Here is a 135,576-nt window from a genome sequence, read left to right on the forward strand (position 1 = left end):
TGCGGCGAAGTTTGCAAAGAAATGGTCCACAAGATGGTGGCTTTCACGCTCAATGATGATGATGCCAAGATGGCCGCTGCCAAGAGAGATTGTTTGCCCCTGGAGAAGGCTGATCTGCAAGATGCCGAGTCTGTGCCCGGCCATGCCAGCTCCGACTCGGTTGGGTCGGAATGCACAACAAGCAGCACAGACGAGGACAACGTTTGCGGGCAGAGCCTTCCGCCACCAGGGGCAGCGAAGGACGGTGACGCCAGGTGTCCCGGCAGCTTATTCCCCTTACCGACGGAAGCCGAGCCATCCGGCTCGGAAGTGGCGGCCATCGGTTACCAGGACAAGAATCCGTCTGGCGCCAACCTCCAGCTGCCTGGGGCTGCGTACGACTGTGGCAGCAAGTACGGTGCCAACATGTACCCTACCCGCTTCCCCAGTGGGACCTTGCCCATTCCCAGCAGGCCGCCCCTCATTAACTACCCTCCAGTACCCCCCGCGCCTCCCAATGCCCCATCCACACCTGGCTACGCCCAGCACCAGCCGTTTTACCAGCCGCGCACCATGCGGATGCCCCACCAGCAGCAGGCATACCAGCAAGCCGGCTGCTTCGTTCGCCCAACCAACCCCTACAACTACAGCCAAATGGCGCAAGAGTACGTCCCCCGGCAGGCATACATCCGAGCCACCTACGCTCCCCTGGTGGGGTACTGGTCCTTTGTGCCGGAGTACTCCTACACCACGCGGAACCCCCCCAAGCCGCTGACCCCGGTCGGCGGTGGCACCAACCCCCCTCCCATGGCGGGCGACGGGCCCCAGTGCCTCTTCCAGCCGGCCTACGGCTACCTGGAGTCCAACATCACGGCCACCAGGTTCAGCTCCAGCCGCACCGGACCTGTCTACAACAACAGCAATTTCCAAATGTACTATCCAGCGGACGGAAGTGGCTACAACTATTGGTAAACGTCGCGCTGCGTAAAGAGAGAGTTTGAGGACAAGCCAATGAGCATCCATGCTGACCCAAGCCATCGCAAACCCAGTCTAAGATATAGTGTGGGCCATTGAAGGGCTGGCTCTTGGAGTAACTCCTGGTTCACAGTTTTAGGCCACCCTTACACTCAAACTCTTCATGTGTCTAATGTGCCCCTACAGCCTACACAAAAGTATGCAGTTCCTAAAGCATGCAATAGTCCTCTAGGATGCATATGCCCCTATCGTCTATCTAATGTATGTTATAGGTACCGATAGAGCACAAATACATCTCTAGCCTATCTAAAGCATACAAAGGATCTCTATGTGATGTATATATGCCCCGACAGTTTACCTAAAGAATGTTTTGGGCCCCTATGGGGTGCTTTCAGCCCTATCTGAAGAGTACTTTGCGTAGTTCTGAAATATACATAACCCTACAGATTGTACGTTAGCCTGACCAAAGGAAGATGCTGGACTTTGTGCCGCATGGCTTAGCTGTGGTCCATGTCGGTAACTTGGATGTGAAGCAGTTTCTCGTATCCAGGTTCTCTCTGCGCCGCTATTTTAATCCACTCTGGGATGTGAGGCGTCACTTTTACTTTCACACCGACAGTCAACAAACACAAATTCAAGGGACGAAACTGTGTGAGAGAGAGAGGGAGAGAGAGAGAGAGAGAGAGAGAATTCTTCTGGTGTTTGGCAGCTGATAAGGCATCCTTAGTCCGTGTCAGGTTGAGGTGGTTGTTGGTGCTTATTTACAAATTAATAAATGCGTCTATAATTCCAACAAAGGCAACAAGGTCTCTATTTCTTTTCTTTGCCCTGAATTAGCTTCCTCGAGTGTGGTAGGAAGCACAGCGCGATCCCAGAAACAGCATCGTGATCACACATCGGTTTCCTCCCACAGTCCAAAGATGTGCAGGTTGGGTGGATTGGTCATGATAAATTGCCCTTCGTGTCCAAAATTCTATGATTAACCTAGGACAAAAGTTCGGCACAACATCGTGGGCCGAAGGGCCTGTTCTGTGCTGTATCATAGATCATAGAATTTACAGTGCAGAAGGAGGCCATTCAGCCCATCGAGTCTGCACCAGCTCTTGGAAAGAGCACCCTACCCAAGGTCAACACCTCCACCCTATCCCCATAACCCAGTAACCCCATCCAACACTAAGGGCAATTTTGGACACTAAGGGCAATTTATCATGGCCAATCCACCTAACCTGCACGTCTTTGGATTGTGGGAGGAAACCGGAGCACCCGGAGGAAACCCTCGCACACACGGGGAGGACGTGCAGACTCCGCACAGACAGTGACCCAAGCCGGAATTGAACCTGGGACCCTGGAGCTGTGAAGCGATTGTGCTATCCACAGTGCTACCGTGCTGTCGCTATCTATTCTCTATCTCTATCTATCTATCACAACCAGGCTGACCTATGGGGTTTTCCTTAACCATTCGGATTGAGGGGGTAATATTGCGCCCGTGACGTTGGGGAGGAACCCCCTCCATCGCTGTTCTCCGAAATAGCGCCACGGCATGCTCTACACCCACCTGAGAGGTTTTGCGTCTCACCCGCAAGATGGCTCCTCTGACGGTGCAGCCCTGCCTCAGTCCAGCAGTGGGAGAGTCAGCCAGGATTCTGCACTAAGGTCGCTGGAGAGGGACCACGACTCCACCACATTCTGACTCTGGAGGCAAGAGTGCGACCCGCTCTGACAATAGCAATAGCTCTGACGGTTTAGCTCAGTTGGCTGGGCAGCTGGTTCGTGATGCGTGGGTTCGATTCCCGTACCAGCTGAGGTTATTCATCAAGGCCCCGCCTTCTCAATCTTGCCCTTCGCCTGAGGTGCGGCGACCCTCAGGTTAAATCACCACCAGTCACCTCTCCCCCCTCAAAGGGGAAAGCAGCCTAAGGTCAACTGTGACTATGGCGACTTCACCTTTACTTAGCAATGCAACGGGTCACACAGCCAAAGGAAAATTGTAACCACAAAATGCTCAGAGCCTGTTGACCGTAAGATTCTGACAAGTTCAACAGCTGAATGCTTATTTGTCCTGCTTATTAATTAATTAAAAATATCATGGAGGTCTTGTGGGGCAGTGGGTTAGCCTTAAAGCCCTGATTCGAGTCCCGCCCCAGGACTTGATGGCCAAGGAAGGTGCGCCCATAACGCGGCCAAACAGGTTGAGTGTCAACCTGAAAATTCTTCCGAACACGTCAATGGGCTGACGGTAAGAATGGGAGAGATTCCCGGTCAACCACGTGATGCAATGAACGTTGGAGACTCTGCCACAGCTCCAGACTCTAACATGCATGGGGAAGTCCACGTTGTCTCAGCAACACGGACTCCCTGAGTGACACCGCCTCCAACTGACAGAGTCAACCACTCCTTAAAGAAAGCTCACTTGCTGGATCTGACTGATGGGAAAACCTTTATGAATAACTGAAGTCGTGCCACCTTCTCCACAGCCTGGCTGCTTTCTTCATTGCGACTAAGGTTACTGTGACTTTGCACTATAACCATGACGAGAGGTAGCAACAAGTATGTTGCACGGCAGCACGGTAGCATTGTGGATAGCATAATTGCTTCACAGCTCCAGCGTCCCAGGTTCTATTCCGGCTTGGGTCATTGTCTGTGCGGAGTCTGCACATCCTCCCCGTGTGTGCGTGGGTTTCCTCCGGGCGCTCCGGTTTCCTCCCACAGTCACAAAGATGTGCAGGTTAGGTGGATTGGCCATGATAAATTGCCCTTAGTGTCCAAAATTGCCCTTAGTGTTGGGTGGAGTTACTGGGTTATGGGGATAGGGTGGAGGTGTTGACCTTGGGTACGGTGCTCTTTCCAAGAGCTGGTGCAGACTCGATGGGCCGAATGGCCTCCTTCTGCACTGTAAATTCTATGTACATTTTACCTGCTAAAGCTTTCAGTGGGGCAAGGCTCTAAGTCTGGAATTCCCTACCCAAAGCTCCCTGCTTCTCTCTATTCTTCTCCTTTCAGACACTTCTTCCAACCAGTCACTATGAACAAGCTTTTGGCTGCCAGTTAAGTTGGTGGGTGCCAAATCCCGTCTCCTCTGAAGCCTCTTGGGACGTTTTACCAAGTTCATGGTGCTATCTAAATGCAGGTTAAGATTGCTACTGGTACACTCAATGCCTTTGCCGAACCAAAATCTTATCAGCAATAAAAGCAAAATGCCCTGGCTGTTGCAAATCTGAAATAAAAACACGGAAATGCCGGGTAAACCCCAGCAGGTCTGGCAATATCTGTGGAGAGAGAATCAGAGTTAACGCTTTGAGCCCGTATCACCCTTTAGAACTCAAACCTTTAACTCTGCTTCCCTCTTCACACATGCTGCTGGGTTTATCCAGTACGTCCTGTATATATTTCATATATTACATAAAAAGATCTAAAACCAAAGGGAAAATAGCACGGTAACATAGTGGTTAGCACAATTGCTTCATAGCTCCAGGGTCCCAGATTCGATTCCCGGCTTGAGTCTCTGTCTGTGCAGAGTCTGCATGTTCTCCCTGTGTCTGCGTGGGTTTCCTCCGGGTGCTCCGGTTTCCTCCCACAGTCCAAAGATGTGCAGGTTAGGTGGATTGGCCATGATAAATTTCCCTTACTGTCCAAAATTGTCCTTAGTGTTGGGTGGGATTACTGGGTTATGGGGATAGGGTGGAGGTGTTGACCTTGGGTAGGGTGCTCTTTCCAGGAGCCGGTGCAGACTCGATGGGCTGAATGACCTCCTTCTGCACTGTAAATTCTATGATCTATGATACAGCACAGAACAGGCCCTTCGGCCCACGATGTTTTAATCGCTGCACCTTTAGTTGCCGAGGTCCCAGGCTTTGAAATCCCCTCCAGAAATCGCTCTACCTCTCTTGCCTCCTTCAGTGACACTTCCTACTGTCTACGACTTTCACAAAGCTTTAATACCTCCTCATGCGCTTCACTGGGCCTCAAATTTTATTTCATCGCGTTCCTGCCTAAGTGGCCCCGCAGACATTTTACTACACAACGTTCCGGGGAGCTGTACAAACACAAGTTGCTCTTGGTAAGGGGAAAGAGAAAGGGGGGGGGGGGGGGAAATAAACGTGATGGAAAAGGGAGGGAGGGAACAGGGAAAGATGGAAAGAAAGTCTGACGAAAAGGAATGAGAAATTACAAACAAAGACAGGGTAAAGGCTGAGATTGAAGTTTGGAAATGGGCGAGAAGATGGTGGGATTGTGGGTCAAGGGAAGGGAGAAATCGTGCAAAGTATGAGAAGCGGTTAGGATAAAGGAAGCCCAACTCAAATTAATATACTTTTATCATTCACCTGCTTTTCTTGGGACGTCCGACGACATGGGGGGGGGGGGGGGGGGGAGTGGGGGGCGGGCACGGTGGCACAGTGGTTAGCACTGCTGCCTCACAGTGCCAGGGACCTGGGTTTGATTCCCGGCTTGGGTCACTGTCTGTGTGGAGTCTGCACTTTCTCCCTGTGTCTGCGTGGGTTTCCCCCGGGTGCTCCGGTTTCCTCCCACAGTCCAAAGATGCACAGGTTAGGTGGACTGGCCGTGATAAATTGACCCTTGACGTGGAGGTTACGGGTTGGGGCCTGGGGAGTGGGCCTGGGTAGGGTGCTCTTTCCGAGGGTCGGTGCAGACTCGATGGGCCGAACGCCCTCCTTCTGGCACAGTTCAAGGCACTGTTTGAATAACAGCTGTAGTTGCTTTCCCACTGATAGCGTAGACGTTATTTGCGGATTTGAAGAGAATGGCAGCTGCTTACATCAATCAGTAAGGGTCTTCACATCTTTGAGGAATTTTGACATGTTTTCTTTTTGCACATTTATTGCCAGGAGTTCACACGGCACCGCCTGAGGAGACCCTGTTCAATCTGCTTGCTGCAATGTTTGATGCTCGTTAGCTGGTTATTTATTTTGTCCATCTGTCTATAATTCAGAACTAATTGGGGTAACATGAGAGTACTGTAGTAAGCACCAATGCAGGAAGAACCGACGTGAATAGGGGTACGGGAACCTCCAGCATAGTCTAAAACCCTGGCAGCAGTGTGGGTAATGCACGGCCTTTTCCAAATGTGGGCTGGGTGAAGACTAACTCGGCCTTTTGGCCAAGGTCAAGAGTTGGATCAAGCATGAGATGAGGTGCAATGTCTGTTCATGTCAGCTTTGATCATAAGGCCATGGGATACAGGAGCAGAATTAGGCCATTCAGCCCGTTGAGTCTGCTCCGCCATTCAATCATGGCTGACATGTTTCTCATCCCCATTCTCCTGCCTTCACCCCGCAACCCCTAATCCCCTTATTAATCCAGAACCTATCTATCACTGTCTCAAAGACACTCAGTGATTTGGCCTCCACAGCCTTCTGTGGACACGAGTTCAACAGATTCACCACCCTCTGGCTGAAGAAACTCCTCCTCATCTTTGTTTTAAAGGATCGTCCCTTTAGTCTGAGATGGTGCCCTCTGGTTCTAGTATTTCTTACTGTTGGAAACGTCCTCTCCACATCCACTCTATCCAGACCTCTCAGTATTCTTTAAGTTTCAATAAGACCCCCCCCCCCATCCTTCTAAACTCCATCGAGTACAGACCCAAAGTCCTCAGCCGCTCCTTATATAATAAGCTCTTCATTCCGGGGATCATTCTTGTGAACCTCCTCTGGCCAGCAAATCCTTTCTTAGATTCAGAGCCCAAAATTGCTCACAATATTCCAAGTGGGGTGGTCGGTGGAGGGGGAGGTGTGGGTGGTGGGGGAGGTGTGGGTGGTGGGGGAGGTGAGGGTGGTCGGTGGAGGGGGAGGTGAGGGTGGTCGGTGGTGGGGGAGATGTGGGTGGTGGGGGAGGTGTGGGTGGTGAGGGAGGTGAGGGTGGTCGGTGGTGGGGGAGGTGAGGGTGGTCGGTGGTGGGGGAGATGTGGGTGGTGGGGGAGGTGTGGGTGGTGGGGGAGGTGTGGGTGGTGGGGGAGGTGAGGGTGATGGGGGAGGTGAGGGTGGTCGGTGGTGGGGGAGGTGTGGGTGGTGGGGGAGGTGAGGGTGGTCGGTGGTGGGGGAGGTGTGGGTGGTGGGCGAGGTGTGGGTGGTGGGGGAGGTGTGGGTGGTGGGGGAGGTGATGGTGGCCGGTGGTGGGGTAGGTGAGGGTGGTCGGTGGAGGGGGAGGTGTGGGTGGTCGGTGGTGGGGGAGGTGTGGGTGGTGGGGGAGGTGTGGGTGGTGGGGGAGGTGATGGTGTCCGGTGGTGGGGTAGGTGAGGGTGGTGGGGGAGGTGTGGGTGGTGGGGGAGGTGAGGGTGGTCGGTGGTGGGGGAGGTGAGGGTGGTCGGTGGAGGGGGCGGTGTGGGTGGTCGGTGCTGGGGGAGGTGTGGGTGGTGGGGGAGGTGTGGGTGGTGGGGGAGGTATGGGTGGTGGGGGAGGTGGTGGTGGGGGAGGTGAGGGTGGCCGGTGGTGGGGGAGGTGAGGGTGGTGGGGGAGGTGTGGTGGTGGGGGAGGTGAGGGTGGTGGGGGAGGTGTGGGTGGTGGGGGTGTGGGTGGTGGGGGAGGTGAGGGTGGCCGGTGGTGGGGTAGGTGAGGGTGGTGGGGGAGGTGTGGGTGGTGGGGGAGGTGAGGGTGGCCGGTGGTGGGGGAGGTGAGGGTGGTCGGTGGTGGGGGAGGTGTGGGTGGTGGGGGAGGTGTGGGTGGTGGGGGAAGTGTGGGTGGTGGGGGAGGTGTGGGTGGTGGGGGAGGTGAGGGTGGCCGGTGGTGGGGTAGGTGAGGGTGGTCGGTGGTGGGGAAGGTGAGGGTGGTCGGTGGTGGGGGAGGTGTGGGTGGTGGGGGAGGTGTGGGTGGTGGGGGAGGTGTGGGTGGTGGGGAAGGTGAGGGTGGTCGGTGGTGGGGGAGGTGTGGGTGGTGGGGGAGGTGTGGGTGGTGGGGGAAGTGTGGGTGGTGGGGGAGGTGTGGGTGGTGGGGGAGGTGAGGGTGGCCGGTGGTGGGGTAGGTGAGGGTGGTCGGTGGTGGGGGAGGTGAGGGTGGTCTCAGCAGTACATTCCTGCTCTTGTATTCCAGCCGTCTTGACGTGAATGCTAACATTGCATTTGCCTTCCTAACTGCCGACTGAACCTGCACGTTAACCGTATGAGAATTCTGAACTCGGACTCCGAAGTCCCTTTGTGCTTCTGATTTCCAAAGCATTTCCCCATTTAGAAAATAGTCTATGCCTCCATTTCTCCTTCCAAAGTGCATAACCTCACACTTTTCCACATTGTATTCCATCTGCCACTTCCTTGCCCACTCTCCTAGCCTGTCCAAGTCCTTCTGCAGCCTCTCCACTTCCCCAACAATACCTGTCGCTATACCTATATATCTTTATATCATCTGCAAACTTATTAAGAATGCGCTCAGTTCCTTCTTCCGGATCGTTAATGTATATCGTGAACAGTTGCGTTCCCAACACTGACCCCTGCGGACACCACTAGTCACTGGCTGCCATCCTGAAAAAGACCCCTTTATCCCCACTCTCTGCCTTCTGCCAGTCGGCCAATCCTCTATCCATGCCAGTACCTTGCCCCTAACACCATGAGCTCTTATCTTATTTAGCAGCCTCCTATGCGGCACTTGGGGCTGTTTAGCACTGGGGCTAAATCGCTGGCTTTGAAAGCAGACCAAGGCAGGCCAGCAGCACGGTTCAAGTCCTGTAACAGCCTTCCTGAACAGGCGCCGAATGTGGCGACTAGGGGCTTTTCACAGTAACTTCATTTGAAGCCTACTCGTGACAATAGGTGATTTTCATTTCATTTCACCTTGTCAAAGGCCTTCTGGAAATCCAAACAAATCATGTCCTCTGGCTCTCCCTTTGCCTCACTTCTTCGTCACCTCCTCAAAGAATTCTAACAGATTTGTCCGGCATCATCTTCCCTCGGCCAATCCGTGCTGACTCAGTCCTATTTTATCATGCACTTCTAAGTATTCTGCAATCTCATCTTTGATAATAGACTCTAAAATCTTATCAATGACCGATGTCAGGCTAACCGGCCTGTAAGTTCTCGCCTTCTGCCTTCTTAAACAGGGGTGTTACATTAGCCATTTACCAGTCCTCTGGGACCCTCGCTGACTCCAGTGATTCCTGAACGATCACCACCAATGCCTCCGCAATCACCTCAGCTGGCTCCTTCAGAACCCTGGGGTGCAGTCCATCAGGTCCAGGTGATTAATCCATCTTCAGACCTGTTAGCTACCAACCTGATTTTCCCAGCCCACCTGCATAATGAAGTGCCCATGAGGTGGCACGGTGGAACAGTGGTTAGCACTACTGCCTATGGCGCTGAGGACCCAGGTTCGATCCGGGCCCTGGGTCACTGTCCGTGTGGAGTTTGCACATTCTCCCCGTGTTTGCCTGGGTTTCGCCCCCACAACCCAAAGATGTGCAGGGTAGGTGGATTGGCCACGCTAAAATTGCCCCTTAATTGGAAAAAAATAATTGGGTACTCTAAATTAATTTTAAAAAAATAATGAAGTGCCCCATGATTATTGTAACATAGCCGATCTGATATGCCTTTTCTATCTCCTGACTTATTTTCTGTCCGACATCCAGATCACTGCTAAGGAAATGAAAAATGAAATGAATATCGCTTATTGTCACGAGTAGGCTTCAATGAAGTTACTGTGAAAAGTCCCTAGTCGCCACATTCCGCCGCCTGTTCGGGGAGGCTGGTACGGGAATCGAACCGCGCTGCTGGCCTGCCTGGGTCTGCTTTAAAAGCCAGCGATTTAGCCCGGTGTGCTAAACCAGCCCCAGGTGCCTGGGGCCTATACATCATTTCTTACGAACAAGGGAACCCCACATGGGTCTGGTAATTCTCTCTTGTAGCGTCCGTGAATTGGATTTGAATTTGAATTGTTTTTTGGAGCCAGCAATGTGATGGATTAAGGGCTTGCCCCGGTCCACTGTGCGAATTGCCTCTGTAACTCTGAGAAAGGAATGACATTTTTAAAAGAGGGTAACTGAGTGGGACATGGCTGGAGATCGATTGTGAGACAGTGGGGGGGGGGGGGGGGGGGGTGGGCTTTAAGGTGCATCTTGTCCACCGGTAGAGGTCATCTGGGAGTTCTTGATGCTAACCTGGGTTGCCAGGAATGGGCAAGTGTAAGGGCAGCACGGTGGCCTAGTGGTTAGCACAGCTGCCTCGCGGCGCTGAGGTCCCAGGTTCGATCCCGGCTCTGGGTCACTGTCCGTGTGGAGTTTGCACATTCTCCCCGTGTCTGCGTGGGTTTCGCCCCCACAACCCAAAAATGTGCAGAGTACGTGGATTGGCCACGCTAAATTGCCCCTTAATTGGAAAAAATAATTGGGTAATCTAAATTTAAAAAAAGGAATGGGCAAGTGTTCTAACCCCCAGTAGTGGCAGATTCAATAAACGTGTGACCCCCCCCCCCCGTCAGTTGGAATGGAAATCTTAGTTTTAATTATTGGCGGAAAAGGCAAGTCATTATAGTTCCTCCTCCTGGTCCCCAGCCCAGCCAATTCCCACATTCCCTCTCTCCCTTTGCTCCCATCACAGGTTGAAGGGGTGGGGGTTGGGGGGGGGGGGGGGTCATGCAAGATGTGCTAATCTGGCTGACACTCCCGCACAGTGACTGCGAGGGATGAGGAAGGGGTTGCATGCTTTCAGTTAAACAGAGAGCCAGCTCTTGCTTTTGCTCCTGTCACGGCACAGATGGTCTCTGTGCGTGTTTGTACAGATTATCCTGCTCCGTCAAGGGCACGCACCAGGCTTCTGTCAATGTCTGGCCTCGGGAAGCGGTGGAGTGGTGCGGGGGTGGGGGCTGATGGGGAGGAGAGGCTGCCGATGTGGAGTGCAATGTTGACTCATGGTGCTGGTGACGTTCCGGGCCAGCTGTTCGCTGCCTTTCTCTCTCTCTCTCTCTATCTCTCTCTCTTTGAGTTTTAATCCCTGTTTAAGCGGAAGGGAAGCTGAGGGCAGGATTTAAACCAGGGGAAAATCTAAATGACTGACTCCATGAGACGAGTTCGACGTCACAATTAAAACTTCAGTTATTTCCATGTCAAAATTTCTGTTTTGCTTTTGTTCTGTCGAACAATTATTCTCCCAATTTCCCCATTTCCCGTACCAGCCTCCCCGGACAGGCGCCGGAATGTGGCGACTCGGGGCTTTTCACAGCAACTTCATTGAAGCCTACTCGTGACAATAAGCGATTTTCATTTCATTTTCATTTTTCATTTCATGGTTGCTAGGTCGGCCATTTTGGGTTGCTAAGCAGCTTGACTCTCCCCCGGTATGATCTGCAGTCACCTATCATCGACAGAGAATTACACAGAATAGACAGCTTAGAAACTGGGCTATTCGGCCCAATTAGTGCTGGTGCTTCTTTGGGAACTCTGGATTTTATTGTGGTTCTTTCTGTGGTGACCCCCCCATCATGTCTGTACCGGTCAAAAACAACTCCCTCAGTATTCTAACCCCATCTTAGATCACACGGCCCGTAAGCTCGTATGCCTTGGCATCGCAAGTCCAGATCGAAATACTTCTTAAACGTTATGAGGGTCTTTGCCTCCACCCTTGTGGTGAACCACTGTGTACACCTGTATTAGGGGATGTAAGGTAGGACCTGTACTACAGGTTCGCCGGTAGCCCCTGCCGGCTGGCTCCGCCCACTAGGAGCTGTATAAATATGTGTGTCCTCCATTGATCTGCCATTTCGCCAGCTGCAGTAGGAGACCACACATCTGACTGCAATAAAGCCACAGTTGTACCCAATCTGAGTCTTTGTGCATTTGATCGTGCATCAACCCTTTCAGGCAGCGAGTTCCAGACTCCCACCACTCGCTGGGCGGAGAAATTTTTCTTCACATCCCCTCTAAACCTCCTGCCCCTTAACCTTAAATCTATCCCCCCCCCCCACCCCCCCTGGTCATTGATCCCTCCACCAGGGGGAAAAGTTTCTCCCTGTCTACTCTATCTATGCCCCTCAAAATTTATACATCTTAATCTTGTCCCCTCACCACCCCCACCCCAGTCTTCTCGGCTCCAAGGAAAACAACCCCAGTCAGACCCCAGTTCTGCTCAGCATAGAGGAAGTTGACGGGGAATTTAACAGGGAAAATAAGGGGGAATGGCTTCCACCGCCTGAAGGGTCAGTAGCCAGAGGGCGCACCGGTAAGATAATTGGCGGAAGATCCCGAGAAGAGAACGAGGAGAATTCTTCTTGATGTAGTGAGGTGTTATGATCTAATATACTCTGGATAACTGCACGAGAACGAAAAATAAAACCGCAAGGCTATGTGGGAAAGCAGAGGAATTGAAGAGCTGACGGAGGTGTGAGAGGCTGAATGGCCTCCTTCTCTGCGATATATTTCTATGATAACACCCTTTGAATTTAAGCCTCTGAGATAGATATTTTGTACATTCTTTCGTGGGATCTGTGCGTCACTGCCATTTCTTGCCCATCCCTAATCGTCTTTGAACTGACTGCCTTGCTCGGCCATTTCGGAGGGGGCAGTTTAAGAGTCAACCACATCGCCGTGGGTCTGGAGTCACGTGTAGGCCAGACCGGGTAAGGACGGCAGATTTCCTTCCCCAATGGGCACGAGTGAACCAGACGGGTTTTGCGACAATTGATGATAGTTTAATAGTCATCGTTACTGAGACTAGCTTTCCAATTGCAGATCTTAAAAAAAAAATTAATGGAGTTTCAATTCCACCAGCGGAGTGGATTTAAACCTGTGTAATCCGGGGCATTCCCCTGGGCCTCTGGATCGCTAGCCTAGCGGCATTGACACAACACCACAGTCTCCCCATAAGCGTTGGCAAGTCTCCACAGACGCAGTGAGAATTTCCAATTGACAGAGTTAGCCGTTTTCCAGCGGAGGAGGATTAGAGCGTGCCCAAATGGAGGATCAGAGGTGGCCCCGTGAATCGGATTTTCAGCCCTCTGGACCCCAAACCCCTGATTCCCTGACCTCCACTTTCCATCACTGGGCAAGGAATTCCATAGATTCACAACCCTTTGGGTGAAGAAGTTCCTCCTAAACTAAGTCCTAAATCTACTTCTCCTTATTTTGAAACTATTCCCCTTAGTTCTGCTTTCACCTGCCAGTGGAAACAACTTGCCCGCATCTATCCTATCTATTCCCTTCAGAATTTTATATGTTTCTATAAAATCCCCCTCCGCATCCTTCTAAATTCCAACGAGTGCAATCCCAGTCTACTCAACCTCTCCTCGTAATCCAACCCCCTCAGCTCTGGGATTAACCTAGTGTATCTCCTCTGCACACCCTCCAGCGCCAGTACGACCTTTCTCAGGTAAGGCGACCAAGACTGAACACAATACTCCAGGTGTGGCCTCACTAACACCTTATACAATTGCAGCATAAACTCCCTAGTCTTAAACTCCATCCCTCTAGCAATGAAGGACAAAACTCCATTCGCCTTCTTCATCACATGACCGACTGCTTCCAGGTCACCCTTCCCGCCCACATTCCTACCATTGGTCCATCGTCCAAAAGCATTAGTCAATAGATGGGTGAGCAGACACTTTTCACCCAATCAGTTTAATCTTGGCCATTAGTCAGAATGCCTTTCTCCACCTATTAGGACTCAACATAGAGTTTGACGACTTTAGACTGTGTGGTGGTATGATTTGCATAGCTGTCTGCCATTGGTGCAGAACACCGGCTTACCATTGGCCCTGGTCGGTCATGTGCCTCTCGACCGATTGGTTGAGGCCAGTCATGTGATGGCTCTCCGATTGGTCGAGAGGCTGAGTTAACCACGCCTCCATACCGAGGTATAAATAGTCAGAACGCCCGGCGGTCGTCCATTTATTGTAGTCGACCGCAGGGCTAAGTTCTAGCTTATTAAAGCCTAACTTTTGTACAGCAACTCGTCTCACGTGCAATTGATGGCTCATCAGACTGTGACTTTCCCCTTCCATCTTAAAATCTCTCTTCAGAAGATCCCTTCCGTTTATTGCCTCACTGCAACCCCCACCCCACACACCAGGTCACCTGTCTCTCGTTCTTAAGGTTGATTCATCTTTTTACAATTCCTTCCAGCTGCAATTTAACATCAAACACATTTCTCGCTCTCTTTAGTTCTGACGAAGAGCCAGCCGGACTCGAAACGTTATCTCTGCTTCTCTCTCCCTACAGATGCTGCCAGACCTGCCGGATTTTTCCAGCTTTCTTTGTTCTTGTCTCTCTACCCAGCTCAACTTCAACCTGTAAATGATGGAAAAGGAACGAGGAAAGTCCCAACTTTCTTTCATTTTAAAATAAAATTTCGAGTAACCAATTCATTTTTTCCGATTAAGGGGCAATTTAGCGTGGCCAATCCACCTGCCCTGCACATCTTTGGGTTGTGGGGGTGAACCCCACGCAAACACGGGGAGAATGTGCAAACTCCACACGGACAGTGACCCAGAGCCGGGATCGAACCTGGGACCTCGGTGCCGCGAGGTAGCAATGCTCACCACTGCGCCACCGTGCTGCCCTCCCACTTTCTTTCTAATGTCCCTCATGACTCTTCTCTTGGTTATTAGTGACCTGGAGATAAAATCCCCAGCGATTTCAGGAGGTCCCGGAGAGAATGGCAACCCCAAAGTGAGGAACTGACAGCCTGGCCACTCTTGTTTCTGTGAATGATGCATCAATAAGAATTCAGCTCTTCACGGGATTTATTCATATTGCTGTTGCTGTGTTGCCCTGTAACAGCAGGTGGGCTGTAACACCTCTCCCCACCTCCCCCACTCTCCCCTCCTGTGATCTCGGGATTACCGGATTTGCTTTGCAATTTTCCCTGATTTGTCATCTGCTAAATCCACTGAAATCCCGGTTTACACACGTCCTTTCCTGGCCATTTGTTCTTCTAATGTTGCATTTGGAGGGCGGGTGGCTGTCAATAGTTATTCATTTAGCTTTACCTCAGATTCTTTCTCTCTTTCTTTCTTTCATTCTTTATTTTTTTCTTTCTCTCTCTCTTGCTCTCTTCCTTTCGTTCTCTTTCTCTCTCTTTCTCTCTCTTTCTCTCTCCCCAAACAGGCGCCGGAATGTGGCGACTAGGGGCTTTTCACAGTAACTTCATTTGATGCCTACTTGTGACAATACGCAGTTTTCATTCATTTCATTTCTTTTTCTCTTTCTCTTTCTCTTTCTCTCTATTCCTTTCTTTCTTCCTTTCTGTCTTTCTTCCTTTCTGTCTTTCTCTCTCTCTTCCTTTCTGTGTTTCTCTCTCTCTTTCTTTCATTCTGCCTTTCTTTCTTTCTTTTTCTTTCTTTTTCTTTCTTTCTTGCTTTCATTCCTTCTTTCTTTCTTTCTTTCTCTCTTTCCTTTGTTTTGCTTCTTTCTTTCGTTCCTTCTTTCTTTCGTTCCTTCTTTCTTTCTCTCTTTCCTTCTTTCTTCCCCTCCCTCCCTGCCTCCCTCCCTTCTTTCCTCCCTTCCTTCCTTCCTTTCCTTTCCTTCCCCTCCCTCCCTTTGCAAATGGGACGGGATGGGCGAGGTGTGCAATTTCCAGAGGTGATTTCGGCAAACCTGAAAAAGTTTGGTGCACAGCAAGGCACAGCTGGCGGCTGTGCTACAAGAGAACGGAAAGCATTTATTCTCCAGGTGTTTATCGGGCCCTTGTGGGTCTCTTGCACCAGATTATGAGCATCCCCTCAGATTTTCCCATTGCCAACCCCTTCGCTTGCCTTTAGGCTGCTGGCCTTCTGAGGAGCTGCCTGCTCTTTTCGACAAGGCAGCGACAGGCCCCATCATGGCTTCCGCCCATCTTTGCCACTAGTGCCGAGCAGGCAGCTCTCGCCTCCTGGAGACACCTGGCAACACTAATTGCTGGCCACCTGCCCAAGTCGGGCATTCTCGAATCTGAAACCAAAAAACGGACAATGCTGGAAAATCTCAGCAGGTCTGGCAGCATCTGTGGAGAAAGCAGGGAGCTAACGTTTTGGTTCTGGTTGTCTCTTTATCAAAGCTGTCGTGATCTTTACATGGGTATCTACAGAAGGGGCTGATGGGCAATGGAAAGATCACTAGGGGGCAGCACTGGCGTGCATAAAAGCGGACGCAAACAGCTCTTTGGCTGATTTGACTGTGAGGAGAACAGAGGCAGAAATTCAGCTCAGGGCTGCTAGTGTGGTCAGGCCTAGTTGTAGAGCATAGAAAAGTTGTAACCTTTCTACTAGTACAGTTCTTAAAGTAAGAACTCACGCAGTTATTTAGGTTGTGTTGCTCAATAAAACTTCTGTAAAACTTCTGGACGACTTTGAGCCTTCTACCAAAACCTCTACTGTAACTGAGTTGAGTAGCACAGGTTACACAGGTAACAAAACAAAAGCTAAGTCTTTGGTGTTGTTAAAAAGCCAGCCCCAAGTGTCTTATACAATGATTTATTTACTTGACCTTATTAAGAGGTTTGAGGGGGTACATGATGGGTGGCCGTTTCCCCAGTTTGGAAATCTAGAATTTGGGTTCACAGCCTTAAAATGAAGGGTTGGTCATTCAGGACTCAGATGAGGAGAATTTTGTTAACTCGAAAGCTTGTGAATCTAAGAATAATAATCTTTGTTATTGTCACAAGTAGGCTTACATTAACCCTGCAATGAAGTTACTGTGAAAATCCCCTCGTCGCCACATTCCGGTGCCTGTTCGGGTTACACAGAGGGAGAATTCAGAATGTCCAATTCACCTAACAAGCATGTCTTTCGGGACTTGTGGGAGGAAACCGGAGCACCCGGAGGAAACCCACGCAGACACGGGGAGAACTGTGCAGACTCCGCGCAGTCAGTGACCCAAGCTGGCGCTGTGAACCAACAGTGCTAACTACTGTGCCACCCTTGAAATTATCTACCGCAAAGAGCTTGCAGATGCTCAATCGCTGAACATATTCACAACCGAGATTGATAGATTTTTGGGTACTAAATGAATCAGGGGATAGTATGGGCAGGTGGTGTTAGGGTTGAAAGTCAGCCATGATCTTGAGGGATGGTGGATCAGGCTTGAAGGGCCAAATGGCCGACTCTTGCTGCTATTTCTTATGTCCGTATGTGGGCTTGGGAGCCAAATTGTTTTCAGCCATTGGGTTACCAACCCTTTATGCCTGTCTCCATCTCTCCATCATCTATCTATCTCCATGCATCGGGAGTAAAGGTGGCATAATGGTGATATCCATTGGGCGAGTGAATGCTCTGGGGGGGGGGGAGGAGGACAAGGGGTCAGATCCCACCATGGCTGTTGGTGGAATTTAAATTAAATTATTACATCTGGTCTCAGTAAAGACGTCTGTGGCAACTGTCATTGATTGTTGTAGAAATGCATCAGGTTCTGCAGTCCTTACCTGGTCCGGAGTCCGTGTGACTCTTAATGTGAGCCACTCGGTTCAAGGGCAATTAGGGATGGACAACAAATGCTGGCCTTGCCAGCCACACCCATACATCCCACTAAAGAAAAAGAAACGTTGGATGAGTCACACCATTCCTGTTAAGGTGGGGAAACCGTCAGCCAGCCTGTCCTCTCTGCCCTCGAGGTCATTGGATGAGATTGGATTCAGGCGTGATGGCTCCCAAAGTCGAGCAGACGTCTGGGTGCTCCGCCCGGGACAAGAAGATTGGTTCCAGGGATTAGAAACTCCAGCGATGAAGATAAACCGGAGAGGTTGGGACTGTTCTCCCGGGGGAGAAGGAAGGAAGCTGAGAGGAGATTTGGTAGAGATGTTCAAATCGTGAGGCGACCTGGACAGAGTAGACGGGGGGTGGGGGGGGGAAAGAAACCATTCCCGCCCGTAAAAGGATCGAGAACGAGAGGGCGCAGATTTAAAGTGGTTGGTAGATGTGATGCGTTGAGAAAAAGCTTTGCTTCACACAGCGAGTAGTTGGGGTCTGGACTGCACGGTCTGGAAGTGTGATGGAAACGAAAATGAAAATCGCTTACTGTCACGAGTAGGCTTCAATGAAGTTACTGTGAAAAGCCCCTAGTCGCCACATTCCGGCGCCTGTCCGGGGAGGCTGGTACGGGAATCGAACCGTGCTGCTGGCCTGCTTGGTCTGCTTTAAAAGCCAGCGATTTAGCCTGGTGAGCTAAACCAGCCCCAGGCAGGTTCAATCGAGGAGGGTATTAGATGACACAATGGGCCGAATGGCCTCTTCCTGTGCCATGACACCCCTGTGATTCTGTGTTGACTCAGCTAAGGCAATGGAGTGTGCTGCTGTGCTCAACAAACCTTCCAGCCTTCGCCTATCGTTACTGACCCTCCCTCTACTGACTCAGTAACCGCACTAACTCCTCAGCCAATGGTGCGTTGTACTGTACCTCTGCCCACGTTCATCACAGTTGGGTCGCAGTAACTCCTCCCTCGACCTCACCTCTCTTCAGCGTGCTTCCGCGCCTTCGTGCGGTTAAAAAAAAAACCGCAAAGCGGCAAGAGGGAGGCCGAAATAAATAACAACAATAAAGCAGAACAATTCCTGGTGAGACTGGTGATGAAGAGATTGGTTAATAAAGCTGCGGTTAATAAGCCTGGCGTTAAGACAGCTTTATTCACTGAGCAGCTGAGAGGGGAAGCCTGACTTTGAACTCTGAACTCCGAGCGCATCCCAGAGGCGCGCAGCAGGCCCCCCCCCCCCCCCCCCCCCCCGAGGAGGCCCTTTGATGTCCGACTCGTGTTTCAGCCGCTTTGTACACGGGGCCATCAGATGTCTCTGGCATCCGATCAATAAATCATGTCTGCGTGAGGCGTACCTCTCATCAATCGTCAATGTAATTACTGCTGTCGAGGGCCTCCCGGGATTACCGGAGCCCCGACCTCGGGCCCACATCCAGGGAACAAAGAGGGATTCATCGCAATTTATTGCACTTTGCAGCTTGTAATATGTGAAATTACATTAAAATGTCTTGTCACAGGCCTGAGCCGATTGAATTATTTATTCCCGGAGCCCTCCTAAATCTTTCCCTAAGCGATTTAAAAGTCCCTCTCTCTCTCTCTCTCTTTCTCTGTCACCCCAAGGGAAAATCAGGCAGCGATAAAATTGGTGTGCAGTCTCGTCCCCGGCTAACAGAAGGCAGCATAGTATGTGGAAAGGTGGGCTTTGTGATGTCTGGTGTCTTAGAGGAATATTTTGAGGCCTAAAAATGCCCCTTACAATCTGACAGTCAGTGCGATCTTCTGCAACAACGGTAACAGATTCTGTACGAGCTTCCCATCTCGTAGAGATGGACCAAAGCCCTTCTATACCTAATTCTGGGGGAAAGGACCAAGAAAATTACAGCCCGGGAACAGGCCCTTCGGCCCTCCAAGCCTGCACCGACCATGCTGCCCGTCTGAACTAAAACCCCCCACCCTTCCGGGGAAAGAACAAAGAAAATTACAGCACAGGAACAGGGGCAGGGCCCGTTCCCAATTCTCCTGTATAGAAATTCCAATGTTAAAACCGCTTCCTGCACGGCACGGTGGCGCAGTGAGGACCCGGGATCGATCCCGGCCCCGGGTCGCTGTCCGTGTGGAGTTTGCACATTCTCCCTGTGTCTGTGTGGGTTTCGCCCCCCACAACCCAAAGATGTGCAGGGTAGGTGGATTGCCCACGCTAAATTGCCCCTTAATTGGAAAAAAGAATTGGGTATCTAAATTTAACCCTCCCATACTGAACACCAATGGGCAAAATACTTTCCACTTCTCTGTCTGTCCAGAGCAGAATCATAGAATCCCTACTGTACAGAATAAGCCATTCGGCCCATCGAGTATGCCCTGATTTCACCCCCCCCCCCCGAAATAGCATCCTAGCTAGGCCCACTCCCCCTTCCTATCGCCGTAGTCCAACCTAACCTGCACGTCTGAGTTAGTATGACTAGGGGGATTACGGTACCTTCAGAGGTGAGCTACCATTGGTGCAGAGGACTCGCTGCCCATTGGCCCAGGTAAGTCATGTGCCTCTCAGCCGATTGGCTGAGAGGTAGGTAGCTCCGCCTACAGGGCGGGATATAAGAACCCGTGTTCCCCGGCAGTCAGCCATTTCTTCTGTACGTTTGCTGCCGGGCACACATCTTGTGTATTAAAGCCTTTTGTTTGGATCGCATCTTCGCCTCGTGTCCAATTGATGGTGCACCAACGTCTTTGGACTGTGGGAGGAAACGAGCGCACCCAGAGGAAACCCACGCAGACACGGGGTGAACATGCAAACTCCCCACAGTCACCCAAGGCCGGAATCCTATCTGGGTCCCCGGCGTTGTGAGGCAGCAGTGCTAACCGCTCTGCAACCATGTTCCCAGGCCTAGCCCCATAGTGAGGCCTTGTGCTTAAACAACAGGACCACAGCTGAGTACATCCCCAGGCCCCGACAAGCAAACCAGGCCCCTGAGAACGGGCCTTTCTTGTCACTGATGGAGATTGTCAATCAGAAATGTGACCCAAACCTCTGCCAGAAGAGAATAAATGGATGGTTTGCTTTGGTTTCTTTGACCCTCTCTATGGCAACCCCGCAGAGGCTTCAATCGATCACCGGCAGCCCTGGGACAAGGGTGACTAGATGCCCCCAATTTGCCGGAACATTCTCGGGTTTTCCTTAAACATCCAGGTGTTCTGGCAATTTCCTCAAAATCGTTCGAAGGTCCGGGTTTCCAGGTTTTTCCTCTCCTTGGGCAACCTTTGCACGAAGCCACCGGGAACAAGATGGTGACGAAATACTAATGAAAGCTGAATATAAACTAATGAGATACAGCAGGATTGGGGGGGGGGGGGGGGGGGGAAGAGGTGGTGGGTTATGCCCTGGGATGATTGACTGCCGACCCCAAGGGGATACTTCCCGAAGGGCCGGCGCGCAGGGACCTCTCATGAAATCTGTCCAGGGCTGCTCTCCCGAAAGTGGTGTTGACGGCATCTCTTGGCGTAGGTGAGTGAGCTCGCTGACGGTGGAGGGTGTCCGACAGGTGATGCAGCTCCAGGGAAATGGGGGGGGGGGGGGGGGGGCGAGCGCTGGGAAGAAATAGCTCAGTGCCAGCCCAGAATGGGGCGCACAATCGCGCGGACTCTCGTGTCTCAACTCCCCGGAGCTGGACGAAGTGCCTCGGTTTTGACTTACGATAATCTGGCCATCCTACCGGGAAGAGGCCCGGATATTTTTGGGACATGGGGCAGGAATGGGCGGATCCCTCACGCCTCGTTGTACAGCGTCCCCATTGCCTCCACCTGCTTCAAACACCCAGGTGCGACTGGAGGGAAAGGAGAGATCACGCAACGGGGCTTAAAGGGACCTCAGAACTGATAGAACATAGAACAGTACAGCACAGAACAGGCCCTTCGGCCCTCGATGTTGTGCCGAGCAATGATCACCCTACTCAAACCCACGTATCCACCCTATACCCGTAACCCAACAACCCCCCCTTAACCTTACTTTTTAGGACACTACGGGCAATTTAGCATGGCCAATCCACCTAACCCGCACATCTTTGGACTGTGGGAGGAAACCAGAGCACCCGGAGGAAACCCACGCACACACGGGGAGGACGTGCAGACTCCGCACAGACAGTGACCCAGCCGGGAACCGAACCTGGGACCCTGGAGCTGTGAAGCATTTATGCTAACCATCATGCTACCGTGCTGCCTCAGGTATGTAACAGGTCTCCATGCCTCTACCACTTGACTGGAGAAGACGGATCTTCCAGCCTTAGGAGACAGATGGAAATCTCTCCATGAGGAAGAATCGAGAGAAAGAATGAATAGAAATACACCTGAGGAATGGATTCCTTCTTTTTTGTATCTGCATCAGTGTCCACAACCCCAACATTTTATGTCTTACACAGAAACGTCCCATTGCCTCAGCTGACTTCACGATAAGTCCTTCAGAGGTTGACACAAGCACGAGAAAGTAACTTTTTAAATTGCCTTGTGTGATGTTTTTATTCAATTTCATTTTTTCTTCCAAGGTTGGTGAATCACACGGGAGAAAGTGCATTCGAAGAAAAGGGTTTTGTGATGGGTGGGGGTGGGGGGGGGGGGGGGGGGGGTTGGGGGAGGGGGTGTGACCGGTGAGATGCAAAGCGTGGTACACGGTACAATGACCTTACAGATGAGGTGAGGAGGAGGAGGGAAGCAGGATTCTGAGTCCGCCCGGAACGGGATGCGGAGGCCATTCGGCCCCTCGAGCCCGTTCTATCATTCAATCGGATGGTAGCTGAGGCGTAACTCAGCCCTGTTCAATCGCTAAGATTCCATTTACCCTTAATAACCTTTGCCCAACGACACCATCGACAGCGTGCTTTGGCTAGAGTGTGGCGGATCGGGCGAGAGTGGTGGGCCGTTCCGCTCTGAGAAAGGGCAATAGGGGTTTACGTTTATTGCTCTGTTTTTGACTCTCCGCCCCTCTTTCTCTTTGTCCCCTCGGGACGACTCAACGTTTAGCAGATATCAGCTTCTAAAGAGTTCCCGCTGCCCATCCGGCCCCGGCCTCACGCTCTGAGCTACATCTAAAGACTCGCACTTTTTGAGAAGCTACTTTGACTGACAAATCTACAAATACTCTGGCACTTCTGAGTGTGGGTTGTGGGTGCGGGGGGAGGGGTGTGTGTGTGTGTGTGGGGGGGGGGGGGGGGGGGGGGTGATCCATGGCGGCTTCACATCAATATTATGTGTCAGTCTGGCTCTTTGGCGGGTCGCCTATTGTCTCGGAATCAAAATGTTGTGGGTTTGAGTCCGTTTACAGCATTGCGCTATCAAAGTATTTCCTCAGCTAATGAACACTTAGGGCATTTCCTGTGACTTCGCAAACTCAACATGTCCTTTCCGGCCCCTCACCTTCTCTCTTCGCCTGGATTAGCGGTTGGGTGCCTGGCTGGTCTCCCTCGTTCCATCCACCAAAAATCTGAGTTCATCCACATCTCTCCTCCCATCATCCACCCGCATCCCTCAATCTCCTCCCTCCCCTCCCTCACGCTCGCTGGCCTACATTGAATCATAGATTTTTACAGTGCAGAAGGAGGCCATTCAGCCCACTGAGTCTGCACCGGCCCCCGGAAGAGCACCCCACTTAAGCCCACACTTCCACCCTATCCCTGTAGCCCAGTAACCCCACCTAACCTTCTTTGGACACTAAGGGGCAATTTAGCATGGCCAATCCACCTAACACGCGCCTCTTTGAACTTGTGGGAGGAAACCGGAGCACACGGAGGAAACCCGCGCAGACACGGGGAAGACGTGCAGACTCCGCGCAGGCAGTGACCCAAGCCGGGAATCGAACCTGGGACCCTGGAGCTCTGAAGCAACAGTGCTAACCACTGTGCAGATGTGCCACCCAGTTTCTGGTCGAGCAAGTTTTAATTTTAAAATTCTCATCCTTGTGTTCAAATCCCTCCATGGCCTGGCCTCTCTCTATCTCTGTAGTCCCCTCCAGCTCCACAACCCTCCGAGATATCTGCACCCCTCTAACTCTGGCCTCTCGAACATCCCTGACTTTAATTGCTCCACCTTTGGTGGGTCCCACCTTCAGTTGCCCGGACCCCAAGCTCTGGAAATCCCTCCCTACGCCTCTCTGCCTCGCTACCTCACGTTCCTTCTTCCAGGCGCTCCTCAAGGCCTTCCTCCTTGGCCAAGCTTTTGGTCACCTGACCTCACACCACCTTACGTGGCTTGGTGACATGTTTCGCTTTATAATGCTCCTGTGAAGTACCTTGGGTGGGGGGGGGGGGCGCATTTTATGACATTAAAGGTGCTATACAAATATAAGCTGATGTTTGGTGGTGTGGGGGGAACCGGAGGCGGAACGGTCAGCGACGCCTCGTGTCTACTCTGAGGCGGAGGAGCCAGGTGGGAGACCTGTATGGCTTGGAAGTATTACGGGAGGCCAGCTCAATCTTCATGGCTGCCATGGTCACCCAACATTTGGGACACCAGCTTTGGAACCCGGCAGAGAAGGTTATGGGTGGGGCGTCTGATTGGGGAATTGGAGAATGTAATTTGAAAAGGATCACGCACAACCACACACATGCCCACACCCACACACACATGTGCACTCACACGTGCACTCACACGTGCATGCACGCATTCACACACACGCCAACACATGCATGCACACAGCCCCTGGCTGTTATTATTGTGCAATTTTAGCGGACCTGGTCTCTGAAATTGTCCCCTATTGGCACCCAACGGCACTCCGATCTTAGTCTGCCGCATCCCATTCCTGGAAAACTAGTTTGGATGGAACGTCCCCTTAGCGATGGGCCTTCCATGCTCTTGGTGGTGGTGGTAGGTCCGGGGTAGGGTCTGGGGGGGAGGGGGGGGGCGTGTTTGCTGAGGGGGGAGGGGCGGCGCGGGGAGACAGCATGGAGGGTCGATGAGGGCAGCGGTGCAAACTTCCCAAAACTCCGGTGCAGTTTCGCTGAGCGCTCCGCTCCCCGTTTGTGGCTTTCCCCGACCTTTCGCATCGATAGACGGAAAATCACTGGATCAAAATCCTGGAACTCCCACCCTAACAGCACTGTGGATGCACCTACGCTACATCCGACTGCAGAGGTTCAGGAAGGTGACTCCTTAACTTCTTTGGGGGGGAATGGAAAAAGGCAGGGGGCGGCGGGGGGGAGAGGGATTCGATGAATTCCGGCCTTGCTGACTATATTCACACCATTCAAACGAATATTTTTTTTAAAATTTAGAGTACCCAATTATTTTTTCCAATTAAGGGGCAATTTAGCGTGGCCAATTCACCTAACCTGCACATCTTTTGGGTTGTGGGGGCGAAACCCACGCAGACACGGGGAGAACGTGCAAACTCCACACGAACAGTGACCCAGGGCCGGGATTCGAACCCGGGTCCTCAGCGCCGTAGGCAGCAATGCTAACCACTGTGCCACCGTGCTGCCCCCATTCAAACGAATATGAATGACAAATAAAGAGGACTCCCAGCCATCAGAGACGAGAGGCGCAACAGAAAATTGTTCCCTTCGGGATGCCTAGTTTGTCTTGTGAGAGAACATCACCCAAAAGTTCGGCGCAACATCGTGGGCCGAAGGGCCTGTTCTGTGCTGTATTTCTCTATCTATCTCTATAACTCTATCTCTATTATTGTGTCTCATTGGGTTGAAGGTGCTCCAAATCTGCCCACAATCCCGCACCCCACCCCCAGCCATCCTGCCTCCGTCCATTTGCACTTACAATGAGGAATCCCTCTCCTCCTTCACCCCCCCCCCCCCCCACCCCATTCCCTCCCCTCTCCACGCCCCCGCTAAAAAAAAAATAATAGGAAATAAAACATAAAAATGTGGGGGAGAGGGGGGGGGCGGGATGGTTACAACAGGAAGGGATTCTTCGCCACTTCCTCGCCCCAGCTCCGAGGCAGAAATACAGAAATGGCTTCCGGCGGAAAATGGCCCAACACTCTAAACGGGCGCTACGCACGATTCCTCACACCAGCAGCCTTCCTCGACTGCACACATACACACACACACACACACTCACACATGCACAAGCACACTGAACGTCACTAGAATGAAGATCTTCCACCTTGCTTGGGCGGAAAGTAAGGTGAAGTTGTCCTTTAAACAGTTGGTTACTTATGTACATTAGATTCTACATTGCCTTCTCCACAAGGCTGATTTTATTGTGTTGGTGTCGCTGTTGGAGCTGTGCCATTCGCCCGCTCTGGCTCCACACTCAGGACAAGTCCCTGTCTTGCGCACTGCCATACATGTATGGATCCTTCCCCTGCTCTTGGATGAATTCCTCCTTCTTGTCCCACTCGTTGACCCAGCCACCGTTGGTGATGGCGGTGGTTTCGGTGGCCCCGTAGCCCCCGTGGGCGTGGCTGGCATCCTCGACCTCGTGGGCAAGCTCGTCCTCGTACATGAAGCCGCACTTCTCGTCGCTGAGCTCCTCGGGCTCGGCCCAAGGCTGCTTCTCGCCGGAGGCGAAGATGCCGTAGAATATGACGCCCGCGTAATGGACCAGGGAGGCGATCAGGAAGACGTACTGCCATTCCTCTCGGGTCTTGGCGCACATTTAGAAAAAAAAAAACGAACAAACAAACTTGTTAGAGGAGTCTCAGGGAGGTCGCGACGACAGTAAACAGAGGCCTCAGCCCAAATGCTAACCCACAACAAACAACGGACGGGAGCGTAAAAGCAAAATACTGCAGGCGCTGGAAATGTGAAATAAAAAGAGAAAATGCCGGGAGGGCTCAGCAGGTCCAGCAGCTTCCGTGGAGAAGGAAACAGAGTTAACGCTTTGGGTTCGGTGTGACTCTTCTTCAGTGCTCGGAAGGGGATGGGTTACCCGGGGTCAAAAAGGGAAAAATAAAAAAAGTGTAGGCAAATCCCCAGCCGGCTTGGCAGCGTCTGTGGAGAGAGAGAAACGGAGGGCAGGATTTTCCGGCTTATTCCGAGTGCGGAATCTTCCGGACCTGCCGAAAGCGACTCTCTTGCGGGAGTGGGGGTAGGGGGTAGGTATGTTTTATGACATGTTGTCCAGTGGCGGGAAGGGCACGCCACGTAAAATTCCATCCAGAGTTAAAGTTTTAAGTCCAGTGTGAATCGACTTCGGAATTTCAGAGAGGGTCAAAGGATGAGAGGGGGGAAGGCGGGTTGAAGTTGTTGAGTTGGATGATCAGCCATGATCATAATGAGTGGCGGTGTGGGCTCGAAGGGCCGAATGGCCTCCTGTTGCTCCTATTTTCTACGTTTCCTGTCCGCAGATAATGCTTGACCTGTTGGGATTTTCCAGCGCTTACTTCCGATCTCCATCATCCGCAGTATTTAGCTTTTATTATGCAGATAAACCCGGCCGGGGGAGGGGGGAGTCTGGGGGGGGGGGGGGGGGGGCAGTGGTGTGGGTATCGGGGACTCTGGGCGTTTTTTCTGTGGAATGTTAGAGGTCTCAATAAACAGTTTGCAGCTCCGGATTGCCCGCAACCGTATCCAGTGGCGGAACAGGCTCCATTGGGCCGAATGGCCTACCCCCCCCCCAGACTCCCCCCTCCCCCAGCCGGGTTTATGGCCTACCCCCCCCCCACCCCCATTTCCTACGTCATTTTTGCCAATGGAACATACGCCCTGCGCCGCACTAGGGATCGGCCTGCAGTCTCCAGGAATTGAAGATCAATTTCAAAGACCCTTCTGCGTGCGTGACCCTGGGGGGGGGGGAAAAAATCATCGGGACGTTGAAAAAAAGATGATCTTTTTGGATCATTTTCTTTGAACGTTTCTCTTTCCCGGGTTTGGCCGGGGGGGGCGGGGGAGGGAATGGGGGTGGGGGTGGGGGGCGGGTGGGTGAGGAGTGGAACATCTTCAGAGCTATCCCTTTGAGGAAGGGCTGAAAAGAATATAAAAATCTGAAGGTCAATAAAGCTACTGGACAGTTGGGAAAACATCAATAATTTACGCACCCTCGGGGCGGCCACTGAGCACATTTTGTTCATGCACATACCGATTTCCCGAGCTTGGTTCCGAGTGGAATGTTGGGTTCCTTAACTCAGACTGGAGACAATGGTTGCTGTATTTTTTTCAAACGGTTCCTCACCTTGTGCTTTGTCATGGCTCCAACGATTATAGGGCACACCATCCCGGACAGGGTCCCGACTCCGTTGGAGAGTCCCATCAGAATACTAGCATAGCGTGGGGCAATGTCCAGGTGGTTGACATTGAAGCCTTTATAGCGCAAAAAAAAACAAAGCAAGAGATGGGATGAGGACGGGATTAAGTCGGGTCAAGTCCCCATCTGTGTGCCGCTACAGCGGAGGCTTACATATGTTAATTTATGATAACGCAATCGCTTTTATGGCGAAGGGGCTGGATGCTGGCAAACTGGTTTCCTAACCCTCCGCGATGGGAGCCGGGACGAAAGCGCTCATCACCTGAGATCGCGAATCCACTGAAGCCTACAGCGAGGACGAGGAAAGAGATCGCAACGCCTTTCGTGTGCGAGAACCCCACCACCAGGAGAAAGGTTGCCTCCATGCCAAAACCTTAGAAAATAGGAAAGGAGAGGATCAGAGGAGAATGAGGGCATTACCTCAAACAGGGAAGATTTCACGCGACGGTGCATTTATATAATAATAATCTTGATTGTCACAAGTAGGCTCACATTAACACTGCAATGAAGTTACTGTGAAACGCCCCTCGCCGTCACATTCCGGCGCCTGTTCGGGTACACAGAGGGAGAATTCAGAATGTCCAATTCGCCCAACAAGCACGTCTTTCGGGACTTGTGGGAAGAAACCGGAGCACTCGGAGGAAAGCCACGCAGACACGGGGAGAAGGTGCAGACTCCGCACAGCCAGTGACCCAAGCCGGGAATCGAACCTGGGATCCCGGGCGGGAGCGAGGCCTGTCGGGGCCTTTGTGTGTTCTTCCTTCTGGTTTGTCCGCAACTCCACGTGGCCCAAAGTGTCTGTGAATAAGACACACATGCGTTCTGTCAGGAAGAATGGGTGCAATTATGCGCCGGTGGGATTTTCCACTCCCATCGAAGTCAACGGACATTTGGATGGCTCACCGAGTTTTCCAGCCCCGACCGCTCCGTGACGGGGCCGCAGAATTCAGCCCAATGACTTAAAGGCAGGCGGCTGAGGGACAGGAGTCCCAAATTCATCAACAACAACCTGTATATTTATATAGCCCCCTTCAGGTAGTAAAGCCTCCCATGATGCTTCACCGGAGTGTCATCGGAGAAAGTGTCATCACCCCCACGAGGACCACGGGGAAACCACTGTGAATCTCCCTCCCCCTGGGAATTGGGTACGAGCTCCCCAGGGAGGCCTCCCAGCTGGAGCTCGTTACACCTACACATGAAGGCCGGCCCAAGCAGGGCCCGGAGTCGTTTGTTCTCCCGACAGCGACGGGAGTGGGAGAGAGTTACTGCCAAGGGCAGAGCATTATATACAATTCAACAAATCCTCATCCCACTATCGCTGACATCCTCAAGTTATGGAAGAAAGTGCAGGGATGAAGGATGACCGTCACATTAGGAAGCGGGCAGTCGGGTTTTAGGTGAGCTTATGTTTATGGAAGCAGCAAGGTGGGAGGCCAGGCCACGGGGATTTTGGAATAGTTGAGTCTAGAGATGACAAAGGCATCGATGAGGACACAGCATACTGGCACCAAGAGTTCCTGTGACGGCTGAGGGCAGTTATATACAGAAGGCCATTGTCGGGCGGCCCTGCGGAAACACACCTCCACAGTTCATCATTTTCCTCACATTGGTGGTGGACATGATGTTCTTGGCTCTGAGGTGGTCTGCCAACTGTCCTCCAATGGGTACGATGATCGTCATGACGAGGTGGGGGAGAGCAGACAGCATGCCTACCTGTGTCGAGACAAAGATAAACACAGAATTAACAATCTGAAATGCACTGGGGCCTCTGTACTGACAACTCTCTGAACCCCGGAAACCAACACTGCCCTAACTGGCTTCGTAGACGTGCTGTAGCGGAAACCCCTCTCAGGCTTTCCCGCTTGATGTGTTGTGTATTCTGGGATAACACAGGCTGCAACTCGATGCAGCTTTGACCAAAAGATACTCCAGACTTTGAAGGAAGTTCAATGTGATTTATCGAACCATTAGCACAGTTCTCTATGAGTTCGACTCGCCTGCTAATCTTGCTATAGCAACTCAGTCTAACTAACCAGCCTGCTCTAAGCCACGTGGTGGGTGTGATGCTTCTGCTCCGCCCCTGTCCTACTCTTTAAGTGTCGCCTGTGGAAAGAGGCAGAGCATGTGTGCCCTGTCCAGAAACGGCCCTAGGGTTGCTGGCGCCCCGGGCAAGCTGAACTTCGGCGCCCTTCGGGGGGGGGGCTCCGTTCACTAGGGGGGGGGCTCCGTTCACGGGGGGGGGGCTCCGTTCGCCGGAGGGGGGGGCTCCGTTCACTGGGGGGGAGGGGGGGCGCCAGAGTGACCTGGTACATGATCGGGACCCACCGATCGGCGGGCCGGTCTCTCTGTCGGCAGGCCTCCTTTCTTCCACCGGCGAGCCTGGATCCATCCGCCATGTTTGTGCGGGGCGGCCACCATGCATGCGCTGGTTGGCGCCGGCCCAACTGCGCATGCGCCAGGTCTCTGACGCCGGTCACGCACTCCTTGATGGCGCCCCCAGCACATGGCGCCCCGGGCGACTGCCCGAGTTGCCGGTACCTTGAGCCGGCCCTGGCCCTGTCCTTATATCTGGGTTGTGTAATGCCCCCTTGTGGTAGTGTCACCTCTGGGTGTCTTGACTGCCCATTGGTCGTGTCCTATTCTATGTGTTCATTAGCTGTATGTCTGCATTCATGTCGTCTCCGGTGCTCCCTCTAGTGTTTACTTAGTTGTAGTGTATTTACATTAACCCCTTGTGTATTTACAGTGATGCATATCACCACACCGCTGACTCGCTTTGGCCCTTTGGTGCATCCCCTCACCCCATGCCTGATTTCAGCTCTATCGCCCACTTTCTACTCCCATCCAGGACAAATCTCTACCTAGCTGTGCCGGCAAAGTGACCCAGCGACCTTGCATTGTGCAGAATTGTTTCGAATTCAAGGCTCAGGAACAGGCCATTCGGCCCTTCTCCCCCATGCTCATGCTCTAATCACCCTGCTTCATCCCACCCTGCCGGCGTGTTCTTCCATTCCATACCTTCCTTCCCCCACATCTTTATGGGGGTTCCCCTCGAATACACCCGTGTTATTCACCTCCACCATTCCCTGGAGCAGAAATTCCACCACTCTCTGGGTAAAGACGTTTCTCCCGGATTTCCGACTGGATTTATTCGTGACCGTCTTGCACTTGTGGTCCCCAAATTCCGGAGCGGGATTTTCCGGTTGCTCCCCACTGCCCCCCCCCCCCCCCACTGCCCCCCCCCCCCCCCCCCCCCACCCCACCAGGGGACCCAGTTCCTCCGCCATCACAAAACCTGCCACGGCGATGGTGGAGGGGGGGGGGGGGGGCACGGAGAATACCAACCCTGATCTCTCCAATAAGTGGAAACATCTTCTGTACATCTACCTTATTGCATAGTTTTATAATCTTGACAATCTCTACCAGGTCACCCCTCATTCTTTCCTTTTCCAAAAAAAAGCCCCAGCCTGGTCGGCCTTCCTGATCATTATATCTGTTCAATTCAAGTATTAACCCAGTAATGACCTTACACTCCTTGTAATAATCATCTTTATTATTGTCACAAGTAGGCTTTCATTAACACTGCAATGAAGTTACTGTGAAAAGCCCCCAGTCACCACACTCCGGTGCCTATTCGGGTACACAGAGGGAGAATTCATATTGATACATATACATAAAACATACAGTGCAGAAGGAGGCCATTCGGCCCATCGAGTCTGCACTGACCCACTTAAGCCCTTACTTCCACCCTATCCCCATAACCCAATAACCCCTCCTAACGTTTTTGGATACTAACGGCAATTTAGCATGGCCAATCCACCTAACCTGCATGTCTTTGGACTGTGGGAGGAAACCGGAGCACCCGGAGGAAACCCACGCAGACACTGGGAGAGAACGTGCAGACTCCGCACAGACAATGACCCAGCGGGGAATCGAACCTGGGACTCTGGCGCTGTGAAGCCACAGTGCTGGCCACGAGTGCTACCGTGCTGCCCAGAATGTCCAATTCACCTAACGAGCACGTCTTTTGGGACTTGTGGGAGGAAACCGGAGCGCCCGGAGGAAACCCACGCAGACACGGGGAGAACGTGCAGACTCCGCACAGACAGTGACCCAAGCCGGGAATCGAACCTGGGACCCTGGAGCTGTGTAGGGCACCAGGATTGTGTTCATTAATCTAAGTGTGCGCCAACTGGCAAGCGAGTGGCCGGGGTAGGAGGGTGGGGCCCAGCTTCAGTCAGGCAGTTTGTGCTCTGACGACTCCACTGGGGCCCGATTGCAATTTTAACCGAGGTCGAGATGGGGAAGGAGTCTCTCAACCCACAATACGTCAGTTGGGGAACGGGCCTCCCCATCCCCACCCACCCACCCACCCACACACACAACAGCCCCTTGACTGGTGGAAAACGCAATTCACAAAAAAAGGAGGGTAAAAATCCCCAAAATATATATATTTAAAAAACTATGGGGTGAATATGCCGGTACCGTCAGGAATCGCCGTAAGTGGCCCGCTAAATCTGCCGGACCCTCTAAAATCCTGTTGATCCCGGGAGGGAATTTCTGGTCGATGGACGGGCGCGACCGAATAATCCCCCCCTTTCCCCCATCCCCGATAGAGGTGTACAGAATTCTGAGAGGCATAGCTAGGGTAACTCGGAAGAACCCTTTTCCTGTGGCAGAGGTGCCTGAGACCAGAGGGCTGAGGTTTAAGGTGAGGGGTAAGTGGTTTAGAGGGGGACCTGAGGGAACATATTTTCACCCAGAGGGTAGTGGGGAGACAGAAAGCGCTGCCCGAGAGGGTGGTGGACGCAGGCACTCTCGCAACATTGAGGAAGCATCAGGGACGAGCACTTAAAGTGGCCATGGGCTGTAGGCTGTGGACCGAGTGCTTGTAAATGGGGTTGGTATAGGTTGGTGTTCGATAGTCTGCATCGACATGGTGGGCCGAAGGGCCTGTTTCTGTGCTGTGTGACTCTCTGGCTCATATATACAAACATTCTCATTAAAATAACACATTTGGGGGCAGCATGGTGGCCTAGTGGTTAGCCCTGCTGCCTCACGGCGCTGAGGTCCCAGGTTCGATCCCGGCTCTGGGTCACTGTCCGTGTGGAGTTTGCACATTCTCCCCGTGTCTGCGTGGGTTTCACCCCCACAACCCAAAGATGTGCAGAGTAGGTGGATTGGCCACACTAAATTGCCCCTTAATTGGAAAAAATATTTGGGTAATCTAAATTTATTAAATAAATAAATAAATAACACATTTGGTACCTTACTGATCTCGAACCCGAACACCTCCTCAAAGTAGGCCGGCTGGCTGATCAACAGAAGGTAGAAGGTCCAGCTGCGGCAGAAGTTGGCCACGACGATGGCGTAGACGGGCATCGAGGTGAAGAACTTGCGCCAGGGCGCCTTGAATTTCTGTCGAGGGTCACAAAAGGGAAACGGAGCTTGGAATCAGAGTTACTCGCCCCCCACCCCCTCCCCAATCCCCTCAATCAAAGCCCACCTCTCTTCACAAACTGCGAACAGTCCGCAAGGTTACCCACTGATTCTCAATTTTTCCTATGTAAACGGTCACAATGTAATTACAAACTTTGGCCACTATTTGGCACTGTGGAGCAAATTTCTGGAAATTTCTCAAAGCCATTGTAATATGAAATATAATATTTACATACGTCAACTTACTATGGTTAATTTGCAAGATTTAAAAATGGTAATAGTCACAATTATGTATTTAGTTTGGGAGTCCAATTTGTACACAGCAAGCTCCCACAAACAGTAGTGTGATAATGACCCAGGCAGACTGTTTCTGTGATGTCGATTGAGGGAAACAACACTGGCCGGGACATCGAGGACAACCCCACTCCTCTCCTGCAAAATAATGGCAGGGATCTGTTATGGTCACTTGAGGAGGAACATATTAGCCTCCATCTGGAAGGCTGGGGGGTGCGATTCAGCGATGCCGTTACGCCTGGTACGGATACGGCCGCAACAGGTGAATCGTATCCGAGCCTCAAATCGGACTCTGGGCCGGGTCGATCGCAAGTCACCCGACTCGCTCCACCCGATGAGATATGGATCTCGCTCTCGCTGGGTGGGATCTAAATCTGCATATTTCAATTAGCGTTACGGCTCAATTAAATACCCGGATGCCGTATTATCCCGGCCCCCAGGACTCAACGGCTACGCCTGAGAGACTTCGCAGGATGGGGGGGGAGGGGGGGGGACGGTGAGGTGGAACACCCAAGTCGTCCATGACCTCCCCCATTACCCTTTGACCTTTGGCTTCCGCTCAATACAAGCGGGTAGAAAAACAAGCAGCACTCACCACCAGCGGGTTCATAAGATTGGCGCCTTCTCCAATCGATTCCTCAATGTAGGTCTTCTCTTCGGCTGTAATGGTGGGGTGCGTGGCAGGGCTCTCGTAAGACACCAGCAGCCAAAATAGGTACCACACCATGCCGAAGCTTCCTGTCGGAGGAGCCAAATGAGACCTCTTACACGTCAACACATTTATTTCCTCATTTCCTTACCCTCCACTCCCTCCTGTGCAGACCCGGATTGGGAAACGCTACAGCAGGGGTGGCAATGAGGTGGGGCCCTTCCTCAGGCTTCTGTTGGGTCTTTCCACGAAGGGAGCGGAATCACACCCTGGCCCAATTCTAAGGCCTCCACACACACACTTTGCAGCAACATTCAATGGGGTGGCGACTGGGAATCATAACTGCGTTTTACTCCCGCTAAGCACCTTCCCCTTCTCTAGCCACTCGCTTGGTTTCATAGAATTTACAGTGCAGAAGGAGGCCATTCGGCCCATTGAGTCTGCACCGGCTCTTGGAAAGAGCAACCTACCCAAGGTCAACACCTCCACCCTATCCCCATAACCCAGTAACCCCACCCAACACTAAGGGAATTCTCATCCTTATTTTCAAATCGATCCATGGCTTCACCCTTCCCGATTCCAAGTCTCCTTCAGCTCCCAACCACCCAACATACCTCCTGTTACGTTTTTTTGGTTCTCATACGTTATAAATGAAATGAAAGAAAAAATGAAAATCGCTTATTGTCACAAGTAGACTTCAAATGAAGTTACAGTGAAAAGCCCCTAGTCGCCACATTCCGGGAGGCTGGTACAGGAATCGAACCATGCTGCTGGCCTGCTTCGGTCTGCTTTAAAAGCCAGCTATTTAGCCAGTGTGCTAAACCAGCCCCTCAATAATCAGCCCCTAAATAATCACACAATAGCTGTGGTGAATGTATAGTACTAGTAATTCACCAGTGTCATGTTCTGCCATGTGTTACAGCTATGTTATGTTGTTGACCTTGTGGGCTCCACCTATGGGCTTCACCCACAGGGGGATATGTTGGGGCATGTACGGGCTCTGCCCATGGCTCCTCCCCTTGAAAGGAAGTATAAAGAGCAGTTGACCTGTCGGAGGTTCACAGTATTGTACCAGTCGCAGGCAGGCGCTGTTCTAAGCTGATTAAAACCTCGGTTTGCTTCTACTTGTGTCTTTGAGTGAATTGATGGTCGCATCAATAGAATCCCTACAGTGCAGAAGGAGACCATTCGGCCCATCGGGTCTGCACCAAGCCTCCGAGAGGGCACCCTACCCAAGCCCACTCCTCTTTCACGTAACCCCACCTAATCTGCTCATTGGACACTAAGGGGAAATTTAGCGCAGCCAATCCACCTAACCTGCACATGTTTGGACTGTGGGAGGAAACAGGAGCACCCGGAGGAAACCACGCAAACATGGAGAAAAGTTGCAAACTCCACACGGCCAGTGACCCCGGGGCCGGGATCGAACCGGGGGCCCTGGCGCTGTGAGGCAGCAGTGCTAACCACTGTGCCACCGTGCCGCCTTTCGACACTTTAGACTCAAAATGTTGGAGCTCCCTCAGGTGTGTTTCTGACTACCCTCCATGTGGCTGGTAGGCTGATACATTGCTGCAGGGTAGCAGGAAAATGTGACGCCCCCAGGACATATATTCGCATAACAACTAATTGCCGGAGGTTTACAAAGAAAGAAGCCACCTTCGCTCCCCTAATTCTGGCCTCTTGAACAATCCTGATCCCGATCACTCCACCATTGTTAGCTGTGCCTTGAGCTAGATTGCCCCAAAACTCTGGAATTTCCACTCTGTTAGAACCCGCAAGTGTGATCTGTATCATAGTTATTGTAAATAGAACAAAGAAAAGTACAGCACAGGAACAGGCCCTTCGCCCCTCCAAGCCTGCGCCGACCATGCTGCCCGTCGAAACTAAAATCTTCTACACTTCCGGGGTCCCTATCCCTCTATTCCCATCCTATTCATGTATTTGTCAAGATGCCCCTTAAACGTCACTATCGACCCTGCTTCCACCACCTCCTCCGACAGCGAGTTCCAGGCACCCACTACCCTCTGTGTAAAAAACTTGCCTCGTACATCTCCTCTAAACCTTGCCCCTCGCACCTTAAACCTATGCCCCCTAGTAATTGACCCTCTACCCTGGGAAAAAGCCTCTGACTATCCACTCTGTCTGTCCCCCTCATAATTTTGTAGACCTCTATCAGGTCGCCCCTCAACCTCCTTCATTCCAGTGAGAACAAACCAAGTTTATTCGACCTCTCCTCATAGCTAACGCCCTCCATACCAGGCAACATCCTGGTAAATCTCTTCTGCACCCTCTCTAAAGCCTCCATATCCATATCTGGTAGTGTGGCGACCAGAACTGAACACTATACTCCAGGTGTGGCCCAACTAAGGTTCTATACAGCTGCAACTTGACTTGCCAATTTTCATACTCAATGCCCTGGCCAATGAAGGCAAGCATGCCGTATGCCTTCTTTAAAAAAAAAATATTTTTATTCTCCTCCTTTTTCACATTTTCTGCCAAATTTACACCCACCAACAATAAACAATAATCAGCAACAAATATGTCAATCCCCCATCCTCAATCCCATCCTCCCACCAACCCCCAAACATTAGCCCGCATGTTTACATAAACAACTGACAAAAAGGAATCAGGGATTACCCATTGTCACCCTTAATATACACAGCCCCCCCCCCAACCCTCCTACCCATCCCCCCCAACTAATGGTCGTATGCCTTCTTGACTACCTTCTCCACCTGTGTTGCCCCTTTCAGTGACCTGTGGACCTGTACACCTAGATCTCTCTGATTTTCAATACTCTTGAGAGTTCTACCATTCACTGTGCATTAGACCTTCCAAAATGCATTACCTCACATTTGTCCGGATTTAACTCCGTCTGCCATCTCTCCGCCCAAGTCTCCAAACGATCGAAATCCTGCTGTATCCTCTGACAGTCCTCATCGCTATCCGATCAAAGTTTCTTTGATGCACTCAATGTGGACTGCTTCATGACGCCAAACCTCTCTACCTCTCTCTTTCCTCCTTGAAGTGACTCCTTTGCCCTTTCTACCTCTTTGGCTAAGCTTTTAGTCACAGAGTCTAATACCTCTCGATGGGGCTCAGACATTTCAATTTTTTTTTTTAAAATTTAGATTACCCAATTATTTTTTCTATTAAGGGGGCAATTTAGCGTGGCCAATCCACCTACTCTGCACATTTTTGGGTTGTGGGGGCGAAACCCACGCAGACACGGGGAGAATGTGCAAACTCCACACGGACAGTGATCCAGAGCCGGGATCGAACCTGGGACCTCAGCACCGTGAGGTGGTTGTGCTAACCACTAGGCCACCGTGCTGCCCCTTGACATTTCAATTTTTGATGCCTCTGTGAAGCCCCTTAGGATGGAAATGAACAAAGCGATTTTCGGGGGAAGCGATTTTCGGGAGAAAATGTCTGTCCACGGGAGTCCTGCATTGAGACAGGGGCCATACAGGAGAGGTTGAATAAACTCGGATTGTTTTCACTGGAACGACAGAGGTTGAGGGGTGACCTGATAGAAGTTCGCAAAATGATGAGGGGCATGGACAGAGTGGATAGAACATAGAACATAGAACAGTACAGCACAGAACAGGCCCTTCGGCCCTCGATGTTGTGCCGAGCAATGATCACCCTACTCAAGTCAACGCATCCGCCCTATACCAGTAACCAACACCCCCCCCCCCCCTCCCCCCCCATTAACCTTATTTTTTAGGACACTAAGGGCAATTTAGCATGGCCAATCCACCTAACCCGCACATCTTTGGACTGTGGGAGGAAACCGGAGCACCCGGAGGAAACCCACGCAGACACTGGGAGGACGTGCAGACTCCGCACACACACAGTGACCCAGCCGGGAATCGAACCTGGGAAGCTTTTTCCCAGAGCGGAAGAGTCAATTACTAGGGGACATAGGTTGAAGATGCGAGGGGCAATATTTAGAGGAGATGTGTGAGGGACGTTTTTTTACACAGAGGGTGCAGAGTGTCGGGGGAGGTGGTGGAAGCAGGTACCATAGTGACGTTTAAGAAGCACCTTGACAAATGATTGAATAGGGTGGGAATAGACGGATACGGACCCTGGAAGTGCAGAATGTTTTAGTTCACACAAGCCTGCTGTACTGTTCGTTGTTCTTTGTTCATGAGCAGATGGGAGTGAATCATTCCCTTTAACCCTGTGTGTGTACTGTACTTGTACAGCAGCTGACACTGAGACACACGCATGGGCCATACAGCACCAGAGAGGAGTTGTTCCTTTTTACCCTGTAGATACTGTCATTTCTCAGACTGTAACACCAGCGCATACAATTATACTCGTCAGGCTACGTTTAACGTTGACCCCATACTTTCCCCTGGCACATACCATAGACATAGAAGACGGAAGACCACCCTGAGTACTGGACAAGGATCCCTGCCAGAGGCATTGCTATCACTGCCCCAGCGTACGAACCTGCAAAAAGAGAGTGTGCACATCACCAAACTACAGTTGAGAATGAACATTACTAAGTAGTGGAAGATTAGGAATAGGAGGAGGCCATTCAGCCCCTTAAATATTTCTGCCATTCAATTAGATCATGTCTGATCTACCCCTCAACTCCATTTGCCCACCTGTGTTCCATATCCATTGGCACAAAAAGCATTTTAACATTCTATTTTCTTCATCTCCAGTATTTTTTATAACTATTAACGGAAGTTTTCAAGGAGACTGAAATAAATGTATCATCTTATTTAATACTTTATGATTTCTGATCTAATTGCTAGTAACAGGGTTTTGGAGATTAAAGGCTGGATTTCTGCGGACAAGACAGGAGCAGCGCATCAGGAAATTTCTTATTAAAGGCTGTAGGGCCCTTCAGCCCTCACCCCGCTCCTCACCTCTTTAAACTGTCAATCACAATGAGAACTCACCCCCCTGTTGAGATGAATGGTGATAGAAATTTTGAAACTCAGCCAAGCATTCATAATGGGCTCAGCTATAATACATATGCTATAATGGGAAATGTAAGCAATGGGGTCTATTGAAATTGCAAAAGGGTGATGGCGATTGTTTTCTTTCTGAGCTACACCAGACGGCCTGTTATTAATGAACCCCAGCAGCAGACGTCTCTTTTTCCACACTAAGTGGGAGCCGCAGACTTTTTTTTCTAAATTGTTACAGGGCCGGGAATTTAAACCACTTTACATCATGGCACTTAAACAGACCTTAAATCTGCTCTTTACAATTGTTTGCGCCTCCTTCAAAAAACGATGGCTCCTAACCATTTTTAACGGTCTGCTGAGCTGTCTTGCTGACTATATCCTGGCCCTCATTTTCAATTCCCGAAGCTTGGAGGGTTTGTGACCCTGGGCTGAACAATGAAGGTCCCCTGTGGGGGGGGGGGGGGGGGGGGTGGGGGTGGGCATGGAAGTGCCCAGGTGGGCAAACTCCCACTGCTGGCCGCTGTGCCGGTTTCCCAGTATTATCCCCACTCCCCGGGCCATTTTCCTGGAGGCAAGGGAGTGGGGCGGCAAGCGATGTTGTTTGACGGATGCATATTGGCCAAGGTTGCAGAGAGAGCCCCCCTGCCGTGCTTCGAAATAGTGCCCCCGGAGAATGTATTACGCCCACTCGAGAGGGCAGACTGTGTCAAACTGCAGCGGAGACCCGTCACCAATGCCAGCACTGCATTCCCTCAGTAGTTCATAACCTATGACCTTTGACTCAAGAGTGAGACTGCTACCTATGGAGGCACGGGGGAATAAATGGATTGGGGAATATGGAAGGAGGTTAGCGGATGGTCAGATCATCTAGAAGAGGTTCAGGTCGGTTGGGTCAAGTGGCCTGTTCCTGTTCCGGCTGCATTAAAAAGCCAGTGGCTTCAGTTCTATCGCCAACGATGACTGATGTCAGCCTGCTAAGGGACAGGTTTCTCTTGGTTTTCTGCACAACTGGCGTCCAATTGATGGGCAAGGCTTCACATCTCATTTGAAAGGTAGTGCCCCTGACAGTACTGCACTCCCTCGGTGCTGCCACGGAAACTTGAGGGGAAAAATTGGGTTAAAAAAGGGAATGTGGCCTCCTTAGGGCGAAACGCACAGAGGGAAATAATACTGGTGGGGAGAGAGTGGGACCGACAGGAAAATGGAGGAGCACAGGAAAGGGCGAATTGCATTCGGGGGACGATGGCGACGTCCGCTCCTGTCTCCATAACAGGAAGCAGAGGTGAGCTTCTGGGGTCAAAGTTAAGTAGGTATCAATTCCCCCTCAGAGGGAATGGAAAGGCCGCCCTCTACCACCAGGGCCCATTCACAAAATGGAGGCTAGGCCTCTCTGCCTGTCCCTGCTGTGCAACGATCCGGGGCAAGTCTAAAGAGATTGATTACCACAGAATGAGGTAGTAGCTAGTCTGCTTCGCTCCAAAGGAGGTGCCCACTTGCTCCAAATTCCGTGGCATGCAGGATACGTAACCCCCTGCGGGAAAATAAACACAAGAGAATATCAAATGACAGAGCCTGCCTTTGCTCAGAGCAATTAAAGTCAATTCACTGTTTAACAGGTTATCCTGCCTCAGGAAAGTGATTTGATTTGATTTATTATTGTCTCATGTATTAGTACACAATGAAACCTATTGTTTCTTGCCTGCTGTGCAGACAACGCATACCGTACATAGGGAAGGAAGGAGAGACTACAGAATGTAATGTTACAGGGCGTAGAGAAAGGATCAACTTAATACGAGGTAGGTCCATTCAAAAGTCTGATGGCAGTAGGGAAGAAGCTGTTCTTGAGTCGGTTGGTACGTGACCTCAAACTTCTGTATCTTTTTCCTGACACAGGAAGGTGGAAGGGAAAATGTCCGGGTTGCATGGGGTCCTTAATTATGCTGGCTGCATGGGCAGCACGGTGGCACAGTGGTTAGCATTGCTGCCTCACGGCGCTGAGGACCCGGGTTCGAATCCTGGCCCTGGGTCACTGTCCGTGTGGAGTTTGCACATTCTCCCCGTGTCTGCGTGGGTTTCACCCCCACAACCGAAAGATGTGCAGGGTAGGTAGATTGGCCATTCTAAATTGCCCCTTAATTGGAAAAAATAATTGGGTACTCTAAATTTATTTAAAAAAAAAAAAAATTATGCTGGCTGCCTTTCCGAGGCAGCGGGAATTATAGAGTCAATGGATGGGAGGCTGGTTTGCTTGCTGGACTGGGCTACATTCACGGCCTTTTGTAGTTTCCTGCGGCCTTGGGCAGAACAGGCTCCATACCAAGCTGTGATACAACCAGAAAGAATTCTTTCAATGGCGCATCTGTAAAAGTTGGCGAGAGTGGTAGCTGACATGCCAAATTTCCTTAGTCACCTGAGTGAGGCGGGTGGCCACAATATTTAATCGATAAAGGTCCAAAGTGTTCCATCTATGTCGTGTGCATCACTCATTTCAATTGGACACATTTCGTAAGGGCGCAGTGACTCTCCTGAAGGCGCTGATTTCATGTAATTGCAGAAGCTTGCATCACAGAAGGAGGCCATTCGGTCCTTTGTCCCCATGCTAGCTCTGTGGAAGAGCTGTCCACCCTGCTGCCCTTTCCCCCACAGCAGCCCAAGCACTTTTTTTTTTCTTTTTCGATATTCCCTCAATTCCCTTTTGAAGGTTATCAATGAATCAGGACAAAAGAGAGAACTTATCCAGCTTTTCTTACGCTTTCTCCCCCTTGATCCCCCTTTCCCTCCCCCTATATCCACATCTATCACAGTTTACCCTCTGATGTTAGTTTCTCTGCTGTTTGGCCTCTCATACCTTTTGTTCTCTCTGGGGACTGCCATTAACACTCTTTCCCCTTGGTTTCTGTGGCTATTAGCACCCGGTTTCCCTGGGTTTCTGTGGCTATGACTCATCTTTCATTCTCACTCAACAGTATAAATATTTCCCACTCTCTCTGTCTGTTAGCTTTGACAAAGAGTCATCGGGCTCGAAACGTTAGCCCTTTTCTCTCCCTACAGATGCTGCCAGACTTGCTGAGATTTTCCAGCATTTTTCTCTTTGGTTTCATTATTTTGAACATCTCTTCTAAATTTCCCCTCAACCTTCGCTGCTCCAAGGGGAACGAGCCCAGCTCTTCTGGTCTCTCCGTCTGACTGAAGTTCCTCAATCCATGGTACCGTTCTGGAAAATCCCCTCTGCGCTTCCTCCAAGGCCTTGACAACATCCCTGAAGCATGGCGCCCTCTTTCTTTGGTGGGTGGGGTTGCAAGGGTACCGGGCATCCTCCTCACCCCTTTGTGTTGGCCCATAGGTTGGCAGCCTAGCAGCCTAGCTCACAGGCCCGATCTTGTCCTCGCAGGCAGAGGTCAGCCAAGACGCTGAGGGGAATCAAACACTGACTGAAATTTCTTCTCCTAAGCATCACAGTTTCCCCGGAATTGGCTGACTCAATTGAGAACAGAGACAACTTTCAGGGCCGACATGTTTCGCTCGAGCATTAACATGCACATGGAGCAGGTCCATCCCGTGCGATCCATTCACCCTCTCAACTTAACCTCTCTCTATCATGTATTGTTTTTAAATTCATTTACACATCTTGAGTGCCGCAGATGGGGCCCACATTTCTTGCCCGCCCCCAACTACCCCCCATTTCAGAGGGCCATTTGAGAGTTAACCACATTTGCTGTGGGTCTGGAGTCACGTGTAGGCCAGACCGGGTAAGGACGGCAGATTTCCTTCCCTAAAGGACATTAGTGAACCAGATGGGTTTTTACTCCAATCGACAATGGTTTCATGGTCGTCATTAGACTTTTAATTCCAGATTTAAAAACATTTTAAGTTAAATTTCACCATGCGCTGTGGTGGGATTCGAACCAGGGTTCTCCGATCTTGCCCTGTGTCTCTGGATTATTAGTCCAGTGACAATACCATTGCAGGACGGCCTCCTATGTTTTAGCTAGCTGTCCCTTAAATACATCTTTGAGGGTAGCACGGTGGGGCAGTGATTAGCGCTGCTGCCTCACAGCGTCGAGGTCCCGGGGTCACTGTTTGTATGGAGTTTGCGCATTCTCCCCGTGTCTTCGTGGGTTTCACCCCCACAAGCCAGGCTAAATTGCCCCTTAATTGGAAAAAAATAAATTGGTGCTCTAAATTTATTTAAAAAAAGAAAAAAAAACAATTGGAGGCATCAATTGGGCAGCACGGTAGCATTGTGGATAGCACAATCGCTTCACAGCTCCAGGGTCCCAGGTTCGATTCCGGCTTGGGTCACTGTCTGTGCGGAGTCTGCACATCCTCCCCGTGTGTGCGTGGGTTTCCTCCGGGTGCTCCGGTTTCCTCCCACAGTCCAAAGATGTGCAGGTTAGGGTGGATTGGCCATGCTAAATTGCCCTTAGTGTCCAAAATTGCCTTTAGTGTTGGGTGGGGTTACTGGGTTATGGGGATAGGGTGGAGGTGTTGACCTTGGGTAGGGTGCTCTTTCCAGGAGCCGGTGCAGACTCGATGGGCCGAATGGCCTCCTTCTGCACTGTAAATTCTGTGTATCTCCAGGTGCATCTCATCGAGAGCCTGAAATCCCCTCTTCTCAAATTTGGAATAATCTTGTGCCGAGCGTGTTGGAGATTATAGAAGGTTTCAAAATGTAGATGGAGGCTAAGTTGGAGAATCAAGCTCCTAGACTGGCAGAGGTCCAGACAAGCGAACGCTTATTCTCATCCCTTTTTCCGACATTGTTTGGTCTACTCACCTCGACCAGGCCTTGTAAAATCCTGATGAGTATAACACAGCTGAAATGGGCTCTGGCAGCTGAAGGTATCAACATGTTCAGCGAGGAGGTGGCTACAATGGCCCAACCAAACACTCTGTCGAAAGAAAAGGCAAAAGTTGGTTCACATGATTTCTCAACAAGAAATTTGGACTTTGATGGAACAAAATCATGACGCGAGAAGGAAAATGAGTGCAAGCTAGCCATCAACTTTGGCTGAGGATATGGAAAGAGCAGTTACGCTGAAGATGCAGCGAGGCACAATCTCCCTTGGCACTTGGTAATGGGAGGATCGAGCTAGATTAATGGCTCCGAATCTACTTTTACGCCATATGGCATCTTCATCTCATAAAACATTTTGAGGCACGTCTCCAATTTTCCCCAACTGAACCGCCCTCTCGCCTTTTATCCCTCAATGAAATGAAAATCTCTTATTGTCACAAGTAGGCTTCAAATGAAGTTACTGTGAAAAGCCCTAGTCGCCATATTCCGGCGCCTGTTCGGGGAGGCTGGTACGGGAATCGAACGGTGCTGCTGGCCTGCCTTAGTTGGCTTTCAAAGCCAGCGATTTAGCCCAGTGCTAAACAGCCCCTGCCTTTCAAACCCCCTGAAAACATGTCGAGCCACCATTTAATACGATCTTCATTAGTTTAAGGAGTTTACACTGAAAGTCTGATCACCATTTGCATGTCAAATTGGAACCTGTTTCTCCTTTCCTAAAATTTACTGGTTTCCTACCTCTGACACCTCTGTCGTCTTCCCTTTCTGGGAACTTTGTTTTTTTCCCTCGTTCATCCTGTCCCCAGCCTCTCCCTGCCTCCCGTTGGTCATCCCAGGCTTTTGCACCCTTTTTTGTGGCTTGTTTTTGCGTTTTGCGCAGGCGTCACGGGGCCTTTGTCTTCAACGCCGTGGCCGACATCTCCGATTCCCAAAGGAGCTGGGATATCCTGTGCGTGCATTGGAAAGGCACCACTCATGGGCAGTTCTGATTTTTTATTAACATCGGTTAGGCCCATGCGTGGAAGGCCTGAGCTTCATCAGGACTTGGCGGAGCTGAACTGAAGGTTCGATTTAGCTTATTTGCAGAGTTGTTTAATCATTTTGAATCTTACTTTGCTGCGCACTTGAGGAGCCTTTGCAGCACAAGCGGGCACACCGGTTGGGAACCCCTTTCTTAAAATTTGTTTACAGGATGTGGACGTCGGCTGGCATTTATTGCCCATCCCTAGTTGCCCTTCAGAAGATGGTGGTGAGCTGCCTTCTTGAGCCGCTGCAGTCCTTGAGGTGGAGGTACACCCACAGTGCTATTAGGGAGGGAGGTCCACGATTTTGCCCCAGGGACAGCAAAGGAATGGCCGATATATTTCCAAATCAGGGTGGTGAGTGACTTGGAGGGGAACCTCCAGGTTGTGGGGTTCCCAGGTATCTGCTGCTCTTGTCCTTCTAGAATCTAGATGGTGGTGGTCATGGTTTTGGAAGGTGTTGTCTCAGGAACCTTGATGAGTTAATGCAGTGCGTTTTGGAGATGGTACACAGGGCTGTCACTGTTTGTCAGTGGTGGAGGGAGTGAATTTTGTGGAAGGGGGAGCAATCAAGCGGGGCTGCTTTGTCCTGGATGGTGTCGAGCTTCTTGAGTTGTTGGAGCTGCACTCATCCAGGCAAGTGGAGAGTATTCCATCACACTCCTGACTTGTGCCTTGTAGATGGTGGACAGGCTTTGGGGGGTCAGGAGATGAGTTACTCGCCGTGGGATTCCGAGCCTCTGACCTACCCTGGTAGCCACAGTATTAATGTGGCTAGTCCAGTTCAGTTTCAATGAGCCACATCATTGCACTTGTTTGTGTATCTTGAACCCCCAACCTACAGACTCAGCGGAAGGATGCCACCCACTGACTGGCATCCTGTGGCTGGTAAGTCCTGGCATTAGCGGGTCTGACTGGTTTGCTGTGGTAGCCGCAATAGGTCGGGCATGAACCTGCCCATCACTGAGTACCAGACACTCTGATATTTAGCAGAGATCCCAGTTATCTGCTGCACATCAATAACAGACATGAGCAGCGTGAATCACCAGGTTAGATAGCGACAGAGACGCTAGAGGAAGCTACTCAGAGAGTGGGAGGGTGTTGAGCAGATGGGCTGCAGCAGAGGTGCTATCCTCTCTGCGTAAGTGAATGACACAAATGTTAACCATTTCTTGACCTTTTCTGGGCAGAATCTGGAAGTTTTGAGCGAACAAAGTAAGAAAATATAACATAACTTAACAACTCGTCCTGTACCTGTCCTGGGAGTGTTTGATGGGGACAGTGTAGAGGGAGCTTTACTCTGTATCTAACCCCGTGCTGTACCTGTCCTGGGAGTGTTTGATGGGGACAGTGTAGAGGGAGCTTTACTCTGTATCTAATCCCGTGCTGTACCTGTCCTGGGAGTGTTTCCTGGGGACAGTGTAGAGGGAGCTTTACTCTGTGTGGTAGTATGACTAGGGCTATTACGGTACCTTGGACGTGAGCTGCTATTGGTGCAGAGGAGTCGCTGCCCATTGGCCCGGGTAAGTCATGTGCCTCTCAGCCGATTGGCTGAGGACGTCATGTGCCGTAGCTCCGCTTACAAGGCGGGATATAAGAACCCGTGCGTCCCGGCAGTCGGCCTTTCTTCTGTACGTCTGCTGCCAGGCACACACCTTGTGCATTAAAGCCTATCGTTTGGATCTCATCTACGTTTCGTGTCCATTGATTGTGCATCACTCTGTATCTACCCCCGTGCTGTACCTGTCCTGGGAGTGTTTGATGGGTACGGTGTAGAGGGATCTTTACTCTGTCTAACCCCGTGCTGTACCTGTCCTGGGAGTGTTTGATGGGGACAGTGTAGAGGGAATTTACTCTGTATCTAACCCTGTGCTGTATCTGTCCTGGGAGTGTTTGATGGGGACAGTGTAGAGGGAATTTACTCTGTATCTAACCCTGTGCTGTACCTGTCCTGTGAGTGTTTGATGGGGACAGTGTAAAGGGACCTTTACTCTGTATCTAACCCCGTGCTGTACCTGTCCTGTGAGTGTTTAATGGGGACGGTGTAGAGGGAGCTTTACTCTGTGTCTAACCTCATGCTGTACCTGTCCTGGGAGTCATGATGTGGAAATGCCAGTTTTGGACTGGGGTGAGCACAGTAAGAAGTCTTACAACACCAGGTTAAAGTCCAACATGTTTGTTTCAAACACTAGCTTTTGGAGCACTCTCCTTCCTCAGGTGAATGAAGAGGTATGTTCCAGGAACATATATATATATTGACAAATTCAAAGATGCCAGACAATGCTTTGAATATGAGCATTTACAGGTAATTAAGTCTTTACAGATCAAGAGATAGGGGTAACCCCGGGTTAAAGAGGTATGAATTGTCTCAAGCCAGGACAGTTGGTAGGATTTCGCAAGCCCAGGCCAGATGGTGGGGGGTGGATGCAATGTGACATGAATCCCAGCACCCGGTTGAGGCCGTACTCATGTGTGCGGAACTTGGCTATAAGTTTCTGCTCGGCGATTCTGCGTTGTCGCGCGTCCTGAAGGCCGCCTTGGAGAACGCTTACCCGGAGATCAGAGGCTGAATGCCCTTGACTGCTGAAGTGCTCCCTGACTGGAAGGGAACATTCCTGCCTGGTGATTGTCACGCGATGTCCGTTCATTCGTTGTCACAGCGTCTGCATGGCCTCGGCAATGTACCACGCTTCGGGACACCCTTTCCTGCAGCGTATGAGGTAGACTACATTGGTTGAGTCGCACGAGTATGTACCGCGTACCTGGTAGGTGGTGTTCTCACGTGTAATGGTGGTATCCATGTCGATGATCTGGCACGTCTTGCAGAGATTGTCACCGGGACCTTGGATTCATGTCGCATTACATTCACCCCCCACCATCTGGCCTGGGTTTGCGAAATCCTACCAACTGTTCTGGCTTGAGACAATTCACACCTCTTTAACCTGGGGTTACCCCTATCTCTGGATCTGTAAAGACTTAATTACCTGAAAATGCTCAAATTCTAAGCATTGTCTGACATCTTTGAATTCGTCTAAATATATGTTTCTGGAACATACCTCTTCATTCATCTGAGGAAGGAGCAGTGCTCCGAAAGCTAGTGTTTGAAACAAACCTGTTGGACTTTAACCTGGTGTTGTAAGACTTCTTACTGTCCTGGGAGTGTTTGATGGTGACAGTGTAGAGGGAGCTTTCCTCTGTATCTAACCCCGTGCTGTACCTGTCCTGGGAGTGTTTGATGGGTACAGTGTAGAGAGAGCTTTACTCTGTATCTCACCCCGTGCTGTACCTGTCCTGGGAGTGTTTGATGGGGACAGTGCAGAGGGAGCTTTACTCTGTATCTAACCCCGTGCTGTACCTGTCCTGGGAGTGTTTGATGGGGACAGTGTAGAGGGAGCTTTACACTGTATCTAACCCCGTGCTGTACCTGTCCTGGGAGTGTTTGATGGGGACGGCGTAGAGGGAGCTTTAGTCTGTATCTAACCCCGTGCTGTACCTGTCCTGGGAGTGTTTGATGGGGACGGCGTAGAGGGAGCTTTAGTCTGTATCTAACCCCGTGCTGTACCTGTCCTGGGAGTGTTTGATGGAGGGAGTGTAGAGGGACCTTTATTTTGTATCCAACAAGAGCAATAGTAATAACTCAAGATATAGTTTAGATTAACTGTCAGACTCTGATTTAGAAGTTTAAAACTGCAATCTAATTATGGAGCCCAGTTAACAGAAGCTGTCTCGCACTGGCAGTTATCTGTCAATAAACTGAAAGTAAATAGGTGTTAATCACTGTGGCAGGAAGCTCACTTAGAAGTTGCAACTTGGGCGTGAGTCACCAGCTCTCTACGTATAAAAGTGGAAAGGGTTTGCTAATGCAGTGTGATGAGGTCTATAGTAGGAAAAGGTGTAAATGCTAACTTTGCAATTCAGTGCAGGGTGGAAAGTAGGTACTGCTTTTAGTATATTTATTTTTTGGCGGGCACACGGCGGTGCAGTGGTTAGCCCTGCTGCCTCACGGCGGCAAGGCCCCAGGTTCCATCCTGACCCCGGGTCGCTGTCCGTGTGGAGTTTGCACATTCTCTCCGTGTCTGGGTGGGTCTCATCCCCACAACCCAAAGATGTGCAGGGCAGGCGGATTGGCCACGCTAAATTGCCCCTTAATTGGATAAAAAAGAATTGGGTACTCGCAATTTAAAACAAAAAAAAACAAAACAAAAGAAATAAATCTTTAATTTTCAATCTCCAGAAGCTGGTAAGTGTTTAAGGTGAGCAGCTAGATGATTACATGGTGAGCTTTTAAGAATTTAGTTTCAGCTAGTACTGGAGAGAAATAAACATTATATTAAATGTATAGCTTAACTTGTTTAAACTAGTTAGTGTAACTAAAACCACCACTGAGTGATATTTCTAAACTTGGTACCTATTTAGTTAAATGAAAAACAATGAAATGTTTGGTGCGGAGGGCGGAGAATCCAATTTCACGCCGAAAATGGGGCCATCACCGGTCTGGCGATTCTCTGGGACCCGAGAATCGGCGTGTTCGCTGAGTACTGCGCACGGCTAGGGGGAGGCCATTATCAGAGGTCCGCCCAGCGATTCTCCCTCCCGACCGGCCGAGTCCCCGATGGTGTGGCTCTAACCACCTATCCACGGGTAAAGCTGCGTGAATCACTCTGGGCCCCTGCTAGCCCCCCAGCAGGTGAGTGAATCGACTGACCTTTTTTTCATTGGAAACTCCAGAGTGAAACGCCAGCGTTTTTACGCCGGCGTGGGGGACACAGTCTCATTGTGGGACAATCCAGCCCAATAAGTATGACAGGGCAGGTGAAGTCTTGTTGCTGTAGTATGTGGGGTTGAGTGGACACTGGGCTGCCCCACAGCAACCACATCTGCACTGCGAGGAACATCAGCTCTGAGTTGATGGGGTGGAGTCCGAGCTGTGGAAATTACAATCTATGAGGGATGGGAGGCATTACCACGAGGCAGTCATACTCCATCGTTGGTCCATGATCAGGAACAAGACGATGTGAGTGAAGCAGGTCGGTGGTCAGCAATGCTAGCTAGCGATGGAGGTGCCTCCGCCAATAGATTTGAGATTCTTGCAGCTTGAGTGGCTGGAAGCAGGGACTGCAGGAAGGATAGGCAAACTGGCCATGACATCATGGTTCAGGGAGCCATTCAAGTGGGTGGAGCAAAAAGTAATGTCGTTGTAGTAGGGAACAGTTAGGTCTGGGGATAAATGCTATTCTCCGAAGCCGACAGCATGAGTCCTAAAGACTCTGTTGCCTACCCAGTGTCAAGGTTAAAGATGTGGTGATATGTATCACTGTAAATACACAAGGGGTTAATGTAAGTACATGTAGACTAGCTAGACACTAGAGGGAGCACCAGAGACATCTCACATAGACACTCAACCAATAGGTCAGTACGATAGGACACGACCAATGGGCATTCACGATACACACAGAGGTGACACAGGGGGGCATTACACCAACCCCTATATAAAGGACACAACACACATGATCTTCCTCTTTCTAGTGGAGACACTCAGTGAGTACAGACACAGGGTTGATTCAACATCACACCCACCACGTGGATTGTAGCAGACTGGTTCGTCAGTCTGAGTAGCTATAGAAGGATTAACAGTCGTGGCGAATCTGAGTAGGAGAATTGTAAATAGTTTAATAAATGTGTTGAAGTTATCCCACGTCTGAACCTCCCTTTGCCAGAGTGCACATCAAGGAAGCCGCTTATGCGACGCATAAGAGCATAACAAGACAAAAGACACCTCATGGGCTGGAAAGGGACTTAGAGTGGGAGGAGAAGGATCCATTTGTTGTGGTCCACGTTTGTATGGAAAACAAAGGAGGGACTGAGAAAGAAATTCTGTGTGTTGTAATACCTTGTGTAATATAGTATATTACTCTTTTGAACCGGGCGAGTTGATGAAATGACCAATAGTCTTCTTGTAAAGATTAACTAATTTATTGAGTAATAGAAATACTATTTGTGAGTCCTTTTTACTTAATACTCAATTAGTAAAAAAATAAAATACAGTAAAGATAGCTAACTACACAATGTAATAACGAAATAACGTAGAACTTCTCTCTCTCTCTAGTTATTCTATGTCTTGTCTGTTCACTCTCCTTCTCTCAGAAAGAGCGGGAAAGTCCTTTTATATCACCTGATAGTGAGACATCTAGTGTTGAATTGATTGTACTAGTTTTGCATACATTGATCATGGGCAGCACGGCAGCATTGTGGATGGCACAATTGCTTCACAGCTCCAGGGTCCCAGGTTTGATTCCGGCTTGGGTCACTGCCTATTCGGAGTCTGCACATCCTCCCCATGTGTGCGTGGGTTTACCCAGGTGCTCCGGTTTCCTCCCACAGTCCAATGTGGATTGGCCATGATAAATTGCCCTTAGTGTCCAAAATTGCCCTTAGTGTTGGGTGGGGTTACTGTGTTATGGGGATAGGGTGAAGGTGTTGGCCTTGGGTGGGGTGCTCTTTCCAAGAGCTGGTGCAGACTCAATGGGCCGAATGGCCTCCTTCTGTACTGTAACTTCTATGATATCTATGATATGTATATTGATCACTACACTGCTGAGAGACGATGAGCAGCTAAAGACCAGATTAAAAAGCAGAACCACAATCTTTGGGTTATTACCCGAGTCACAAGCAAAGTGATAGAACATAGAACATAGAACAGTACAGCACAGAACAGGCCCTTCGGCCCTCGATGTTGTGCCGAGCCATGATCACCCTACTCAAACCCACGTATCCACCCTATACCCGTAACCCAATAACCCCCCCTAACCTTACTTTATTAGGACACTACGGGCAATTTAGCATGGCCAATCCACCTAACCCGCACAACTTTGGACTGTGGGAGGAAACCGGAGCACCCGGAGGAAACCCACGCACACACGGGGAGGACGTGCAGACTCCGCACAGACAGTGACCCAGCCGGGAATCGAACCTGGGACCCTGGAGCTGTGAAGCATTTATGCTAACCACCATGCTACCGTGCTGCCCAAATGTTGGATGAATAAGATTAGAGACAGGAATATGAGGCTTAAAGAGTGTGTGAGAAATGGATTTTGATTCATGGAGCACTGGCATCAGTATCAGGAAAGAGGGAGCTGTGCTGTTGGGATGGCCTTTATCTGAACTGTGCGGAGACCAGGGAGCTGGCAAATCTAATAGCTATGTGGTAATGATAACCATAGTTTGACAGGAAGGGGCAAAGCAAACAATCATAATAGCCCAGGAAGATGACTGCAAAGTGGACATATCTGGAACTTGGATATTCAATTGTTTCTGACATTTTGGAAGGACAGAAAAAGGAAAAGCAGGGAAGGGTGGCCCTGTTCTTAAAAGACGAGACCAGTAATGTCGTGAGAAATGATCTTGGTTCAGAGGATCAAAATGGAGAATCCGTTTGGATAGAGATAAGAAATAGCAAAGGAAACAAGTCACCAATGGGAGTGGCTGCTAGACCGTGTGACAGTGCCTACACTAAGTGTTGAACATAAGTCAAGGAATAATTGAGGCTTGTAAGAGAGTTTTCGGATATTTTAATCTTCACATAGATTGGGTGAACCACATTGGTACAATGAGCCGTAAGGATTTGTGCTGGGAACTCAACTATTTCTGATCTATGTTAATGACTGGGATGAAAGGAAAGTGTATTGTAGCCATATTTGATGATCATAGACAGGCAGGCAGGAAAGGAAGTTGGGAAGAGGATACAAAGAGTCTATAAAAGGATTTAGGTCAGTTAAGTGAGTGGTCAAAACCATTTACAGATGGAGTGCATTGTGGGAAAACATTAGGGGCTGAATTCGCTGAGTGATTTCGGTGTGGGGGTGGAGAATGGGCGCTGACGCCAAAAACCGGAGCGACGCTGCTCCCGCAATTCTCCGGTCCCCGGAGAATTCACCGAAGAAAACTGCGGGCAGGATTGTCTCAGCCCACGCCAGTTCGGAGAATCATCGGGCCTGGCGCGAATCGCAGTCACCAGAGAATCGGCGCCATTAGCGCCGGCGTGGTTGGCACGGGTGCCAACGGCGATTGTCCACCCAAGATGGGCCGAGGGCCGCCAAAAAAGCCTGAGCCCCTCTGGCGCCGCTAACATCTGGTGTTACCCGGCAGGACCTCAGCGTCCATCCTGTCGGGGCGGCTTGGTGGGGGGGGAGGGGGCGTCCCGATCCGGGGTGGGGGGCCTCCACTGTGGCCTGGCCCACGATTGGTGCCTACCGATCAGCGGGCCGGCCTCTCCTGGTGGGGGCCTCTTTTACTCCGCGCCAGCCCGGGTAGCCCTCCGCCATGTTGCGTCGGGGCCGGTGCAGAGAAGGAAGCTACCGCGCATGCGCGCATTCACGCTGGTCGGAGCGCGCATGCGGAGGCCCGGGGTGCCAATTTGATGCCGGTATCGGCAGCTGGAGCGGCATGGGTCACTCCAGTGCCGTGCTGGCCTCCCTTAGGGCATAGGATCACTACACTTAGCAGTCTGATGACGCCGTTGTTAAACTCTCCAGTTTTTATGACGCCGTCAACACTGCCGTCAGATGGGAGAATCCCACCGGTTATATTAAAAGGAAAGGTTGAATAGGTTGGGCTGAAACTCAGGTCAAAAGAGGTGATCTTATTGAAACATAAAAGACCCCCACCAGAGGGTTTGACAGTGTGGGCGCTTGGGGGATGCTTCCTCCTGTGGGGTAATCCAGCACCAGGAGGCACTGTTCAAAGGTGAGGGTCCTCCCATTGAAGACAGAGGAGGAAATTCTTCTCTTAGAGGATCGTTAGTCCTGGGGAATTCTCTTTCGTAGAGGGCAGTAGAGACTGGGTCATCGAATCTATTCGAGGCTTGAGTCAGATAGATGTTTAATCAAACAAGGAATTGAGGGTTCTGTGGGTCAGGCAGGGGAGTGTATTAAGATCACAATCAGATCAACCTTGGTCTTGCTGAACAGTGGGGCAAACTCAATGGGCCGAGTGGCCTACTCTTGCTCCTGTTTCTTATGAACCTCGGATCTTCAGCTTGATTCGGGTTGGAAGGTACAGATTATGAAGGGTCGGGATGTAAATGGAGAATCTTCTCACGAGCAAAGGGTTGAGCGGCGATTGAGCGGAGATCCAATTCAGGTATATAAGATGGTAAAAGGGTATGGATAAAGTAGACGTGGAGCGGATGCTTCCTCTTCTGGGGCATCCTGGAACGAGAGGTGATAGTCTCAGGGTAAGAGGTAGCAAATTTTAAAAAGGGATGAAGAGATACTGCTTCTCCCAAAGAGTCATGAATCTGTGGAATTCGCCACCCCAGAGTTCTGTGGATGCTGGGACAGTGAGAAAACTTATGCGGGAGTGGGAGACAGGTTTTTAATTAGTAATGGGTTGAAGGGTTGTGGAGAACGGGCAGGACCGTGGAGTTGAGGCCAGGATGAGATCAGCCATGATTGTATTGAACAGTGGAGATGGCTCGAGAGGCTAAATTGCTACTCCTGCTCCTAGTTCTAATGTTCCAAGAAAGAACTATTCTGTCGAATTCCACCATCCAGCTCTTGGTCTGCAGCCCTGTAGGTAACAGCATCTCAAGCACAAACCTGTTGTTCTTGATTAATTAAGGAATTTCTTGATCCGTAAGGACATCAGGGGTTTGGGGGGAAGGAAGAAGAATGGGAATGAGGAACATTTTAGCCATGATCGAACGGCGGAGCAGACTCGATGGGCCGAATGGCCTAATTCTGCTCCGCTATCCTCTGGTCTTATGGTTTTATAATTGTTGTTTCGACAACCAGATATTGCGGACAATGACACATTGACAAGCGAGTCCTCCTTGTGAAGAACTGCAAAACCAGAGGACACAGCTTGAAGATGAAGAGACTTAAATTTAATAAGAATCTGTTGAAACAATATTTCTGTAATCAATCTATGGACCCTGTCCCTCAGGGAGATGGTGAAGGCAGTTAGTATTGATTCATTGAAATACAAATACCCGTATATACCAGTGTAAAAGTCGAGTTTTATTTAGACCAGCTTCATCTGTAAAATGTAGCGGGTCGACTTAAACACGAGTAATGTCTTCGAGCGGGTGAATTCCATTAATGTTGGAGTGACGGGCAGCACGGTGGCCTAGTGGTTAGCACAACCGCCTCACGGCGCTGAGGTCCCAGGTTCGATCCCGGCTCTGGGTCACTGTCCGTGTGGAGTTTGCACGTTCTCCCCGTGTCTGCGTGGGTTTCGCCCCCACAACCCAAAAATGTGCAGAGTAGGTGGATTGGCCACGCTAAATTGCCCCTTAATTGGAAAAAATAATTGGCTAATCTAAAATTAAAAAAAAAAAATGTTGGAGTGACAGCTGTTATCTTAAAACATGAATGAACATACTTCCCAATTACTGAGTGCCTCTTCATTACACCCTGAGAGATAAAGAATGAACCGAGGAAAAAGCATCTAATCCAAACGAATTGGTACGCAACCATAATGTGAGGAAATTAAAATGATTGGTTATTTAACATCGATAAGGCTGGTTTAGAGGGAGTGATTGGCAGAATCACAGTTTGTGATCTGGCAATACTGTTGTCCAGAGGATATTGCGATTAAAGGGATGTTGCAGCGTCACGATGGTTAGCACGGCTGCCTCACAGCGCCAGGAACCCAGGTTCAATTCCGGCCTCTGTGCGGAGTCTGCACGTTCGCCCTGTGTCTGCGTGGGTTTCCTCCGGGTGCTCCGATTTCCTCCCGCAGTCCAAAGATGTGTGGGTTGATGGATTGGCCACGCTAAACTGCCCCTTAGTGTCCAGGGATGTGCAGGTTAGGTTACGGGTATGGGGCGGAGTGGATCGGTGCGGACTCGATGGGCTGAATGGCCTCCTTTTGCACCATAGGGAACATCCTTCCTGCATCCACCCTGTCCAGTCCTGTTAGAATTTTCTAGGTTTCTATGAGATTCCCCCTCAATTCTTCTGAACTCCAGTGAATACAATCTTAACCGACTCAATCTCTCCTCATATATCAGTCCCGCCATCCCAGGAATCTGTCTTGTAAACCTTCACTGTATCCCCTCTGGAGCAAGAACATCCTTCCTCAGATAAGAACAAAGAACAATACAGTACAGGAACAGGCCCCTTGGCGTTCCAAGCTTACACCGGTTATGATGCCACCATTTGACAAAACCCACAGCACTTCCTTGTGCCGTATCCCTCTATACTCATCCTCTTCATGTCAAAATGTCAAGGAGACCAAACCTGCACACAATATTCCAGGTGTGGCCTCTCCAAGGCCCAGTATAATTGCAGCAAGACATCCCTGCTCCTGTACTCGAATCCTCTCGCAATGAAGGCCAACGTACCATTTGCCTTCTTTACCGCCTGCTGTCCCTGCATGCTTACCTTCAGCGACTGGTGTACGAGGACAAGCAGGGCCCATTGCACATTCACCTCTCCTAATTTATGGCCATTCAGGTAATAGCCTGCCTTCTCCTTGTCCCTTTCATTTGCCCATGCACTCAACTTGTCAAAATCACACTGAAGGATCTCACAGCTCCTCACAGCTCACCCTCCCACACAACTTGGTATCATCTGCAAATTTGGAGAGGTACTGTGATCACGCTGATTCATCGATAACTGCTTTATCATCGTATCATGCAACTAACCAGATGGGAGAAAGTTAACCACATGGACCCCGGTCTATTTTCATCTTGTAATTCTCTTGTATTGGACATGGGGCTGTTTAATGGGGGGGAATCAAAATCGCCCTTATTCTGTATCTAACTCCGTGCCGTACCTGTCCTGGGAGTGTTTGATGGGGACAGTGTAGAGGGAGCTTTACTCTGTATCTAAACCCGTGCTGTACCTGTCCTGGGAGTGTTTGATGGGGACAGTGTAGAGGGAGCTTTACTCTGTATCTAACCCCGTGCTGTACCTGTCCTGGGAGTGTTTGATGGGGACGGCGTAGAGGGAGCTTTACTCTGTATCTAACTCTGTGCTGTACCTGTCCTGGGAGTGTTTGATGGGGACAGTGTAGAGGGAGCTTTACTCTGTATCTAACCCCGTGCTGTACCTGTCCTGGGAGTGTTTGATGTGGAGAGTGTAGAGAGAGCTTTACGCAGTATCTAACCCTGTGCTGTACCTGTCCTGGGAGTGTTTGATGTGGAGAGTGTAGAGAGAGCTTTACTCTGTATTTAACCTCGTGCTGTACCTGTCCTGGGGTTGTTGATGGGGACAGTGTAGAGGGAGCTTTACTCTGTATCTAACCCTGTGCTGTACCTGCCCTGGGAGTGTTTGATGGGGACAGTGCAGAGGGAGCTTGACTCTGTATCTAACCCCGTGCTGTACCTGTCCTGGGAGTGTTTGATGGGGACAGTGTCGAGGGAGCTTTACTCTGTATCTAACCCCGTGCTGTACCTGTCCTGGGAGTGTTTGATGGGGACAGTCTAGCGGGAGCTTTACTCTGTATCTAACCCCGTGCTGGATCTGACCTGGGAGTGTTTGATGGGGACAGTGTAGAGGGAGCTTTACTCTGTATTTAACCCCGTGCTGTACCTGTCCTGGGAGTGTTTGATGAGGACAGTGTAGAGGGAGCTTTACTCTGTATTTAACCCCGTGCTGTACCTGCACTGGGGCTGTTGATGGGGACAGAGTGATGGGAACTTTGCTTTGTATCTGCTAAAATAATGAAAAGGAGTTATATTCAGTTGGCAATCTGTGCTATAGTTGACTTTGGAGAGATTGAGGATGTGGTGTACATAGTTTGTGACAGAGGGAGAGGGCGTGAAGTTTAGAATATGGTCTCAGATGATAAGTATTTCCTTGCTTAGCCAGTGTGAGAAGGCTGACCCCCGCATCTCTAGCTGACAGCAGCTTCCTGTTCAAATCCGAAATAGCTACAGAGTGAATCCCACATAAATTTGTCAAAGAAACGGACAGAGCTCCTGATTCTGAATTTTAATTGGTCCCCAAGAGTCAAAAAGTAATTTGTGAAACCCTCTCTGTAATCCCAGCCTGCCTGTAGGCATAGTGAGGAATATCACTAATTACTCCTCAGAATAACCCATCTGCATCACGTCATATGTCACAGGCTTGGGGCGAATTTCAACTCTTCAATTTGTGTTTCAGAATGAACAGAAAATCTGGGTCGTTTTTGCCATTCTGTTTTGATCGCTGGTATTATGTAGATTATTAAGATGAAAAAGCATGAAAAAGAAATATAATATAATAATCTTTATTGTCACAAGTAGGCTTACATTAACACTGCAATGAAGTTACTGTGAAAAGCCCCTAGTCGCCACATTCCGGCGCCTGTTCGGGTACACTGAGGGAGAATTCAGAATGTCCAATTCACCTAACAAGCGCGTCTTTCGGGATTTGTGGGAGGAAACCGGAGCACCCGGAGGAAACCCACGCAGACACGGGGAGAACGTGCAGACTCCGCACAGACAGTGACCCAAGCCAGGAATCGAACCTGGGACTCTGGGGCTGTGAAGCAACAGTGCTAACCGCCGTGCTACCGTGCCGCCCTAGCTGGCCACCGGGAATGAACGGGCAGTATTGGGGATCAGCACCTGGCAAACCCGCGACCTCTACCCCTAGGTAGGACCAGGGCAACAATCGCATGGGATCACCCTCCTGCACATAACCTTCCAAGCCACTGGCCATCCTGACTTATATCGACCCGTTCCTTCACTGTCGCTGGGTCATAATCCTGGAATTCCCAGCCCAAAGTCAAAAGATGTGCAGATCAGGCGGATTGACCATGATCAATGCCCAGGAATAAGGGGTCAGGGTGGGGGAAGTGGACCTAGTTAAGGTTCTCTTTCGGAGGGTCGGTGCAGTCTCAATGGGCAGAATGGACAAGGAGAAATTTGGCCCTTTGTTGGCAGGATTGGCAATGGGAGGGCAGCGATTTACGGAAATTGGCGAAAGAAGCAAGGATGGCAGGGGGAGGAAACCTTTTTCCCTCCAGTGAGAGGTTAGGGTCTTGAATGTGGTGTCTGAGACGAGGGTGGAGGTAGGTTCAATCGGGGCTTTCATAGGGGAATAGGCTTATTACCTAAAAAGGAAAAATTCACAGTGTTACGGGAAGAGGGGGGGTGTCACACAAGTTTAATTGCTCATTCAGAGGGGAGGCATGGTCTCGTTCAGCGCCGTAACCATTCTGTGATCCTGCGGAATGTTCTACACTTCCTGGGTCCGTATGCCCACATCCATGAATGAATCAAACAAAATGTAGGTTGGACCAGCTAAGGATGGCAGATTATCTTCCCTGAAGAACCATGGCCAGGATTCTTCGGATACCGGCGGGGCGGGAAACTCTGGTGCCGAGGAGTGGCGTGAACCACTCCGGCGTCGGGCCGCCATGAAGGTGAGGAATCCTCCTCACCTTCTGGGGCTAGGCCAGCGGCGGAGTGGTTTTCTGCTGTGCTGGCCGGCGCGGAAAGGGCTTGGTGCCGTACCAACCGGTGTCGAAGGGCCTTCGCCGGCCGGCGCGAGTTGGCACATGCGCGGGAGCGCCAGCGTGTGCTGGCATCATCTTAGTGCATGCGCGGGGGGGGGGTTCATCTACGCCCCGGCCATTGCGGACCGTTCCATGGCCGGCGCGGAGGAATAGAGTGTCCCCACGTACAGGCCCACCTGCAAATTGGTTGGCTCCGATCGTAGGCCAGGCCACCATGGGGGCACCCCCCGGGACCGATCCCCCCGTGCCCCCCCCCCCCACCGCCCCCCCGAGGACCCCGGAGGCTGCCTGTGGAGCCAGGTCCCGCTGGTAAGTACCTGTCGTAACATACACCGGCTGGACCGGCCAAAAACGGGCGGCCACTCGGCCCATCGCAGGCCGGAGAATTGCCGGGGGGCCACTGCCCACGGCCCCCGACCAGCGCGGCGCGATTCCCGCCCCCACCAAATCTCCAGCGCCGGTGAATTCGGCAGCCGGTGGGGGCGGCATTCACGCCACCCCCTGGCGATTCACTACCCGGTGGGGGGGGTCAGAGAATCCTGTCCCATGTTTTATAACAATCAATGGTAGTTACCATCATTGAAATTGGTTTCATGTTTCTGATTTATTAATTGGATTTAAACTCCACTAGCTGCTGTGGTGGGATTTGAATCAGCACCTTAGCATAGGTCTCTAGTTTACTCGTGCCGTACCATAACCACGACATCACCATCTTCCCCTCTAACCTCCGGAGATCCCAAGGCATTGCACAGCCAATTAAATATTTTTGAACTGCAATCAAATGGTGGAAGCGTGGCAGCCAATTTGCACACAGGAAGATCCGAACAACAGCAAGGTGATAATTGACCAAATAAACTTTTTTTTTCAAGTTGTGTTGGCTGAAGAATAAACATTGGCAGGAATATCAGGGTTGATGTTTCTGTTCTTCTCCAAGGAGGTGTTTTCAGTCCACACTGGAGAGCAAGCAGGGCCCTGATTTAATATCATAGAATCCCTACAATGCAGAAGGTGGCCGTTCGGTCCATCAGGTCTGTACTGATCCTCTGAAAGAGCACCCTACCTACGGTAACTCCCCCGCCATATCCCAGTAAACCCTCCTAACCTTTGGACATGAAGGGGTATTTAACGTGGCCAATCCACCTAATGTGCACATCTTGGATTGAATTGGATTTTGTTTATTGTCATGTGTACCGAGGTACAGCGAGCAGCTGAACAGATCATTAAGTACATGAAAAGAAAAGAAAATACATAATAGGGCATGACACAATACATGAACACCTGCATAGGGTGAAGCATACAGGGGTGTAGTGTTAATCATGCAGGTTTAGCACAGTGGGCCAAACAGCTGGCTTGTAATGCAGAACAAGGCCAGCAGCGCGAGTTCAATTCCCGTACCGGCCTCCCCGAACAGGCGCCGGAATGTGGCGACTCGGGGCTTTTCACAGTAACTTCATTGAAGCCCACTCGTGACAATCAGCGATTATTATTAAGGGGGTCGTTTAGGAATCTGGTAACAGCGGGGAAGAAGCTGTTTTTGAGTCTGTTCGTGCGTGTTCTCCGACTTCTGTACCTCCTGCCCGATGGAAGAAGTTGGAAGAGTGAGTAAGCCGGGTGGGAGGGGTCTCTGATTACGCTGCCCGCTTTCCCCAGGCAGCGGGAGGCGTAGATGGAGTCAATGGATGGGAGGCAGGTGCGTGTGATGGACTGGGCTGCGTTCACGACACTCTTTGGACTGTGGGTGGAAATCGGAGCCCCCGGAGGGAACCTGCGCAGATACAGGGAGAAAGTGCAAACTCCACACAGTCACCCGAGGCCGGAATTGAACCCGGGTCCCTGGTGTTGTGAGGCAACGGTGCTGACCACTGGACAACTCTGGTGATACGGTAGCACTCCGTCAACGCAGCATTGGGATTGTCAGCCTGCGGTTTGTTTTGCCTTTGATTGTCAATAGCGGGTTTTAAACCCACTGCCATTTGGCTCAGAGGCAGTCGTCCCTGAGCCACATCCAACACAGCCGGTGCAGAAGCTGGGTGGGCGGGTGGGGGGAGGCGGGGGCGAAGAGCTGTGTTCTTCTCGGGTTGAGGTACAGGGTTGACGCCATATCAGACTGACCCAGAAAAGCGAGGGGGGATGGGTTTGGGAGGAGGGGGCGGCGGTGGTGGTGGAGGCTGTTTGCTCTTTGTTGACATATGGCACTATGATCCAGTTTAGAGAAGAAAGAGAAGAGAAACACTATCAGTTGGTCCAAAAGCCTGGCAGCTCGGTGCGCTCCATGCCTGGGCAAGGTGCCAATCCCCTTGGCACCGCGCTTCAAATACTGTTAATTAATCTTACCGTGAGTCACTCTGCAGGGCATTGCACCAGCAGAAAAAGGAACATTTAATCATTCATTCGATGCACAATCCCATCTCCTTGAAAGGAAAGGAGCTGAAAATCATCCTGGCGTCCGTGTTTACGGCGGTTTCGCTGATGCAGTTTTGATCACGAGGGAAACAAGATTTATTTAAACCTTTAATGCTGCTGATCGACCTCAACCCCACTTTGCCCCACTCTCCCTCCTCCACCTCTACTGCTGAGGGCACTGACTCATGCCAGCTAACAGGTGCCCTGGCATCGCTCCCCCATTTCCTTCGCCCGTTACTCCGGGCAGCAAGCAGCGAGTGCCGACGGCAAGCGGTTTGACGGTGAGAGAATCCTGGCTGAACCCCCATCGGGTTTTTTGTGTTCCCCAAGCCAAGAAATCAGACTCAGGAATCATTGCTTTGTGGGGCTTTTGTACAGGAACAGGGGATGGGAGGGGGGATGGAGGGGGCAGAGGCGAGTGGGCGTGAGGGGGAGGGGGATTGCTAGCCAGGGTCGGAGTTGTAGGGGTGAGCACGTGGGAGCGTGAGTCTTCAAACACCATCTCTGAAATTTCTGCGCCGATTATCTATGATTAACCTGGGACAAAAGTTCGGCACAACATCGTGGGCCGAAGGGCCCGTTCTGTGCTGTATTTCTCTATCTATCTCTATTATTAAAAGTCGGTAGACCGGTGTGAAACAAAAGTGAGAAGGGTTGCAGGAATTTTGCTCACAGGAATGATCCCTGGAATGAAGAGCTTGTTGTATGAGGAAAGGTTGAGGACTCTGGGTCTGCACTCGTTGGAGTTTAGAAGGATGGGGGGGGGGGGGATCTTATTGAAACTTCCAGGATACTACGAGGCCTCCGATAGAATGGACGTGGAAAGGATGTTTCCACTTGTCGGAAAAACTAGAACCAGAGGGCACAATCTCAGACTAAAGGGACGATCCTTTAAAACAGAGAATAGGAGGAATTTCTTCAGCCAGAGGGTGGTGAATCTGTGGAACTCTTTGCCGCAGAAGGCTGTGGAGGCCAAATCCCTGAGACAGAGATAGATAGGTTCTTGATGAATAAGGGGATCGGGGGTTATGGGGAGAAGGCAGGAGAACGGGGATGAGAAAATATCAGCCATGATTGAATGGCGGAGCAGACTTGATGGGCCGAGTGGCCTAATTCTGCTCCTATGTCTTATGGTCTTCTCCGAGAGGGGGCTGAAGTACAAAGAGGAGACTTTTCTTTTTCAGTTCCAAACAGCCTTGGTCACGGCCACTGATCAAAAAAATACTAGGGAGTTGTCCCTCCATCTCTGAGACTAAAATTAATCGACTGGTCCGTATCAGATTGCTGTTTGTGACATGCTGCTGTGCACGGATTGGCAGATGTGTTTCTTACATTGCAACAGTGACTGCATTTCAAAGCATTTCAATTGCTGTAAAGTGCTTTGGGATGTCCTGAGGTGGTGAAAGGCGCTATATAAATGCAAGCCTCTCTGTTCTTTAACCGCCTTACCTTGGCTGCTGAAGCCCACAATCACATAGGTTTATCAGAACAATAAAACAATACAGCACAGGAACAGGCGCTCCCCCCCCCCCCCCCACCCCCCCCCCCCCCCCCCCCCCCACCCCCACCCCGGTCCTCACCCGTCCCCCCCTCTGTAACCTGCTCCAGGTCCTGCAACCCTCCGGGGTTCCTGCACTTGTCCAATTCTGATCCCTTGTGCCCTTCGGAGTTCCTCCATCATCCTGCTGCCAAAGCCTTCAACCCATAATTCGCTCCCTGAACATTTTTATTTTTCTCTTCCCCCTTTGAGGGGGAACCTATATCTTTGACCAACCTTTTCGGTCACCTGTCCTGTCATTGTCAGTTTTGTTTTCTAATTAAGCTCCTGGGAATTCGGACACTCTGTTAGAGATGCTGTTTAAATGCAAGCAGGATTGAAAGCTCTCCAGAGCCCGGTATTGAGAAAGAGGACGATCTATGTCCAACCTTTTTCTCCTCCCTCAGTCCTCGTGCCAATCTTGAAACACCCACCTCAGGGAGTGCTGGAAAGCTGGATTGCCACCCACAAACATTCAAACCCTCCATCACTGACGCACAGTGGCAGCTGTGTGCACCATCGACAAGATGCATCACAGCAACTCACCATGGCGTCCACAGACAGCATTTCCCAAAACCCACGACCGCTACCATCTTGAAGGACAAGAGGCAGATGGGAACACCACCGCCTGGATTCCTAGAATGCCGACAGTGCAGAAGGAGGCCGTTCAGCCCATCGAGTCTGCACCCACCCTCCGAAAGAGTACCCACCCAAGCTCACTCCCCTGCCCTATCCCCGTAATCCCCACCTAACCTTTGGATACCAAGGAGCAATTTAGCACGGCCAATCCACCGAACCTGCACATCTTTGGACTGATGGGGCAAACCGTAGCACCCGGAGGATCCCATGCAGACACGGGGAGAAGTTGCAAATTCCACACAGTCACCCGAGGCGGGATTCAAACCCGGGTCTCTGGCGCTGTAAGGCAGCAGTGCTAACCACTGTGCCATCCACAAAAGTTGCCCTCCGAACAATTCCCCATCCTGACTGGGAAATATATCGTCCGTTCCTTCACTGTCACTGGGTTAAAACCCAGGAACTCCCTCCCTAACAGCACTGTGGGTGTACCTACATCATATGGGCCCGGATTCTCCCCCAACCGGCGGGAGGGCTGTACCGGTGCCAAAGAGTGGCGTGAACCACTCCGGCGTCGGGCCGCCTGGAAGTTGCGGAATCCTCTGCACTTCCGGGGGCTAGGCCGGCGCTGGAGTGGTTGGCGCTGCGCCAACCGGTGCCGATGAGCCTCTGCCAGTCGGAGCGAGTTGGCACTTATGCTGGAGCGCCAGCGTGTTCTGGCGCATGCCCAGGGGGTTTCTTTTCTGCGCCGGCCCTGGCGAGCTTTACAGAGGCCGGCGCGGAGGGAAAAAGTGCCCCCACGGCACAGGCCCGCCCGCAGATCGGTGGGTCCCGATCGCGGACCATGCCACCGTGTGCCCCCCCCCCCCCCCGGGGCCGGATCCCCCCTGTGCCCCCGCGAGGCTGCTCTCAGAGCCAGGTACCGCCGGTATGGACCTTGTATATTTTAGGCCGGCGGGACTGGCCGAAAACGGGCTGCCGCTCGGCCCATCGGGGCCTGGAGAATCGTCGGGGGGATGGGGGGTGCACTGCCAACGGCCCCCGACCGGCGCGACGTGCTCACCGCCCCCGGCAAAAAACCAGCCCTGTAGGATTCGGCAGCTGGCGTCAGAGCGATGGGGCGGGATTCACGCTGTCGATTCTCCGACCTGGCGGGGGGTGTCGGAGAATCCCGTCCATGGACTGCAGTGGTTTAAGAAGGCGGCTCAACGCCACCTTCTCAAGGGCAACTAGGGATGGGCAACAAATGCTGGCCCAGCCAGCAACGCCCACATCCCGTGAATGAATAAATAAAACCCGGTGCTGGTGAACTGCCCAAGGGAATGTCCGCTAATTCTCCATCCCTTCGAGGCCTGTGCTCTTTCCTCTTCAGTTGCTCATTGGACCCTCCCGTTTTTAACTTCAAATTGTCTGACATCATCATTCTCTTTCTCTCTCTTTGGTCTGCGTGCCTCTCATCGTCCTTCAGTCACCTCCCTCGGCAACTTGCTCACACCTCAGACGATGACCAACCCAACCTTGCTGCCTCCTATTGATGAAATCCGCTAACAAGCTCTCCTTTTCCACCTTCATGAGAACCACTTCATTGCCCTTGGGTTCTCTCTACCTGCGGCACCCCAATCCTTCTCCCCGGAACACCTTTCCCGACTTTCTGAGCTTTGAGTGACTGCTTTGTCCACGTTTCGGCCCTCAGGCAGAGGGTGGTGGGTGCTCAGAACGCTTTGCCAGCGGAGGTGGTACAGGCGGGCACGACAGCATCATTTAAGATGCATCTAGACAGATATGTGAACGGGCGGGGAACAGAGGGTAGGAGATCCTTGGAAAATAGATAACAGGTTTAGATAAAGGATCTGGATCGGCGCAGGCTGGGAGGGCCGAAGGGCCTGTTCCTGTGCTGTAATTTTCTTTGTTCTTTGTTCTTCTACAGGGGCTGGTTTAGCTCACTCAGCTAAATCGCTGGCTTTTAAAGCAGGCCAGCAGCACGGTTCGATTCCCGTACCAGCCTCCCCGGACAGGCGCCGGAATGTGGCGACTAGGGGCTTTTCACAGTAACTTCATTGAAGCCTACTCGTGACAATAAGCGATTTTCATTTCATTTCTTACGATCCAAGTTCATTCCTACGCTGAGCAATTGCCTCTGCTCCTTTCTTTGTTATTGCTATACTGGCTCTTGTTTCTGTGTCAGTAACCATCTCCTGACAAGGCATCTTCCAGATTTTTAAGTCTGCCCTCGCACTGTTTTTCTTTCAATCTTCAGAACTTGCCTCTTTATTTTACATTAATTTTCACTTTGTAAGTTTTTTTGGGGGGGGGGGATTCTCTGATCCCGCAGGCAGCCCACCCCAGCCCGCGATTTTCCTGGTGGCGCAGGGTGGCTTTAATGGGGAATCCCGTTGACGAGCGGCGGAGGGGGTGGGGGGACAGAGAATCTCGCCGCCAGCGAACGGCACGTCAAATTCTCCGTCCTCGCCAGCAGCGGTAACGGTGCGCACTCTGAACGGAGATTCTCAGCCTTTGCCACCTCATTCATTCTGTCCAACAGCCCTGTGGGAAAATCCCCTCCTTACCTGTTGGCAGCGAATTTCTGTGATATGTAGCCTCCGGGAATCTGCGTCACAATATACCCCCAGAAGAAGGATCCGTGAATCATTCCCACTGTCTCTGGGTCCCAGTTAAATCTAGCTTTCTGCGAAATAAAGAAGGAAATGGATTTAAAAAATTTTTTCCACACATCGTTCTCATAACAATTCGCTGCACGTAATAAAGATTTCCCTCATCTAATGCTTTTGCTTCAGATCAGTTAGTTATTGATCCTCCTGCCGTTAGGAACCTGTTTACCCTGGTTTGGTCCAGCAAAACCCGTAGGAATTTGAACAATTCTATCTAATTCCCCCATCGCCTTCTCTGCTCGAAGGCAGTATCTCGCAAACTGGGGCCACCAGGTTTCCGCGGGTCCTCAGGGAATTTCCAGGGGATTTGCGATGTAAGCGCCTGGCGGTTAGACGTGCAATCCCGGTGGCGGGTGTTGGAATGACAGCCGCATGTGGAGCGCAGAGTGGGCTGGCTTGCTAACGCAGGACAGGAGGGCACATGGAGAAACGCTGGCATCTACCCGACAATGTGGAAAATTGCTCAAGTCCGTCCTCTCCAGAAAACAAAAACCAGGACAAATCCAATCCAGCCAGTGACCACCGCGCCAGTCGAGTCGATCATCGGCAAAGTGAGGTGTTGACTACTGTGCTATCAAGCAGCACTTACTCAATCTAACCACTTCCGCCAGGGCGACTTAGATCCTGACCTCATTACAGCCTTGGTCCAAACATGGACAAATGAGCCAACTTCAGCAAGGTCAGGCAGCCTTTAACATCAAGGCACTATTCGACCAAGTGTGGCATCATCCTAGCAAAATTGAAGTCATTGGGAATCGGATAGAAAAACGTTGACAGGTTGGAGCCATACCTAGCACAAAGAAAAATGTTTGAAATTGTTGGCGGTCAATCATCAAAGCCCAAAGGACATTGATGCAGGAGTTCCTCAGGGAAGTGTCCTAAGCCCAACCATCTTCAGTTGCTTCATCAATGGCCTGACCTTCATCTAATGGTCAGAAGTGAGATGGTCGCTGGTGACTGCACAGCGTACGGCACCAATCACTACTCCTTGGGCACTGAAGCAGTCCGTATGTAGAAAGGAATGGACAACATTCATATTTGGGTTGATAAGTAGCAAGCAACATCCACATTAAATATTCTCCACTTGCCCGGATGAGTGCAGCTCCTACAAAGCTCAAGAAGCTCGCCATCACCCAGAACAAAGCAACTTGTTTGATCGACACACCTTTAGCATTTATTTCCGTGCCCCTGGTGCAGAGTGGCAGCCGTCTGTACCATCTACAAGATGCACTGCAGGGACTCACCAAGGCTCCTTGGACAGCACCTTCCAAACTCACAACCCCTACCATCTAGAAGGACAAGGGCAGCAGACACACGGGAGCATCACCGACTGCAAGTTCCCTTCCAAGTCGCATGCCATCCTGACTTGGAAATATATCGTCCCTTCCTTCACTGTCTCTGGGTCAAAATCCGGGAACTCCCTCGCTATTAGCACTGTGGGCGTACCTACTGCACGGACTGCAGCTGTCCAAGAAGGCAGCTCACCACCTTCTCAAGGGCAATTAAGGATGGGTGCCAGCCACACCCACGTCCCCTGATAGAGTAGAAACCAATCAATCTTTACAGTTTTAGAATCTGTGGTTGGGATGGGGTGATCCTTCATTGTGGACTCATTTGAAAAAGGTTCCTTCAACAAAAAGTTCGCGAATCACCTGGCTAAGGTGAACAAGCTCAGCTCTCTACTACTTGCCTCTCTTTCTCCGGGGTCGGATATTATGTGAAGTTCATGCCTTTAGGGGCCTCACGGTAGCATGGTGGTTAGCATCAATGCTTCACAGCTCCAGGGTCCCAGGTTCGATTCCCGGCTGGATCACTGTCTGTGTGGAGTCTGCACGTCCTCCCCGTGTGTGCGTGGGTTTCCTCCGGGTGCTCCGGTTTCCTCCCACAGTCCAAAGATGTGCGGGTTAGGTGGATTGGCCATGCTAAATTTCCCGTAGTGTAAGGTTAATGGCGGGATTGTTGGATTACGGGTATACGGGTTACGTGGGTTTAAGTAGGGTGATCATTGCTCGGCACAACATCGAGGGCCGAAGGGCCTGTTCTGTGCTGAACACTATGATCTATGTTCTTTGATGCCTCTGGACCTGACCATTTGAACAGCACCCTGGCCAGAACCCCATGTTCCACTCTTCGAAACTCTGCCGCCTTAGCCTAACTCACATCAAACCCCATTCACTCAGCATTGCAAGGTGCTCGCTGACCTGCATCGACACCCCAACTCTCATACTGTTTACAAATTTCTTGATGGCCTCACAACCACACCCCCCCCCCTTCCTTTTCTCTATAACCCCCTTCTGCCTCACAAGCCTCAGTGACCTCCTCCAGTTCTGACCTCTTATGAATCCTTGATGTTCAGCGCTCCTCCCTGGGCAACCATTGCCTTCAGTTTTCTGGATCCCAATCTGAAAACCCTTCCCCGAACCTCTGAAAATCTCTCTCTTCGAGTAAGCTTTTGGATTTCTACTTTCAATATCTCTTTATGCGGCTCTGTGTGAGATTTTAGACATAGACATAGAACATACAGTGTAGAAGGAGGCCATTCGGCCCATCGAGTCTGCACCGACCCACTTAAGCCCTCACTTCCACCCTATCCCCTTAATCCAATAAACCCTCCTAACCTTTTTGGACACTTTATCATGGCCAATCCACCTAACCTGCACGTCTTTGGACTGTGGGAGGAAACCGGAGCACCCGGAGGAAACCCACGCAGACACGGGGGGGGGGAACGTGCAGACTCGGCACAGACAGTGACCCAGCGGGAAATCGAACCTGGGACCCTGGCGCTGTGAAGCCACAGTGCTAATCACTTGTGCTACCATGCTGCCCTCAGCAGCGTACCTTGTACCTTGATTGGTATGTTCCTTGTGGAGTGTCTTCAGGATGTCTTCAGCTATGTTAAATGTGGTGTATAAATAAATGCAAATTGTGATTACTATTGCCAGCTTCCTCCTACCTCCATGGTGAGTTTCCCATTCCTATAGACCGTGTTGTTGTTCACCATGCTTACGATGGCTACCCCGAGGTTGCAGCGGATCCCGAAGGAGATGCAGAAACCCAGGCCGCTCATCATGGCGATGACATATCGCTTCGGGAGCCCGAAGCAGGTGCAATCCAGGAGGGGCTTCTGTTTCTCTGGCACTCCTATCGCTCGCCCATCCTCAGTCAGCTCGATGGTCTCTCCAACGTTCTGTCGCCTCTCTAGGATTCTGTATTAATTAAAAGGAGGTGAATTAATGTCTTGGGAAAAGTGGGAGCAGGAACAGAGAGTTCACCTACACAAAGCTTTGAAGGTAGCAAGAAAAACTAGCGAGGCTGTTTAAAAAAAATGTGTTGCTGTAAAAAGAGAGACATGTTACCAAAATTTTTTGTCTTGCACTCATCAGGAAGTGGTGCAAGAATACCAAATTTCATTCGGAGCAACAACGTAGGCTCCCTTTAAAATTTGGTATTTTTGCACCTGTTCTGATAAGTGCAAGAGAAAAAACTTTGACAGCATGCCTCTTTTTGCAGCAAGTCCTGGACCATCATGTGATTAAAGGAAAGTACACTGGGTCGTTGCCTTTGTAAATAGAGTCACGGGGGCAGATTTTACTTACCAAATGGTGCGTGGGTGGTAACGTGTGCTAAACCCGGAAGTCTGGTTTTTCCTGCAGACATGCAAATTTTGGCTGTTACAAGTTCCCCGTTCAGAAAGCAGCCTAACTAACTTCCAGTCAGGCGAGTAGAATTCCAGTCAGCCACACGACCAGGTAGATCCAATCTGCCAGTCCATGTGTGGGGCTGGAGCAGTCTGATCCCTTGGAGGCTGCCGGCGGGGGGTGGGGGGGGGGGGGGGGGGGGGGGGGCTGGTGTATTTTGTTTGGCGAGGGAGCTTTTGGGAAGCTGGAAGGAAAGAACAATCCCTTCTCCTCCTGGCCCACAAGCCGTGCTGTAAAAGCGCTTGCCTTCTCCCGGAGGCTTTCCTTGCCTTGTTACCGCCATCAGGTTTCCGCCAGGAAACCCGTGGGCGTGGGTGCGCTGCCGGCATAGCGGAGGATCTCGCAGATGGAGAATCCCGACTTTTTTCTTTGAGGGCGGCTATTGTTACAGTTGTCAGTTGGGACTCATTCTTTGGTCTTGTTTGGCCCTGTGCATTTGTGACGTACAACTCTAAAAACTCAATAAAAATATTTTACAAAAAAAAACTTGCCCATTCCTGGTCTTAGTCTGGTAAATCTTCTCTGAACTGCTTCTACGCATTTACATTGTTATGGGCCCCAAAGTGTATCATGGAGTTCACCTGACCCACAACTTTTATTAGATTGTGGTATGGGGAGCACACGGCCCACTCTACAGGTGTGGTACAGCAGAAATGGAAAAGTATTTTTGAAAAGCAAAACAATGTTTATTCTATGAACTCAAGTTAACCTTTTCAAAACGTACAGTGAACATCTTAGCAACCATCAATTCAAATACAACCCCCAAAGAATACAATACTAAGTAATGCTTACGCTGTCCTTTTAACATCAAGAAAACTTACAAAACACATAACCTTTAACAGAAGCACATAAGGTTAAAGTCACTACTGAGAACATTTATAATTCTGAATTCACCAAATGATCAAGAGATAATCTTCATGGCAGAGAGATCAACAGTACACCTGCTCTGTCTGGCTTCAGCTCCAACACTGAACACGAAACTAAAACACACCCTGCAGCAAACAGCCTAAAATGAAAGTAAAAAGCTGACAGACAGCCCAGCTCCACACACACTCTGACATCACTGATAAACACCCATTTCTTAAAGGTACATTTCTTAAACACACATTTCTTAAAAGTGCATTTCTTAAACACTCATTTCTTAAAGGTACATTTCTTAAACACCCATTTCTTAAAGGTACATTTCTTAAACACCCATTTCTTAAAGGTACTCTCACATGACAACATCCTTCCTTAAATAATGAGAACAATACTATACACAGTACTCCAGGTATGTATCCTGTACAACTGAAAAATAGGCTCCCTACTTTTATCTTCAATCACCCTGGAAACGGGCAGCATGTACTTATAGGAAGGTTGTAAAGTCTTTGGTGGGGGCAGGGGTAGGGAGCAGGACAGAATAGATTTCTTAGAATGGCACCAGGTAAGAATAAGGGAGTTGAGTTAAGTGGAAAGATTGGAAAAGCAGGCACAGTTCTCCTCAGAGCAGTGAAGGACAAGGCCCAATTTAATAGAGGTGTTCTGAATCATGAATCAGCAGTTAGCTCTGTTGCGTCACAGCGCCAGGGATCTGGGTTTGATTCCCAGCTTGGGTCACTGTCTGTGCGGAGTCTTCACATCCTCCCCGTGTCTGCGTGGGTTTCCTCCGGGTGCTCCGGATTCCCCCCACAGTCCAAGGATGTGCAGGTCAGGTGGATTGGCCATGCTAAAATTGTCCTTAGAGTACAAAAGGTTTAGGTAGGGTTACTGTGTTACGGGGATAGGGTGGAGGTGTGGGCTTAAGTAGGTCCTCTTTCCAAGGGCTGGTGCAGATCAATGGGCCGAATGGCCTCCTTCTGCACTGTAAGTTGTATGATTCTTTGAATCTATGAAGGTTCTGATCGAGTAGAGAGTGTTTATACTGGCAAAAGGATCAGTAATCGAAGGATAAAGGTTGAATTTAATTGTCAAAAGCACCAGAGGGAAGAGGAGAAGAATGTTTTTGTTGCTTCTGCGAGTTGCTGTGATCTGGCCTTGGAGGCGAAGTGGAAGCAGAATCGACAGCAATTCCCAAACAGAAATTGGAAAAAATACTTGGAGGAACGGTTCACAGCTCTACCGGGAAAGGGCGGGAGTGTGGGATTCGTCAGAGGTTTCTCTCAAACAGCTAGCATAGGAACGATGGGCCAAAAGACACAATCGCCAATGACGGGCAAAGGGGGCAGGCAATACAGGCAGGGGCAGAGTCAGAACAAAGAGTTTGGGAGTATGGGCAGAGATTGTAGGACCTGAACCGTTGCCCGGCTAATTCAGCATAGACCAAGACATCAAACCTTCTGGTCTGCATGTCTTAATGCTGCATGTTCGGATCCCGGAGGAGAAACCCAACAATTTGTAATTGCAAAACTGCGAGGGGAGGATACTTCGCCGCAGGAGTGATAACACCGACCAACTTTAAGACAAACTTTAATTTAAATACAGAATGAATCACATTATCAAAAAAGTAACAGCTTTACAGTCAATAGTTGCAACAGTTCGTAAATAAAAAAATACTCCCTATACTTGCAACTATATGTATATTCCAATTAAGCAAATCAATATCGTTCAAGGACCTCCTATAAATAAAGTTAATAATCAGGTTTACTTGTTTTTCTCTGTATAAAGACCTTGGAGAGAGCCTTCCAGGAGCCAGCTGAAGCCCTGTCTTGTCAAAATAAAATCCTGTGGCAAACTGCAAAACTACAGACAAACCTGGCTCACCCCCTTAATTACCTTACGAGGCATTTTTCAGTCTTCTCCCACTAAGATGTTCCATGACCTGTTTATCCAGGACTAAGCACTAATCCCTCATACATTGTCTACATGCCAGGAATTATCCAAAATCAAAACAATGTTCCATTAGCCATCTATCTGTAAACAGGTCAATGGTTAAAATCAATATTACCTCACTTTAACAACCCCTCAATGACAGCTTGAGCAGACATTCTGCCTGTACTCATCTTAAACCAGGTTATCAATCACACTTCTGCGGTGAATATAAAATATAAGATATAACAATTTCTTACATTCATCACACACACTTGAAAAGGATTTTTAGATAGAATTGCACCACGGGAGGTCATTGGTTAGCTTTCCTGCCTCTGAACCAGAAGCTTTTGGTTCAAGTCCCACCCCGTGCCTTGATGGCCAAGGAAGGTGTGTTCACAACGTGGCCAAACAGGACTACAACATGCACGTAAAAGTGCATGTTGCCACAGCAATGGAGGCCGGAATTCTCTGCCCTTTGCTGGTGTGGGGGGGAATTCTCTGGTCACTGCCAGTGGCTTTCCCGGCAACGTGGGGCGGCTTCAATGGGAAATCCCACTGACGCAGCGAGAGCAGAGGATCCTGCCACCGGCGAATGACGTGCCGCCTCCTGCCGCCAATAAACACCTGGCGGGGAGGCCGAAAAGTCTTGCTCTATGACTCCTCGCCCCCATCACATTACAGCATAGTACGCTCCAGGTGAACTTCCTCCCATTCCTTCGTCATGGAAACCAGTCAGCATATCCCTCTACTCCTTCCTGAAAAATGTGTTTACCCAACTTCCCCTTAAGTATATTATTCAGCTCAACCAATCTCTGCTGTAGCACATTCTGAATTCTCGCCTCTTGCTGGGCAAAGGTTTTTCGCCTGAATTCCCATTTGGACTTTGAGATACTACCTTATATTTCAGGCCCCTAGGTCGCAATTCTCTCCCCCCCCCCCACGCCGGGTGGGAGAATCGCGGGGGGTGCCGGGCGAGTCCCGCCACGCCGCCCGGCACCCGCACGCGATTCTCCCACCCCCTCCCCCCCAAACCGGCGCGCCGAGATTTACGGCAGGCCGCTCGGAGAATCGCCGCTCGCCATTTGTAACGGGCGAGCGATGATTCTCTGGCCCGGATGGGTCGAGCGGCCTGCCCAATACGACGTGTTCACGCCAGCGCCAACCACACCTGGTCGCGGGCGGCGTGAACACTGCGTGTGCGGCCTGTGGGGGGGGGGGGAGGGGGATCGAGCACCGGGGGGGCGCTCAAAAGGGGTCTGGCACGCGATTGGTGCCCACCGATTGGCGGGCCGGCCTCTCTCAGAGTTGCAGTCCTTTCCTCCGCCGCCCCGCAAGATCACTCCGACATTTCTTGCCGGGCGCCCGCGGGGAAGATGGCAATCGCGCATGACGTCATGCGTCATTTACGCAGCGCCGTTTTTACGTGGTGCCAAGGCCCGGCGCGTGTGAATGACGCAGCGCTGCTCCTAGCCCCCCGGGGGTGGGAGAATAGGGGGCGAGGAGCGGCCTCCGATGCCGGAGTGAAACACTCTGGTTTTCACTCCGGCGTCGGCACTTAGTCTCCCGCTGGGAGAATCCCGCCCCTAGTCACTGATCAACTCCACAAGTGAAGGGATCCCCAAACATCTATGTCATTGCTTCCCAAACTGTGGGTCACGGCTCGTTGTGGGGTCACGAGACAAGATTCTAGGGCTGTGAGCTCCGAGGCAGCATTGTCTGCTTTGGACCTCGGCCTGATGACTGATTGCTCCAAGACCCTTTTAAACCCCAGTTTCTCATTGTGGGCTTGACCTAACAGATCTTTGCGGCCCTATTCCTGCTGCAAAAATATGGCTGCAACAAATTAGGCCTTCCTTTGTTTGAAAAAAGCCCCCTGTAGTTTAAACACTTCCCACCACGCTCAACCTCTCTCCCCCTGCCCACCCCTTCACCTGCTCAGCAGCTGAAGGCAGCAACCCTCGTACTCCCAAATTTTCTCTTTGGTGTTGTGTGACTTTTGGGCATTAAAATGTAGGTAAAATGTTTGGGATGTACAAACCTTTGCAATTGGCTTTGTGAAAGGGGAAATCACATGTATTGTGGATAAAGGGGAACCAGTAGATGTACTGTACTGAGATTTCCAGAAGGCATTTGAGAATATGGTGGTTAGCATAAATGCTTCATAGCTCCAGGGTCCCAGGTTCGATTCCCGGCTGGGTCACTGTCTGTGTGGAGTCTGCACGTCCTCCCCCTGTGTGCGTGGGTTTCCTCCGGGTGCTCCGGTTTCCTCCCACAGTCCAAAGATGTGCGGGTTAGGTGGATTGGCCATGCTAAATTGCCCGTAGTGTCCTAATAAAAGTAAGGTTAAGGGGGGGGGGTTGTTGGGTTACGGGTATAGGGTGGATACGTGGGTTTGAGTAGGGTGATCATGGCTCGGCACAACATTGAGGGCCGAAGGGCCTGTTCTGTGCTGTACTGTTCTATGTTCTATGTTCTAAGGTGCCACATCAAAAGTTAATGCAGAACAAAAAAGCTGATGATGCAGGGGGTGCCATATTTCATAAATCCCTACAATGCAGATTGAGGCCATTTGTCTCATCGTGTCTACACCAAAAGAGCCCCCTACCTGTCATAATATACACATAAGTATATGATGGTGCAGAGACACACACTGACTGACACACTGCAAGACCAATCAACACACACAACACAGTAGCCAATCACCAGTTAGGGCACGGTCACTATAAAGCCAGAGGGCACTAGTTTTCCCGCTCATTCGGGATGCAGCCTCTGAGACAGACAGAGCCCGCAGTCAGTAGCACAAACATCTACCATGTGCTAACAGTATAGGCTGGCCAGGTTAGTCATAGGTCTTCAGTCAATCTAACATAGTGTCGACCCACAGTGCAAGTATGTTTAACAGCTCATAGTTAAATAAAATAGAGTTGTACTTCTACAAGTGTTGGTAGCCTGTCTCTCTCACTGCTCTGGTAAACGCAGTCATCACAGACCCAGCATATCCAACACATCACTATCCAGGTCCATTCCCTTACCCTATCCCCGTAACCTCATTTAACTTTTACATCTTTGGACGGCAAGGGGCAATTTCACAGCCATTTCACCTAACCTGCACATCTTTGGACTGTGATTATCATAGAATTTACAGTGCAGAAGGAGGCCATTCGGCCCATCGAGTCTGCACCGGCTCTTGGAAAGAGCACCCTACCCAAGGTCAACACCTCCACCCTATCCCCATAACCCAGTAACCCCACCCAACACTAAGGGCAATTTTGGACGCTAAGGGCAATTTAGTATGGCCAATCCACCTAACCTGCACATCTTTGGACTGTGGGAGGAAACCGGAGCACCCGGAGGAAACCCACGCACACACGAGGAGGATGTGCAGACTCCACACAGACAGTGACCCAAGCTGGAATCGAACCTGGGACCCTGGAGCTGTGAAGCAATTGTGCTATCCACAATGCTACCGCGCTGCCCAGGGAGGAAACCGGAGCACCCGGAGGAAACCCACGCAGATACGGGGAGAACATGTAGACTCCGCACAGACAGTCACCTGAGCTCAGAATTGAATCTGGGTCCCTGGCGCTGTGAGGCAGTGGTGCCATTGGCATGGATTGAAGATTGGTTTGCAAACAGGAAAGAGAGAGTTGCCATAAGTGAGTCTTTCTGGTTGGCAGGACGTTACGAGTGGTGTGCCAGGGGGATCAGTGCGGGGGCCTCAACATTTTATAATTTATATAAATGGCTTGGATGAATGCTGGTCAATGAAGGCTTACTAAATTTGCAGTCAACACAAAGATAGGTAGGTAGGTAAATTGTGAAGAGGACGTATGGAAGCGACAAAGGGGCAGAGATGGGTAAAGTGAGTGGGCAAATCTGTGGCAAATGGAGTACAATGTGGTAAACATGAAATTGACCATTTTGGAAGGAAGAATAAAAAATAATCGAAACGGTGAGAGATATCAGAGCTCTGAGACGCAGAGGGATCTGGGTGCCCTAGTGCATGATTCACAAAAGGCTATATACAGGTATAGCAAGTAATTAGGAAAGCTGATCGAATGTTATCGTTTATTGTGAGGGGAATTCATTTATAAATGTTGGATTATCATAGGATTTACAGTGCAGAAGGAGGCCTTTTGGCCTATCGAGTCTGCACCAGCCCTTACAAAGAGCACCCTACTCAAGCCCACGTCTCTACCCTATCCCCGTAACCCCCACTTAACCATTTTTGGACACTAAGGGCAATTTAGCATGGCCAATCCATCTAACCTGCACATCTTTGGACTGTGGGAGGAAACCGGAGCACCCGGAGGAAACCCACGCAGACACGGGGAGAACGTGCAGACTCCGCACAGACAGTGACCCAAGCCGGGAATCGAACCTGGGACCCTGGGGCTGTGAAGCAACAGTGCTAACCACTGTGCTACCGTGCTGCCCCGATATGCCTCAATTATGATTATGAGATTGAGATTATGCCTCAATTGTACAGGAATTAGTGAGATCACATCCGGAGTATTGTGTACAATATTGGTCTCCTTATTTAAGGAAGGATGGAAATAGTTGGAAAGATGTGTGGAAAGAGTTCAGAGAAGTTTGACCATACTAATACCAGGAATGGGAGGGTTGTATTATGAGGAGAGGTTAGGTTTGTATCCAGTTGAATTTAGACGAATAAGAGGCGTCTTGATCAAAACCGCTAAGACCCTGAGGACCATTGACAGGGTGGGTGTGGAGAGGCTGTTTCCTCTTGTTGAAGAATCTAGAACTAGGAGGTCACTGTTTAAAACTAAGGGGTCGTTCATTTAAGGCAGAGATTTTTAAAAAATAATTTAGCGTACCCAATTGATTTTTTTCCAATGAAGGGGCAATTTAGCGTAGCCAACCCACCTACCCTGCACATCTTTGGATTGTGGGGGCCAAACCCACGCAGACACGGGGAGAATGTGCAAACTCCACACGGACAGTGACCCAGAGCCGGGATCGAACCTGGGACCGTGAGGCAGAAGTGCTAACCACTGCGCCACCGTGCTTACTTAAGGCAGAGATGAGGAGAATTGATTTCCCTCAAAGGGTAGGGAACTATCTCCCTCTAAAGGCTATGGAAGTGGAATCTTCCATTATTTTTAAAGCTGTACTGGATAGATTCCTGATCAGCATCAGATCAGCCATGATCCTATTGAATGGCGGAGTGGGTTTGAAGGGCCGAGTGGCCTATTCATGGTCCTGATTCATATTGTATGTAATCTCTTTATAATCTCAACGGCCTCTGCTAAATTGTCCACCGCCGCCCCCCCCCACCCCCTACTCCCCTCCCATCCGAGGACATCTCTTTTCTCGAGGCCACCAGGGAGTTGGAATCAGTTTTCTTACGAAGATTATGTAATGTACAACATTAGGACTTGGCAGGAGATGAAAGCCAGCAAAGTACATCTTTAATGTGCCATTAACGTCATGCGAACGACAAGTTTCAACTCATCTCCGAATAGATTTTATTTGAGGCAAGAATAATCAATCTTCATAAACACAAGACTACTTTGCCGAGCCATGCCGGCCTTTAATCAGGATTAACAACGGATCAAGGCTCCCATGAAGCTTTAGGTAAAAATAGCTGTGCTAAATGCACGGAGCACCTCATTGTTGATTCAGCAACTCCGTCTGAATAAAACACACTTTAAATTCTAGATGGTCAAGATGAATTTGAGACGCAGCTTCCCAGAGCCATTTGAAAATGAATTGATTACATTGTACAGGCCTGTCGTTAAGTGCTGAACATTTGAAGACAGAATTGATGACCTGATTAGGAACTCTCGCACATTTGACATGATGGTAAAAGGTTTAGCCCATTAGAATTCATCATGAAACCATTGCCGATTGCAATAAAAACCCAAGTGGGTCACGCGGTACCACAGTGGTTAGCATTGTTGCTTCACAGTGCCAGGGTCCCAGGTTCGATTCCCAGCTTGGGTCACTGTCTGTGCCGAGTCTGAACGTTCTCCTCGTGTCTGCGTCAGTTTCCTCCCACAAGTCCCGATAGATATGCTGTTAGGTGAACTGGACATTCTGAATTCTCCCTCTGTGTACCCGAACAGGCGGCGGAATGTGGCGACTAGGGGCTTTTCACAGTAACTTTGTTGCAGTGTTAATGTAAGCCTACTTGTGACAATAGAGATTATTGTTATTATTATTAATGTCCTTTGGGGAACAAAATCTACCGCCCTTGCCTGGTCTGGCCTACATGTGACTCCAGATCCTCAGCAATGTGATTGACTCTGAAATGGCCCAGAAAGCCACTCAGTCAAAGGGCAATTAGGGAAGGGCAATAAATGCTGGTCCAGCCACACACCCAGAATCCAGAAGGTTAAGGGATGATTTGAAGAGAGCTGATAGGGGAGATCGAAAGAAATAAAATGGTTTGGGAGAAATATTTGGAAATGGATCTACATACAGAGAAGTTGTGGAACTTTGGGAGTCTCTTCTACAAGTGGCATTCAATTCTAGATCAATTACTAACTTGAAATTTGAGATTGATAAGACTTTTCTTTACCAAAGGTCTTGGGGGATATGGGGTAAAGGTTATTTCATAGAATTTACAGTGTAGAAGGAGGCCATTCGGCCCATCGAGTCTGCACCAGCTCTTGGAAAGAGCACCCTACTCAAGCCCACACCTCCACCCTATCCCCATAACCCAGTAACCCCACCCAACACTAGGGGCAATTTTGGACACTAAGGGCAATTTAGCATGGCCAATCCACCTAACCTGCACATCTTTGGACTGTGGGAGGAAACCGGAGCACCCGGAGGAAACCCACGCATGCACGGGGAGAACGTGCAGACTCCGCACAGACAGTGACGCAAGCTAGGAATTGAACCTGGGATATGGGTCACAGATCATTGAGAAGTCGAAGAGACTGGAGGGGTTCAATGAGCCATTTGTGTTTCTACGCCCCGTGGCTTCAAATCATTAAATTTCATAAACCTTCAATTCAGATTGTATGCCAGCAATGGGCTGCCTGGGCTGGTGAGTGGCCCTTGTTCATCTTAGTGAGCCGCAAGGTGGAAATCGGGCTCGTTCACTAATCATGTCCCATGAATGAGATTAAATACATTTAATACGGGGCGAATATTTCATAACCGATTATAGAAAATGCGTAATCACTCCTATGTCAGGAGAACAGTCATCAAGTTCAAATGGTAAAAACAAAATGAATATTTAAACCAGGGGTGGCATGGTGGCGCAGTGGGGACTTCCGGTTGCGGCTATGACCAGCTAAGTCGCACGTTTGGCTGCTCCTGCTACAAAGGTGTTTTCGGGCCGATTGGAGGGCCCCAACGGCGCTGTAAGGACAAATCCCGGTGGGGGAAGGCTCCCTGAAGAGAACCAGACCAACTTTATGGTCGGTACCCGGAGTGGGGTGGTAAAAAGAGCAACAGCAGCTCCCAAAAAAAAGCGGGGGAAGAAGACCAAAATGGCGGCCGGTGGTGCACCCGAGGAATGGAGGAAATGGGCGGAGGAGCAGCAGGCCGCTCTCCTGCGCTTCTTTACGGAGCTGAAAATGGAGCTCTTGGAGTCAATGAATGCGACGACCACCAGGCTGATGGGAGCCCAGGCGACCCAAGAGGCGTCGATTCGGGAGCTGCAACAGGAGATGACTGCGAGGGAGGAGGAGGCCACGGTCCTCGTGGGAAAGGTAGAGGTGCACGAGGCACTCCACCTGAAATGGCAGAGCCGTTTTGAGGAGCTGGATACCCGAATGAGGCGGAAGAACCTGAGGATCTTGGGCCTGGCAGAAGGCCTGGAGGGGTCAGACCTCCCGGGATATGTAGCAGAAATGCTGAGCTCCCTGATGGGGGCAGGGGCCGTTCCTTCGCCCCTGGAGCTGGAAGAGGCCTACAGGGTCATGGCTAGGAGGCCAAGAGCAAATGAGCCCCCGAGGGCGGTGCTGGTGCGGTTCCAGCGACTCAGCGACCGTGAAAGAGTGCTGGAGTGGGCCAAGAGGGAAAGGAGCAGCAAGTGGGAGAATTCGACAGTGAGGGTCTACCAGGACTGGAGTGCGGAGGTGGCAAAGCGGCGGGCCCGGTACAACCGGACGAAGGCGGTGCTACATGAAAAACGGATCAGGTTCGGAATGCTGCAGCCAGCGCGCTTGTGGGTCACCTACAGGAACCAACACCACTATTTTGAGTCCCCAGAGGAGGCGTGGGCCTTTGTACAGGAAGAGAAACTGGACTCGAATTAGACCCAGGGGATACTTGGCGGCCTTGGCCGCTCGGGTACTTTCAGCTGAATTCTTTGTTTGGATTTTGAACTCTTGCTGTGGTTTTTCTTCTGATGTTTTTTCCCCCTTTGCCAACTTCCCTTAGTTATTGTTATTGTGGTTATTCATGGTTATTTATGGTTATTTATGCTGTTTGGTAGAGGGCGACTGTTAAGTACATTGTTATTTGTTATTTATCTGTTATTTATAATGTTAAGTTGGGGAGGCGGGACGGGGGGGGAGAGCAGATCGGGGATATGGGCTCCTAGGGGGGGTTCTTTACAGGCATGGACGGGGACGGGGGTGGAACTGAAGATGGCGGGGTGGGGTGTGGCAGGGCGAAAGCGCGGGCTTTCCTCTGTTTTCCCGCGCGCGGGGCAGAGGAGGGGGGAGGGGAGGAGTGCGGGGCGTGGCTAGCAATGGCGACTTTTCCCGCGCTGGAGCGGGGCCAGGGAGGAGTGGCAAGGGGGGGGAGGCCCCCCCCCCCGAGCCGGGGGGAGTCGGAGTGTGGCAGGAGCAGCCGGGTCAGCGTGAACCAGCTGACTTACGGGAGTACAATGGAGGGTACATCGCGGCTAGGAGGGGTCCTAGCCTGGGGGGGGAGGGGGGTTAGGGAGGGACACCGGGTTGCTGCTGAAAAGACCAGAAACGAGAAGTGGAGGACTGGAGAGGTGGGGGGAGGGGGACATCGCCATGGGGAGCGGGTCAGAAGGGGAGGGTCGACCCGGGGCGAGCAGGGAACAGGACATGGCTAATCGGCAGGGGAGGGGGACGGGTCGTCCCGCGACCCGGCTGATCACTTGGAACGTGAGGGGGTTGAATGGGCCGGTCAAGAGATCAAGGGTATTCTCACACCTGAAGGGACTGAAGGCTGATGTAGCAATGTTACAGGAGACCCATTTGAAGGTAGTGGACCAGGTTCGCCTGAGAAGGGGGTGGGTGGGACAGGTGTTCCACTCTGGATTGGACGCAAAGAACCGGGGGGTGGCGATTCTGGTGGGAAAGAGGGTGTCGTTCGTGGCGGAGGAGGTGGTGGCGGATAAGGAGGGTAGGTATGTGATGGTGAAGGGTAAGCTGCAGGGGGAGAAAGTGGTGATGGTCAACGTATATGCCCCGAACTGGGATGACGCGGGTTTTATGAGGCGCCTATTGGGCCTCATTCCGGGACTGGAGGCAGGGGGCTTGATCATGGGGGGGGACTTTAACACAGTGCTGGACCCCGGGCTAGACAGATCGAGCTCAAGGACCAATAGGAGGCCGGCAGCGGCAGAAGTGCTGAGGGGGTACATGGAGCAGATGGGAGGAGTAGACCCATGGAGGTTTGGTAGGCCGAGGGCGAGGGAGTATTCCTTTTTCTCCCACGTCCATAGAGTGTACTCCAGAATCGATTTCTTCGTGTTGAGCAGGGGGCTGATCCCGAGGGTACGGGAAGCTGAGTACTCGGCCATTGCGATCTCTGATCATGCACCACATTGGGTGGATGTGGAAATGGGGGAGGCGCGGGACCAGCGCCCGCTGTGGCGGCTGGATGTGGGGCTGTTAGCGGACGACGAGGTGTGTAAAAGGGTCCGGAAGAGCATTGAGAGCTATCTGGACTTGAATGACACGGGTGAGGTGCAGGTGGGGATGGTCTGGGAGGCCCTGAAGGCAGTGATCAGGGGAGAGCTGATCTCCATAAGGGCGCACAGAGAAAGAAAGGAGAGGCAGGAGAGGGAGAGGCTGGTGGGGGAGCTATTGGAAGTGGATAGGAGATATGCGGAGGCACCAGAGGAGGGGCTGCTGGGAGAACGGCGCAGCCTGCAGGTCAAGTTCGACCTGCTGACCACCAGGAAGGCAGAGACGCAGTGGAGAAGGGCACAGGGCGCGGTTTATGAGTATGGGGAAAAGGCGAGCAGGATGCTGGCACACCAGCTTCGCAAACGAGATGCGGCTAGGGAGATTGGGGGAGTGAAGGAGAGGGGCGGGAAGGTAGTGCAGAAGGGGCAAGAAGTGAACGGGGTCTTCAGGGATTTTTACAAGGAGTTGTATCGGTCTGAGCCGCCGACGAGGAGAGGGGGAATGGAGGACTTCCTAAACAAATTGAGGTTCCCAAGGGTCCAGGAGGGGCTGGTAGAAGGGCTGGGGGCGCCAATAGGGCTAGAGGAGCTAGTCAAGGGAATAGGTCAGATGCAGGCGGGGAAGGCGCCGGGGCCCGATGGGTTCCCGGTGGAATTCTATAAGAAAAATGTGGACTTGGTGGGACCGGTACTGGTACGAGCCTTTAATGAGGCGCGAGAGGGGGGGGTTCTGCCCCCGACAATGTCGCAGGCTCTGATCTCCCTGATATTGAAGCGGGATAAAGACCCCGTGCAGTGCGGGTCCTACAGGCCTATCTCGCTTCTGAACGTGGATGCCAAGTTGCTGGCAAAGATCCTGGCAGCTAGAATAGAGGATTGTGTGCCAGGGGTAATCCATGAGGACCAGACGGGGTTCGTGAAGGGGCGGCAGCTCAACACGAACGTGCGGAGATTGCTGAATGTAATTATGATGCCGGCAGTGGAGGGGGAGGCTGAGATAGTGGTAGCGCTGGACGCGGAGAAGGCATTTGATAGGGTGGAGTGGGAGTACCTGTGGGAGACGTTGGAACGGTTTGGGTTTGGGGAAGGCTTTATTAAGTGGGTGAAGCTGCTCTACTCGGCCCCGACGGCGAGTGTAGTGACAAACGGGAGGAGGTCGGAGTATTTCGGGCTCCACCGAGGGACCAGGCAGGGATGTCCCCTATCCCCCCTACTTTTCGCACTGGCGATTGAACCGTTGGCGATGGCACTGAGGGGTTCAGGGGGGTGGAGAGGACTGACTAGGGGAGGGGAGGAACATCGAGTATCGCTGTATGCGGATGATCTACTGCTGTACGTGGCAGACCCAGAAGGGGGAATGCCGGAGATAATGGAACTATTAGCAGAGTTTGGGGACTTTTCGGGGTACAAACTAAATTTGGGCAAAAGCGAGGTTTTTGTGATACACCCGGGGGACCAGGGAGAGGGTATTGGGAGACTCCCCTTCAAGCGAGCAGGAAAGAGCTTTAGGTACTTAGGGGTGCAGGTGGCAAGGAACTGGGGGACCCTCCACAAGTTGAACTTTTCCAGGCTGGTGGAACAGATGGAGGAGGAATTTAAGAGGTGGGACATGGTACCGTTGTCGCTGGCGGGGAGGGTGCAGTCAATCAAAATGACGGTCCTCCCAAGGTTCTTGTTTTTATTTCAGTGCTTGCCCATCTTCCTCCCTAGGGCCTTCTTCAAAAAGGTGACGAGTAGCATCATGAGCTACGTGTGGGCGCATGGCACCCCAAGGGTGAGGAGGGTCTTTTTGGAGCGGAGTAGGGACAGTGGAGGGCTGGCACTACCCAATCTTTCGGGGTACTACTGGGCGGCAAATGTGTCAATGGTGCGCAAGTGGATGATGGAAGGGGAGGGGGCAGCTTGGAAACGAATGGAGAGGGCGTCCTGTGGCAACACAAGCCTGGGGGCCCTAGTAACGGCACCATGGCCGCTCCCCCCCACGAGGTACACCACGAGCCCGGTGGTGGCGGCCACCCTCAAGATATGGGGGCAGTGGAGGCGACATAGGGGGGAAATGGGAGGTCTGTTGGCGGCGCCAATAAGAGGGAACCATAGATTCATCCCGGGGAACATCGACGGGGGATTTCAGAGCTGGTACAGGGTGGGCATACGGCAGCTGAAGGACCTGTTTATAGAGGGGAGGTTTGCGAGCCTGGGAGGGCTGGAGGAGAAGTTTGAGCTCCCCCCGGGAAACATGTTCAGATATTTACAAGTGAAGGCATTTGCTAGACGGCAGGTGGAGGGGTTCCCCCTGCTCCCCAGTAAGGGGGCGAGTGATAGGGTGCTCTCGGGGGTCTGGGTCGGAGGGGGGAAGATATCAGACATCTACAAGATAATGCAGGAGGCGGAAGAAGCATCAGGGGAGGAGCTGAAAGCCAAGTGGGAAGGGGAGCTGGGAGAGCAGATAGAAGACGGGACGTGGGCGGATGCACTGGAGAAGGTCAATTCTTCATCCTCGTGTGCGAGGCTGAGCCTCATTCAATTTAAGGTGCTGCATAGAGCTCACATGACGGGGACAAGGATGAGCCGGTTCTTTGGGGGTGAGGACAGGTGTGTCAGATGTCTGGGAAGCCCAGCAAACCATGTGCATATGTTCTGGGCATGTCCGGTGCTGGAAGGGTTCTGGAAGGGGGTGGCAAGGACGGTGTCGAAGGTGGTGGGGTCCAGGGTCAAACCAGGATGGGGGCTTGCGATCTTTGGGGTCGGGGTAGAACCGGGGGTACAGGAGGCTAGGGAGGCCGGAATACTGGCCTTTGCATCCCTAGTGGCTCGACGAAGGATATTAATTCAATGGAAGGACGCGAGGCCTCCAAGCGTTGAAACTTGGATTAACGATATGGCTAGCTATATTCAGCTAGAAAGGATCAAATTTGCCCTGAGAGGGTCGGTACAGGGATTCTCCAGGCGGTGGCAACCTTTCCTTGACTTTTTAGATCAGAGATAGACGTTCGGGGTCTTGGCAGCAGCAACCCGGGGGGGGGGGGGGGGAGGGGGGGAGGGAGGGAGGGGGGGGGGAGGGAGGGGGGGAGGGGGGGGGGGCAGCAAGGGTCGTGGGGGGACATGCACGACTGTAACGCGGGCAAGTCTGCTCGCTGCTCATGTCTGAAACTGTAGGCTGCCTTGTTTGTTAAGGTTGCCTGGGGGGGGGGGGGGGGGGGGAGGACTGGTGCGCGCGAGGAGGGCGGGCGAGGGAGGGACATTTGCCTAGAGGGATTGTGTTGTAAATAATTTAAAAATTAGTGGGGGTAAATGTTTGTATGGAAAAACTCTTTCAATAAAAATTATTTAAAAAAAAAAAAAATGGTGGCGCAGTGGTTAGCACTGCTGCCTCACGGCGCTGAGGACCCGCGTTCGATCCCGGCCCCAGGTCACTGTCCGTGTGGAGTTTGCACATTCTCCCCGTATCTGCGTCGGTCTCACCCCCACAACTCAAAAAGATATGCGGGGTAGGTGGATTGGCCATGTTAAATTGCCCCTTAATTGGAAAAAGATAGAATTTGGCACTTTAAATAAAATGTATATATTTACACTTACCCTACTTAAGAGCAAAAAGAACATTAAAAAGTGCAACCTCCCCCTGTCTACCGGTGTTGGAACCAAGACGGTCTCCCTGGACAGGGAAATTCTGCTAACTGCACATTGATTCCTGGGTGTGTCGATTGAACAAAAACCTTTGATTGGATGCAGGGGAGTGCACGGCTCTCCCAGTCATTGTGTGTATCAGCATACGCCTCACCTCATGTGACCTTGCTTCATGTGCGTATCACAATATCGGTATTGGAAAAAAAACGCGTGGATAGAAACCAGCGGAATTTCACAACCCTGTGCGACATTCTCCGTTCCCTGACGCCAATTTCGTAATCAGGCGAAGAATCCCCATTGACGCCAAAATCGGGGGCGCCGCCTGTTTGAGGCTGGTTTTGTACGCTCCGCCCCCTCTGAAATGGCATCATCGCGGCACGCGGCGCTCGCCGTTGGGACGGCCTCAGCGCGTCACCTGAAGGCCCTCCCCCCGATGCTCCGCCCCCGGTGGGTCACTTCTAGTCTCAGCCACGCGGGAACCCGGCGTGGCGATTGCGGACTGTGCCCAGCGCCGCCACAGTCGGGCAGGAGCCGTGCTGCTGGCCAGGGGGGGGCTTCCGCGAGAGGGACACTATCTGGCAGGTCAGGTCCGCCCACGGCCGGCGCCATGTTTTACGGTGTGACTGCTGTTGGACCTGGCCACGGCCCCCGGCCATTCTCTGGCCGTTTGTTTCGTGGAGGCTGGGAGTTTTACGTGGCCCGGCTGCTGGCTGCTCATTGGTCGCATCATCGGTGAGGTGGCGCTGCCGATTTTGTCCACATAAAGCGCCACAGATCCTCCACACTTAGCCTCAGAACTGGAGACTCTGGCCCCTGACAATGGCCAACAATATGTCTCAATGGGCTGCAGAATGCCCACCACTGTTCTCTGCTATGGTTGGGCTTTGGATATAGATGACTGTAGACATGCACTACTCAGCGTCCATTTCCAGGGTGAAATATGTAAATATCAATGCTCCTGGCCAAAGGAATGCCTCATCCCAGCATTGCTGGTTTACTCTGTCTAACACACTGAAATCTCGAACAAAGGGGTCTCAGCTTCAGCGTACAGGGTAGGGTTGGCCGTTTAGGATCGAGTTGAGGAGAAACTCCTTCACTCAGAAGGTGGTGAACCTGTGGAATTCTCTGCCACAGAAAGCTGTGGAGGCCACGTCGCTGGGTGGGATTCTGCCACCCGCCGATCTCGTTTTCCGCCGCGGTTTGCTCCCACCGACAACGGGATTCCCGCAGCCGGCCAATGGGGTTTTCCATCGTGGCCAATCCCACGCCGTCGGGGAACCTACGAGCGTGGGTGCGCCGCTGGAAAAGCGGAGAATCCCGTCGACGGGAAATCCCGCAGACTGAATATACCGGAAGAAGGTAATAGATAGATTTCTGCACTCTAAAGGTGTCAAGGGGAATGGGGAGAGCGAGGGAGTATGGTATTGAGATAGAGGATCAGCCATGACCAGATTGAAAGGCAGGGCAGACTCGAAGGGCTGAATGGCCTCCTCCTGCTCCTATATTCTAGCTTCCTATTGCATGGATGATTTTGGCTGTGAGATTGCGGTTGATGAATTCCAAAGCTTAGCTCAGAGTATGATTCAATTTGGACCAATCATGGAATCATACAGAACAGAAGGAGGCCATTTGGTCCATCTTTCCTGTACTGTCCAACCAGCCGCATTTCCTTGCGACAGGATGGTACAGAACCCAGCCTTATGCTCGCAATAGACTCGGAACACTTGAATGCTTGGAGTTTTCGGAGATTGCAAATCTGCCTCTCCCACGAGTGCTGAGTCAATTATTCATGATGATCTGCCTTCTGCATGGTGCGGAATCAGGGGAAAACTGCCAGCAGGTGGATTTAGAGGGAAGTGTTAGTCAGAGAGAATGCTGAGCTGCAGACGTCTGTTCCATCTCCTGGCAATGCAATTTGCAGCATGAAGGAGAGAAAAGCAGGGCTGAATTCACTGCCTTGACCGAGGATTTAGAGGTCACCAAACATGTAGGATCAGGAGGAGGCCATTTGGCCCCTCGAGTCTGCGCTATAACTCCATCTATCAGCCTTGGTTCTATATCCCTGGGGCTGGTTTAGCTCAGTGGACTAAACAGCTGGTTTGTAAAGCAAAACAAGGCCAGCAGTCCGGTTTCAACTCCTGTACCGGCTGAGAATTCTGAATTCTCCCTCTGTATACCCGAATGGGGCTGGTTTAGCACACTGGGCTAAATCGCTGGCTTTTAAAGCAGACCAAGGCAGGCCAGCAGCACGGTTCAATTCCCGTACAGGCCTCCCCGAACAGACGACGGAATGTGGCGACTAGGGGCTTTTCACAGTAACTTCATTGCAGTGTTAATGTAAGCCTACCTGCGACAATAAAAAGATTATTATTATTAACCTTGCTTCAAAAAAAAAATCTGTCGGTCTCAGCTGTGAAGATTTCCGATGACTCCCAGCCTCAACAGCTCCTTCTCAGCCGGCTCTTGACCACTGACCACCCAAAACAACTGTCCCCCCCCCCCACCGCCCGACGGTAGCTCGCCCGTTTTGAGCAGGTTACTGACTGGGGAGGCCTTTAGGATGCTGCTGTCGGCAAACCCCAGGTTGGGATTACATATTGTGGGCGAGAGTCACTCGAACAATTTTCACGTCTGGTTTCGGGCGTGTTTGATGGCGACTGTGGTGCCGATAAACATCCAGATATTCAACGGCACTTTGCCTCAGGGAATTTCTCTCAGTCAAGGCCGCCCTTGGAAGGATTAACCAGCTGGTGAGCTGGAAATCAGCACGAGGAAAGGCTCCTGGCAGATCTTGCCGTCATTTTGACTGACTGCCCAGATCTCCCCCACCCTTCCTGACCCCCCCCTTCCTCCTCAACCTTGGGGAGGCCCCCGGGAACCCCCCCCCCCTTGTCTCCGCTCTACCTGGCAAGCCCCCGCCCCTCCAGATGTTAGTAAGGAGGACTTAGGGTCCAATACAGAGCAGTAATAGAGTCGACAGACCAATATAGAACAGGAAATGAGTTTGCGCTGCATTACATGACAACAATAGCAAATACAATCCCAAGCAGGACAGTTATCGAGAGTATACACTCCTATTGGGTCTGCACTCCAACACAGAGTTGTTATAGACAGTCCGCATTCTGATACAGAATAATTTCCGACCTGCCCCAGGGCAAGGTCCGGTCTCTCCCTCCATCACGATCAATGGATGAACACTTCCAAATTGGAAAATTTCCCCAACCTGAGGAGCCACCTCTCATCGAAGGCTGATATTGCTGCGGAGATCCAACACCATATCCAATCCGCAGGCGCCTCCTCCGGATGCCTAAGGAGGACAGTCTTTGACCACCGCAACATCCGCGCTGACACCAAGATCATTGTGCGCGAGGTAGTCATCCTCCCAACTCTTCCACACAACTCAGAAACGTGGGGCTAGTTTCTCCGTTTGGGAGACTAAGTCGGCACGCCGGGCGTGAAAACGGCGGCGTTTTACGCCAGGAAAACTGGTGCAAAACAGCCACCGATTCGCCATTTTAATGGGGGCTCCCAGCTCTAGCTGCCAATACGGCCCTGAGCAATTCTGGATCCGAGGCCGCGCATGGCGGCCTGCAGCGGCCGCGCCGTGCTTCGTGGTGGACTCAGCCCGCGTACACGGGCTGCAAAAATAGTAGCCCCCCTTCCGCCGCTCGTGCGCCCCGGACCACCTGCCCTCAGTGCCACCAGCCCCAAATAAAGCCCCCCCCCCCCCACTGTGGTGCCACCTGAATGAGTCCGCAGCCACCACGCTAAGTTCTGGACGGGTGAGACCATGAGAGTCCCACGCCGTTGGGAACTCGGTCGGTCGGGGACGGAGTATCGGGGGGCGGGCCTCAGGCAATGGCCTGAGGCTGTGGATACGTGGCGTGGTGTACTCCTAGAGTACGCCGTTTTTCAGGGGTCGGAGCATTGCGAAAGCGGCGCCACCCTCCGCTATTGGCATCATCAGGGATTCTCTGCCCCGTCACCGAACCTGATTTCGGCGTCGGGGAGCGGAGAATCCAGCCCGTGGACTATGTACAGACGCCACCTCAAAGCCCTGTTGAAGCACCATCAATGCTGTCTGAGATGGATCCTCCACATCAGCCGGGACGATAGGTGTACTAACATCAGAGTCCTTGAAGAAGCCGAAAGCACCCGGACCGAGGCCATGATCATCCGAATCCAACTCCACTGGGCCGGCCATGTGCTCAGGATGTCAGAGACCCCACTTCCAAAGCAAATTTTCTTTGCTGAGCTCAAGGAAGGCTTCTGAACAAGAGGAGGACACAGGAAATGCTTCAAAGGCACGAGGAAGGCTTACCTCAAGAAATGCAGCATCGATGTCATTCCCTGGGAGACCTTTGCTCAGAATAAACCTACTTGGAGGAAGCTCTTGATTGAAGGGACACAATTTTTCGAGGACACCCGATAGCAAAAGGAGGTCCGGGAAAGGAGCCAATCACATTGAAGAATGTTCACAGACAGCAAACCGGGGAATGACAGACGTCAACCCACTTATTAAAAATGTTACAGTGAGAAAAATGAGGATTGGTATATACATATGTGGTTAAGACGGCAGTTGATATATCATGAACAAACTTTAAAAAAAATAAACATTTAAAACATCTAGTAATTGTTCGTAATGAAAAATTGTTAACAACGTTTCGTTTGTTTCTTGAGGGCCAAATGAGTTGTTCATCAACAATTATTATTCAAATTGCCTTGAAAAGACTTCTTCCCCATTAAGCGAGACTTGACCTTTAATGGCGACCTGAATTTTCAAAGTTCAGTGTGACTAACTCTCTGAATTGGGTACCAATCTCAGGATTAAGTGCACGCGCAAATTGACACAGAAGTTGCGGTCTGTCATTCACTGCCCCGCCACAGGGTGTGCTGTGGAACCCCCACCCGGCCAGCGCCACCAATCAGCAGGATTAATTAATATGATGAGAATTCCCCTTTTTCTGCCATCACATCATTGGTAGAAACCCTAATGGTTCTGCAACATCCAATTTTGTGGCCAAAGTTTCCAATATGGAATGTGACAGAGAATCCATACTCCAACACAGAGCTGTGACAGAGTCCTCACTCCGTTACAGAACAATAACACACCCCTGCACAGAATAGGATTCGATTCTGCACTCCAACAGCTCTGCAGCCCAAACTCCAATACAAAATGGTAATGTAATCGACACATCAACAGGAAACAGTAACAGAATCAGCACACTTTTGATCTTCCTTGTTCTAAATTGTCCAATTACTTTGAACACCAGAGTACACATCAGTTGTGATAATGCAAAATCAGGTCTATAATGAGATAGCATACTGCACAATCATTATGCGTGTTCAGGCATGTCATGCCCCACAGTACATGTTCATGTGTCTTTATCGGGTTTGTATTACACGATTCAATTCAGGCTTCACGTTTCACAGTTCCAGTATTGAATACTGGGTGGGGGCTGGTTTAGCTCAGGTGGCTGGGCAGCTGGCTCGCGATGTAGAGCAAGGCCAACAGTATGGGTTCAATCCCTGTACCAGCCGAGGGTGACTGCCTTCTCAACCTTGCCCCTCGCTTGGGATGCAGTGACCCTCAGGTTCAATCACCAGTCAGCTCTCCCCCTCAAAGGGAAAGCAGCCAATGGCTACTGGGACTATGTCAATTTATTGAGTACTAGTACACTACATTCCACAATCTAATGTAGCATATAGTGATTCACAACTCTGGTACTATTTCTAACTTTGATCTCTGTCTGCTACCACCAGATAATAGCATTTCAAAGATAGGTACAAGAGACATGAGAATATCAACATGGACATAGCAAAATGTATTTAACTATTCTCAATCTCTTTTAATCATTTTATTACCATGGTTATATGGACCTCTTAGCCTCCATAGATCCAGTGTTTTCACAAACCCTGCAGGATTATTTTACCACCATGAATACCAGTTACCTTACCAAGAACTTTCAAACGATCATAGATATGAATGAATGAATTTCACAGATTCCATCAACCTCTTAATCTTAAGAAGATGCCCTTGACTGAAACCCACTTACACCACCCAACCCATTCTCAGCAGAGTGCTGATTTTATAATTGATCATTAACAATCCAGGACAAAGGGATGTGCAGATTGTGTGAACCCTCGTTTGCACAAACCTCAAATTCTTCCCGTTACCCTTCCGGCCAGAAATCCCGTGGAAGATTTGCTTCGTCAGAGTTCGAATCCCAACCACGGCAGATGGTGGAATTCGAGTCCAATAAAAATCTGGAATGGAAAGTCTAATGGTGGCCACAAAACCATTCCCAGTGCAAAGGTGTGCTGGTTAGGGGGTAAGAGATAGGGCGGGGAAGTGGGCTTGGGTAGGATGCTCTTCGGTGGGTCGGTGCAGGTTCGATGGGCCGAATGGCCTCCTTCTGCACTGTAGGGATTCTATGAATGGATTCTATCAATTGTCATAAAAAGCCAACTAGTTCACCAATACCCTTCGGGGAAGAAAATCTGCTGTCCTCACCCAGTCTGGCCTACTTGTGTGACTCCAGTCCCACAGCAATTCGGTTGACTCTTAAATACCCTCTGAAATGGCCGAGCAAACCACTCAGTTGTATCGAACCACGACAAAGTACAGCCCTGTGGCTGTACCTACACCACCTGGGCTGCAGCAGGTTCAAGAAGGCGGCTCACCACCACCTTCTCAAGGGCAGTAAATGCTGGCCGAGCCACCGATACCCACATCAGGAACACAAATAATTGTTAAAAATTGGATCCAAAATTCTGCAAACTTTCAATCGCGTGATGATTAATTTCCCTGGCAATTGTTTTATTCAAATACTGAAAGCCTTAAAACCTTGGACTCTGTTGTCTTGTCCTTGCAATGGTACATACAGAACTGCTGATGACTTACTCAGAAAGGTGGTATATTAGTTAACACGTCATCAGAGAATTTATAGTGCAGGAGGATAAGGATAACACACAGAATCTATAGAGACTGGGGGTGAAATTCTCCCATCGGGAGACTAAATCCCGATGCCAGAGTGAAAACCGGAGTGTTTCACTCCGGCATTGGAGGCCGCTCCTCGCACCCTATTCTTCCACCCCCTGGGGGCTAGGAGCGGCGCCGCGTCATTTACGCACGCCGGGCCTTGGCACCACGTAAAAGCAGCGCCGCATAAATTACGTCACCCGTGCATGCGCAGGTTGGCCGGCACCAACCCGCGCATGCGCGGTTGCCGTCCTCCCCATGGCCGCCCCGCAAGAAAGGTCGGATGGATCTTGCGGGGCGGCGGAGGAAAGGAGATCCTCCTTCAGAGAGGCCAGCCCGCCGAGCGGTGGGTACCGATCGCGGGCCAGACCCCTTTTGAGGCCCCCCCCCCCGGTGCAGGGTCCCCCCTACACCCCCCCCCCTCCCCCCACAGGCCATCCCCCCCAGCGTTCCCGTGCTGTTCCCGCCGGCACCGACCAGGTGTGTCGTTTTGGGCAGGCCGCTCGGCCCATCCGGTCCGGAGAATCGCCGCTCGCCCGTTACAAACGGTGAGCGGCAATTCTCTGAGCGGCCAGCCGTGAATCTCGCCGCGCCGGTTTGGTGGGGGGGTGGGGTGGGAGAATCGCGTGCGGGTGTCGGGGAGGCGTGGCGGGACTCGCTCAGCGCCCCAGCGATTCTCTCACCCGCCGTTGGGGGGGGGGGGGGAATTCGGCCCTGGTTTCTCTGGAACTACCCAATGTGCGAATGTCCTTGTGTATGCCTTACTACCAACTGCCGGATGTCACATGACTGATGTCTGATGCCACCTGCTGGTGGGAGGTCGTATTGCTGGGTCCCTGCAATATTATTCACAGGTATATCACCACAAACTCCATTTCTGCAGATTCTCCTTCCAAGTAGCAACATGAATGCAGTCGAAGTAAGCTTACTGCAGACATAGACAGTGCTGCCTTTATGTCCGCGACCACTTTGTGTCAATGAAATTGTCGATTATCACCCTCCACGATTTGAAGAGATCGATTAGAACAAAGGATCCAACTTCGAGATGCATGCACATCTGTACCGGATCACTAGCAAGAGCTAGTGGGAGGGGGTTCTTTACTCAGAGAGTAGTAAGGGCGTGGAATTCCCTGCCTGCAACAGTAGTAGACTCGCCAACACTAAGGGCATTCAAATGGTCACTGGATAGACATATGGATGATAAGGGAATAGTGCAGATGGGCTTTAGAGGGGTTTCACAGGACGGCGCAACATCGAGGGCCGAAGGGCCTGTACTGCGCTGTAATGTTCTATGTTCTATGTTCTATGATCATCTTATAAACCTCTATCAAGTCTCCCTTCATCCTTCTCCGTTCTATGGGAAAAGGCCTAGCACCCTCAACCTTTCCTCGTAAGACCAACTCTCCATTCCAGGCAACATCCTGGTAAATCTACATGAGCGGGATCATTCCATTGAGCAAGGTGATTTACCATTACCCCAGTGGATAGATTCGCACAAATACTGGTCATCAAATTTCTGGACACAATCTCGGATCAAATTCCGCTGAATTCCCTAATCCCGCTGCAATGCCCAAAGATTCCAAGGTAGTATCAAATAATTACCTCAACATTGAGTTAAATTTTCTTTTCAAGTCATTGTTGCTCAGTCATTTAAAGAGAGCGTTAATCGGATACCAGGGAACACGGAAAGGATCAGAACTGTCTGCGGCATTAAATTCTTTGCATTACGAAAGAAGACATCCGCAGGCATTGTCAATCCATGGCAGCATTTTCTGCAGCCTCCAAATAACCTTTCCAAAAAGCTTTAATCAGATAAAGAAGCAAACTGTTATGTCTGTGATACTAACAGAAAGGGCTGGAAAATCCCAAGCCTTTGTACATTTGCTGCAGCGAGGATCATTGGCAATTGTACCATTTCAACTTTATTCCTTCATGTTCTCCCCGTGCCTGCGTGGGTTTCCTCCGGTTTCCTCCCACAGTCCAAAGATGTGCAGGTTATGTGGATTGGCCACGATAAATTGCCCTTAGCGTCCAAGGCTGTGTAGCTTCGGTGGGGTTGCGGTGATGGGGCGAGGGCTGGGCCTGGGTGGGGTACTCTTTCAGAGGGTTGGTGCAGACTCGATGGGTCAAATGGCTTCCTTCTGAACTGTAGGGATTCTATGAAGTGGCTGTCACTGGGCAAGGCCGGCATTTGTTGCCCATCCCTAAATGCCCTTGGACTGAGAGACTTGCTCAGCCATTTCATTAAAAAAAACTTTTTTAAAATTTAGAGTATCCAATTATTCTTTTCCAATTAAGGGGCAATTTGGCGTGGCCAATCCGCCCAATCTGCGCACCTTTTGGGTTGTCGGGTGAGGCCCACGCAAACAGGTGGGGGGAAACAGAATGGCAGCTGCCACAGTGGTTAGCATTGCTGCCTACAGCACTGTGGACCCGAGTTCGAATCCCGGCCCTGGATCATTGTCCGTGTTGTTATGGACCAGGGTTTAGAGAACCCCAAAGTGTATCATGGAGTTCACCTGTGCCACAACTTTGAATAGATTGTGGTATGGGGAGCACACGGGCCTACGTTACAGGTGTGATGCAACAGAACTCTACGGTACTTTTAAATTAAAACAATGTTTATTTATGAAACCAGTTAACACTTTATAAACCCACAGTAAACATCTTAACAACTATCAAGACCAATCCTCTCCACAGATACAATATTCTATAAGTAACCCTTAATATGTCCTTATTAACACCCATAAGACAAAAGACCCTTTTTAACACAGAGATCAGGTTTAAATTCACTACTGAGAGCAGTCAGCACTTTGAAATCACTCAATTGATCTTTAGTTTGCAGAGAGAGATCCTTATACAGCTCCTTGCTTTGCCTGCAGCTACCTAGCTCTTAAAACAAAAGTAAACACACCCTGTAGCTGCAAATCCAAAGCGAAAGTAAAAGCAGAGAGACTAGCTCCACCCACTCTCTGACATCACTGCAGCTATCTAATAAACACCTATTTCTTAAAGGTACACCCACTGTAGCTATTTTATAAAAAAACACCCATTTCTTAAAGGTACGCTCACATGACAGTGTGGAGTTTGCACGTTTTCCCTGTGTCTGTGTGGGTTTCACCCCCCACAACCCAAAGATGTGGAGGGTAGGTGGATTGGCCACACTAAATTGCCCCTTAATTGGAAAAGAAGTAATTGGGTACTCTAAATTTAATTTAAAAAAGAGATGGGGCGAATGTGGAAAAAGTGACCCGGGGCCGGAATGGAACCTGGGACCGCAGCGCTGTGAGGCAGCAGTGCTAACCACTGCGCCACTGTTACCGCCCACTTTGCCCGGAGGGGGGTCAAAAATTATATGCACAAACAATTAACGCACTCAAATCAGCACACACTTCCCAAAGTAAGGGGTAAGTCTACAACAGGTTAATGGGAATAGTGGGTGGCACACTGTAAATAACACAAATCATACCACTTCAAGATGACCTTCTTCTTGCAGATCTGGAAATATCCCCACGCTCTCAGAGACTGGCAACAAACCATTTTTTCCTCTTCAACTCAATATGGAACACGCTGCCTATTTCTTCCTTACAGCAACTTAATGTTTTCTCATTGAATGGCGGAACGGACTCGATGGGCTGAATATCCCACCTCTGCTCCGACATCTTATGATCTTTTGCTGTGGACATTTTAACTTCTTTCTCATCATCCTAAAATGTTTCCCTAACCCAGAGGTTTTTAAGGAACGCCTTTTCCAAGCTCAAATGCATTGGCTCCATTTCCTGCTGTACAATGGACGGGATTCCAGATCCGGTCCGCCAGCCGCGTGTCTCTTGGCCGTGCGCCATTCGCTGACCGCTGGATTCTATCTTCCCGCCGCTTGTCAGCGGAATTTTCCATTGTAATCGCTCCACACCGACGGGAAACCCGGGGGGGGGGGGGCACACTCCCTACGGGACAAGTGATTCACAACAACTGGAGAATTCCAGCCAATGTCTTTTCTCTCCTATTACGTCCTCAGTTTATAGTCTCTCTCATGACAGTAACCCCCTCCCCCCAAAACACGAAACCTGGTGTTCCCTTCATGTCCTCCATGGGAAATGGAAGATTCATGGCCAGGCCCGTGCCTTGTTTAGCCGAATGTTCGTACACCAACCCCCCCCCCCCCCCCCCCCCCCGGCTACACTCTCCACAGCACCAAGAGCTCAGGTGTCAAGTGAACTCTTAGAGCCATAGAGTTTTGCAGCACAGAATGGCCCATCGTGTCTGCGCCAGCCATCAAACGCCTATCTGTGCTAATCCTATTTTGGTCCATGGCCGGGTACGCCAGGGCATTTCAAGTGATGATCTAAATGCTTCTGAAATGTTGTGAGGGTTCCTGCCTCCACCACCGACAAGCATATGAGGAGGCAAAGAGGCATGAAGGTGTCTGGAATCACCACTTTCCACTCGCTGCTCTGTAATTTCTCTACCTCAGGCCCTAGCCTCCGGCCCAGGCTTCTGAATGTTTAACATTTGGCTGGTGTCTTTGTCTTTTTAGCACTTTAGAACAACGAACACCATTTTTTAACTAGACACACTCCACTAAGTTCCGCCGTGGCTCTTGGCATCTTCCTGATATTGCTTTCAGCCCTCCCCTGCCCTAGATTCAAACCATTTATTAAGAAATCACATGACCTCATCGAGAATATTTCCTGACTCAGCCCCCCCCCCCCCCCCCCCCCCCCCCCCCCCCCACCCCCCCTACCCCCTCATTGTTAACTGGCGATACCTTCCAATCATCACCCCGAAGGAAATGTTCACCCCCTCGAACTCGCGTCCGGGAAACACTTTTTCCAAAACAACTCCAACTCAATGAACTTCAAACATATCACGTTGATTCATCAAAATGTTCGACTGTTTTCTTGTTCCAAGTTATCGTGTTACTTTAAACAGTGGTGTCCATACAAGTCAGTTGTGACAATGCAGCATTGTGTATTTAATGAGGCATTATACTTCACAATTCCAATATATATTCCTGAGCCTTTACTGAGCTTACACTAGCAAGACTGCGCAGGTCTCAGATTTCATAACTCCAGGAGGAGTACAGCATAGAGTGATTAACTCAACTCTTACCGCAATTCTACCTTTGATCTCTACATTCCATACATATTACCACTAAAGCATAGTACATTAAAGGTACACACAAGTGATATGTGAATAACAACATAGAAATAGCAAAATGTACTCAAATTCTTCTCATCATTCTGCTACCATGGTCCATGTGGCCCACTTTCGCTTTTTCCTCACAATTCCTTGAGGATCAATTAGTTACGATGAAAGCAAGTGACCAGATCAACACCTTCCAGGCTTTCAAAGGCATGGATGAGTAAATTACAAATATTCCACCAGCCTCCTCATCTCAAGAACAGAAGGGCGGCACAGTGGTTAGCACTGCTGCCTCACAGCACCAGGGTTCGATTCTGGCCTCGGGTGAATTTTGTGAGAGCCACGAGGAATCGGGCACGCGTTTGTAGAGGCAAACAGAAAGTAACTTTATTTACAACAATAGATGCAATGTACCAGCCATTCACTACTGGTTCCCTCTCTAGCCAGTACCACACTGGCCAGTTCAATTTATACAGTGCATTGCTCATTGTGGGAGATCGTATTCTTCAAGGATCATGGGATAACTAATTGTCCCCAGCCAATAGGATCCAGGCAGGTTATAGCAGTGATTGTCTGTATGGGGTTTGCACTTTCTCCCCGTGTCTGCGTGGGTTTCCTCAGGTGCTCTGGTTTCCTCCCACAGTCCAAAGATGTGCAGGCTAGGTGGATTGGCCGTGATAAATTGCCCCTTGGTGTCCAAAGATGTGGGGAGGCTAAGTGGGGTTATGGGGATAGGTTGGGTTAGTGGCCCTAGGTAGGGTGCCCTTTGAGAGGGTCAGTGCAGACTTGATGGGCCGAATGGCCTCTTTCTGCGCTGTAGGAATTCTATGGTCTTATGCATCCCATTCTCATCGCAGATCTGTTATTTAACTCATTGTGCCCGGCTTCAATACCAGCCACAGAAGCATTGGCATATGTCTATAACATTGTTTTTTTGCCGGGGGCTGTATTGGGACATGGTGAGCCATTCACGCACTTTTGATCCATGTCCTACGGTAGCCCATGTAAGAATCTGTCAACTTATGAAAATTTCAATTGATCACTGCCTCACAATTCCAGCTACCCAACATGTGAAAAAGTGCATCCTGATTTCCCAGCTTGCTCTAATTTTAAGATGATGTCCTCATACGCTGAATTTCCTCTCCAGAGGAACTTGCTTCAGTGTATCGATATAGAAACTCATCATCATTTTTATACAGCTCAATTAGATCACCCTTCAGCTGTCTGAACTCAAGGGACCATGAGCTAGGTTTATACAACCCTTCTCTCCTAATTTAATCCTTTGGGCTCTGCTACTATTCTGCTGTGCTCTGTACAGCGCACGCTCCAAGGCCAATATATGCTTCCTGAGGAGTCACGTTCGGAGCTGAATGCAATTATTCCAGTTTCACCAAGGATCGGTATAAACGTTTGACATTCTCCTCGTGTATTCCAATCACCTTCAGACAAAGACCAGCATTCCATTAGCATTTTTGATTACTTCTCGTATCCGCAGACTAACCTTTTGTGATCTGTGCGCATGGGCACCCTAGGGACTTGACTAGTCCCTCACAGTTGCGAAAACCAGGACACCAAGGGACACAGGTACTGTGAACTTCCACTCTAATGAAGAATAGGAATGTGGTCTACACTCCAGCACGGGAGAGCAATGGTGTAGACACAGCAATACAAAGCAGCAATGGAAGGTTTACATGCCTATACAGATGAGCCATTGGCAAGCAGAATAATAATAGACTCTCCACTTCAGTACAGAACAGTAGTAGAGTCCATACTCAATAACACAGAAGCAGTATAGAGTCTACACTTCAATACAGAACTATAGGGAGCGGCACAGTGGCACAGTGGTTAGCCCTGCTGCCTCACAGCGCCAGGGAGCCGGTCCGATTCCAACCTCGGGTGACTGTACGAAGTTTGCACGTTCTCCCCATGTCTGCATGGGTTTCCTCCGGGTGCTCAGGTTTCCTCCCACAGTCCAAAGGTGTGCAGGTTATGTGGATTGGCTATGCTAAATTGCCCCTTGGTGTCCAAAGGGTAGGTGGGGTTACGGGGATAGGGTGGGGTGTGGGCCTAGGGAGGGTGCTCTTTCAGAATCTCATCACAGACTTGATGGACTCAATGGTCTCCTTCTGCACTGTAGGGATTCTATGACTCTATAGTAGAGTTTACACTCCAATACAGAACAGTAATTGTGAGTCTATACTTCAATACAGATACAATAATGTCTACCCTCCACTGACAGTATTCCATTCTGCTACAAGATAACGTAAACAGGACTATACAGGAAGTGTATAGTCTACTAATAAATGATGTGAGAAGGAGAATTCGCAAGGGATCTATACTGGGGCCTCAGTTTTTGAACACATATCCATATTATGAATTGGATGAAGGAATAGAATTGTATATTGAAGTTTGGTGGTAATACTACATTAGAGGTATAGTAGGTTTTGTAGACCTGAGTGGACATAGGCAGATGAAGTGAGTGGACAAAACCTGTTCAACGTGGGAACATAGAACATAGAACAGCACAGTACAGGCCCTTCAGCCCACAATGTTGTGCTGACCATTTATCCTAATCTAAGATCAACCTAACCTACACCCCTTCAATCTACTGCTGTCCATGTGCCTGTCTAAGAGTCGTTTAAATGTCCCTAATGACTCTGACTCCACCACCTCTGCTGGCAGTGCATTCCACACAACCACCACTCTCTGTGTAAAGAACCTACCTCTGACATCTCCCCTATACCTTCCTCCAATCACCTTAAAATGATGTCCCCTCGTGACAGCCATTTCCACCCTGAGTAAGTGAGACAAGTTACAGGAAGAAATTGCTCAATGGGACAACAAGTTCAACTAGACGGAGGAGGGTGGCGGTGGATGGGGACTATTTATATCTCATGGACAAAGAATGTGAGATTGTTCACTTTGGGGAAAAAGTCAAAACAAAATGTTTTCTCAATGGTTTGCAAGACATGGCCAGACTCTGAGGCCCATGTCTTTGCCAAATTGCAAAATCTTTGTCCCAGGATTAATCGGGTTATCTAATATTGAAAACATTCATAAATAATGTTTAATGACAAAAGCAAAATACTACAGATGCTGGCAATCTGAAGCAAAAACAGAAATGCTGGGAAAGCTCAGCAGGTCTGGCAGCATCTGTGGAGAGAGAAAATAGAGTTAAACGTTTCCAGTCTGCTTGACTCTTCTTCAGAGCAATGCTTGGATGAAATGTGAATGAGAAGAATCCAAGAATCGAAGACTCTGGGCATCATTCCTCGCTAGGAATACATTGGCCTTTAAGTGTATACTGTGCAGATGCATTGGAATAATATTCGAGGTTAAAGGATTAAATTATGAGAGAAGGGTAGCACATATTCCCTTGAGTTTCAATGATTACTGGGTGACCCCATTGAGTTGTACAAAGTGATAATATGTTTCTATATAGATACTCTAGTGAGGAATTTAAGCGCAAGAGGCTTAATGTTAAAATTAGAACAACAGCAAAATCAAAGAGGGAATTTTTCACATGTGGCTCACAGAAATCCAAAGCATCCTCACCCAAAAAACAGTGAATAATAGGAATTTTGAAAAATTGACAGGTTTTTATTAGATAAGGGTGTCATAGAATATGGCTCGAAGGTGGAGGAATGACAGAACAAATTCAACGGGCCGAATGGCCCATTATGTTCCAATAAAGGAGAGCAGTAAGTCACGGAAATACAATATTATCCACATGCACTTCAACATTTGTGTTGCATTGAAACCTTCCTCTGTCACGGACAATTTACTCAAGGCTATTAATTCACTTCATAATGTTGAAACTCTACAAAAGGAAAATCCCAAAGTTAAGTGTTAGAAAAACACATACATATACACTCACACATATATGCACACACACATATTTATAGAAATACATATGTATAGACACACACACACATATATATATGTATATGCACACGGACACACATACACACACACAGATAGAACATAGAACATAGAACAGTACAGCACAGAACAGGCCCTTCGGCCCTCGATGTTGTGCCGAGCAATGATCACCCTACTCAAACCCACATATCCACCCTATACCCGTAACCCAACAACCCCCCCCCCCCTTAACCTTACCTTTTAGGACACTACGGGCAATTTAGCATGGCCAATCCACCTAACCCGCACATCTTTGGACTGTGGGAGGAAACCGGAGCACCCGGAGGAAACCCACGCACACATGGGGAGGACGTGCAGACTCCGCACAGACAGTGACCCAGCCGGGAATCGAACCTGGGACCCTGGAGCTGTGAAGCATTTATGCTAACCACCATGCTACCGTGCTGCCCTATATATAGATATATAGATACACACACATATATATTTACACACACATATGTACATGTATGTATATATGCACACACATATATACTATATATGCACATATATCTATATCTTTTGGGATTGCTGCCAAATGAGTTAAGTTAAAATTATCTCCATTGGTTTTTCACTTAGGGGAAGGGGAAAGCAAATTATGGTCACCTGGGACTATGGCGACTTTAGTTATAGGTAAACTAAAGTCGCCATAGTCCCAGGTGACCATAGTTTGCTTTCCCCTTCCCCTAAGTGAAAAACCAATGGAGATAATTTTAACTGAACTCATTTGGCAGCAATCCCAAAAGATTTGGTGGGACAGCAGTTTTACACCCACCCAATGCTACTTCCACTGGCTTCAAAGGAGATAAAGAAAAGGTGGGGTACAAAAGCTGTATTATAACTGACCCCACCCGGTCCTGAGTGGACGGGTTAGGTGAAACATGCCTTCATTGTATTCCGCAGCTAAAACTGAGATCAGAGTCACCATTGTGATTGTCGCTGTGCCAGAAGCAAAGCTGATCTGTCCATCAGGTAGATGACCTTAGAAAGAACAAGGTGTTCTTGCAATAGCTGGGATTAAGATGGAGCCTGACTCTGCTCACTATCTATAAGATGGAAGCTGGAAGCAGCTGTTTACAAAACATATTCTTCGATCTGTGGCTTAACCAAGATGCAAAATCTTTGTGCTATAGATTAGCATTTATAAATAAGTAGGGCATTGGATGATGTGTGACCAGGAGCAATTGAATAATTCTCCACAAAAGGTGAACAATTATAAAAGAACAAAGAACAAAGAAAATTACAGCACAGAAACAGGCCCTTCAGCCCTCCCAGTCTGCGCCGATCCAGATCCTGTATCTAAACCTGTTGCCTATTTTCCAAGGGTCTACTTCCCTCTGTTCCCCGCCCGTTCATATATCTGTCTAGATGCAACTTAAATGATGCTATCGTGCCCGCCTCTACCACCTCCGCTGGCAAAGCGTTCCACTCACATCTCCCTTAAACTTTCCCCCTCTCACCTTGAAATTGTGACCCCTAGTAATTGACTCTTGGAAAAAGCTTGTTGCTATTCACCCTGTCCATACCTCTCATAATTTTGTAGACCTCAATCAGGTTCCCCCCTCAACCTCCATCTTTCCAATGAAAACAATCCTAATCTACTCAACCTTTCTTCATAGCTAGCACCCTCCATACCAGGCAACATCCTGGTGAACCTCCTCTGCACCCTCTCTGAAGCATCCACGTCCTTCTGGTAATGTGGCGACCAGAACTGCACGCAGTTATGTCATGTTTGAATGATTGATAATAACCCTAACCTTCCAAACCCACAACCACTACCATCTGGAAGGACAAGAGCAGCAGGTATCTGGGAACCCCACCGCCTGGACATTCCCCTCCAAGTCACTCACCACCCGACTTGGAAATATATTGTTGTTCCTTCACTGTCGCTGGGTCATAATCCTGGCACTCCCTCCCTAACAGCACTGTGGGTGTAACCAAACCTGAACGACTGCAGCGGTTCAAGAAGGCAACTCATCACCACCTACTGAAGAGCAATTAGGGATGGGCAATAAATGCTGGCCTAACCAGCGACGTCCACGTTCCGTAAATGAATTTTTAAAAAATTATGTGTCTGTTTTATGGAATGTGCACTACTCCTGCTCCTCAATAACATTTGTTCAGTTTCAGCTGATTCTACTTTGAAAGCTGGAATCCATGTGATCATCTCACATCCGTACACTCATCATATTGGGAAACCCAGTAAAAGGCATTCTTCCTGAAAATGTCGGCATCAAAAATATGTTCTGAATCTTATGACTGAACTCTTGTGGACTAGTGTAATCTTTAATGTCTTGTAAAAATTTGCACCAAACCATTTTTCAGTGATTTTGCCATCTCTGTAATTTTATTACTTGTAAATAAATTGCATTTTTAGATTTAGCCTGGACACATCTTTTTGGCAATCTGTTATTTGTTTTCTTTTCGAATGCACTTCAGATGGTCTTAGTAAAAAGGCAACTGTTAACCCTCTGTTCCCTATAATAGTCGTTGGGATCAATTTGATGGCCAATTCCATTGGACAGAAAAAGTGGATCATTTATCATTCCCCTGATCCTGTAAGAAATCATTTAAAACCTTCATTTCTAATCTGTATTTAAATGCCTTCCGCTGTCTTTTTAAGAGTTAAGCTACTCACTGGTATTTGTATCAAAATTTTGTTGATGTCACAAGTCCTCGGATTACATGAACAAGTCAGTTTTCAGCAGGAACCTGTACTGCTTTAAATGCCCCTGCAAAGGAGTGGTGACTTGGTCCGTGGCAGGAATGGGGCCAATTCCTGGAATTATCCTGTTCCAGGGAGGGTGGACTGGATGAGTTTAGACACATATGAGACTTGATCCGCTTATGATATCTGAATTTTTATTATGAATGGAATTTAGGAGAGAGCCTGAATCACATTAGTCACGCTTAAATGAATTAAACGATGAGAACTACTTGACTTCATGTTAGGATTAAGGTGGCAGAGTATGTGCCTGGCAAAAATCAAAACAATTTCATTATTGAGGTTGAGAGTCCCATATTTAAGTTATTATTTTGGGCAAGTATCTTGCAGTATCCATTTAATGTTCCTTTAAATGGAAGTGATGCCTTTGATTCAATAAAGGAGAAACATGTTCAGCTGAATGACGTGACCATAAATGTCTAACACTCTGTTGGCAGACATCTTATACACAGTAGCCTCCTCACTGGTGTTACGTACTGTATGTAATGTGCTGGGCTCCGCTCGCCCAGTAATGTGTTTCTTGGCGCTGCGCCCTTTGTTGGTGGTAGGATTCTCTCGTCCTGCTTCATGTCAATGGGGTTTCCCATTGAAGTCACCCCATGCCGTTGGGGAAACCCACGGGCGGGCGTGTGCGCTGCCAGCGGGACAAGAGAATCCCAAGAGCCAGAGAATTCCGGACAAGGTCTAACCACAATCCTTTGTTGAAATTCATGAGACATTTGTGAGGTCAGAATCTGGGAACGCCACACCTAACAGCATCATGGTTAGCACTGCTACCTCCGCACAGTGCCAGGGACCTGAGTTCAATTATGGCCTTGGGTGACTGTCTGTGTGGAGTTTGCACTTTCTCCCCCTTGTCTGCGTGGGTTTCCTCCGGGTGCTCCGGTTTCCTCCCACAGTCCACAGTGCGGGTTAGGTAGATTGGCCATGCTAAATTGCCCCTCAGTGTCCAAAGATGTGCAGGTTAGGTTAAGGGGTTATTAGGATAGGGCAGGGGTGTGGGCTTGGGTGGAGTGCTCTTTCAGAGGGCGGGTGCAAACTTGATGGGCCAAACGTCCTCCTTCTGCACTGTAGGGAATATATGACCTTCACCTGCACTGGTTCAAGACAGTCCACCACTAATATTCCCTGTAACTTTTTTTCTACCAAGTGCACGGACAGTGTTTTAATTGCAAGGGCCATTTAAATATGTTTTGTGCAGCCGAGGTCATGTGGCAATTTAAAGGGGCTCACTTGTGTGCGCAATCCTTTTGGGGACTTTTAGATTGCTAGGTGGCCGCAAACCTCGGACGGAATATTACCCACCACCATTTTGTCAAAGTCATCTATCGATGGGCAAAAAATGCCAGACTTGCCAATCATGCCCACCATCCAAAGAATGATGGAAGGCCGCAAATCTGAAACATTGACTCTGTTTCTCCCTCCACAGATGCTGCCAGACCTGCTGCCCATTTTCAGTTTTTATTTCCAGCATCTGCATTATTTTGCTTTTGTATTTAAAAAAAATCAATATCAAGCTGGTCGTACCTGATTTTATATATATATAGATAAAATATTTATGATTTTATTTACAGACACACATGTATACACACACATACATATACACTCACACATTTATGCATGCACACATATTTATAGAAACACATACGTATAGACGCACACACACATATATATATGTATATACATACGGACACACATACACGCACACAGATATATAGATACACACATATATATTTGCATACACATATATACATATATGTATATATGCACACACATATACACTATATATGCACAGATATATTAATATATATATATATACACATATATATATAGGTAAACTAAAGTCGTCATAGTCCCAGGTGACCATAGTTTGCTTTCCCCTTTGAGGGGGAGAGAGCTGACTAGTGGTGATTTAACTTGAGGATCGCCACACCTCAGGCAAGGGGCAAAGTTGAGAAGGCAGGATCTTCATGAATGCCGGACCGTAATATTGCTGATGGCCTATGGAGCGCATACAGATGTAGGGATCCGGGGCCTCACGTTTCTGGTGATGTTCGACCAGCTCACCGTGTTGGTGGGACAGCATTTCAACCCAATCCCCTCTAACATCGTTCAGCGATACAGGTTCAATACAGCAGAGAGGTCCACCGGGGAGTCCGTTGCAGAATGTGTTTGTGACTTTGAAAGGTCACTGAATATTGTGAGTGTGGCACTGTTTTAGCTGATATGCTCCGTGACCGTTTGGTCTGCGGGCTAAACGACAATGAAACTCAGAAGGAACTTCTGGACGAAAGTTCCTTCACGTTCTAACATGTGCCACAAATCGCACTTTCTCAAGAAAGCATGACACAGGGCATTCAGGAATTACAGGGTATGGAAGTGAATATTGTTCAGTGCCCCACCCCCTCAGTGGTTCCTCTATGGCTCGGAAGGAGTGCCGCGGTGATTCCAGCCTTTGGTCATGGGGCCAGGCACCTCGCTGCACACCATCCCAGGATCCGCTGACAGCCACTCCGCCCCCTGTGTGAAATGCAGATAGATTGGCAGAGGCAGGAGAGCCAATTCCCCAGGTGCCTTGGTTGGGGTAGGCATCGACCCCATGGTAAGGTCTTACATTTGGATGACTTGGAAGAGGCTGAGGAATGAGGCCGAGATACATCTCAGATATGTGTCAGTGTCCTGCAAAGCCCCGATACGTATCCTGGTCCAGGCTAATGGACATTTTCTCCAGATTCAGTAGGACATTCGAGAGGTTGCCCACTCAGGGCACTCCGTCGTGGCACAACACACCTTTTACCAGATCAAGCAGGGAGTGAGTACCTTTGGCATGGCAGCTTAGTTCACCAAGTACCGGTGAGCGCTTGCGCATCGTGGAGTCTATGTTCGCTTCAGTGGTTTACGGTGGTCAATGCCTGTGCCTTCCCCTCATTGTTGTGAAAGGCGATGGCCCTAGGTTGTTGGGTCATAATTGGCTGCACCATTTGAAGATTGATCGGCAATATATTTTTCAAGTGGGGATGGGGGTTTAGTCTCGGTGCTGAGAAAGTTCCCTGACGTTTTCCAGCCGGGCCTCAGGACCATTTGCTGTCCAGGTGGACCCGGAGGCCCAACCCTGATATTTTCGGCCCTGCTCAGTCCCTTACGCCATCATCGGGAAGGTCGAGACCGAGCTTCGATGGTTGGAATGTCTGGGACTCATCTGGCCGATGTGTTCCGTTGACTGGGTGTTCCGGTGGTCCCGGTGCTGAAGGCCGATCGGACAGTTTGCCTTTGTGGCGATTACAAGTTAACGATGAAAAGGGGGCTGAAGATTCAGACTGTGGGTCGAAGGATACACGGCCGGCAGGACCACTCCTGACTGAGGTGCCCCTGCCGCGCTGTTAATGGGTCAACAGTTTCGGATGAGACTGTGTTTTCTGATAAGGGACATTGGTGCTAAGATGCACCGTCGCCAAGAATCGCAAGAGTGTACCCCTGCTTAATGTTGATCTCTTCGATGCTTCACATCTGATGACGCAGTCTACGTTTGTAACTTTGCTGATGATGCTCGCTGGCTCTCTGGGGTTATTGTTCAACAATTGGGTCCTGTGTATTACCAGGCTCGTGTTGGTGGGCAGCTTATGCAGTGACATCTGCATCATATCCGCTCCCGCTGGTCTCTTCTTCGTCAGGTACCGAGAAAGAGCTCTTCTTCAGAACCTTTGATTCCATTGCTGGTACATCCTGCTGCGACCCCTTCACTTTCCAGTACGGACATGCCTGATGGACTGTCATCAGACTCCGACATGGAGACCCAAATGTCTACAATCTCTGACACCGACATCGTGATTCTGCTGCCCTCAGCTGATGATCAGCCCAGGCATTCTCGCCGTATACATCTTCCGCCGGTAAGGTACACACCGGCCAATCAAATTCTTCCCATTGACGGTGACCTGCTGGAGCCGAATCATCTTCGTCATCCGACTGCTAGAAGTGCTTCATCAGTTTCTTCTTCTTCGTCAACGATTTTTGCAATTCAGTCGTCTTCTTCTCCTCTTCATCGTCCTTCGAGGGGGTCTTTGTGCTTTGGGGGGGGGGGGGAAGAATGTAACAACCTGCACAGGACATACAGTATGGTGATGATAGTTTTCCCAGTTCTCCTTGAGGAGACATCTGCATCATATCCGCTCCCAGTGGTCTCTTCTTCGTCAGGTACCAAGAAAGAGCTCTTCTTCAGAACCTTTGATTCCATTGCTGGTACGAGTTCCCCCGCTAGGGGCGGGGTAGCTTACCCATACTTGTATAATAGGTTAGCCAGTCTGGGACTGACTGATGCCGAGAGAGAGAACCCGGTGAGGTTCAACTGGTATATAATTGTTGTTAAATGTCACTTATTTTTGGCTTACTTTGGACTCTCTGTGCCTTATTAAACTTCCCTTGTGAACAACTTCACAACTGCAACCAATATCCTTACCTGAGATGTAAGCGTCGCTGGCTGAGCCATCATATATTTCCCACCCCAATTGGCCTTGAATTGAATGGATTATTAGGCCATTTCAGAGGGGGTATTTAAGAGTCAACCAACCACATTGCTGTGGGTCTGGAGTCACATCTCGGCCAGACCGGGTAAGGGTGGCAGATTTCCTTCCCTGAAGGACATTAATGAACCAGGTGGGGTTTTTATGACAATCGACCATAGTTCCATGAAAATGAAAATCGTCTATTGTCACGAGTAGGCTTCAATGAAGTTACTGTGAAAAGCCCCTAGTCGCCACATTCCGGCGCCTGTCCGGGGAGGCTGGTACGGGAATCCAACCCCCTCGAAGGACGAAGGCTGCTGGCCTGCTTGGTCTGCTTTAAAAGCCTGCGATTTAGCTCAGTGAGCTAAACCAGCCCCTGTCAATTAGACTTTTAATTCCAGATTGAATTCGAATTCAAACTCAGCTAGTGAAAAATACCAGAACCCACCGTCTCCCCTCCCTCTTTTGATACACAGGGCGAGTTATATTGGCGGGGGGATTGTGGCTAGGGGGTCTTCCACAATGTTGTTCTGTGATCTCTTGATCAGAACTGGTGGAAGTCGAAAATCCCATTTTTAAAATGAAAAATAATTAACATTAACATCAGTGGCAAAGCCAACCTTTATTACCCATTCCCTCTTTGCCCTTGAGAAGGTGGTGACGAACTGCCTTGTTGGCCTATTGAAGTCCATGCCGTGAAGATACTATCAAGTCGGGTGTCCCAGAATGCTGACTCCGCGATGATGCTGAAATTGGCAACTAAACTCAAATTATACAATTCTATACGTCGTCCCTTTAATTGCGACAAGAGTTGACAGCTACATTAATTCAGCCAGCCTGCGTCAAAAGTCACAATTAACTCCTAATTGATCACACTAATGAACTATTTTCATCTCCCCTCTCCAACTGCAAACAAGCGTTGGAAATCTAAATAGTTCTCTCGTCACGTTACCGCCAGGTTTGACAAATTAAATCCAGGGACCATGAATCCTTGGAGTGGTCAAGGTCGGGAATCGAATTGAGAGCAGCGAGTGGTTGATCATGCGAAGTGTCCAGAGATGGATTGCAGGGTTTAACCAACGGATTTTTAATTTGTTACAAGATTGGCTGTCCATTTCATACACACGGATGCTCAATGATACCACCTGGCAATCGGCGTGCTGCCTCGCCCTGCTGGAATTGAATATCTTAATACTAATCTTGTCCCGGTACAAATAAATAATTCAGGACCCCATTCATCATGGATAATCCGAGTCGCGCACGATAAATATGACTTTGAAATTAAACATGAAGCCAGCTTTAATCAAATGCTGTTCAAAATGACACTAAGCTGAGGGCTGGTTGATAACTTCCCTCGATTTGACCTGGTGAGTGATCTCACCCCCCACAATGGTATTTACAGACATTTACCTTTTTCATTAAGACTTCTGCTCAAAGATGGAAGGCAGCATATCCCACAAGGGGTGACAGACTAGGCAAGGGAGAGGGTAACGAATAGAAAAATCCCCAGCATGATAGAGAAGCTGCTCTGATACCCAAATCTCGATAGAGACAGAGACACGGACAAGTCCCAGAGACAATTCTTTCCTCCCATACATAGCCAATAATTAAACCGAATGATATTCAAACGAAATATGCCCAGGCCGTAACAAATCGATCACATTAATTATTAACCATCATCGTTAATCTTCACCGATCTAATTTTTTTGGGTCAAATTTACAATAATTCTGTCGGACAATGACAATTCAATCGGGTCTTATAATTCAAAGCATTCATTTCTGGCTTCGATACGGAATCTATTTATCTATCCGTGCCGATAGATATGGTATGAAACTGCGGAATATTTGGAGGATTGAGCAAAGAGAGGGCAGTTCAAGGTGAGTTAGGCTCTTCCCGATTTTCGTTGAAGTTTCGCTACTGGGGCCCAATGACTCATAGCCACTAATTAAACCTGGAGTTTCTGATGTGCCAATTTTCAGGGGCAGGAACCAAGGCGTTGGTGTTAAGGCACCGAACTTCGAAACAAAAAACGGTGGGACCCAAATTTAACGAAATGAGCAAAATGTTTCTTAGCGGATGGCCTTATGAAGCGGGTCTCAAATTGACATATTCTTCGTAATTGTCATGATTCTCTCCCCTGGTGACAACTGCAGGGGGGGGGGGGGGAGGGGGATAGAAAATTCACTATTTTACACCCAAAAATATTAATAATTCAACAACCTGAGAAAGTGTAAAGCAAGTCAGCTGCTGATCACCGCCCCCCCCCCCCCCCCCCTCCACACACACACAAGATCATTCTGATCCGGTGGAGCAACATGCATCTTCTAAACTGAAATTGAAAAAAAAACCTTAGTTTTTCCTGTACAAAGTTTCTCGTCCCTTTGAGTAAAAAAGCCTTTCGGTTTTAGGCAGACGAGCTAAATATGCGACCTGGGATTCAGAAATGCCAGCGCTGCCCAAATGCTCTGAAATATTAATCAATCATATTTTATACATGGATGTACTGCTATTCAGACACTTCCAGTGGTGCATGGACGTGAGGGAGGAGGGGGGGGGGGGGGGGGGGCGCGGCATAACCAGATACTTATAAATTCGTGTGTTTAAAAACATATTTATCCAGACTGCCTTGTGTTCTGAAAATCGAGTGGGATAAATGTTTCCCCTCTCGTTTCAAACAGTTAAATCTGCCCCTTTCCATCTCAGTCTGTTAAACCCACTCCCAAAATTACAATTTTGCGAAAGCTCTCGACAGAGAGGCTAACCACATAGCCGGATTAGACCCATAATGTGCTTTAAATCTATCACAGTACTCGCCCATCAACCAGTAGCCTTGCATCATCGGTATATACACCGCTGCCGAACATATATATATAGGCACAGATTAATCAGACCGGAGATGGATTTTTACACATTCTCTTCCAAAAAATGCACCGGTTATGTGATTGTCGACAGTTGAGATATAAAAGGTGGGAGAGAGAACGAGAGAAAGAAAAAAACAGAATGTTCTTCTGTCCTTTAAATTATTTATCAGGCACAGACAATGTCTTCCACAGGGAGTGACTTCCAGCCGGGATTTGCTGGGGAGGAAGTGAAAAGAGGGAATAATTTAGGAAATCTTTAACCTCCAACTGCATTTTTGATCAAAGGAAATATGTCGAATTTCAGTTAACACAAGAGCATACACGACGCAAGATTTTGAAGCTGTATATATTCTTAAAATCTGAATTCCAACACAGCAAAATGAACCAAAAAGAAAAGCATTGTTGTTCATCTGCAGTAACGTGAGACGGACAACTCTGTGGAAGGAAACATTTTTGTGGTTTAATGGATCTAGGTTCGCTCGAGTCCATTAATGCATAGACAACCTTAGGCCCATTTCGCAAACGAGATGATTGCAAATCAGTTCTTTTAAGTGTTTTTTGTTTTTGCAAAATGATCGCAGAGTGACTTGGGTTGAATCAGAATCTTTGTTTCATTGCATGGAGACGGATGGAGGTATCGGTTTATCTTCTGATGCACTCTCCTGTACCAGGGTGTTTTTTTCTGAGTGCACTGCGGTTAAATTCTCCCTGGCCAGTAACAGCAAGGCCCTGTTTGACTTTGCAAAAGAACTAGCGTGCCCTTGCTAGGTGGTGGTGGTGGGGCGAGGGGGGTGGGGGGAGAGAGAGCGAGAGAGAGAGAGACACGAATACACCTTTCATCGCCCAGACAGCGATGAAGGGGCCACAGTTATGTTCGCAAGCACCTTTGATTTTGCAAATAATGTTTAGCTATTTGGAAAACCGCAGACAGTGCAGGATTATACAATGTCAAGTGCACAGTGAATGGATGGATATGCTCATTCGATCAGTCAGAGTTTGCGCCCATCAACTACCAAATTATCAACGCGCAAAACCGCCTGTTAGAATAATTTATAGAAATCAATGGGGTTCGGAAACTGAAATATCTGCATGTTACTTTAGTGGTCCTAAATTGCAATCTTCATTTTTGGGCTGTTTTCGTTTTATTCTAATTCTAATTCTCGGAACCCCATCGTGACACACACACTGCTAAATATTCCAATTTGATTCTGTTCTTAACGCGCAGTGCAACGAATTAATCGTGAGAAAAATAAAGATTTAAGAAATGTAAACGAACGAGCGTCCAGAAAGGGAGCGTTTAAAAAAAAATAGCCTTCCGGAGAGGAATGAATCTTTGTCACTAATGGAAACACAGATTATATGCAGATTATAAAAAGTAGCTTGCCCAACATCGAAAGGTTGCATTTTAGCAATTTGATTAAGGGCAGATGCCAGCATTTCATCTGCAAACCGTGTAACTGAAATATCGGATCAGCCTTCAGCTCTTGCGAGGCAGGGGATGGCTAGAACGGCAGCGGATAGGAAATAATTGTGCCCGACGATAACAACAATGTCCGTCGCTTTTTAGAATATTTGCAGCGGTCTCTGAGAGAACAGAAAGAGGCAGACTCACCTGTGTAGGTGCCCTAAGGTATCCCCAGCTAATTTCTTAAACTGCTCTTTTCTGATCTCCATATTTCAGCCAAGGGTGTCGCCTCCGATGCCCTTATCCCCTTTAAACAATTCCAGTTTCAGTCATCGCGGAGCATAAGGCCGCCCGGCATTCTACAAGACTCCAGAGAAGTTTGCTAAAGTGACCTTACTGCCAATGTCCTTGGCGTATCTATTGATTCCTGGCAGCGGGGAAACAGCGCGCCCCGTGGCCCAAACTGCAAAGTAGAGACATGTTACCCTTCCTCGCAGCCCGACATGTGATCAAGGCACATTCGATTGATTCATAACATCACGGGCTAGCCTCGCCCGGGGGGTGGGGGTTAGGGGGGGAAAGCTTGCATCCGAGTGCAAAGGTTGTTTCACCAAGGGTTTTGAGGTTTGTGTCAAAGTGGCCCAAGGGTGAAGTTGACCCAGCAGTTGCAAGAGAAAAGTTCAGCACCGCGGCCACTGGACAGCGCCCACCGCGCATTCCAGCACCATGGCCAGCTCCCTCCCCTCTCTTAAACCTTTCCTTCCCAACTCTCCCACTTCTCACTGAAACTTTTCAGAGGCCAGGTAGCAGGTCGTCCCAGGGCCCTGAGCCGAGCTCTGAAACTTCCCAGCGGTTACCAACCCCCTTGCCATCGCTCATTGCTTTAATGGGCCGGCGCTGGTCTTCATTGGATGCCCCGCACTGCCTGTCAACGCTATCTGGCTGGATTGAAGCCAATCCGTCTATAGGCTTCCTAAAGTGGGTGCTATGGCAACCAACTGAGATTTGATCATCTTAACTGCGGGGAACATATGGTCACACAACACAAGCTGGTATGTGTGAAACAATGCGCACATCTCTGTGTATCCCGGGCATAGAGAGAATATATTTCTTGGCTTGCTAGCATCTCCAAAACCTGGGGCCAGGAATATAAGATGGCCGTTGACAATGGGCGGCAGGGACCCGGGTTCAATTACGGCCTTGGGTCACTGTCTGTGTGGAGTTTATACGTTCTCCCTGAGTCTGTGTGGGTTTCCTCCCAGAGTTCCGGTTTCCTCCCACAGTCCAAAGATGTGCAGATTAGGTAGATTGGCCATGACAAATTGCCCCTTAGTGTCCAAAAGGTTAAGTGGGGCTATTGGGGATAGTGTGGATTGGATTGCAATTCCTTTAAAAAAAACCTATCCATTCATTCATCCAACCATCCGTCCATCTAGGTGAATGAAATGAAATGAAAATTACTTATTGTCACAAGTAGGCTTCAAATGAAGTTACTGTGAAAAGCCCCTAGTCACCACATTCCAGCACCTGTTCAGGGAGGCTGGTACGGGAATTGAACTGGGCTGCTAGCCTGCCTTGGTCTGCTTTCAAAACCAGCTCTTTAGCCCTGTGCTAAACCAGCCCCTGGTGCCACCAATTTGAGATCTGAGCAAAATATCCCAAATAAAATATCCAAAATAGCAAATGTATAGCATTCTTGGATCATTGCCTGAAGTCATTGTACCTGTCAGCAGTAGCTCAATTGGAGCACTCTTACTTCTGAATTGGAAGGTTCTCTGCTCGAGTCCCACTGCAAGATTTAAGCATAAATATCAACATTCCAATGCTCGTGTTGAGAGGGTTCTGCACAGCTTTCGAATGGGAGAAATAAAAAAGAAGGGGTCGGCCATTCGGCCCTGCTCTGTCATTCAACAATGATTATGGCAGATCCTCTATCTAACGCCATACTCCCGCGCTCTCCCCATATCCTTTGACACCTCCAGAGTCTAGAAATCTGTTGATTTTCTTCTTAAATATATTCAGTGACAAAACAAACTGAATTTAAATTCCACCAGCTGCTCTGGCATTTGAACATGTATCCCCAGAGCGACGGCCAGAATGTCTGGATCAGCAGTCCAGTGATATTACAACAATGCCACCATCACCCCATTAAACTCCAGCCCCCAAATGCTCCATATGGTGGATGTAAAAGATCCCATGGCACTATTTAGAACAAAAAATTAGGAAGATAGCCTTGATGCCCTGGCAAAAACTAATACTTAACAGGAACAGATTATCTGGTCAGTGTCACATTGCAGTTTGTGGGGTCTTGCTTTGTGAAAATTGCTGCTGTACATTCTACATTGCAACACTGATGTACCTCATGAAGTATCTCATTGGCTGCAAAGTACGTTGGGATGTCCAGTGATCATGAAAAACATGTTGTGTTGTAAACGCAAGTTTTTTTTCCCCTTCTTTTAAGACAATCAGAATATCATCTCATTTTTAAAAAATGAATTCATTGCTGCTCTAATTAATTGCTCCATGTGGCTGATCAATCCCTGGTAACATTGTGGTAAATTTTCTCTCTAAGGCTTTGATGACCTTCCAAACGTGTGATATCCAGATGTGGACGCAATACAGCGGATGAGGCCTATTCAGGGATTTTAAAAGGTTTTGCATACGTTCCTTGCATTTTCACTCTCTGCCAAAGATCCCAATTGCTTTCTTACCAGCTTTATTAATATGTACTTCCACCTTGAAATTTTGTGTAGGTATCGTAGACCATTGACCTCAATCGCTAAGTCTGCTTATCTCTCTAATGATGCTGCTTGACCACAGAGTATTTCCAGCATTTTCGGTTTCCCCACTTTTTTTTAGTTATTCTTTCACGGGATGAGGGTGTGCCTGATAAGGTTAGCATTTGTTGTCCATCCCAAATGGGCCTTGAACTGAGTGTCTTGTCAGGTTATTCAGAGACATTTAAGAGTTAACCACATTGCTATAGATCTAGAATCACATTTAGGCCAGACCAGATAAGGTTGGCAGATTTCCTTCCCCACAGGACATGTGTGAACCAGATTTTTTAAGTAACAACAATTGGTCACCATTCTTGAGGCTAGCTTTTCAATTCCAGGTTAAAAAAAAATAAATTTAGAGTAGCCAATTATTTTTCTTTTACAATTAAGGGGCAATTTAGCATGGCCAATCCACCTAACCAGCACATCTTTGGGTTGTGGGGGTGAAATCCACGCAGGCATGGGGAGAATGTGCGAACTCCACACGGACAGTGACCCAGGGCCGGGATTCAAACCCGGGTCCTCAGCGCCGCAGTCTAAGTGCTAGCCACTGCACCACATGCCACCCTAGTTCCAGGTTTTATTAACTGAATTTCAATTCCACCAGTTGCCCACCAGGTGGGAATTGAACATGTGTCCCCAGAGCAGTAGCCTTGTCCTCTGGCTTGATAGCTAAAATTGCGTTACCTCGGTGCTACTAACGCCTGAAACCTGGGATGAGGGGATTGTCTTAAACGCAGAGATTGAGTGCACTGGGCCTACAATTCCTGCAGTTTAGAAGAATGAGAGGTGGCCTTATTGGAAAAATATAAAATAATTTAGGGCTTGTCAGAGCTAATGTTGGGAAGAAATTTCAGTGACTGGGGAGAATTAGGAGTCGTAATCTCAGAATAAGGGTTTGACCAGTTGGGATTGAGATGAGGCAAGATGTGTTCAGAATAGAACATAGAACAGTACAGTACAGAACAGGCCCTTCGGCCCTCGATGTTGTGCCGAGCAATGATCACCCTACTCAAACCCACGTATCCACCCTATACCCGTAACCCAACAACCCCACCCCCCCCTTTAACCTTACTTTTTTTTAGGACACTACGGGCAATTTAGCATGGCCAATCCACCTAACCCGCACATCTTTGGACTGTGGGAGGAAATCGGAGCACCCGGAGGAAACCCACGCATACACGGGGAGGACGTGCAGACTCCGCACAGAGAGTGACCCAGCCGGGAACCGAACCTTGGAGCTGTGAAGCATTTATGCTAACCACCATGCTACCGTGCTGCCCCAGAATGTTGTGGATCTTTAGAATTCTCTACCTGGAAGAGATGTGGATGCTCCATCATTGACAGTGGAGAAGGCGATCATTCGGCCTATCAAGTCCGCACCGGCCCTCTGAAAGAGCACCCTACCTAGGCCCGCTGCCCTGCCCTATCCCCGTAACCCACTTAGCCTGCATTGAATATATTCAAGGCAGAGATTGATGCGTTTTGAGCTAGTGAAGTTAAGGGATATGGGCTTAATGCAGGATGGTGGATTTGAGGTAGAAAATCAGCCACCATTCCATTGAGTGGCAGAACAGGCTGGAAGGGCTGAATGGCCTATTCCTTCTCCATTTACTCCACTCTTGTGACAAAACAAAATGAAAAAGAATCGGGCACGGGTGTGTTTTAAAAAGTGTTACTGGGCATATTAAAATGTCTAACTCCCTGGATATTTTGGAAGTGAAGATAATAGAAGGTCTTAATAAGTTTATATTGACAGCAGCATCTGTCTGAGGCAGTAACCATGGGTTACCAAAACACCCTTATTATTGGCTACTTCCAGATTTAAATATATTCCGAGCTGGACCATGCAGCCATGGGACTACAAATAAAAGTGTTACAAATTCCACAATTAATTAAATAGGCACAAGGCATTCAGTATTTTATATTGCTTTATCGCTGAGATTGATAGATAGACAGATAGATAGATAGACAAAAAGAAAGATAGATAGATAAATAGAAAGATAGATAGAGATGAAAAGATAGATAGATAAATAGATAGAGATAAAAAGATAGATAGATAAATAGATAGAGGTGAAAAGAAAGATAGATAAATAGATAGAGATAAAAAGAAAGTTAGATAGATAAATAGATAGATCGAGATAAAAGATAAATATAAAAAGAAAGATAGATGGATGAGAGATAGATAGATAGATAGGTAGATAGATAGATAGATAGATAGATATAGATAGACAGAGAAAGATAATAAGGAACCTGGATTGGCGCAGCGTGCTGTAATTTTCTTTGTTCTTAGATAGGCAGATAGATAACATGACAGATAGATAGATGAAGAGAAAGAAAGGAAGAAAGATAGATAGATGGATATAAATATAAAAAGTAGCTTATGGAGACATAAGAAGCCAGAGAAAGCAATACAGGGTTAAAGATGATAGGGATATAGATAGTTAGCAATGGTGAGAGACATTAATAGAAAAATATTTATAGAAACAAACAGGCATACCAAGATTCAGAGAGATCAATTGATCTGTTGGTTTCTTCTCCATTATTCAGTGACATTTCCTTTGGGTATGTTATCTGGGAGTAGGAATGATTGCCTATTGGTCAATCAGTCTTAGCTCACTGAGTGCTCCAAATACTTTAATAATAGATAGAGGAATAAATGAACGCTGTAAAGTGCTTCCAGTATAAAAAAAAATTACAGCAGCAGGGCCCGTCCTATGATATTGTGAGCTTTTAGGCTCTTACGTCTTTTGGTTAGAGTGCTCTGAAAGCAACATCCCACCAATCCCATCGTGCACACAGCAGGGGTGGTGCTCAGAGAGTGCACCAATGCAGGGCAAAGGACAGGCACAGTGACAGCGGCAGCGAGGGGTGCCCAGGCAGACAGCTGCCAACAGCTGGATAGTGTCCCTAACTGGGCTTGGCTACATTCTTCACAGTGTTGGCCCAATGAAGCTGCAGCACATTCAATCTGCAGCTGCGCGGAGAGGCAAGTGCACGTGTGTGAGATTAACTTTGACCTGGTCATGTTCCGCACAGAGGGGTAACGCACACAAATCTTCTTGTCCAACGCTCGCCCCCACCTCCCTTGATGACTGTTTGCTCACCTCCACTAATCTCTCCATCTTTGGCTTGGTGTTGATACTCTGTCTGATGACACTATCGTCAAGCACCATGGGACATTTCACTATGTTGACAATGCTGTAAGACACACAGAACAGTACAGCAGGATCAAGCCATTTGGCCCAACAAGTCCTCCCGGTTCCTTTCTGTTCTGCACGAGCCACCTCTCACGTTGCCTCAAAATCCTTCTGTTCCTTTCTATCTCAGATGCTTATCGAGCTAAAAGTCTTCAATGCTATTGGACTCAACCTCACTCCATAAGGCAGTGACACATTCACTCATCGCCACATTCCTTCGGGTAACAAGCACATCTTCTCACGGGGCCTCACGGTAGCATGGTGGTTAGCATCAATGCTTCACAGCTCCAGGGTCCCAGGTTCGATTCCCGGCTGGGTCACTGTCTGTGTGGAGTCTGCACGTCCTCCCCGTGTGTGCGTGGGTTTCCTCCGGGTGCTCCGGTTTCCTCCCACAGTCCAAAGATGTGCGGGTTAGGTGGATTGGCCATGCTAAATTGCCCGTAGTGCAAGGTAATGGGGGGATTGTTGGGTTACGGGTATACGAGTTACGTGGGTTTAAGTAGGGTGATCATTGCTCGGCACAACATCGAGGGCCGAAGGGCCTGTTCTGTGCTGTACTGTTCTTTGTTCTATCTTTCAGGACTGGTGGGAGGAAACTGGAGCACCCGGAGGAAACCCACGCAGACACGGGGAGAACGTGCAGGCTCCGCACAGACATTGATCCAAGATGGGAATCGAGCCCCGAACCCCGGCACTGTGCAGTAACAGTGCTAACCACTGTGCTACCGTGCCGCCCTACACACTGGAGGAGCTGGTGACTGGGATATGTCAACCGTGCACCATGTTTCATGTGTGCAAACAAGCTAGCGTTCTCTGGAGGGCATCACAGTCAATCTGGTTCCTGTTCTTGATGTTTACTTACAGGAAGCCACGGGATATTGATTGTTTGTTTGTATGTGTGTGCGTGTGTAGTGGATGGTGGTGTGGGGGTTGGGGGGTGGGGTCGTGGGTGGGGGGAGAGGCATCTGCTGATATACTTTTTTGCTGCTTACCTTAGGGATTGTCAATTGGACTGAACCTGGCTGCGATCACCGAAATGATCAGAGACCAGCGAGAAAACGAGGAATCCCCAACCGAGCTCCTTAGCTATTCGGCTAAAACCAGAGCATTTACATCTGGAAGGAAGCAGAAAAACAGGAATGATGGAAAGTGGGGGGGGAAAGAACAATGCCGGCCTTAGGCATGAATATGGAATGAGGCAGCGAGCAGGCTCCAGGGCGAGGCAGAAGGCCACAAAGGAGGAGAGGCAGTGAAGGGTCGCAGGTCAAGAGGCTGATGAATTGTCAAGTGGCATATCCTTGGCCTGATATGAATCCCCCGGAGTGATTACAAGCCAGTAATATAATCAAGATGCTCAGATAACATCATTAACAAGGTGCGGAGCTCGGGAAGTTTATAACAATCGCCTGAGAGAGATTATCATTGCAGCATTTTTCCTTCACTGACACCCACCCTCCCCACCCTCAGCCAGCCCAGAAATCACTGATTATGCTGCATTGTGGTTTCAGGGATGTAAGGAGGGATATGCTTGTTTTTGGAGCAGTTCACTGGGGCTGGTTCCTGAGATGAAGCCCCAGTGAGGCAAGGTTCAGGAGTTTGGACCTGCACCCATTGTCGTTTAGAAGAACGAGAGGGGGGTCTTATTGAAACGCATAACATCCTGAAGAGGCATGAAGGGGCTGGTGCTAAGGGAAGGCTTCCTTTCATGGGGGATATCTAGGGGGCACAGTTTAAAAATAAGGGGGGGTCTCCCATTTAAGACGGTGACGAGGAGGAATCTCTTCTCTCAGAGGGTTGTTAGTGTTTGGAATTCTCTTCCACAGAGGGGGCTGCGGCTAATTGAATATTAAATTATGAGATTATTGTGAGAAACATACTGATGTCCCTTGAAGGAAGGAAGTCTGCTATCCTGACCTGGTCTGGCTTATATGCGCCCCCAGTTCCCCATCAATGTGGTTGATGAAGATAGCCTAGCAAGCAGTAACAATGTACACAATGACCAGTCTAACATCACGGTGGGATTATCTTCATCACTCAGTCTGCAAGCGCTCACCACCATCTTCTCAACGACACTCAGGGGCGGGCAATAAATGCCGGCCTTATTAGTGACGTCCACACCCCAAGAATTGAGTTCCTTTGAAGTAATACTGCGTCCACACGAGTTCAGCTGGGCCAAATCCTCATCCTCCCTGCAGCTCGAGAGCTCTGGTCACAGCAGAATTTAGGAATAAACCGAGCAGAAAACAGGCATCCCGGCTCACTTGGGATGAACGTCCGATCATAAGAAATGGCAACAGTAGTAGGCCATTCGGCCCATCGAGCCTGCTGCAACATGTAACAGATCATGGCCAATCGGGTTTTGGTCTCAACTCCACTTTCTAGTCTCCCACACCAACCTCTCCCCCCCCCCCCTCCCCCGCCCCCCTACAGCCCACAACCCGCTCGTCGATCACAATTCTGTCTAACTCAGCCTTGGAAACGGTTGTGTAGAGGTATTATTACTGGACTAGTAATGAAGGCACCCAGTGTGATGCTCTGGGGGACTGGGTTCCAATCCCACCACAGCAGATAGTAAAAGCTAAATTCAATAAAAATCTGAAATTCAAAGTCGAATGATGGTCATGAAGCCATTGTCAATCGGTGTAAAAACCCACCTAGTTCACTGATGCCGTCCTTACACTAGTCCGGCCTACATGTGCCTCCAGACCCACAGTAATGTGGTTGACTCTGAAATGGCCTGACAGTCTAATCAGTTCAAGGGCAATTAGGGATGGGCAATACATTCTGGCCCCGCCTGGATTGCCCAGATCCCGTGAATTAATTTTATTTATGCTAGTGATAGTTCTGGAGCTCCCTCCTGAACAGCATTGTTTGTACTGACGCCGGGCAGCATGGGAACACAATGGTTAGCACTGTTGCTTCACAGCGCCAGGGTCCCAGGTTTGATTCCCGGCTTGGGTCACTATCTGTGCGAAGTCTGCACGTCCCCCCCGTCCCCCCCCCAGTGTCTGCGTGAGTTTCGTCCGGGTGCTCCAGTTTCCTCCCACAAGTCCCGAAAGACGTGCTTATTAGGTGATTTAGACATTCTGAATTCTCCCCCTGTGCCCCCGAATAGGCGCCGGAGTGTGGCGACTAGGGGACTTTCACAGTGTTAATGTAAGCTTACTTGTGACAATAATAAAGATTATTGTTTTTACATGGGCTGCAGCTGTTGAACACGTTGGCTCACTGGCATTTTCCCAAGAGAAATTATGATGGACAATAAATGCCGGCTTTGCTAGTGACACCCAGATCACACAAATACATTTCAGGGGCAGCACGGTGGCACAATGGTCAACACTGCTGCTTCACGGCGCCGAGGTTCCAGGTTCATTCCCGGCTCTGGGTCACTGTCCGGGTGGAGTTTGCACATTCTCCCCGTGTCTGCGTTGATTTCGCTCCCACAACCCAAAGATGTGCAGACTAGGTGGATTAGCCACGCTAAATTGCCCCTTAATTGGAAAAAATGAATTGGGTACTCTGAATTAAAAAAAAAAACATTTCAAAAATCTTTCGGCATGTCCACAATGACCCTTACCAATTTTTATAGATGCACCATAGAAACCATCCTGGTATTGCAACTGCTTGGCCCAAGATCGTAAGAAACTACAGACAGATGTGAACACAGCCCAGTCCATCACACAAACCCGCCTCCCATCTATTGACTCTGTCTACACCTCCCGCTGTCTTGGGAAAGCGGTCAACATAATCAAAGACCCCTCCCACCCAGCTTACTCACTCTTCCACCTTCTTCCATCGGGCAGAAGATACAAAAGTTTGAGAAAACGCACTAACAGATTCAAAAACAGCTTCTTCCCCGCTGTTACCAGACTCCTGAAAGACCCTCTAATGGACTGAACTGATCCTTCTGCGCATCTTCTCTACAGCTGTGGCACCATGTTCCGTATGCTTCACTCGATGTCTGTGTCTATGTATTGACATTGTGTATTTATCGTATGTTCTATGTGTCTCATGTATGGAGCGATCTGCCTGGACTGTACGCAGAATAATTCTTTTCACTGAACCTTGGTACACGTGATAATAAATAATTTATTTTTTAAATCCAGAGTTCTAGAAAACTGAATTATTATTTTGAAACTGCCACGGTGCGATCTGAGCTCACTTTAAATCAGAATTGATTTGTGGGACGGGAGTGCTGTCGACAAGAATGATTAGATTAGGCCAAGCCTCAAGATCACTATGAAATGACAGGGTAAGACCAGTGGCCCATTTAGCTTATGCATCACAATATGTACACTGCCCACCCATCTGGAAACATGCAATCCCCAAGGAGAGGTAACAGGAAAGATCAAACCCCAGACCAATTAGGGAAAAATAAACTCGCATATTTCTCTCTAAACCTCTTAGGCATTGGCTCTGATTTATGTGACAGGTGTTGTGTTAGGCGATGTCCATTCCGTGCAGGGTCCAATCCGACTCTTGCTTGAAGTCAGACAATGTTTACCTCACGGCTTGTTCCACGGGTCCATATTCTCTGGGAAAAGAAGAACTGCCAAATGTCTAACCTGGTTCAGTCCTTACATAACTAGAAGCGATGACCTCGGCTTTCTCCCTAAGATGTCCGGCTAAAATAATTGGTGTGTGCAAAAACCACCAAGCGATGAAAACATCAGACTTTCACTCCACAAATCCAAAAACAACAAGTTAAATTTACACAGTGTCTTTAATGTTGAAAAATGCCCGAAAGGTGGTTTGTATTTCAATATCTTGTCCACACATCCTGGCTGGCTTCCAGGGCCACCTTGTGAAGGTCCATTACATTGGCAGAAAAGAGGACGGCATGGTGGTTAGCACTCACGGCGCTGAGGACCCAGGTTCCATCCCGGCCCCAGGTATCTGTCCGTGCGGAGTTTGCACATAATAATCTTTATTGTCACAAGAAGGCTTGCATTAACACCGCAATGAAGTTACTGTGAAAATCACCTAGTCGCTACATTCCGGCGCCTGTTCAGGTACACAGAGGGCGAATTCGGAATGTCCAAATTTCTCCCCGTGTCTGCGTGGGTCTCATCCCCACAACCCAAAGATTTGCAGGGTAGGTGGATTGTTGATGCTAAATTACCCCTTAGTATGAGAAAAATGGAACTGAGTACTCTAAATTTATATCAAAAAAAGATATTGGCAGAAAAGAAAAGGTCACCTGACTTCTCAGCACCATTTTGATTTCAAAAGCAGATTGTCCAGTCTCCATTTTCAGGTAAAATGTTCCTTTCAAATAATCCCGTGAGTTTACGATTGCACAGACATGATGGGGTTTACAGAGATAGGGAGCAGCAAGGCCATGATGGGATTCTAGCACAAGATGAAATTATGACAAAATGAAATGAAATGAAAACTGCTTATTGTCACAAGGAGGCTTTAAATGAAGTTACTGTGAAAAGCCCCTAGTCGCCACATTCCGGCGTCTGTTCGGGGAGGCTGGTATGGGAATTGAACCATGCTGCTGGCCTGACTTGGTCTGCTTTCAAAGCCAGCGATTTAGCCCTGTGCTAAACCAGCCCCTGGATTATAAACTGGAGGGAAGATTGGATGTCAAGGAGGACACGGTAAAAGGTGAGCAAGACCTGATGTGGGATACATAGAACATAGAGTGCAGAAGGAGGACATTGGGCCCATCGAGTCTGCACCGACCCATTTAAGCCCTCACTTGCACCCTATCCCCATAGCCCAATAACCCCTCCTAACCTTTTTGGGCACGAAGGGCAATTTAGCACGGCCAATCCACCTAACCTGCACGTCTTTGGAATGTGGGAGGAAACCGGAGCACCCGGAGGAAACCCACGAAGACACAGGGAGAACGTGCAGACTCCGCACAGACAGTGACCCAAGCTGGAAATCGACACCAGGACCCTGGCGCTGTGAAGCCACAGTGCTAACCACTTGTGGTACCGTGCTGCCCAAAGGTAAGGTATGAGCAGCAGGATTTGGATCAACGGAAGTTCACAGAGAGTGGTGGGAGGGAGATTCATCACCAGGAGACCATTGGAATAGTCAATTCCGGTTATTAAATAAACCACCCACCGGCCCCTCCCCTGCTGATTTTTATTGTCACCCCAAAATAACTCCTCAGATTTAATATGAACTAATGGCAACTATAAATATTTCATTGCTTTTTCATTACTGAATGTAGTAAAGTTATATGCATCGATTTTTAAAAATTAATTAGCATATGTATATGATTAATTCTTGTCAGAAGCAAAAGTATAGACATATTCATTCTATAAACAGGAATACTACAACTTATTGAAGTGTATTATAAATATCATCATCATAATAATAATCTTTTTATTGTCACAAGTAAGCTTACATGAACACTGCAATGAGGTTACTGTGAAAAGCCACATTTGTTCGGGTACACAGAGGGAGAATTCAGAATTCTCAGCTGGTACGGGAATTGAACCCGCGATGCCGACCTTGTTCGGCATCACAAAACAGCGGTCTAGCCCACTGAGCTAAACCAGCCCTTCTGAGTAGGGGCGGCATGGCGGCGCAGTGGTTAGCACCGCTGCCCCACGGCACCGAGGCCCCCGGTTCGTTCCCGACCCCGGGTCACTGCCCGTGTGGAGTTTGCACATTCTCCCCGTGTTTGCGTGGGTTTCGCCCCCACAACCCAAAGATGTACAGGTTAGGTGGATTGGGCAGGCTAAACTGCCCCTCAATTGGAAAGAAAAAAGAATTGGGTGCTTCAAATTTAAAAAAAAAATCTTCTAAGTAATTAATGTTTATCTCATTAATCAACCATTGTAAAGCAGGAATACAATTCTTGTTTGTAAAACTAAAATTGTTGTCACTCCTGTTTGCGATGATTCATACTGGGCTGCAGGAGTTGACCCGGTTGAATGGTAGGCATGAAGGTTCTGTCTTGTTCTCTCAGCTATCACGTACTAGTTACTTGCATTCTGGACCTGGCTGTGGACAATCTGGAGGACCCTTATGGACCATCGGTCCGCTTAAGAGAACCTCTGTCCTCTTGTGTTGGAGAGGAATATTTCAGAATCCATCACTGTTGGCGTAGTTCATTGCTTGAGGTCTATTCTTCATTTTTTCTTTTTCAATTTAAAGTACCCAATTATTTTTTTCCAATTAAGGGGCAATTTAGGGTGGCCAATCCACCTAACCTGGGTTGTGGGGGGTGAGACCCACGTAGACAGGGAGAGAACGTACAAACTCCACGCGGACAGTGATTTCGGGGCCGGGATCGAACCCGGGTCCTCGGCGCCGTGAGGCAGCAGTGCTAACTACTGCGCCACCATTCTGCCCTAAAAATCTTGAATTAGAAGTCAGACCAAGGCAGGCCAGCAACACGGTTCAATTCCCGTACCAGTCTCCCCGAACAGGCGCCGGAATGTGGCGACTAGGGACTTTTCACAGTAACTTCATTGAAGCCTACTCGTGACAATAAGCGATTTTCATTTCATTTCATTGTTGATTGTCGTAAAAACCCATCTGATTCACTAATGTCCTTCACGGAGGGAAATCTGCCAGCCTCGGCCGGTCTGGCCTAGATGTGACTCCAGATCTACAGCAATGTGGTTGACTTTTAAATGCCTCCTGAAATGGCCTATCACGCCACTCAGTTCAAGGGCAATTAGAGTTGAAGGGAAATTAGGGATGGGCAATAAATACTCAGCCAGCCAGCGACATGCACATCTTATGAAATAATTCTTTAAAAACAGAGAAAGGTGAGGGGAGTACTCATGATCCAGACTTTTTCAAATCCACACGGAAAGTTTTTTTTAAAAATTTAGTGTACTCAATTCATTTTTTCCAATTAAGGGGCAATTTAGAGTGGCCAATTCACCTACCCTGCACATCTTTGGGTTGTGGGGGCGAAACCCACGCAGACACGGGGAGAATGTGCAAACTCCACACGGACAGTGACCCAGAGCCGGGATCGAACCAGGGACCTCAGCGCCGTGAGGCAGCAGGGCTAACCCACTGAGCCACCGTGCTGCCTTCCACATGGAAAGTGACCCAGAGTCACTGCTAACCACTGCGCCACTCCTGCTTGAGGTCTATTCTGCACATTGCTCACTCTCTGTGATAAAAGCTTCATGATGTCGTTCTGAACTGCTCCTGGTATTAATTTGAACCCGTATTCTCTTGCTTTAGTAAATGCCTGGGTTGGATTTTAATATTCTGGATGCACCACTTATGCAATATTTACCGTCTCACAAATTGACAAAAGAGTTTCAGCTCCTTTAATGGCAAACTAAAATTTTAAAAACCCTCTCGCCAGTCATAGAGCTGTGATATATTCACATTCCAATATTCTCTCTTTTAGCCTGAATCTAATTGGTAAAGTGTGAAATGCTCATTTATGCTTCACTATGGGAATGACTTCACAATTCACAAGGGAGCTATGTCAGTGATTCTCACCAGATATGTATGAATAGATTTATCACGCCAGCTATTACACTTTCTATTCAAAGCAAAATGGTGCAGCAAAGTTAATTAAGCATTACAATATCAGCAGGATGTCCAAATCAAATTTAGAGCGAGTGCAACAAAGGTTCACCAGACTGGTTTATGGGGCGAGTGGATTGTTTTATGATTAGAGATTGAGTGGACTGGGTGTGTAACCCCCGGGGGTTTAGCGGGAACGAGAGGCGACATAATTGAAACGTGCAAAATTCTGAAGAGGTCTGACAGGGACAGAATAAATACTGAGAGAAATGTTTCTCCCCTGACTGGGGAACCCAGGACGCGGCTGGGGGGGAGGGGGGGGGGGGGTGGTGCACAGCCTCAGAATAGGGAGTTGGACATTCAAGACTGAGGGAAGGAGGAAATTCTACACTGCAAGAGTTACAAAACTGTGGAAGAACACCCCCCCCCCCTCTTGCTGGAGAGCTGTGGAGGCTCAGCTATTGGGTACAACAGGATCCCGGCATTCATGGGGGGGGGGGGGGGGGGGGGGGTGGCAGGGGGCAGAGGGAGGTGGCGACATTCCCGCAAGACTTCGCAATCGGCAAACTCGTGAACAACGAACATACTTGAGGATGGGAGTATATTGGATAGGTTCCAGCCTACCTAAAATTTTATGTTCATAAAAGATCAAAAGGCAATTACAAGCTATGTCTTTAATAAATTAAAAGGGAAATAAACCAGGTCTTGATTAAGAAAAAAAGTCATTTAAGGGATGCGACTGTCGCTGGTTAGGCCAGCATTTGTTGCCCATCCCTAGTTGCCCTTCAGAAGATGGTAGTGAGCTGCCTTCTTGAACTGCTGCTGTCCCTGGGGTGTAAGTGCACCCACAGTGCTGTTAGGGAGGGAGTTCCAGCCTGTTTGCCCCATAGACAGCGAAGGAATGGCCGACATATTTCCAAGTCAGGGTGGTGAGTGACTTGGAGGGGAACCTCCATGTGGTGGGGTTCCCAGGCTGCGAGATGGTAGTAGTCATGGGTTTTGGAAGGTGTTGCCTAAGGGGATAATAAGGGTATCAGGGGCTATGGGGCGAAGGCAGGAGAATGGAGATGAGAAACATATCAGCCATGATCGAATGGCGGAGCACTCGATGGGCCGAATGGCCTAATTTCCCCCTTTTGGTCTTGTGGTCCCTAAGAAAAATGCACAATTTGTCACAATTACAGTACTTCCCTTGAAAGTGAAGGTAGACTGTGATCAGAAACTAAATCGTAAAAACACCACCTGCAAATAATGGAGTTGCACACTATCTATTGCAGGAAATACATCATGAACCCCTTCCATTTATTACATTTATTTATCCGTTTATTCTCTCTTTCTTGGGCATTTTCTAAAAATGGCTTCTATTTTTTTTTAAAACTGTGACTAAGTGAATGTCTGGTCCCACAGTGGGTGGGCTGGTGGACAAAGACTTTTGCACGGATGAACAAATTCGTGACAGAGGAAATCACGAATGGTGGAACTTCCCCATAGTTCCAGACAGAGGTCGATAGATTTGGTTCATAGAGATATCTATAAATAATATAAGAACACCAGAGATGGAGCAGGAATAATCATTCAGCCCTTTGAACCATTCAATACGATCCTGGCTGATGTTCTACCTCAACTTCACGTTCCAGCGCTGTCTCTATGTCATGTGAGAGTGCCTTTAAGAAATGGGTGTTTATCAAATAGCTGCAGTGATGTCAGAGTATGGGTGGAGCTGGGTTTTGGTCTTTGGCTTTTTACTTTGGCTTTCAGCAAAAAATTGGTGTGTGTCTGTGTTTTAGTTTCGTTTTCAGAGTGGGAGCTGCATCCAGCCAAACAAAGTGTATTTTTGACCTCTCCCTTCAGGAAAAAGAATGTCTTCAGATCACTTGCTAATTTAAATGTGATAACTGCTCTCAGTAGAGAATTTAAACCTGCTGTTTTTGTTAAAGAGGGTATTTGTCTTATGGATGTTGCGAGGAAAGATTAAGGGTTACTTATAGGGTACTGTATTCTTTGGGGAGACTATTTGAATTAATATTTGCTAAGATGTTTACTGTGTGTTTATAAAATGTTAACTGGATTCATAGAATAAGCATCGTTTTGTTTTAAAAGTACTTTAGATCTCTGTTACATCACACCTGTATAGTGGGCCCTTGTGCTCTCCATAACCAAAAATGTATAAAAAGTTGTAGGTCAGGTGAACTCCATGATGCACTTTGGTATTCGCTAAATCCTGGCCCATAACACCTATTATACCTGAATTCCCTCAGCATCCAAGAATCTATTGATCTACGACTTGAACATATTCAATGCCTGAGCATCCACGGGTCTCCGGCGTAGAGAGTTCCAAAGATTTACAACCCCAAGAGTGAAGATATTCCGCAATGACCCACATCTCATTCTGAGATTTGTAACCCTGGGTTCTAGATTCCCCAGGCATTGTCAAACTCGGGGACGCGACGCACAGGTGGGTCGCGGGCGGGTGTCGGGTGGGTCGCGGAGCTGTCCGTGGCAGCGCTCCCGATCAAGCAAATCCGCGCGCAACAGCCGCCTTTTAATAATGCCGGCTGCGAGCGGCCTTCGAAATGGCCAGGAACAGATTAAAAAAATCAGCCGCACTGCGCCTCTGTGGCCGATCATCGGTGCGCATGCGCAAAACTATGCGCACTGATGATCGGGCACACAGGCGCAGTGAGGCCACATTTTTATTTATATGGTCGCAGCCTGTGATTCACGTTCGGGGGAGGCCATTGGGACCAAAGGCACCATTGGGGTCAAAGGGACCCAAAACCATTTCCTCCATTAATGACACTTTGAGAGAAGAGATTCCTCCTGTTATGGGCCAGGGTTTAGAGAACCCCAAAGTGTATCATGGAGTTCACCTGACCCACAGCTTTTAATAGATTGTGGTATGGGGAGCACACGGCCCACTCTACAGGTGTGGTACAGCAGAAATGGAAAAGTATTTTTGAAAAGCAAAACAATGTTTATTCTATGAATTCAAGTTAACCTTTTAAAAACGTACAGTGAACATCTTAGCAACCATCAATTCAAATACAACCCCCAAAGAATACAATACTAAGTAATGCTTATGCTGTCCTTTTAACATCAAGAAAACTTACAAAACACATAACCTTTACCAGAAGCACATCAGGTTAAAGCCACTACTGAGAACATTTATAATTCTGAATTCAGCAAATGATCAAGAGATAGTCTTTTCATGGCAGAGAGAACAGCAGTACACCAGCTTTATCTGGCTTCAGCTCCAACACTGAAAACGAAACCAAAAAGACACAGACACGCCCAAGCTTTTCTCAAACTGAAACTAAAAAGCAGAGCCAGAGCTCAGCTCCACCCACACTCTGACATCACTGCAGTAACATGAGCAGCCAAACGTTTCATGACACTCCTCATCTGTGACTTGGATGGGTGACCCCTTAGGTTACTGTGTCCCCTCATTCTATATCCCCTTGATAAGGGAAAAGGGCCACTAAGCCTCTACTGTGTCCAGCCCCCTCAGAATATTAATGGCCAGATTCTCTGATTCTGAAGCTAAGTGCGGAGGATCTGTGGCATTTTACGTGGAAAAAATCAGCGGAAAACTCTTGGCCTCCACGAAATAAACGGCTGGAGAATGGCCGGATCCGTGATAGCGCATGCGCATGGTGACGACCTGTCACGGGTGCGCCGTAAAAACACGGCGCTGGCCGTGCGCAGAGCCAACTTGCCAGATAGTGTCACTCTGTCCACCCCCCACCAGTCCCCCCAGCCATCGTGGAGGCCCCCCTGCCCTGGCCAGCAGCATGGTTCCTTGCCCAACTGGACACAGTGCCGCAGCCGCCACGCAGGGTTCCTGCACGGCTGAGACCAGGAACGAATCGTGCCATCGTGAACTTAGCCTATCGGCGGCAGAGCATCGAGGGAGGGCCTTCAGGTGAGGTGCTGAGGCCATCCCAACGGCGTGCACCATTAACACAGTCTGAAAACTAACATTAATATCGTAAAGAAAATAGCTTACCAGTTAAACAATGCTTAACAATGACAATGAAATACTAATTCCGAACTGCTATCTTTTATCTCCACTCAAGCAAAACCCGTCACTGGTCAAAATCCACTTTTAAATACAGTTAGCCTGCGGTAAAAAGATGTCTTGGAATAAACTGCTTTGAGAGAGATATCCTTCAGGAATCAGCTTGCAGCCTGTGCTAAACAACTATTTCACCTGCCGGCTTTTTCTGTTCACAGGCAAAATCTTTTAACGAAACTGATCTCGGAGAAACTGCTAGTCCGTTTGCAGACAGATCTTTAATTGAGATCGAAAACTGAAACTCAACACCTGACTGCTTCAGCCCCTCGATCCTCCCATTAATCACACCACCTTACAAAAGCTAAACACAAGGGCATGATTTCACTGAAAAGGTTCTTTTAAAAAATAAATTTAGAGTAGCCAATTGTTTCCCCCCCCCGCACATCTTTTGGGTTGTGTGGGTGAGACCCGCGCAGACATGGGGAGAATGTGCAAACTCCACACGGATAGTGACTCCGGGCCGGGATGGAACCCGGATTCTCGGCACCATGAGGCAGCAGTGCTAAACACTGCGCCACCATGCCACCCCGCCCCAACTGAAAAGTTTTTAAGTGTCATTTATGGCGGGTTTTACTGGGAGTTTCGCGCCGGGTCTGCCACGATTTACCCACCGCTACCTAACCACACATAGTCACTTTTGTGGGCCTTGGGGAGTTTCTTGCCAGTTTAGCCCACAAATTGTTTTTATCATTGGGGAGCTGAACTCAGAGATCGGGTTGGCATTTTGAAAGGGTGCCCAGATCCCTAAGTGAGCTTATGGATCCCCCACAGCCCCCACCCATGGGCATGAACCCCCCCCCCCACACATGGGCACCTATCGCCCCCCACCCAAATGGGCATTAACCCACAAACCCCCTAGTGAGGACATCCCACAATGGGTCCCTCCAGGTCCCCCCACAGCCCCTTACAAGCACCCCCTTCCGAGATCTCTACCCCTCTTCTCCCCCAACCTCCTTTCATGGGCATGGCCACCCTTGGGCTCTGGCCCTTGGCAGTGCCACCCAAACACCGGGGCACCCTTGTGCAGCCACCCTGGCAGTGCTTTTGCCAGCTAGGCAGTTCCACTCGGGCACCTTGGCAGCCTGGCAGTGGCAACATGCCTGTGTGCCGGGTAGAGGGTCAGGGCGCCACCCTGCACCATCCCTGACTACCCAGGGGCCTCCTTTGGCTTTGTATGCTCCCCAGGTGCCACGCCACCTGGTTTGTGTGGACCAGTACTGAACAGCGCCCGGCTGTGTCCTCCCTGGGGAGGCTGGTGGATCCCAGGAGGCCGGTAGATATCTGGTAAGTTGGCCTTCAGTAGGAGACCTAATTACGCGAGCACGGCTTGGTCACGCCCATTGTGGGCGGGTTCCTGATCTCAGCTTGGGTATATCCCTCGAGGCGGTTATGGCTGGCGGGATGCCCATGGGAGGCTTCACCCAGGATCTACCAGCCACGCCGTACTCCCAATGTCTCTAATTATCTACTCCCGGGGAATCTCCTTCATATATACAAAATTCCATTAGCTCGACTTCAGATAAACAATATACAGGGTTGGAATGAATGATGATTTCATTTTTATGAAGCTCCAGTTGCACTTCTGTAGCCAAATATGCTGGTCTTGTAAACCAGGATTTAAAAAAAAACAAATACCGCAGCAGTCAAACACACCAACCAAGGCTTTTAACCCTTACTGCACCAAATATCTATACTATGCTGCATCTGACATTCCTACATCCAGCAGGAGGGACAGACGGATGGATGGATGGAGGAAGGAGGTTAGGGAAACAGGTATATGTTCGTATACGTGTAACAAAAAAAATAGGATTTTCATCCTTACTTTAAAATACTTTATTGATTTAATGTGAGTTAATTCAGCTGCTTATAAATGATTAATTGATGCTGAATGGGCACTTTTCCCCTTCAATATTCCCCGTTCATCGGATCTGTCACTTGGTGTAGCCAGTGACTGTCACGTTGAGGTGAATTCTATTAATGCACAGCCATGAGGAAACATCCATATTAAATGTGCTGTTAAGGTTGAGTCCTTATAGTTGAGGTATGATCAATGTGAATGCAGAGCAAGGATCCCAAACCATCCGGTACCTAACAGGTTGTGGGAAAGGCTTTTAGGAATTGGGTAGGCAGTATCCCGCCGACAACGCCACAAATCTTGTGTTGCACCTTAACGAAAAATTGACGAAAGACAAAAATCTAGAAATGAGTTCAGATTTTTCTTTTGAACCACCGATCAGATCCGTACTCCCAGCAATGTGTACAAAATTGGGGGTGAGGCTTACATTAACACTGCAATGAGGTTACTGTGAAAAGCTCCTCATCGACACATTCCGGCGCCTGTTCGGGTACACTGAGGAAGAATTCAGAATGTCCAATTCACCTAACGAGCACGTCTTTCGGGACCTGTGGGAGGAAACTGGAGCGCCCGGAGGAAACCCACGCAGACACGGGGAGAACATGCAGACTCCGCACAGACAGTGACGCAAGCCGGGAATTGAACCCGGGGTCCGTGGGCTGTGAAGCAACAGTGCTAACCACCTTGCTACCAATACCTTGGGCGGGATGCAGCGCAGAATGGATACTGGGGCTAAAAGTGTGATGAAGTGTGATAAAAGTCTGGCAGCAGGGTAGCATGGTGGTTAGCATAAATGCTTCACAGCTCCAGGGTCCCAGGTTCGATTCCCGGCTGGGTCACTGTCTGTGTGGAGCCTGCACGTCCTCCCCCTGTGTGCGTGGGTTTCCTCCGGGTGCTCCGGTTTCCTCCCACAGTCCAAAGATGTGTGGGTTAGGTGGATTGGCCATGCTAAATTGCCCGTAGTGTCCTAAAAAGTAATGTTAAGGGGGGGTTGTTGGGTTACGGGTATAGGGTGGATACGTGGGTTTGAGTAGGGTGATCATGGCTTGGCACAACATTGAGGGCCGAAGGGCCTGTTCTGTGCTGTACTGTTCTATGTTCTAAGACAGGCTTCAACGACCTGACTTGTATTACCCTGAATGTGGAAGATTGAGGGGTGATCTAGTTGAGGTGTTTTAAAAAAACTGCTGCTGAAGATGAGGGTCAAACGCAAATGTTAACAGTGAGATCAATTTTTTTTTTTTGCTGGGTGAGAGAACCAAGACAGGTAAATGGATTTCCGAAATAGGTCATCCATAATTTTACCGACTCGGAGAACAGGCCCTCAGGCTGAATGGCCTCCTCCTGTTCCGGTGATTCTTGCATTTCGCATTGATGAGCGCCCAGCCCGCGTGGCTGATGTTTAAGTGACAATTTCACTTTTATTTCAATTGGCAGTGAGCACAAGCGCAGATGTGTGTGTCGGAAGCAGATCCATGGCCT

General features: G+C 49.5%; 1 protein-coding gene across 1 annotated transcript; it reads right to left on the bottom strand.

The window, feature by feature from the left end:
• Window positions 1-25,437: 25,437 nt before the first annotated feature.
• On the bottom strand, window positions 25,438-114,590 carry LOC119956376 (vesicular glutamate transporter 1). The gene is made up of 12 exons (XM_038783540.1): window positions 113,929-114,590; window positions 69,219-69,471; window positions 66,164-66,282; window positions 43,593-43,707; window positions 40,259-40,346; window positions 38,259-38,345; window positions 33,831-33,973; window positions 32,771-32,920; window positions 29,083-29,215; window positions 27,765-27,875; window positions 27,431-27,558; window positions 25,438-25,903 (listed from the first exon to the last, which is right to left on the bottom strand). Exons 1-12 carry the CDS (start codon window positions 113,988-113,990, stop codon window positions 25,571-25,573), a joined length of 1,722 nt encoding a protein of 573 aa, XP_038639468.1. The 5' UTR covers window positions 113,991-114,590; the 3' UTR covers window positions 25,438-25,570.
• Window positions 114,591-135,576: the final 20,986 nt, after the last annotated feature.

Source organism: Scyliorhinus canicula, chromosome 23, assembly GCF_902713615.1.
Source record: "Scyliorhinus canicula chromosome 23, sScyCan1.1, whole genome shotgun sequence".
Classification (NCBI taxonomy): Eukaryota; Metazoa; Chordata; class Chondrichthyes; order Carcharhiniformes; family Scyliorhinidae; genus Scyliorhinus; species Scyliorhinus canicula.

Bases quoted from the DNA above. Each gene is read 5' to 3' on its own strand.
- LOC119956376 (XM_038783540.1), bottom strand. From the start codon at position 113,990: ATGGAGATCAGAAAAGAGCAGTTTAAGAAATTAGCTGGGGATACCTTA. The intron at 43,708-66,163 runs GTAAGGAGGGGA...TTCTTTCGACAG, and splicing joins CAGAAATTCGCTGCCAACAG to AGTGTTTGGTTGGGCCATTG. The intron at 33,974-38,258 runs GTATGTGCCAGG...CTCCTCCGACAG, and splicing joins TTCCGTCTTCTATGTCTATG to GAAGCTTCGGCATGGTGTGG.